Source organism: Centropristis striata, chromosome 8 (assembly GCF_030273125.1).
Source record: "Centropristis striata isolate RG_2023a ecotype Rhode Island chromosome 8, C.striata_1.0, whole genome shotgun sequence".
Taxonomy (NCBI): Eukaryota; Metazoa; Chordata; class Actinopteri; order Perciformes; family Serranidae; genus Centropristis; species Centropristis striata.
In genome coordinates, this window is record NC_081524.1 from 36,806,966 (window position 1) to 36,933,161 (window position 126,196).

General features: G+C 36.6%; 5 protein-coding genes across 8 annotated transcripts; 1 reads left to right on the forward strand and 4 right to left on the reverse strand.

Moving 5' to 3' along the window:
* Positions 1-9,226: 9,226 nt before the first annotated feature.
* Positions 9,227-13,027, reverse strand: LOC131976928 (homeodomain-interacting protein kinase 2-like). 2 transcript variants are annotated; one of them, XM_059340148.1, is made up of 8 exons: positions 12,889-13,027; positions 12,545-12,761; positions 12,127-12,309; positions 10,653-10,834; positions 10,382-10,505; positions 10,178-10,288; positions 9,958-10,035; positions 9,227-9,843 (listed from the first exon to the last, which is right to left on the reverse strand). In XM_059340148.1, the coding sequence occupies exons 2-8, from the start codon at positions 12,734-12,736 to the stop codon at positions 9,370-9,372; spliced, it is 1,344 nt and encodes a 447-aa protein (XP_059196131.1). In that variant the 5' UTR covers positions 12,737-12,761; positions 12,889-13,027; the 3' UTR covers positions 9,227-9,369. The 2 variants fall into 2 exon arrangements, with proteins under 2 accessions (XP_059196131.1, XP_059196132.1); XM_059340149.1 differs by having other exon boundaries at positions 12,920-12,973.
* A 4,092-nt stretch (positions 13,028-17,119) lies between these two features.
* mtbp (MDM2 binding protein) lies at positions 17,120-56,786 on the reverse strand. The gene is made up of 23 exons (XM_059340166.1): positions 56,629-56,786; positions 54,448-54,531; positions 54,270-54,343; positions 52,794-52,927; positions 52,208-52,266; positions 51,232-51,376; positions 49,459-49,573; positions 43,712-43,828; positions 36,629-36,723; positions 36,282-36,348; positions 35,704-35,821; positions 34,397-34,576; positions 32,063-32,176; positions 28,934-29,098; positions 26,180-26,273; positions 25,933-26,091; positions 24,673-24,768; positions 24,259-24,522; positions 23,164-23,282; positions 22,667-22,788; positions 20,429-20,542; positions 18,387-18,452; positions 17,120-17,618 (listed from the first exon to the last, which is right to left on the reverse strand). The coding sequence occupies exons 1-23, from the start codon at positions 56,693-56,695 to the stop codon at positions 17,580-17,582; spliced, it is 2,607 nt and encodes an 868-aa protein (XP_059196149.1). The 5' UTR covers positions 56,696-56,786; the 3' UTR covers positions 17,120-17,579.
* A 1,770-nt stretch (positions 56,787-58,556) lies between these two features.
* LOC131976941 (zinc finger protein ZFAT-like) lies at positions 58,557-84,830 on the reverse strand. Its single transcript, XM_059340165.1, has 24 exons — positions 84,653-84,830; positions 82,431-82,589; positions 81,392-81,553; positions 80,413-80,538; positions 80,126-80,233; positions 79,844-79,969; positions 79,695-79,753; positions 79,197-79,267; positions 78,538-78,639; positions 78,040-78,188; positions 75,872-75,963; positions 75,560-75,708; positions 73,321-74,179; positions 70,811-70,937; positions 70,461-70,693; positions 69,406-69,487; positions 68,420-68,539; positions 65,754-65,927; positions 65,157-65,245; positions 64,901-65,039; positions 63,847-63,953; positions 60,570-60,657; positions 59,346-59,443; positions 58,557-58,955 (listed from the first exon to the last, which is right to left on the reverse strand). The coding sequence occupies exons 1-24, from the start codon at positions 84,669-84,671 to the stop codon at positions 58,755-58,757; spliced, it is 3,639 nt and encodes a 1,212-aa protein (XP_059196148.1). The 5' UTR covers positions 84,672-84,830; the 3' UTR covers positions 58,557-58,754.
* A 3,218-nt stretch (positions 84,831-88,048) lies between these two features.
* On the reverse strand, positions 88,049-101,036 carry LOC131976939 (protein tyrosine phosphatase type IVA 3). Of its 3 annotated transcripts, none has more exons than XM_059340160.1 (7): positions 100,884-101,036; positions 96,850-97,293; positions 92,998-93,142; positions 92,706-92,798; positions 90,781-90,911; positions 89,648-89,722; positions 88,049-88,349 (listed from the first exon to the last, which is right to left on the reverse strand). In XM_059340160.1, exons 3-7 carry the CDS (start codon positions 93,091-93,093, stop codon positions 88,232-88,234), a joined length of 513 nt encoding a protein of 170 aa, XP_059196143.1. In that variant the 5' UTR covers positions 93,094-93,142; positions 96,850-97,293; positions 100,884-101,036; the 3' UTR covers positions 88,049-88,231. The 3 variants fall into 3 exon arrangements, with proteins under 3 accessions (XP_059196143.1, XP_059196145.1, XP_059196146.1); XM_059340162.1 differs by lacking the exon at positions 100,884-101,036 and adding an exon at positions 100,180-100,228; XM_059340163.1 differs by lacking the exons at positions 96,850-97,293; positions 100,884-101,036 and adding an exon at positions 93,885-94,039.
* Positions 101,037-117,305: 16,269 nt separating this feature from the next.
* On the forward strand, positions 117,306-124,341 carry LOC131976934 (protein NDRG1-like). Its single transcript, XM_059340155.1, has 12 exons — positions 117,306-117,547; positions 118,140-118,245; positions 118,963-119,083; positions 119,212-119,274; positions 119,393-119,453; positions 119,980-120,066; positions 120,669-120,725; positions 120,854-121,020; positions 121,721-121,820; positions 122,297-122,332; positions 122,438-122,489; positions 124,109-124,341. Exons 1-12 carry the CDS (start codon positions 117,497-117,499, stop codon positions 124,339-124,341), a joined length of 1,134 nt encoding a protein of 377 aa, XP_059196138.1. The 5' UTR covers positions 117,306-117,496.
* Positions 124,342-126,196: the final 1,855 nt, after the last annotated feature.

Genomic DNA, 126,196 nt, shown 5'->3' on the forward strand with positions numbered 1-126,196 from the left:
CAAGATATTCAAAGAATACTTGGAATATTCAATCATAAAATAAGTTGATATCAAAAGATAGAGCACAGAAACACACAGCAGCATTAAATAACATGGGAAATTAATGAGGGTCATTTTTGACCCATGTTGTGCATTAGAAGGGGGGTCAGTATGTTGTGCATCAAAGGGTTAACGCAGCAAATGTGGAGAATGCTCCGGCGTCGTCAGCAACGTTACCTACCGCTCCACTGTTGTTTCGGCCGTCATTACAAAAAAAAAATTCGAGCTGAGCGGCTCTGCCTCTTCCGCTACGTAGACAAGATGGCGGCCGTTGAGTGCGTATAGTGTACATCGTTCCACACTCAACGTTTTGACCGTTATGAGGGCAACATCCGGGTCCTTTAGGTACACTTCTTTTCTAATTATATATGTTCTTCAACAAACTTTACTATTACCATTATCAACATGCTATTCTGAATTGTTTTTCATCATACTGAGTTGTTGCCTTTTTTCTTTTAATTTTTGGACATACTATACTATTACCATGATCAACATACTTTTCTTTGTCATTTTATTGTGTCATTTTTGGGCAATCTACACTATAACCATTTTTTAAAATATTTTTTTGACAAACTAGTTGACAATTGTTTGACAAAGGCACAGTTCAGTCTGCCCTTGTTATTATGTGTTAATGTAAAAGACAAGAATGAGTCACCCTCTCAGCTGCACACAAACTGTACGCAAACACACGGTTGTACACCGTCTTACATTTAAAGATAGATTGTGGTATGTTCGTGAGGTAATGTCGCTGCTGTGACCCTCCCACTTAACAAGCACAGTACCTCAAGCTCTGTTACCACCCACACATAACCTATACACATATGCAGCCTCAAATCATGAAACTATGTACTCCCACTGACTATACACAACCTAACCTTCGCTGTCTTTGTCAGTGAGGGAGAGACAGTGTGTCGCCCCTCTCTCTTTTCCTCCTGCTTTCTGACACACACGGAAATACAAAGTACCAGTCTCTGGGAACCTGATGATAAAAGAGATGTGGGGTGAGGAAGGGGTGTGTGTGTGGGAGAGAGAAAGGAATGTTTTGGGATGCCACTGCCAAGTCCCTACATTACCCCTGAATGCACCCCCATCTCTCTCTCTCTCACACACACACACACACACACACACACACTGGGTGTTCTTTGTGTTCTCATCTGTCCCCTGAACCTGTGCGCACAAACACAGGGATGTGTATTTATGTGTATGTGAACGGATCCCAAGGAGAGCGGCTGCCATGAAAATAGTATCAATGGGAGTTTCAAGTGGTTTTGTTAAAGCCCTATTGGAACATTGTGATTATTTAATTAGCAGAGCAGGATTTAGACTGGACCTGTGTGCATGTCAGAGGATACCTTCTTTCTGACAAGCAGGGACCAGGATCATTCGCAGGGCTCATGTAAAATCCAGGGCAATCTGACATGTGAACTACTCCAAGGATACATATTCTGCTCTAGTTCACTCTTTCAAAGTTTGTATGCAAACAGTAATAAGTGGGAGGAAGACAGACAACACAAAAAAACAAAAACCTCAGAGAGACGATATCAAACAGAGAAAGAGGACAAGTGCAGGAGAAACAGGATGAACATTATATCATTACTGACAATGAATAGGAAGCAAATGTGATATTAAATAGAATTCAAATGACATACTTTAAAAAGGTGGAGGTGGATTTTAAATGAAACATTTACAGTACAGGCCAAAAGTTTGGACACACCTTCTCATTCAATGCGTTTTTCTTGATTTTCATGACTATTTACATTGTAGAATCTCACTGAAGGCATCAAAACTATGAATGAACACATATGGAATTATGTACTTAACAAAAAAAGTGTGAAATAACTGAAAACATGTCTTGTATTTTAGATTCCTCAAAGTAGCCACCCTTTGCTTACTAGAATATAAGACATGTTTTCAGTTATTTCACACTTTTTTGTTAAGTACATAATTCCACATGTGTTCATTAATAGTTTTGATGAATTTACAATGTCAATAGTCATGAAAATAAAGGAAACGCATTGAATGAGAAGGTGTGTCCAAACTTTTGGCCTGTACTGTACATATTTACAGTACTGTGAAAAAGTTTTAGGCAGGTGTGGACAAAATGCTGTAAAATAAGATTGCTTTCAAAATAGGAATGTTAATAGTTTATTATTTGTTTTATTTTTTAATCAATTAACAAAATACAAAGTGAGTGAATAGAAGAAAAATATAAATCAAGTCAATATTTGCTGTGAACACCCCTTGCCTTTAAACCAGCGTCAATTCTTGTAGGCATTATTCCACACCTGCCTGAGACTTTTGCACAGCGTGGTATATGATGTATAGGCTACTTTAAAGCTGCACTAATCAATTCCTTCACATTAAAAGTGGATCATATTACTTTTAATGTGAAAAGTGGTGTTTGCAGTGACAAATCCACAGAGAATGATTCCCACCTCTACCGTCCACCTTCAGTTCCACAGAGGATTCGAAACCTGTTCAACTCACTGTTTTGGTTTTGAAGCTTTAAACTTGGATGTTTTGGCTCCCCGTCAAAGCTCTCATCAGTGATGATTCTAGCTACAGCAAGCCGCTGTTTTCAGTGAAAAGCCCTGATGAACACGCTGCACACTTCCTGGCTGCCCATCATTAAATGGCAGACGGACAAAGTTAGCGACAAGATGGTGAACATAGAGGAGCATGTTCCAGATATTTCTCTAAGGAGTTGGTGAAGTTTAAAACGGAGCTCATGGGGAATATTGGACCAACATTCATCAAGGGCCCAGAAACATGACTTCAAATAAATGATAATGTTGTTCTGTGTCTGCATGATGTGGAAGTAGGCTACTGTTTGCTTATACATTTAAAATATTAACTTTCTGTTCGTGGTTTTCACAGACAGGCTCTCAAGGTGCAGCTGGGGGGAGGAAGGGATCCGGTTTGGTGACCCTAGAATTGCATCTCTGCTTTTTGCAGATGATGTTGTTCTTTTGGCTTCATCAGATCGGGACCTCCGGCACTCATTGTGCTGTTTGCAGCCAAGTGCAAAGCGAATACAAATACGAAAACAAAAACTTTATTATCCACAGAGTGGAAATTCCTCTTTGGTTTCACCATAGACATGTCTCATAACAAACAGAATAAATAGTAAAACAATAAAGAAAAACATTTCAAGAATAGAAAAATATAAAACAGCCTACAGCAATAACTGTACTTCACACATCACCCATTCAAGTACAAAATTTCATAAAAGCACACCACAGTACAAATCAAGTTTACAAATGTAGGTCTAAGACCTGCCTTATTAAGAGAACCTGCTGTGCAAGAAAACCCTCAGCAAAGGAAACAACAGGAATAAACAGGGTAAATAGCTGTCGCATTCTGGTCGTTCACTATTCTCTGCAGTTTGTTTCTTCCTTTAATATTTAGGTTTCCGTACCACATGATCATATTAAATGATAAAATACTTTCCACCAGGCTCTTATACACTGTTTCTAGAATACTTTGACTCACTGCAAAACTGTTAAGCTTGCGTAGCAAGTGGAGGCGTTGTGAACATTTTTTTAAAAACATGATCCGTGGGGCATCCCAGTGGCTCACACCGGTAGAGCGCTTACCATGTAGGCTGAGTCCTTGCCGGGTTCAAATCCGGCCTGTGCTCCCTTTGCCGCATGTCTTCCCCTCTATCGCCCCCTTTCTTTCTATCACTATCAATAAAGCAAAAAATGTTGATGTGAAGTAGTTTTAGGCTGCATGAACTGCGTATTGTGTTTTATTTTGAAAGGGGGCAGAAGTGTATCACGTTGATTCTGAGTCGGACTTTCTGTCTGGTGCGATCTGCCCTGTTGAGATTTACGCGGTTTAGCAGCGGCTCGCGGAGAAAATAGAAATGCTACCTAATGCTCGCGGAGAGCCGCGGCTGAAACGTTCCACAGCGTGTCCGGTGGAAATGCTGTCATTGATTAGCTTGAGGCAGAACCTTTCTCCCCACCCACAGGGGGCAATCCACTGTTTTCCGGCAGAGAACCATGGCCTCAGACTTGGGGGTACTGACTTTCAAAAAAGTAAAAAAAAAAAAAAAAATCTTAAAAAAAAAAAAAAAAAAAAAAAACATGATCCGTATTGATTTGAAAGGTAAGACGATTGTCGATGTATGTGCCCAAATATTTAAAATCATCGACCATTTCAACCATTTGTCCATCTATATTTACTGGCCTCATGATATTTTTGTTATTCTGTAGGATTAGCTCCTTGGTCTTAAGAACATTCATTTCCAAGGAGCTGGCTGAACACCATTTTTGAAAGCTCAGTGCATGATTGAATGGAGCTCATGGGGAAGCGGTTGGGATGAAAGTCAGTACCCCCAAGTCTGAGGCCATGGTTCTCTGCCGGAAAACAGTGGATTGCCCCCTGTGGGTGGGGAGAAAGGTTCTGCCTCAAGCAGCTAATCAATGACAGCATTTCCACCGGATGCGATGCGGAACGTTTCAGCAACGTCTCAGCCGCGGCTCTCCGCGAGCATTAGCTAGCATTTCTATATTCTCCGCGAGCCGCTGCTAAACCGCGTAAATCTCAACAGGGCAGATCGCACCAGACAGAAAGTCCGACTCAGAATCAACATGATACACTTCCGCCCCCTTTCAAAATAAAACACAATACGCAGTTCATGCAGCCTAAAACTACTTCACATCAACATTATGTTATGACCAAGGCACCAGATCAGCAATCAATCAATCAATCAATCAAAGGGTCTCAGAGGATCGGCGACACGGACGACAAGAGACTGATTGTTGAAGTGGAACATCATACAATCATTTATGACATAACACATTGTTTTTATAAGGACAGATTGTCAGATAAACAGATCTTCCACGTCAGAGAAGCAAAGTAAGCTGTTGGTTGTTGTTGTTTACTTTATGCACACAGTTTATCACAGGATCTCGCGGTCTCCCGTATGTTCAGGATTATCGCGTGTTCTCATTATCTCGCGTGTATACGGCTGGCTCGCTATGCTGTCATTCCGCGGCCATAACGCGCCTGGTGTGAATTGACTCCAGGCAGAAGTCGGAGCAAAACCATCAAAGCAGTCATGTGATCTCTGACTTCATAATATCTGATGGAAAATAGGCTCTCTGTGTTCCCACTAGTCTCCTCTTTACATATGTGTCTATGCCAATAACATGCAGTTTAAGGCAAAAACAACATAGTTTTTCTCAAGTAGTACAAATTTGCCATTTCCACCTACTGTATTTGAATATTTGCGCACACTAAGGTCTCTAAACAGGCATTAAATTACATAAACTTGGTATCAGTGGAAAGCTGAGACTCTTGTGGATTCAATGAGCCCAGTTATCTTCATGTGGGATGATGTTAGTCATCAGTAGTAGCCAGTTCATTGCAGTGAGGGCATTTCTTGAGTCTCGACCTGTATAAAATGAGCTGCTGTGCCCTCTAGGATAATCACAGCCTCATGAAAGTTTACAACCATAAACTTTATACCTAGAGCATTCAGATGGTATGCAGGTTCCTAGGTTATTGACAATAAGGGGGTTTCTCAGCAGTTTGTAGCAAGGTTATAATAGTTTTGGATTTTTCATTAGTTTTAGTTTTAATTTCGTTGTAAATTTTTGTTTTCAAATTCAGTTTTTAGAGTGAGTTTGCTTAGTTTAGTTTAGTTTTTATTTTTTGAAAATGCTTAGTTTTAGTTTAGTTTTTATTAGTTTTAGTTTTAGTGTTAGTTTTTGTTTTTTTGTAATGGGTATGTGCCTTCATTTCCTTTGGTTTATCCATCTCAGCCCCAATAAGGTTATTCATTCTTACAGTTCGGGGTGTTTTGTATTTGGGTTGGAGTGTAGACATCCCAGTCTCAGTAAACATATTTACCATGTGTTCCTGCATGTTGAAATAGAAACACTGAGTTATGTATGAAAAAAGTTGACAAAAACAAAAATTAAGGACATTTTCACGATAATTTCAGTTCGTTTTAGTTAGTTTTGTAACCACACAATACAGTTTCAGTTAGTTATCGTTTTTTTAAAAACTCTTGTTTTTATTTTTATTTCAGTTAACGAAAATGTTTTTTCAATTTTAGTTTTCGTTATTTTGTTAGTTTTCGTTAACTATAATAACCTTGGTTTGTAGAACAGAAGTGCTCGTCATCCAATCGCTGAAAATACAGAAATTTCCAAAATGACCAAAGTTTTTGAACCCAAACCACAGCATAGATTCTTCTATGTTGTTCCAAAGGTCTTGGCATATTGATGTTATATTCTGGAGGGTTTTTCTGACTATAATTTATTCATGTATTTGTTATTTGACTTTTATTCATTTATTTATTTTAATTCAATTTTAATGTATTTATTTACTCACTCAATCACTTACTTACTTAGTATTTGTTATTTTATTTTATTTTAAATGTATTTATTTACTCACTTAATATTTGTTATTTTATTTAAACTTTGTTTATTTATTTGCTATTCTATTATTTATTTATTTAATTTGTTATATAATTTTAAATGTATTTATTCATTTGTTATTTTATTTGTATTTATTTGTTTTTTTATGTAGTTTAAATTAATTAATTTACTTACTCACTTACTATTTGTTATGTTATTTTTTTAAATTCTTATTTCATTTATTTATTTACTCTCTTACAATTCGTTATTTAATTTTAATTTTATTTATTTGCTTTTAATTTATTAAAATTGTATTATTTAATTTTTTTATTTAATTTTAAATGTATTTATTTTTGTTATTTTTATTTATTGGTTTTTAACTTAATTTTAACTTAATTTATTTACTTACTTACTAACTTATTTACTATTTGTTATTTTATTATATTCAATTTTAACTTAATATATTTATTTACTTACTTGTTTGTTATTTAATTTAGACTTTATTTATTTTTTGTTATTTATTAATTTGTTATTTTATTTATGTTATTTTAACTTTATTTATTTACTTACTTACTCACTTTCTTGTTATTTAATTTTTAATTTATTTATTTACGTATTAGTTATTTAATTTAATTTATTTGTAATTTTATTTTTATTCATTAATTTATCTATTAAGGTTTATTAGATTTATTTAAGCAGAAGGACATGTCTTTTTACTGTGGGAACCGGAGCACTGGGACAAAAACCCACGCTAAGTTGACACAGAAAAAACGTTGAAAAACTTGTCATTTTAATTTAATTAATACATTTTTTATTTCATTTTAATTTCAACTCTTTTTGCTGTGGGAAACCGGAACACTCGGACAAAAACCCACTCACTTACTCATTCACTCACTCACTCTTCTTTCTACTGTGGGAAACCGGAGCACCCGGACAAAAACCCACGCTAAGTTGACACAGAAAAAAACTTGAAAAAGAAAAACTTGTTATTTTAATTTAATTTATTTATTATTTAATTACTTACTTACTCACTCGCCTTTCTACTGTTGGAAACCGGATCACCCGGAGAAAAACCTACTTACTTACTTACTCATTCACTCACTCACTCTTCTTTCTACCGTGGGAAACCGGAGCACTTGGACAAAAACCCACTTACTTACTCACTCACTCACTCACTCACTCACTCGTCTTTCAACTGTGGGAAACCGGAGCACCCGGACAAAAACTTACTTACTTACCTACTTACTATCTTTTTACTGTTGGAAACCGGAGAACCCAGACAAAAACCCACTTTCTTATTTACTTACTTACTCATTCACTCACTCACTCACTCACTCGTCTTTCAACTGTGGGAAACCGGAGCACCAGGAGAAAAACCCACTTACTCACTCACTCACTCACTCGTCTTTCAACTGTGGGAAACCGGAGCACCAGGAGAAAAACCCACTTACTTACTCACTCACTCACTCGTCTTTCAACTGTGGGAAACCGGAGCACCCGGAGAAAAACCCACTTTCTTACCTACTTACTTACTTGCTTACTTACCCACTCACCTTTTTACTGTGGGAAACCAGATCACCCGGACAAAAACAGAAATAACCTGTAGTGCACTAGCTATACATAAATTCAAATGGAACTAGTCTGAACATACAGTTGAAACCAGAAGTTTACATACACTATATAAAAAGACGCATATGCTTTTTTTCTCACTGTCTGACATGAAATCAGACAATCACTTTTCCTGTTTTAGGTCTGTTAGGATTACCAAAATTATTTCTATTTGCTAAATGCCAGAATAATTTTTTAGACAATTTTTTATTACTTTCTTCAAAGTCAGAAGTTTACATACACTAACATTATTATGCCTTGAAACAATTTGGGAAAGCCCAGATGATGCTGTCATGTCTTTGGAAGCTTCTGATAGGTTTATTGACAACATTAGAGTTAATTAGAGACACACCTGTGGATGTATTTAAGGCACACCTGAAACACACTGCTTCTTTGTGTAACATCATGGGAAAGTCAAAAGAAATCAAGATATTAGGGAGATAATCCTGATATCTTGGTTGATTTCTTTTGACTTTCCCATGATGTTACACAAAGAAGTAGTGTGTTTCAGGTGTGCCTTAAAATACATCCACAGGTGTGTCTCTAATTAACTCTAATGTTGTCAATAAACCTATCAGAAGCTTCCAAAGACATGACACCAGCATCTGGGCTTTCCCAAATTGTTTCAAGGCATAATAATGTTAGTGTATGTAAACTTCTGACTTTGAAGAAAGTAATAAAAAAAAAGTGATTGTCTGATTTCATGTCAGACAGTGAGAAAAAAAATATAGTGTATGTAAAGTTCTGGTTTCAACTGTAAGTTCAACTAATACTGAACACACAGGACTTATTTTAACTTACTCATCGGTTCTACAATTGGTTAACAGTCTAGTCTCAGTCTCTTCTGAGTATATAAGTTTATCTAACTTTTTCATTCTAGCTCAAACCTTCACTGTATTGCATTTACATTTACATTTAGTCATTTAGCAGACGCTTTTATCCAAAGCGACTTACAGGAAGAGTAAAAAGCAAACAATCAAGGTATAGTGCAATAATTGGCCATCATATCTCTGCCAGAGCAGGGGCGTCCCTCTCTCCCTTTAAAAAACTCTTCAGAGTGTCTTCTCTCCTAGCATCACACGACAACTCTACTCCTTAAAGAATTGTCACGAGCACTTATTGCTGTACTAATGGCTCTTTTGCACTATACCTCGACTATACCTTTTTCTGTACGTCACTTTGGATAAAAGCGTCTGTTAAATAACTAAATGTAAATGTTATTCTAATTTTTCAAGTGCAATGCTGTCATTGACTTTGAGAAACTGTCCGAAAGTGTGTTCAATTATTCCCATTTGAAATATGATTGTCCCTAGACGCCATCGCCAACTATGAGTCTTCATAGAAAGCCTCACATCGGAGCAACCTTTACTCCGCGGCAACAGCGAACTCTCTTTCTCACCCAAGAGAAGAAGCGTTTGACACAGTTCTTCTTTCTCTTACTCTTGTGCTCACTGTCATCCGTGTTGTCCAAAACATCGTTGCCATTGCAGTCCTCAGGCGTGGAAGCAGATGTCACACTTTCACTGATGGACTCCACTTCAGCTACCTCCACCAGTGGGGCTCTGCGATGTGGAGGAGCAGGCTGTACCATGATGACACCCGATGGCAGTCTCACTATCGGCACTCCAGCAGAATTTTCTGTCCTGGTCTGGTCAGCAGGTTTTTTGATGGGCGACGAGCTACACTTGGTGATAAAAGGGTGATTAAGAATACCTTCAGGGGTAATCCTGTCCTTCTCATCCCAGCTGAGTGTTGCCTTCAAGAGCTCGATGCACTGCGTCCTCTCTGCAGCCTCTGTGGCGTTATCTTCTTCCAGACGCATCTAGTTTAGAAAACGGTCACAAAACACAACATTGGTTAAGTCAACTTCCCAAATCATAAAAAGACAATGAATCAAAGTCACATTTCAGTATCATGTGCCTGCTTGATGACCTACCGTCTTCATTTCGTCCAGGGAACGGAAAATGTAGGACCTTCTGTCGGTGGCCTTATTTTCACGGTACTCCTCAGATACCTGGAATAAGATAATTTAATAAAAATAATTTTTTAATGTTAGTGATTAGATGTACAAAAATATTCTAAGCTATTATATTTGTTTAAGGAAAGAATAATAAAGATGAAGCTGTACAAAAAAAGTAAAATAATGATTATTGTACCTTGGGAATCCATTGATTGGAAGCGTCCTTTGTAAAATATTCTTCCGATCTGCTTGAGGCTGTAATCATGTGTTCTGGTGGTGGACCAAGGAGGTTGCTCATGTAATATATCTGGGGAGAAAACACAGCATCACGTTAACTTGTGTACAACAACAAAAATTCATAGGATAGAAAGCAAGTCTAGAGTGGAGTTATAGTACATACTAGTTCAGAGTCAGTCCTTCCCGGGAAGAGTGAAAAGCCGAACACCATCCAGGCCATCACACAGCCCAGCGACCAGACGTCAATGGCCTCCGAATATGGGAATCCAAATATATTTTCAGGAGCCCTGAATGTGGAAGAGAAGAATTAAACAAAATGAAGAATTTTGTCATATTTTAGGAATTCAAGATTAAGTATAAGCACCCAATAGTTCTTACAGACAAAAGGAGCTATGTCCATATATTAGTAGAATTAATAAACCGCAAATACTTACCTAAAGGAAGGAACCTGCTGAATCTTGATGTGCTTGGCATTAAATCTAAAGACGCCCATGCCAAAGTCTATCAGCTTGACTTTGAAAGGTTTCTTCGCCCTATCCACCAGCATGATGTTGTCCGTTTTCAAATCTGTGTGGATCACGCCGACTCTTTTCAGGCCATCTAATGCTGTGGCCATCTGCAAGTGAAGAAAATTATATATTTAATTAAAATTACAATTCATAATAACAGTTGACACAGTGTTATATATTGTAGCCTAGGGGTGTGCCATATCGTATCGTTCACGATTATACCGGTATATTTTATTTATGGGTAAAAAAATGCATATCATGATATTGGCAACATTCCTACTTCTTGACGTAGTGGTGTAAGGATTTCCCATTAATTATCTAGACTGTGGCAGCCCGCAATAGTATCATGTCACATTTCAAGCTACTGATAGTATATCTACACTATTCATAATATCAAGTTATTTTGCATTTTGTCTCTGCTCAGCAGAGTGTCTGTCACCCGACCCGCACCTTTCATCCTCCTCCGAGACATGCGCGGGAATTCACACATTTAAACACACGCGCAGAATACAGCAAGCTGCCGTGCCCATAGAGATCTATGGCCGTGTCTACCTACTCTCCGTGTGCATTTGTGTGTGCGCGCGCCAATCTAAATCCTATCAACCTGTCCGGTCTTGTCAGAGGTCCAAACGGCCCAAACACACTGTTGCATTGTGCCATTCGTTAACCGCGAGCTAACATTAGCTAACAATTAAAGTTCTTTTGGTTGTAATTACAAAAAAATACTATTACTTCTTGTCGCTAAACAATGCCGCTTTCAAAATAAAAGCACAGAATCCCCCTCAGAATTTACAAGAAGACTGTCAAAATAAGATGCCTTAAATAAAACATACAAGAACCCTTATTCTCCTTTATAATAATTAATTGAAATAGGCAGTGATTAAGATCAGTATATATATATATGATGGAATAGTGGCATTAGAATGTGTGAGACGCACCAAATTTGGGCTTTTATGAAAAAAATGTCTCTAGTCCACACAGTCTGGCTGCTCCATGTCCTAATGGAAAGCCCTGTTGACTGTGAAAAATGTTATGTGATGTGTTTGCTTACATTTAGCTCTCAAAATGGACGAGATTGATCACATTGTACTATAAAATGTACGGAATTTTTCCCGGGGCCCCCCCTAGATGTTTTTTTTATTTTTATTATTTGCTAATACTCAAGAGTCGAGTGAATATTTTGTATTGTTAATTCTCAAATGTTGAGATTAGCAATTTACACTACATTTAGATTTATGATTGATTTTTATATTGTTGTACAATTTTATTTATTTATACAGACTAAAAAATCTTTTTCTTGTATTATCGTCAAGTATATCGTTATCGCAAAAATACTCTGAAATATCGTGATAATCTTTTAGAGCCATATCGCCCACTCCTATTGTAGCTGATGCCATACCTGCTGCATCACAGTCCTGATGTCCTCTAAACACATTGGGGCATTTCTCTGGCTGAGGTAGGCGTCCAAATTGATGTCCAGGTTCTCAAACACCATATACTTGTTCCTCCAGAATCCACCGTGGAACTTGACGATGTTTTTCTGGTCCAGTTTGTTGTCCATTAACACGCGCAGTATACATGCCTGGAGAAACATGGCAAAAAGTGACATTTTAGTTGTGGAATGAAAGAAATTAGGCAAACAAGATGACTTTAAAAACATTATTAGGATAAAAACAACATTTTAGGTAATCCTTGAAGTAATCAGACAACTACAGCTCATTAAGAATGCTGTTCACAGATTTGTACTAATCTGTAAAACAGAACCATGTGAAATAAATACTTTTTGATTTTATGTAAAACTCAACAAAGTGACTCACCTCCTCCTCGATCTGTTCGCCACTGGCCTTGGCGATTTTTATGGCCACTGTCTCTTTGGTGTCCCGGTCCAAACATTTTAGTACGACTCCATAGGTACCCTCTCCCAGAACTTTCAGGTGTTCATATCTTTCGGGGAGGGGGTAAAGCTCTTGAAGTTCGTTGGCCGCGGTAGATGAAGCTTTATTTCCCATGTTGGAAGTATTTTCGCTTGGTAAACTGAGATTGAAATGGGAACAAACAAGAAAAAGAACAGGTTAATTAAATCCTCTTCAAAGTCTTATATATTGCAAATCTTAATATTCCAAAATGTTTCTACATGAAAAAGGTTAAAACGCAGACTTACCAGTTGTCCAAGGTTCAGTTTTAATACTCACTTTGTTGTGTTTTGTGAAGTTGAATCAGAAATTGTAGTCTGTCTCGTTGATTGTCTCTCAGTAGAATGACCAGACTTCACTCACTCTCCCATTCTGTTCTTTTAGACATACATTCTAGAATTTCTGTGATGTCAGCAGCAATTCTAAACTTTGATCTTTATTTTTGCAAAAATCACAACAACAACATTCATTCAAATAATAACAAAAAATGAAGGGATTCATTCATCAAAAATATTGAGCAATGAAAACTTTTGGTAACGCTTTATAATAAGGTCCTTAATAACCATTAATTAACAAGTAATAAGGCATTGTTCTCGCTTTAGATCCATTTGCAAAAAGCATAGTTAACTTATAGTTAACTTATAATAGATGAGCAATAAAGTATATTTTAACATCAATAAAGAAACAAAATAAGATTAATAAAGGCAGGGCAAAGACATAATGGGTGGGTCATGGGTGTTTGTAATGCCATTATGAACAATTATAAGATACTCATGAGGCTTGAATTTATGTTCTCAAGCATTTGCAAACTGTTAACAAGTTTCTTATTAGTGCTTATAAATCTCTTATAGCCTGCTATTAGCTGTATTATAATGCCATTAAATCACTGTTTTAGGCCAAAAAACACAAGTTGGCTTTTTTGCGGTGCAGTTTTACCTTTATATTTCAGTAAAAATTTAGTTAGTACTGTATATATCAATCCCATAATCCAACCCTTGACCAAAAAGTTTAATGTATTCCTTAAAGTTAAAAGTTAATAGAAAAAAATAAGAAAAGTAAAGTATGACAAAAGTAGAGCCAACTGACAGCTGTGTGTCAGGAGTTGTTGACATGTTGTTTGCTCATGCTCAGGCTGGTCCAGAATCCTCTCTCAGAGGAAGGTTTTGGCACAGATGGTGTTTGGCTGCGCAGTCTAGATTACAATCATGATTGTAATTTAATCTTAATGGCTCCTCATTTTCATCACGTCTTATAAAAAGGTTGTTGTTAATGTGCATTTTTGTATTTGTCACCAAAATGAGGCATGTCACACACTGATGCACACATACAAAATCTGCCACCGACCCATACTGACACAGAAAATTAAACACACGCACACACACAGTGGCTGTCAGAGTGGCTTTCTATACTCTCTTCTGCACTAATTACTGTTCTATAAAATGTACAAACGCAGCAGTCTGTGCCAGCCTTTCTCTTGGGACTTTAGTTTATTTTAACTTCCAGCTCATTACTGTTCTGGTACAGGTTTGGGGTATCAATCATTGCTTCAGAAGAGCAGACATGAGGTCAAACATTAACACGGACGCCTAAAGGAAGCATCAGTGCCTGTCCAAGCATCTTAGTGTAAAAGAGTCTGAGCAGGATTTCTAACTTGATGTAACAGAAATTATATTCCATCAACTTGCAGAACAACATACAATAAGCTGGAGGGAGGGAGTTAACACTGATGACACCAGAGTCATGTCATGTAGTATTTCTGCGAATTCAGAGGGATTAATGACTTGAGAACTAATAACTAAATTATTTTAAATTGGTCTTGATTTTTATTTAGCAAAACATAAAATAGAATAAATGCGTTGTAAAGTTTAAACAAGACAATTAAAAAGTTACTGCATATAGAGTAGGGTAATTGCGACAATGTAAATGACGTGGACGATTTATGATAAAGATGCATAATTGCAGGTTTGCATGTTTTCAAAGTGACAGGAGAAATTACGGACCACAAAACAACATGGATAATATCTACCATACTGTATGATTTAGGTCTTCGCTAGACAATACTGACATGGAAGTAGCCTTTCATGATGTCTTGGAGAAAGATTAAATGGAGATGTCTTGGAGAAAGATTAAAAAAAAAAAGAAGAAAAAAAAAATCCTCCATAAACAAGCAAGCCCGCGTGGAAACTGGGCTCAGAATACTGGGCTCAGAATACTTTACAAAACTCTAATAATAAAGTCAGGAAATAAAAATGGTGGTTTCCAACCTTTTTTCTAAGGTATGCAGATAAAGTTACGATGAAGTCTCGTTCGCAGGTTAACAATTTATTATACATTTTGTCATACATGGCTCGGAATAACTTTATTGAAGTTGTGTAACAACAATTACTTTTAGCTAATTATTTGGACTGTTTAGTCATTAAGCTAATTTTAGCAAGTCAGTACTTTTAGCTAACTACAGTATTTAACTGACAGTATTTTGCTTACTATGGAACTGTTCAGTCGGTACTTTTAGCTAACTAGCGGTTTAGTCAGTAAGCTACTTTTAGCATTCTGTCTAAATTCTTATGTCAGTACTTTTAGCTAACAATTTAAAATGTTTTGTCAGTACAATTAGCTTACTATCTCAATTGCTATGTCGCTACTTTTATCTTACTATTTAAACTGTTAGTAATTTTAGCTATTTCAATATAATAATTATTTGAACTGTAAAGTTAGTACCAATACCTAACCGTTTATCCATTACTTTAAGCTAATCATTTGAACTGTTGTCATTATTTTAACAAATTACTTCCACTATTCATTGCATAGCTACCTCTGTCTACCTTAAAGTCTGTGCTTGTGATCTTCACATAACTGAAACATGGGTTCGGTTTTTAAAGTCAATAATTGTTTTAATTTTTCCAGGTACACCCTGGGGTACCAGTAGCCTGCCCCTGGCTGGGAATCACTGATATAGAAGACTTTGTCTTTTCCTCTGAAACCTTCCTTCTTTAGTTGTATAAGCTTCTGCATTTTCCAATCAGTCAAGAAACAAAAGCCCCTGGAACAAGAACCTCCCACGGCCGTTAATAACATTTATTTTACATGTTGCAACAAGAAGCAGCGATAACAGATGGCAACTCATCTTTTTGTGGCTGTATTGAATTAATTGGCCCACATAACATCTCTGTAAATCATTTAGGGTACTGAAATTAAAAACATGTCTACTGTAAGAACATGATGAACATTAGATGGAAAATTGGAAGCTAAATTTAAAAACTGTTTTAGTCTTTATACTAGTAGACTAATGCTCAGTTACCCTTATCACTTGACATCAAGGACTAATATTAAATGGCACGACTACACCACCACAGAGCAGTTTCCTTTTCTGGTCATTTTCTACCAAGGATTTTGCTTGTGACGCAGATGCATGAGGTACAATGTAAACTGTATTATCTGTTCTGTTGGTCCACTGCGATACAACCAGAACATGCAGTTAATATAACTTTTATTATCTGCACTCACTCTGATATACAGTGGTGCTCCCACACACTGATGGATACCACACTCAGTCCTTTCCCACAAAAACATGCACACTGAAAATGTCAGTTTATATAGTTTACATGCCCTTTAAGACCCTCAAAGTGAACGTCTGTGCTATGAAAAACACAGACACACTATATTTGGATAGTCTAATGTCTCAACTATCAGCTGAGCAGTAGATAGTCAACAAAGTGTAACTTATCTACATTTTTGTGTAACACTTACAGACCCTGACACTGAATTTAGACTCACTTCAAACTCCACACTTATATCTTATTTTCATTATTATTAGTGCCAAACTGTAACAAAAAAACAAAAAACAAAAACATGAGCAAGTTATTCCTGTTTATTGAGCAGTCAACCAGCTAGCCTCACTGTATTTGTTAAGATGTAAATGTATTTCTCATGCGTAGTCATAAAATAGTCTTTGTATAGTCATCCTATTTATGCAGGTAATACAATGCCAAGTCAGAATGAAACTCTCCACTGCTGTGAAGTTGAAGCTTTTTTTGTGAAGTTCAACTTCAAGCAGATCATTTAATGTTGCCTTGGCAATGAAGATTTTTTTTTGTTGTTGCCAGAAACCTGTAGCCAGCTCCTCTAGGAGGAGACAACAACATGGTGCCAGTAGTGGAACGACTGGCTGCGAGTGTTGTATCTCATCATGGGGAGCAGTGTTCCTCATCAGTCTGTACTGAGGACAAACTAGTACAAAGTCTGACTGTCAGTGATAATCGGCCCTGCATAATGTGCTGCACTGCTCAAGGCTTTGTTTTCAGTGTGTGAATAACAGCTACTATCCAGACTGGGCTGTTAGCTGTCAGCACTGATAATGTAATACATATTTCTCAGAGACAGCACATTCTGCACATTCATTCCCAATCTTTTTTTTTTTCTAGATACAAATGTCTCCCCACCGGCTCAGGTGGTAATCAGAAAGTAACACTGTGCACAAAATTACATGAAAGAAAAACACTTTTATTGTGTTACAAACAGAGAAAAGATCAAATATATACATGTATTAAGGCATAAAATTGTGAGTTTAGAAAAAAATAAAATATTGGAAAGGATTTATAATCTCAGAGAGCTGAGAGCACCCTCTCGAATTTGTCTCAGTATGTTTCTATTTATGTTTAAAGGCTCTGGAGCAATGGCAGCATATCAGAATAAATGTGTTCAAACACAAACAAAAAAACATAACACATTTAAAAAAAAATCATATGTCACTATATGATCCCCTTAGTAAAAGACATGATAAAATTAAATAAAAGGATTAAGTTAATTAAAACAGGCTTAATTTAACAATTTAAAGCTGATCAGGAAGACTTAAAAACAAACACTCTAAATCTGACACAAGATGCAGTTTTTACAGATTAAACACAATCAAGTTTTTTTCTCACTTGTTCTGTAAGACTCTTTACTTCTTTGAGGTCTTCTCCAACACCCAGTCAATGACCTACAACACGAGAAAATAAGGTTCAGTCCTTGTTTACACAAGGACGGTCTGAACAGAAGACGCAAAAGTGGCGTCGGGTCTTCACTTTTTATTCCACGTTTAGACGAGCATTTTCGGGAGGAAATCTGCTGCATACGATGACGCAAAAGTGTGTGAAATTCGATTGTATGCAGCCAGGCGGCATCACTTAAAGCCATAAGAGCATCTTTGGTCATGCAGAAGTTTTCACGCCACAAATTTACATCAGCTACTCCTTCCACAAAGTTCTCCACCATCACTAGATCTCCCAGGTCCAAAGCCGTCTGGCTCGCCTCCGACGAATTTGCTGCATCCAAAATGTTATAAAGGTAATACAGATCCTTCTCTGTTCACTAATACTATCTCTACATATCCTGTACATTTGGTGGAAAGACTCCTGTAAGTTTATTAGAGCTGCCAGAGCAGCTTGAAGGTCCGACGCATGGAAATAATCTGACATGTTTGTTTATTTTCCTGTACTGGAGCATGTATGTGACGTAAACACATACGTGACGTGAGCAGATCAGATCAGAGTTTTGTGTCTTGTCAGTGTAGACGGACAAGCTAGGAGCGTATTTAACTTTTCCACTTTGGAGGGTGGTTTCAGATTTTTGCGTTTTTAAGCCCCAAAAACGCCGTCACCGTCTAAACGAAAGGCACTTCCGATAAAATATTTTGTCGTTTTTACCCACAAGCGTCATCGTGTAAGCGGGGCCTACGTGGGGAACCACTGGTGTTTAGGGCTGTTACCTGTTTAACGTTGCTGCTGGCTGCTTTCTTCATCTCATCATGCAGACCACGCGATGTCTTCAGATCCTGTAATTAGAGGAGATTACTCTTACTGAGACAGTGAGGTAGCAGATCAAAACAAGTCAACTGGGGGGAGGGCGTTGTTAAAACAGAATACAGAAAAAAGTGACATTTAATGTATGTTTTGATGTATTTTCTGCTACTTTATCCTTCTTTTCCAATACATTTCAAAGGGAAACATTGTATTTTGTCCTCTACTACATTTATGTGACGGATTGATAGATTTTGCTTACAGAAGGTGAGGTTTATTTGCTGTTTGCAAGCAAGCAAACACACCTCCTGTTGCCTTGGTAAAAAACAACACAAATACAAACCCAGGTGCATGCTGGTCCTACATAAGCCTGAGGTGCCTGCACCAAATTCTTACAAACAAATAATTAGCATAGAAAATGCATTCATCTAAATAAAGAAAATAAACATTACATTACATCAAACAGTCAAAAGAAATGATATATAGTTTTAATTACCCAATTCTAAGTGGTTTTAAAACCTCTCAAGGTAAAAGAGACCTGCATTTGATCCTTTTTGTACCCAGATAAAAAATACCAATTGTATGATTTTGCTTGCAGCCACTCTACGTAGGCATTCTGTGATTCAGCTACAACTTGTTTAGACTGTGGTGTGGTGATGAAGTGGTGCATGGGGTATTTGATGGATTTGGCAGTTCAGTGTGCCGTGATGCCAACATACGTTTGAATGTATGGCCATACTACACTCTGTGGCATTTGATAAATATGAAATAAATGCAATGGTGGTCATCACTGGATGGTTACTGTTATTGTTATTTTCTAACAATCCCTATACCTCCTACACTACCCAAAACACATACAGAAGATCCTTGTCTTGCTATAAAACACATGGTTATAATTCAAATGTATGGAGAGAATTTAAATGGAAGGTGGTCATGAGGTTCTTCCGGACACCTGAAATTACAGCTAAATTTAGCACTACGCACTCAAATAAGTGTTGGAGAAACTGTGGCCCACACATTGGCAATCAGACCCACATACTATGGCTATGCCCAAAACTGAAAGCATTCTGGAAGGAAGTGTTTGAAACAATTAATAAAATATTTGGTGGAAATATTACTATGGATCCAATGGTGGCCCTACTAGGTCTATTACCAAAAGGCATTGAAGGAAGAGCCAAAAAATATCTCTTACAGATATTACTAGCAACAGCAATTAAATGCATTACAGTAAGGTGGTTGAAGCCTGACCCTCCAACATATAGTATGTGGTCTGAAAAAATAAAGGAAATATATCAAATGGAACAAATAATAATACTCCTTAAGACTTCAAAAACATATATTCACTAAAAGGTGGAGCCCTGCTATGGGTATACTGATATAATTTTATTTATTTTATTCCATTTTAATTTATATTTTTCTTTGTCATTATAGTCTCTGTATTTTTTTTGATGTACCATAAGTGTTACCATGTGTATGAAACAGCAGATATGTTGAATATGATTCTGTACACGATTGTGAATGAAACTTAAATAAAAACTAAGTTTAAAAAAAACAAAAAAACACATGGTTATTAAATTATATTTTAAAAAAATATACAGAATACTGTGCAACAGAACAACTTGTGATGTTTTGAAGGCAGACTTTTTCTTGTAACAGAGGACTTTTCCCATTTACTTCTTTGTAAGTACAGAATATGAATACTTCTTCCTATTCTGCTGGCAAGGTAGGACATTTTTCCGCAGTGCTTATATTCTATCAAACAAAAACACCTGAGTACAATTTACAAGAAGGTACAAAAAAAGAGATAAAAATGTAGGTTTTGGCAAAAAATAGGAGACTGCTGTCTTCAAACCATTCCTATTATCGCTCTAATTTGTTTTGAGGATCTATAACAAAATGGAACATATGGTCAAATTTGCAGTACAAGTCCTGGATGCATAGAAGCATACAAATAAAGAAACAGTCAAAGGGAGGACACTGCTGACTGTGTGTGGGCAGTAGAAAAACTAACCTTGAGATAGAATTTGGAGATATCAAACAGTCTTTTTCTGCAGGCCTCAAAGCACTGATGCTCAGCAGTGATCCCGTGGTGTTTGAGTGTTTTAGCCACTACCTCCTGCAGCATCTGAGGACACAGAAGAAAAACACACAGTTTTATATTAGCGCACCTGTGAAACCCTTAACTCAAGTTGTGTTGATTCCCTAACCACCTGACGCTAATCCGCTTCAGAGAAACTAAATTTAGCACAGCTCCCTTTTTTAATAAGTCGGGATGTCAAAGTGTCTTGACTTTGGGGGACGTCCTTGCACAGAACTGCCTTTACATTCACAGTGTATACTCGCAGGTACAGACATACAAACATTACTGGTAGCATCGACAGGGAAAACAGATTCCTGAAATAAATAGATCTGCCTTTAATCTTGTCACAGCGACTGTTCTGAGGAAGCACTATAAATTATTGTGAGGAATCATCTATGCCATTCAGTCTCATGAGGAGAAAGCCAGCTTTTAATCTCTGTCCTGAATAAACTGCTATCATTATTTCTGAATAGGGCCAACTGTTCTTTCCTATACTTGGGTTTGGATGATAAGCCAGTTTGCATAGTAATCAGGAATCAGAACAAGTCAAGGTCGGGATGCAGATTGGGAGCTGTACGTGGGACAGAGGAAACGGTGTGAAGGTGTGTGTAGTTGTGTATATGTCCATGTATGTGTTTCTCTCACTGTATAGTACAAATACGTAAAAGATGAGAGGGAAATGTCTGTTTGTCTGTGGAGGCAGGCAGCAGGTGATAAGATAATCGTATCGTTGTTAAAGTGCTTCTGCCTTTGTATTATAATGCAGCCCACACATTGATCATATGCAAAACATAAAACATTTCTCTTTACTGGAGCTGTTGTAAAACTCTCGTCTCCAGTATAAAGACGTGAAGAAGTGTGTTTTGTGTGTCTGTGGAAAATCAGTTGTGCTCAGATATTAGTAGAAACAGAAAAAAAAACATTGTTAAACAGGGCCATATTTCAGCAGTGAAAGGTTATTGCTTGGGTTTTTATTTTTGTGGCTCCAGTTATGATAACATTTTATTCAAAGTAACGCCGGGGATCTTGTTGTTGTGGCAGCATAGCTAACATCTGGAGGACCAATGGGGCAAGGAGGATTAAGTAGGTCGTCGTGAGTAAAACTGTTTACCAGTTTTATTATACATCATGGTGAAACACACTGATGGTAAAAACTTAGCCAGCAATTTCTATCACCGTAACTATCACACATGGCTCTGTGAACACAACACAGTGATTCTGCCCTCATTAGCAGCTTTATTTTGTTGTCATAAGGGTTTGTTTTTTTATCCGTTAAACACAGACAAAGTGACCACAGTACACTATAAAAAAGGTTTGTAGAAATAACAGTAAAACACTGTCAAATACATCAGAAATAGGGCATAAAATGAAAAATTGTATATCACTGTATTAGACGCTTTTAATTACCGTAAATCAAAGAATAGCACAAAACTTTTACTTTTTTCTGTCATAAACTGGAAGAAACACACAGGTTTTAGGTAAAATATAACATTTTCATGCAAAATTTGTGGAGAAATACCCTGATGTGTGAATGAATGACACAATTATCCTAAAAAATAACAGGATTATTCAGACTAATTCACAGTTTTTGCTGATATTTACATTTAAATTTAGAATAGAAAATCCACTCACTGTAATTTTTACGGTGAAGTTCTGGCAACCACAGCTGCCGGTATTTTACCGTCAATTAAACAGATTATTTTTTACAGTGTAGGCCGGCCAACCAGGCTTCTTATCTGGTTGTGTTCCAGATTCTGAGGCAATGCTAACATTAGCTTGTTGACCTACTGAAGCACTGATAGTTGACAGGATACATTTTTACATTAATGACAAAGAGGAATCTTGCAAGATCCAGGTCTGAAAGCCAGGTCTGTAGCTAATGGTAAGTGTCTCAAACCTGCATTCTTTCAAATGGCCAGCAGGGGGCAACAGAAGAGAAAAGAAATTGTCCAAGACAAAAAACATCAACTGCAAGAAACAAAACAAAGTCTGTACACTGAAATAGCATCTGCAGAGTTTATTCTTAAAGGAAGAGGCAACCTTTCGGTCTTGGGTGGCTGTTGTCCATGTTTCCGTCTCAGAACTTGTCCAGTGATGAGCTCATCACCTAATTTATTTTCAAGAGCATGTTTTCCCTTTCAAAATACACAAACAGAAACAAAAACTCACCCTGTTGTGTTTCTGGGAGCGTGACTCTTTCGACTCTTTCGAAGATTTGTCCTCCTCTTGTTTCTGTTGTGTCTTTAGCTGCTGAGGTTTCGGTTTGTCAGAAGGAGGATGAGTCACCAAACCTGTGGAGTAATGTCAGGAAAATAAACATTAAGATACCAGCATATTGACAGTACAAATCATAGACATATGTCTGAGTAGAACAAGCTTAAAAGAAAAAAAAATCAATCACTAAATAAACAATGAAAACAATTATATCGATATAAAAAAGTATTTTGATATAATTTACAAACATGGTCTTAAGATCTCCTGTAAAGAGTAACAAGTCAGAATCCATTTATTTGTAAGCTTCTGAGATCTTCAGAAGGTTTTAACTAAGAGATTTGAGGGACTTTTTAACATTGGAACACGTTAAAACATATTTATAAAATTCATTGGTTTTGAGAAATTTCTCAAAAGTATGTTTTTCCACAATGACATGAAAGTTTCGGATTTACCTGAGGATGTGGACTGGGATCTGCTGGGCTGTTGCCGTAGAGACCTGATGGCAGGGTGTGTCCCACTGCTGCCGCTGCTCTGAGAACAGAGAGAGTCACTGCTCTCTGACTTCACCAGTCTGGATTATTAATCAAACACACACAAAGCCACAAAATATAAAGTAAGAGCCAGTCAACATCTACAAACCTAACATCCTCTCATCCATGTTTCCATCCCAGGGCTGCACAATCAACTGAAATTTTTTTGCAAAATTGTAATATGGACTAATGCAATATCCAAAAGCAAATAGCACGTCGGAAAGGCAAAATGTGTGTTTTTGAAAATGAGGATAATGATGCAAGAATGATAATTCCCTACAAAATTGTGAATTGCATCACAATTGCAATATCAGTCAAAATAATTGCAATTGGATATTTTTCCCAAATCCTGCAGCTTTAATCCATACAAACATACATACATACATACACTACCGGTCAAAAGTTTTAGAACATCCCAATTTTTCCATTTTTTATTGAAATTCAAGCAGTTCAAGTCAAATGAACAGCTTGAAAGGGTACGAAGGTAAGTGGTGAACTGCCAGAGGTAAATAAAAAAAGGTAATAATGTACATTTCAGAATTATACAAGTAGGCCTTTTCTCAGGGAACAAGAAATGGGTTAACAACTTAACTCTATGGAGTCTTGGGCTATTTTATCCATTTTTTAAATTCTTTTCATGTCTTTGTAAGTCATTTTGTGTCTTTTTGTGTCTTTTTTTTGTCATTTTGTGTCTTTTTTTAGTCATTTTGTGTCTTAAGGTGTCTTTTTTGTCATTTTGTGTCTTATTTTGGTCATTTTGTGTCTTTTTTTAGTCCTTTAGTCCAACATAAAATGTGATTTTGAATCCTTTTTTTTACTTTCAAAACACTATCATGCTCAATAAAGAATTTTAAATGTTGCAAATGTACATTAATTTCAGAGTACACTGAGACATTAAACTGCATCATTTTCAATTAAATTCTGGAAAAGTTGGTGTGTTCTAAAACTTTTGACCAGTAGTGTACATACATATGCTTCCTTGCTGCTAACCCGGAGCAACATTCACCATCATCGTACCTCTTGCGAGGATAACCTCCAATAATGTCCGTGTCCCATGACTTGCGCTTGAGACGTGCCACATCCGCGTTTTGCAGAGTCTCTCCGTCAGGCACACTTCCTGGTTCTGACATCACAGCAGGGGAGGGGGCGGGGCTGAGGGCGAAGGGGAGAGCACATGGCTCCTTGGAGCAGGTGGTTTGGGTCTCGTAACGGATCAGACGCGACTGGAGTTTTACGAAGGCCTGGTCCCTGTCCAAAGACCGCTGGTTGTCCAGGCAGAACCTAGAGGAGCGAACATGTAAATTGTAATTAAAAAAAGAAGCAAGGAGATAAATGTGGCTTGTTACTGTCTGAGCTTTTTCATAACTGCCTGTTTTGTTAAATATCAGTTACTGTAGCTGAATAGTTGCTGTACAATTTATAGAAACTTACTCTATGCCGTGATAATGGGATACCGAAGCTTTGTTGAAGGGCATCTGGCTGACTCTTCTGGGAGAAAGGTCTGGTGACAACTGAAATATATTAATACTGAAGAGAAAGTGGAAGAAAGAAAGAATGAGTAGAGTAGATGTGGAGGAGGGAGAAAGAGACAGAGATGGAAGAGAAGTAAGTATCCAGTTTTTTCCCTTCATTAAACCACAAAATACAAATTTCACTAATTAAAACACACAGTTTGGCCTGACAGAATTATTAGCACTAAATGATGACTGCTCTGCTCCAGAATAATGACTCTTTCAAACCAATGAAATCATTTCTCTACAAAGGTTGTGAGCTCACTGTAGCAGGCTAATGATTGCAATCAAATCCTCATTATGGCCTCATTAACTGTCATTCAGAACCATGCTAAAACAACACAGATACTGTTTACCTGACTACAGTGCGTGTGTGTTCATTTGTAAATCTGTCATTTTTCTGTGCTGCCTCATTTGTCTTGCTTCATGACCATTTGTGTGCCACAATCAGCCTGTAGCATCGCTGCCTGCTTGTAATAATCCTGTCAGCCAACCCATTTGGCTGCCTCTCTCTACATGTTGTAGGGCTGGGCGATATGGCCCTAAAAGAATATCACGATATTTCAGGCTATTTTTTGCGATAACGATATTCTTGACGATATTGCGAAATACTTAAAAAGATAAAGATTTAGTCTGTATAAATAAATAAAAATGTAAAATGTAGTGTGAAGTGCAAATCTCAACAGTTGCCAAATACAAAAAAAATTACTCTTGACTCTTGAGTATGAGCAAATGATAAAAAATAACCATTTAGGGGTTTCGGGGGCATATTTTAATGACATTTTGTAAAGGAGAATAAAGGTTCTTGTGTGGGTTTTTTTAAGGAATCTTATTTTGAAAGTCTTCTAAGTTCTGTGGTGGATTCTGTTAACACACTGTGCTCTTATTTTGAAAGGTGCATGTGTTTAGCAACAGAGAGTAAGTAGCTTTTTGTGATTAAAACAACTTTAATTGTTAGCCTTACGCCACTACATCAAGGACGAGGAATGTTGCCAATATCATGATATGCATTTTTTTTAACCATAAAAAAAAATACCGATATTATCATGAACGATACGATATGGCACACCCCTAACATGTTGTCTCTTTAAGTGTGCCTGTGTGAATGCCTAGTTACAGCATATGTAAATTAACGGCAGTCAGTTCAATTCACAGAGCCAGAAATCATGACTGAACATACCCCCGATTGATAAGCAGCGGTTGCAGCTCGGCGATGGGCTGGCCATCAGATGTGAAATGTTTCAGAAGTTCTCTGGCGTCCAGTAATGCAGAGGAACTCTTCTGACTGTCTTTAGGACCCAGCAGACTGTCACTGGACCCTGGACCTAACAGGCCAAGTCTGACGCACACAAAATAAACTGTAGGTCAAATACAGTATATTGGGTGAACAGAGATTGTTGTCATCTGTCCATTTAAATCCCAGTTACCTCCTCTTCTGTCGTCTCCTCTGCAGGTTCTCTATGTTGTGGAGGACGCTCCTCTCAGGCCAGTCGGACTGCAGATGGGAAATAGTCTGAAAACCTATATGGAGAAACATTAAGGCTTAGCTGGTCAGAGTCATCATTCCCACTGGTTAATTTGGTAAATTCCCTATAAACAAGACAGCATCTCTCAATATGGGTCCCACACAAACATCTTTATTTGTGTTTAAGGCAATGATTGAAAATATGAGTAGTTTAAAAACTAAAGCAGTATGCCCGTAAATCAGCTTACTGAAAAATTAGAAAAGATTCTGAAAGGAAAAGATCCCTAATTGTGTATTTAAGGCTAAAGGTGTCTAACATGGAGCTTTAATAATGTCAGGCACTGTTTAAACAGTATTTAAAGACATGGAAAAGCTAGTAAATAACAAATATTTCAAAATCCTGATGGAGTAGCATTTACAGCTCATTAAAGGAAACAGAGTTTAGTGCTGCAAGGAAGAATTTGTAAGATATGATTAAAGCAGCATTATATTTTAAAACAGTGGCGAAAACTACCAAAACTTACTAATATAATACAATTATAATGGATTGCAAAAGTTATCCCATCTTTCACTTGAGCCTGGTCAACAAACTGAACTCTCAGCACAGAGAAGAAATCCCAGCATCCAGAATATCATCACTCTGCATTTAGGATATAAGCATGATGTAAGTGTGTTATATGAAGAGACTGAAAGCTTCGCAGCTTTAGGCGACACAGGTACACAAACGCAGATTGCCTGATTTGCATCTTAGAATGTATGTCTCTATATGTTTAAATCCATCATCCCTGCTGTTGCAGAAGCTTACTGACTCACCTCTTAGGAAACTCAAGTACATCCTTTATGTGAGCTCCTGGAGAGCTAAATACAAGTAAATGCATCTGAACATGACATCTGGAGGACAAACACAAAGGCAAGAGCCATTATATGGGCTCTCATGAAGAAGTGTTACCTTTAAAGGAACACTCCACCGTTTTTTCATATTAAAACATGTTATTCGGTCAAGTAAGACGAGTTGATACACACCTCTTGCGTCTCAATGCGTGCACTCAATCGCCCTGGCGCGCGGCGCCACTTGGCTAGCACTTAGCTTAGCCCTATATGGCGGAGTAGCACTTGGGAGCACTTCGACTCGGCGCAGTAATATCATCACTCCTGAAAAATCTTCTCCCCTCAGGAGTGATGATATTACTGCGCCGAGTCGAAGTGCTCCCAAGTGCTATTCCGCCATACATTATAGTTATCCTTTTTATCCGCTTAGAAAAGCGCCACGTTTTATTTTGTGTCGCCATACTTGGTCGTTTAACTACTCGTGTAGCTGTATTTAAATAGGGAAAACGTGGAGGAGTTTGGTCGCTTCTAACTGTCCATCTGTTTGGATCCTAATGAATGAACTGGGCTAAGCTAAGTGCTAGCCAAGTGGCGCCGCGCGCCAGGGCGATTGAGTGCACGCATTGAGACGCAAGAGGTCTGTATCAACTCGTCTTACCTGACCGAATAACATGTTTTAATATGAAAAAACGGTGGAGTGTTCCTTTAATGGTAAAGGTGTCACTCTATTCCTATACCTTTACACTTGCTGAGGCAGTGTCTTCATCTAGTAACATAGACTGAGGCAAGAATTACACAATAAACATCTTGACAGACAATGCCGTGCAGAAACTCCCAAAATGATTGGCAGATAATGTCACCACATTTATGAGAAGAAAGCTGGTTGACATGCAGGTCTATTAGCCCCACAGCTACGTTTTTAAAACCAGTGCCACACTCACTGAGCACATTTAGCTTGAGATGTGTGCTGGGACTTGTTTTATTGCTTAGAATTTATTTGCTTACTATTAGCCGGCATTGTTTCCGCAAAATGTCATTTCATGAATATGTGACATGAATACTGATGCACGTTTGTGTATCAATCCATTGGAAAGTCAGAAAATGTATTTTGGGAAATGGGTGAACAGACGTATTGCACAAGTGTTGTGAGATTTCTGTAGAACTGTTCATTTTGTGTGTCTATCTATAAAAGAAAGAAGCGTCTTTGTGTGTTTGTGTGTGTGTGTAGTATCTTTAAATTGATTGAACAATCTAAGGCCAATTAATATATGTAGCATTATATAATCAGAGCTCTCTTTAATAGTATTGAGCCTCAGTTTATAATATAACCACTGGCTTTTGCTGCATTCAAGTCCTATTGATTGCATCACACGAATAAGGGTCAAAGACAATTTTGATGTCAGCCTCCTACTTTAGTTGTGCTGTAATTACGAGTCGGAAGTGTCAAAAATCTGTCTGTATATTAGATAACGGAGCCACTATTGATGGCAGTTACATGTAAATAAAGTCATACTTTAATAAATTAACAATTTATTCAGCTGTTTTCAAAGGAAATATATTCTGTATCAAAAATTGAAAAACAAAAAAGTAGCCAATTTGGGCCATTTAAATACTCTGAAAACAAGGCTGGCAATGTTTTAACCATCTTGCAAAAATAAGTTTTTCCAGTTCTTGAAACTGCAAATTTGAAACATTTATGTACAACAAAGACAGTGTTAGACAGATAAACAGAGCATTTAATGTGACAGTATAGTGTAGAAAAAGGTCTGTGAGTGGTAGGTGTTTGGCCAGTCCACTGACAAATGTCCTCTCTATATGTATTTACTGTGACTTTGACTGGATGTGAAAACACTGTTGGCTTGTACTTTGTCTCGTTCTCAGTCCGTACCTGAGTTCTTGGTGTCTGAGCTCTCCTGCTCGTCTGTCAGACAGGTGGCAGCAGACGGCAAAGTGGAGTCAATCATCTTGAGATACTGCTCCCTGGCAAGACTCAGAATGGCTTTCAAGTCATTGATGGGTACTGATGTTGAGGCTGATGCTTCTTCTCTCTGTCCTGGACACACAGACAGACTGGGTTTCATTTTGCTTACATTGCAGATTTAGTTTTTTTGGCATTTCTGTCTTTGATAAAGTTGGCAAAATGGTGAAACATAACTTTTGGACAGAATTTTTGTATTTATTTATGAAAAGGCTTAACTAACGTGTTTCTTGCTGCACTAACTTTTTGAGTTTCTCTACTACTCTACAGTACACTGGTAAGTTTCAAGAGAACATTTCCAGCAAGTGACAACAACAACGATGAGAAGATTTGTGCGAAGAAACAGGGAGAGAATTCTGCATTAATCAGGGGAGATTCCTCTCTGGTGTAGCTCCAGTGTGCGATTCAGGCTTTAAAGCTATTGTATTTTTAAAATTCCATGCACACTTATTAGAAATGGTTGAGAGCTAGATAACCAGTGGAACTAAGAAAAAAACATGCATCAGTGTGCCTCACACACATGCAGAAACAGACTGATTACAGCCTATGAGACAACAGACATAGACCCAATACAATTCTCAGACTCTGTTCTCAAAAAATCCACCTAAATAAATAACACTTAGGTTCTTGGCGCAGGGGGGATAATTAGTCGTTTATTCCTTAACAGGCAATATACTATAATATATAAAAAAATATATTAGACCACCATTGTTTTCTTGTTCATTTAATGCCTGGTACAACTAAAGGTACATTTGTTTGGATACATATAATGATAACAAGAAAAATAGCTCAAAAGAGGTTAATTTAAGAGCTGATATCTAGCCATTTTCCATGGTTTTCTTGATAATGATTTTGGTTATTATCAAGAAAACCATGGGAAATGGCTATGAGCTATTTTTGTTATCATATTTGTCCAAACAAATTTTCATTTTAATGCCTGGTACAACTAAAGGTACAAGAAATTGAAGAAAACAATGGTCTAATAATTCTTTCCATGTATATAAACATGGCAGCGATAATCTGTGCTGAGATCGAGAAGTAAATATTGTACTTATTTTGACAGGGCTGCACACACACACACACTCCGAAAAACTTCAGTGCAGTACTTCTAACTTTTGCCACTCATAAGGACTTGCCTTTTCCCAATTTAATGCCAAGTCAGAATAAATTGCAGTGAATTTCTTTCAGGCCTGTGGTCTGTCAGGACTTACGGCCTTTTTAAAGAAAAACCCTATTGCTCTTGCTAAAATCTGAAAAATTTCACTTCACTTCCTTTAATCTGGCTTCACTCCACTGGTGTTTCACTATCTTCGCCTGCCATGGGGACATTATGTGTGTCTGTAAAATAATGATATTTCAAAGGAGTCTTTCTATGCACTAGCCTGTGCTGAGGGCTGGAGAGAGCTGAGAGTTCAAACTGAAGGCTGACTGACACGTCCTTCTCAAATAATCCCATTCATCCTGTAAATACGACTGCTGAACAGTGTGCAGGATCAACCAGGTGTTGTATGTCGTTAAGTCAACATAAAATGAAAAACTCTTTTTTAAATGTATCAAATAAAGTTTCTAATGAGAAGACGTACACGTTAGTAGCCAGATAAAAAAAATAAAAATGTTCTGCTCCCATAAAACTTCCATATCCTTTTCACCTCTTCCATTCAGCGAGAGGTCACTTCCACACCTGCTTAAGGGCATAAAAGTTTGATTGGCATACCTTAGTGAGCTCAAGGTTCTGGCCTGAGGACATGAATTGGTTATTAACATACAGGCAATTAATAAAAGCATAAATGCAGTAATAAAATACAACATGAAGGTGATGAAAGATGCGTGCAGTAATTTTCTATCTACTTAATGTTCCACTTGTACAGCACCTTTTTTTGTTCCCCAGAATTACAATACATTCTATGATTTGTTTTACATTTTAGGAGCTCTTTAGCCTTTTGTTTCAGGGCATGTTTTTGCTCCTGTCAAATTGTTCTTGCAGTGGCCTTGTTTTTCACTGCAATGTACAAGTTCTACACCTCTGTGTAAACAGCACAATCATACAGTTGTGGGGGGGAAAAAAGAAGATAAGAGCAGCCCTTTTCTTAAATTTCTTGTTCATTTTAATGCCCGGTACAACTAAAGGTACATTTGTTTGGATAAATATAATGATAACACATAATGATAACAACCAAACCAACAACCATAATAACCAAAATCATTATCAAGAAAACCATGGGAAATGGCTAGATATCAGCTCTTAAATTAAACTCTTATGAGCTATTTTTGTTGTTGTCATTATATTTGTCCAAACACATCTTTAGTTGTATTAAAATGCATTAAAATGAACAAGAAAGTGAAGAAAACAAGGGTGGTCTAATCATTTTTCCATGATTGCAGCTAAAGTAGGGAATACTCAGAAATGTCTTTAACAAATCATAGAAGAATACATGCAGGTTCAATTTGCAAATTTGATAATTTATTTACAAACAATTGGAAAAATAAATGGAATCTCCAACATTTTCCAAGTGCCCACAAGTGTTACCATTATTGGAAAGAAATGGAGGCTTGACGTACAATACATAATAAAAACAATTTACATATTTACACAACTAACAAGCTCTCTTGTCCTGTCCTCTCTGCTCTGTATAAACAGCCTGCAGTTTAGCACACAATTTAGTCGTTTTTATTAATCCAATCTATTAAGTGCAAACTAAATATTTATAAATAATTATTTATTTATTTTCGGCCAACAATTTTAACTGAGACATGTAGAAGAAAGTGATCTTGATGAAACATCACTAGTTTAACTTTAGATTTGTTTATTTGTCACACATTAATCGTTCTTTGACCTTCAGAAATTTGAAAATCCAACTAAATTCTGTTTTCGGGCTATGATAAATGGTATAATAAATGGAAGAAGGCGACCTTGAGTGCCTTGAAAGGCGCCCTATCAAATAAAATGAATTATTATTATTATAATTTTGGCTTTTTTTCCCTTCAAAGCATGTCTTTGAAAGGTACTGGCTGGTTGTGGAGTTGGGATGCAGTACTTACTGAGATATTCTTTGAGTACCAGTGTCTGGACTTTGGTCACCTTCCTCTCTCTCCTCAGCAGGCCGTCTCCATCGACACAGGGGAAAGAAGACAGGATGCTGCCTGGAGCTCCTCCTGATCAAAGAGAAGCAGTGAATGAAAAAGGAGAATCATTCAATCAATTGTGTATTGTTTGGAGAGGAACATGTAGAAAAGTTTAGATATTTCTCAGAGGAATCAGAGAACGGATTTTACACAAAAAGCTTGATTAATTTGAGATATTTATGTGATATGTATTTTTATTGAAGCATTTTTAAAACAAAAATATCAGTATTGTGTGTAGCTACAACTCATTTTTATTTAATGTTGATGTTTTTCATTGAATTTTTTATGCTGTTTGCTTTAACTTTTTTGGGTTTTTTTTGCTGTTTTATTTCAAGTCTGTTGTCTGTCCTTTTTATGCGAAACTCCCTTGTTCTGGTTTCTCCTCAAGAGAGTCTTGGAAGGCCAGGAACCTCTTGTAAAAGAATTCCTGAATCTCAATGGTATGGAAACATTCCTGGTAAAATAAAGCTCAAATATAATGATAACAAATAGAAATATTCCACCCTATTTAATCCATCATAAAAGGGGAAAAAGACTGGTTGCCACACACTTAGTAAATGACTAGAAGGGTCAAAGAATTAAGACCACTGCCACGGCCCTGCCCTGTCTCTCAATGTTAATGACAATGAAATGTAATTGTGTATCTGCCTCTTAATTTGGATCAATTCCAAAATGCAATGAGTTTTTCTTGTAATGGGTTAGTAAGTTTCATGGAAATCGGTCCAGTAGTTGTTTCATAATAGCAGAAGTTAGCAAAAAGATAAACCTAAGATTGCTCCTCCAATACTTTCCAGTAAACGTATGGTTTATTAATTACAACGTATAACCCTTTTGTTAGCAAAAACAGACTTGCAACATCATGGTAGTAGAGAATGCAAAGGTATATCGGTTATTTATGTGTCTCGGTCAGGTGCAACCCTCAGGTGTGCATTTTAAGACTTTCATTTTTATTCAAAACTCTCCTGACATTGCACCAGTTAGGACACCTTTTATAGCCTTTCTCTGCATTTAAAGTATTTCAAAAATGTCTCCTGAAGGTTGCATAAAATGTTAACAACAGCGGGAACTCTCGGGAGGAAACACCACAGTAGGTCTCTTGAATATCACAGAAAGCCCAAGAACAATGAACGACTTTCCATCAGCTTTTAGAGCAGTTTAGAGAACAAAACAAACAACAGCCTGAGATTCAAGTGTCTGTCCTTCTAGTCAGCCATAACCAGCCAATGGTTTTTGTTCAATCATCCATCCAGTCTATCCCTCATCCATCTATAGATTCACTCCGTTTCTCCTACTCATCTTTCTTTCTCTCTCTCTGTCAATCCATCCGTCTCTTCAATAAACGTCCTTATGCCTTTCCTGTTTGATTGATTGCTCTTATTTTAGAGAAAAAGATTAGGAAATCCCTAACAGAGCAGTCACACATTTCCATTTCTGTGAGAGAAGGTAGGAAGGAGAAAGAGTGAAGATAATACAGGCAAGCCTGATGAACAATGACAACCCCTCATTTTGTCAATAAAGACAGAAGAAGAAGGGCTTCTACTCCAATCAAGCTGAGGAGCTGCTTTAAGAGAAACGGGACACTTGAAAGGCTTTTCTTTACAATACAGTAGGAAACAAATTGCTGCTAAATGTTCCCAAATCTCCAAATGTTGGTGAAATATCAGAGTGCTCTTTAAATTTGGAGCTGCAGCAGTGGCTGTGACACACACAGCTCAGGGAGCCAATTAAGGTAGTTTAAAGCCCTTAAAATCACATTTGTACTCCTTCATCTTTGAGGTATAACTTGGTCCATTGGTCACATTTTTTAGATTCAGCGTGACTTGCACTTTCTGAGGACATCATTATCTTTGATTTTGTCCATTGCAAATAAATGTAAAAAAACTCTCTTTCTAACTTCAAAACTTGCTTGAGAAACAGTGTGATAGTTGTCTGTACATTCATGGAACTGCAAAAAGCTGGGTCAGCATTCTTTTAGTGGTGCAAAATAACAATTTTTTTCATGTTCTTGTTGTTTCACAATCAGTTTTTATTTGAGATAACAGACATGGATGGGGGATTGATTATATATCTGAAGGGGAAGGGGTACAGTGTCACACTTTGAAAACCCCTGCTGTACAACTACGAGCAAGATAAAATCTGATCAAAATAGATAAAGATTTTTTTTGTTTTTCTCTCAAACTTTTAGATCCAAGATGCTGCGAAGTTTTCAGCAAATATAAGTGACAACGACACATGACGAACATCACATACCTGATGAAGACAGAGACTTCTCTCTCAGCAGCCCGGAGACGGTTGCCATGGCAGCCGCTCCGTTGATTTGACCGTCTGAGTGCAGCATCCTGACCCTGCAGCCTCCAGACTGGTTCTCAGCCGAGCCCTGGACCAGCAGGAGGTAGTGAGCACTCTCACCTTTCACCTCCACGTCAGGCACTGCAGGGACACACGGAGAAGAATAGAGAGGACGTCCACGACGGAAGAGGAATGATTTCATTGAATTTTAATGATTCATCTGCTGCACTCTCAGCAGGAATGTGCCATCAATCAATTCTGCTTATTGGTCTGAAATTTTATCACTTCCCTTACTGATCAATTTTTTGAGAGGAAAAAAAAAAGACTACCAGTGCAGTTTATTCCTGCTTCACTGAATAAGGACAAATACACTGTTTTATACATGAAGACATTCATTTCTGTTCTGTGTTATTTGTTTAACTGTTAACCCATAAGCAGTTTTCCCGCCATAGGACCGCATGTTGCCCATGTCTGCGCTAATGCTACGTTAAAAAAGGATATTTACCCAGAGTAATGCTTGGAGAGTAGTGGTCCTTGTGTGTGAACTATATGGCATTCCTAGAATTTTCGTACATAGAATGATCATTTTACATTTATTACAAGCAGCATCTTTCTTTGTGAACTGATCCATGCTCCTTTTATTGCAAGTTTAAAGCAGCAAAGACATACATTTGACATCATTGGTTTGCAATGTGCAACATGCCAGCCTTTATAAAAATTTAAAAAAGGAATTGACTGAGGGCATACCATTCTGAAGATTCAGACAACGTGGAACTGGTTGTAGATTTCCATCCCTAACTCTCACTATTATTATTTTTTCATTTCATTTTGTCCTTCGGTTTGCTGCTACAATTACATTTTCCATTTTATATGATTTATTAAAAATAATTCATACAATTCTACTTAACATACCTTACCCTAAAGATTGTTGGCCAAGCATATTGTATATTTAATCCTTGGTGTTCAACTGTTACTGTGTTATTTTTATGTGCTGCAATAATCCAATTTCCCCAAGGGGATGGTTATCGGTTATGTCTTGTCACATGCATTTTCTTTCAGACTTTCTCCAGCAGTGTTCTCCAAATTGATTCAGCAGCACTTCGGAGTCTGCTTGCCGAACAGAGGGCTTTATTATCTATATCAGTGCAGTCCAATTTACCAATTTATTTCCCCACAGAGGGAGATAGAACTCCTCTCTGTTGTTGCCAAATGGTCATCCATTTAACGAGACAATGGAAAAAGACTTGAAAATGTAAAAACTGTCTTACCAGGTAAGGACTTTGGTCTCCTGGCTATGGACTCTCTCCAGCGCTGGGAGCTGAGTTGGCTGGCTGCGGGCTGGGCGAGGGGGGTGATTATACAGGACAGGCTGAACAATGCTCCAACCTGCAGATAGAAACATAGCTAATAAACAAGCACTCCCAAAGTCTTTCAGTCCCATCTATCATGAGGAAAATGTATCTTATATGCATCTTCTACTGTACATTCTATATATATGTACACACATTAGACTGGAGACTAGAGTAAATGAGAAAAAACAATTGTTAAAATGCAATTAATTAGAGATAACAATGTGCTCTTGCTATTTTTATACTTATTTATTACATCACATGTCCTTGTTCCTGTTTTTGTCCTTGTTTAGCTCGGAATTTTTTAAAAAATGTTTTTACTCATGTTGTTTTGTGTTATGATTGTCATAACTATGCACCTTATACAGTGGCACTTTCAATTTCGTTGTATAGTGAACTATATAATGACAATAAAGACTATTTGATTTGATTTGATTTTGATTTTGATTTGATTTTTCTAATATTTGCACACAAAAGAGCAGTTTAGGAGGCATTACCTTTCCATGCAGTGAACTCAGCTGGTCCAACAGAAGTTTAGTTTTCATTGACTTCCCAGACAGGCTTCTAATTGTTGTTGGTGAAGGAAAAATATATAATATTGTGGAGGAGGTTTTACCTACCAGCTTTGAGACAGAAACATCCAGAGAGGGCTACAGTAACAACACTAGAACTTATACATTTATTCAGGTAATCTAAAGCATATTATAATATATATGTATGGAGAAACTATTAGTGTGTCACTCAAACAGTTTGCAGCAAGCTACATGGGGTCCATTTAAATGTGGATGGAAGTAGACATTATGATTCTTTGTTTCCAACCACACACACTAAGAAAACAGGATACAGTTCAAATTGGGTTGTGGACATCAGAAAGCTGGGCAGGTCCGACAGATCGACCATCTGAATCAAATCTAAAACTGGTGCGTAGAAATGGAAGACCTGCAATCACAGAGCAGACAGACAGTGAGTGATAGAGGAGTGAACGAATGAAATAGGGAATACAGTAAGAAAAGAAACAAACTAGCTACCAAAACTAAAATCTCAAAAGGAAAAAAAGTTTGTGAAGAAACAGCTTCAGGAGTTGGAGACCATCCAGCAGCACCAACACCAGTGTCCTTGAGCAGGGATCTGAACATTAAGTTCAGCTCAGTTCAGAGGTGTTGTTATGTAACACTGAAATCTGATCTCTCCTGGTTCCAAATTTGGATTTGGACTTCCAATGAAAATGTCAGCAAAATATTATTTTGGTGCATCCAGACGTGTCAATGTGTGTGTGTGCAGAAAGGGAGTTGGAGAGAAGGGTTGAGGTTAAGAAAAAAGATTTAGACACAAAGACAGAGCTCAGACACTGGCTATATAGTCACTATACGTAAACACCAACGCTGCAACTAACTCTTATTTTCATTATTAATCCATTGATTTTTCTGACTGATTGTTTTCAAATGTCTTGTTTTGTCCAAACAACATAAAACACATTGATTAACAATTTAGAATGTAAGTAAACTTAGAAGAAAATTAGCAAAGAACAGGTAAATGACTATAATAAAAGATTCATCAATTGTCCAAATTGCTCTTGATTAACTTTCTGGCTGTTGTTGTTTGGGTTTCTTTGTAATCCAAGTTAATTGAGTATAGCATCAAATTATTAACCTCTAGATACATATGTAACACTGAACATTATACAACATGGTGTTTTCGAAAAGAAAAGTTAAATAAAGACAAGACACACACACACACAGACACACAAACACAGGTATATAAAGAAAAAAATGTTTTTACTTTCTGATGACCAGCCAACTGATTAATTTATCAAATCACCTCATTATTACTAACTACATAAACTAAACACACATAATATGTGTTTTCTGTCAGGAGGCCATCAGGTACTCAACACACTGTAGCTCACATAAAAGAACGGCCTACATTTCAACAGGCTGCAGTTGTCCTACTTATCTAATGAGCTCATTATGTTATGAGGAAATCAATAATATATAAATCGTTTGTCACATGGAAAAACAGGCCATTTGCATATACAGAAAATTACAAGAATACAGAGGAAACGCTGAAATCTCAATCTCATCATTTATTGATCTGGAACGAAGAATGAAGTGCCGACCTATTTCTGATAGACTCTTATGGATTAAGAGTAGATGAAGATTTTAATGAACCTGGGTCCAATTCCCACTCTTGCTAGCAAGTTGTTGAAGTTTATTAAACCCTTGATCAGCGGACTGAACATGACTAATGCAGTGACCTCCAATACTTAAGTGTCCTTATTACTGGAAATAATCCTGTGCAAAGCTTTGAAATTTAATGATTTTGGTTATTATCAAGAAAACCATGGAAAATGTCTAGATATCAGCTCTTAAATTAAACTCTTATGAGCTATGTTTGTTGTTTCATTTTATTTGTCCAAACAAATATACTTTTAGTTGTACCAGGGATTAAAATGAACAAGAAATTGAAGAAAATAATGGTTTAATAATTGAGTTTGTTATTTTACTTTACTATTATATTCTATTTAATAACTGATTTATTATTATTATTTAAGACTTTATTTAATTCACTTAATTTATAATATATTATTATTTAATTTTTTATTGTCATTACTTATTTTATTTTCTATCTCTGAGTATGAGTATTTTCATTTATATTTCTCTGTTGATGTACAGTACCAGTCAGAAGTTTGGATACACATTCAATGGTTTTATTTCTTTAATATTTTCAACATTTGTAGATTAATACGGAAGACATACTATGAAAGAACACAGATGGAATTATGTAGTAAAAAAGAAGTTTGTTAAACAAACCAGAAAGTTTTGTTGGTTTGTTTGACACGTTTTTGTTTACTACATAATCCAGATGTGTTTCATCATTATTCTGATTTTTTAAAATATGAATCTACAATGTTGAAAATAATAATAAATAAATAAAACAAATTGAATGAGAAGGTGTATCCAAACTTCTGACTGGTAGTGTGTATGTTCTGATAAAAAAAACTTGACATTTCAATAAAAATATTGTTTGAAAAATATCTATATTAGTAAAGTTATCCAACATTGTAAGTAAATAATTAAAATCACAATGTGTGTTTATTTGTTAGAGGCAGCCCATCAACAAATTGTTGTTCTGATGCTGCTGACAAAGTAACTGATGAGTTTTAGAGTTTGGAAGTGGAGGAAGTGCATGGTGTGAATGCAGACTATTTTTATTCTAAAAGAAAGTGTGAAACCCTTTTTCTTCTTTGACAAATTGGCTTGAGACACTTTAAAAAAGAACACTGGAGAGAAAGACTAAATGTCACCATTTGAATATGCTGTAGGGCAGTTGGATCTGTGTGGGAGAACATCCACTATTAATAAAAAGCTTTTCTGATAAACAGCTCGCTGGGGAATTAAGTTAGAGGAGTAAAATAAAGGACTGTGACATGATGCAGAGGAATTTCCTCCATATATTTTACAAATGTGTATTATTGATGTACTACCACTGTTTTTTTCTCTTTTCTTTTTTTAGGCTGCATCTTTTTTCTCTCTCATTTCGCACCAAACTGTGACTCCTAAATTGCGATATGAACCCGTGACCTCCATTTACCATTTTCACACTCTGCTGAACAGATTGTAAAGCCTTCTGAGGCAAATTTGAGCTGTGAAAATTTTAAGAGATTAAATATGCCATGATTGAAAATTTTATCAATACATCAGACAACAATATTACAAGCATGTGATGATATAAACATTCCTATGCTTGCCTGCAGGTTATATTTCATAAGTCACACACTGAGCACACACTCAGAGCACAGTTTGGCGTCCCTGCCTGCTGAGGCCGAGCGTCTGTGTGTGTTAGTAATTATCACGACAGTTACTCCTGACAGTGAGGAGGCCTAATAGTTTTTGTCTGAGCAGAGTTTAGATTTCACAGTCCGTTATCCCAGCAGAGAGGAGATGTGATAGTTTTTGTTGTCCTTAGAGGGGTTTTTTTATTGTGTGCCAAGACAATCACCGCCATCTGCTTCTCTGTACACAGATCTGATGAGATCACACACACACACACACACACACAGTCTCACTTTCCATAGCTGTTTAAATTAGCAGCATGCACATTCACGCACACACCTTATCCATGGCACTTTGCTGTGCTAACTGGATAATGAGAGTACACACAGACACACACAGACACAGACACAGACACAGACACAGACACAGACACAGACACAGACACAGACACACACACACACACACACACACACACTGACACACACACACACTGACACACACACACACACACACACACACACACGACAATGGTTAAGATAAACACAGCGCCCATAGGTTAACCCCTCAGTTTTCCGCCCTATTTTATTCAGATAAGTTGACGTCAGGGGTAGAGGGACCCCTATGGAAATAGCCATGTCAGTTCATATCCTAAATTTAAAGGGGCCTATGCTCTCAAACTCAATGAGGATTTTGAATGGGTTTTTGATTAGATGCATGAAATAAGGTCTGTCGTCAACAAAAGCTTAAGAGCTGTTCGCCCCGAGCACTGGTCCCTACAGCTATTGCTGTATGGGACCAGTGCTCGGTGCGATTGCCCCATGGCCCTAATAATAAATAATCATTCGAAATACAATAGGGACCTCGCAGGTCGTTGCCTGCTCGGGCCCTAATAAGTGTCATATCACTTATCTACCTATAACCCATTTCGTTGGCCAGTTAAAAAAACATAAAAAAAACTTTAAAGCAGTTTTCTCAGTGTTACTCTTTGTGTAGTTACTGCAGTTAGGCTTTGTAGGGCAGTATACAGCTTTTGAAAAAAAACCCCTAGGGGTTAAACTACATGACTATTACAATAGCTACACTGTATCACTACTGTTGAAGAACCATTAGCTGAAAAGGTAATGGTTCTTTCCTGTAAGTCTTTCATGTTTACAACACACATCTTGAGATCAACTATTTTTAATGATATTAATGCTCATAAAGACCACCAGTGTGTGTGTGTGTGTGTGTGTGTGTGTGTGTGTGTGTGTGTGTGTGTGTGTGTGTGTGTGTGTGTGTGTGTGTGTGTGTGTGTGTGTGTGTGTGCATCTGCTATAGACCCCATATCAGGCCATTAATTCTTGGCCATAGCTTCTGTGTGGTTTTATTGTTATGGGTGTTAATCTACATAAAGAAAACTCATTACAGAACTATACGACACCAACAGTTATAAAAGCCCTTGTCTCTCTACACAAACACTCAGTTTTTCAACTGCACAAACCACCACTAATACACAAGCACACAATATTTTCTCCATAGAATTGTTTGCACATTCAGATCACAACATATTCCATGCCACAACAGTTAGCTGTGGGGTTTACTACTTCTGCTCTCATGGGGTAAAAAGCTATGCATTTGTTATGAATCCGTCTGTTGGTGGCTGCTGCATTGACAGTGTGAAAAAGGATGGGTTAACGTTAAGCAATTTTTGAAAAAGGAGATAATATGAATGAATAACATATCATTTTGGGGTTTCGGACTGTTGGAATGTCAAAAAACATGTGAAGATATAGACATGGACTTTTTCTGACCAAGTGAATCATCAATTAATCATGGAGACAATCTGTAAAACAATCGATGATGAAAATAGCTCAGCTATCTCCACTTTAACAGCTTAGCTGTTAAAGTGGAGATTTACATCTGTATGTCTTTATCAAAGACATTAAGACTAACCTATCTTAACAGTGTCCTGCAAAACATTATTTGAGATTCAGAAAAAGGATAATCAAAAAATATAAACAACGTAAAAAAATATGTATGGTAAACGATGTCCGACAATGTCATTGTTTTTTAATGAATGTGAGCAGAGTTATTTTGACATGAGGTCATCTAATTCAATAACTACTGATAATGTTGATACATGGACTTTAACTGAGTGGTTTGAGATATCACAGAGAGCTGACAGCTCACTCTAGCTTCTCAGTACCAGCCGAGGATTCAGATCACTTCAAGACAAATAACCATTTATATTAACCCATTGAAGCCTGGAAAGCGGATACGTCGTTTTGTAGTATTTGTATAAGCTCTCAAATACTTTTTGAATTTCATTTCTATCTGCTACAGAAGCTGAAAAATCTATTATTCAGTAGAAGCGTTGACACTTCTGTTGAATTTCCAGAAAAACTTCAGTTTTTAGGGGCTTATTTTAAAATCGCCCAGAGGTTTTTATAGGTGTTTTAGGCGTCAATGGGTTAAGAAATTTGCAATAAAAATCTGGCAAAAAATAAATAAATGTAAAGCTGATAGTTGAATAGTAAAATGTGCTACTTGGCAAAAAATGTAATGCCCTAAAAACTACATAAACTCTGGTGATAAATGGGTGGACAAAAGATGAGTGCTAGTTCTATGAAGCAACATACTGTATGACTACAGCAGACAGATTTCCCTCAGTTAAGCCTTGGGCATTGGCTCTCCATGTTGAGATGATAAATCTATATTTCAATGCTATTTCCTGGCTGCGAGGTCACCAGAGGTACAAGAGGTCGGCACTCATTTGGCAGATAAAACACATTTGATTTATCTGACTGATGGTCCTTCAGTCACAGGTTCCTCAATGAGATCAAAGGGCAACCAGGAAGTGAGGAAGTGACCCTTTGAACCCATCTTCTTCTAGCCACCAGAAATCATTAGGGGATGGGACTGTGTGCGGCTCATTCAACTGTTTGGCTTGGAGGTAAAATGAGGCTTGAACTGGGGTTAACGGAACTATTCTTCCCTAAATGAAAATCCAGTCATTATCTTCTCAACAGCCTGTCACTCAAAACCTTCCCTACAGTTGGTAGGAACAATGGATGTAATTGCATCGGAGTGTTCTTTCAAGCTGCAGAGTGGAAGGCCTTAAATACACTACATTTCTCTAAACAAGATGTCCTCGTTGACCAATCTGAACTGAACATTTGGATGGAGTGTGGGGCCCACAGCGCTCTGGCAGAAGACTCTGCTTGCTACTGTGGGGCAACTGCTGGCATGTCGGAGAATAAATCTTTGCCAGAGGAAGAAACAAGAAATGATGAGACGAGTAAATGGACTTTTTAAACCCCGATGCGATTGTCTGGCATTAAAATCCATAAATTCTGCTGCCTGAGGTGTTTGGGAAAGTTACATGAGATGCTGCCATGACAAAGCCTGGTTCCAGACCTTTGAATCCCTGCCCGCATCTACGATTTGTGCAGTGATTCAAATAGGTTTGTTGTTGTGCCCACAGAGTGGGAGAAACATTAAACCTATCAAAGCTTTGTAGGAAGGATTAAAGATGTGGACTTCTTCTCCCTGCAATACTGATTCCAAAAAAGTTGGAATGTGTAAAAAAACATAAATAAAACAGAACGTAATCATTTGCTGATCCTTTTTGACGGATTTTCAACATAAAATTGTACAAAAATACATCTAATGTTCAAGCTAAAAAACTTTAATGTTTATTGTAAATATAGACCAATTTTGAATATGATGCCTGCAACATCTTCCAAAAAAGTTGATATAGGGGCATGTTAACCATGTGTTACATTACCTTTTCTCTTATCAACTACTAAGTAAGCGTTTAGGAACTTAAGAGACTAATTGCTGAAGTTCTGAAAGTTAAATTCTTTCCCATTTTCAGTGAGAGACAGGACTTGCCTGCAGACAGGCCAGTCTAGTACCTGCATTGTCTTTTTCCTTGTCAGCCATGCTGTTGTAACATGTGCATAATGTGGCTTGGCATCGTCTTACTGAAATAAGCAGGGACAATCCTGGAAAAGATGCTTTCTGGATGGCAGCATATTGCTCTAAATCCTGCATGTACCTTTGCACATGAATTCACAGATGTGCAAGGTACCCCTGATGCCATGGGCACTAAACCCATGGGGAAAGGGTTAGATTACACAACAAGAAAGTTTGTTGAAGAGCTCAGGACTCACCTCACACTGCAGTTTGTGGTCTGTAGTGGTGCAGGGAGCGTGCAAGAGACTGGTCCCTGATATGTGATGCACTGGAGAACGCAGAGAAAAGCCGTCGAAACGGAGCTCCGACACATTCTGATGCAAAAACACACAAATGAGAGAAAAGGTCACACAGCGGCCAGTTATTTTATTCTTTAACAAACAATGTAACAGTCTGTCATGCAGCCACCAAGCCTCAAATTAACTCACAAAAATAGTCATGGTTTGCTTTGTCACATGGCTGTAAAGTTAATGTACACACATTAGTTGTTATGCTATGTATGACACAGCCGTAAAGTGGTGATGGTTGTTCTCAGAGAGCCGTTTTATTCTTTTGGGATTTCTCCTTTGTTCCACCACTCTCCAACTGTGAAGCTTTTACTAACTGACTGACTCCCAGAGCCCACTCACTTCTGAAGGCAGCAACTTAGAAAGGTCACTTTCATGAAGGAGAAGCCGCATGCTTGCCTCAGCACACTGAGAACTCCGTAGACAGAGCAGAGATGACTGGAGAAAACTTCTGTCAGGCAAACAATAACATCGCCAGTTGACTGGGATCAAAAATGTAACTGGCCTGCAACTTTACTTCAAAAGTCGCATTGAGAGCGCATATTACTGTTTCCAAATGGCCAAAGGGGCTGCATATTTCAAGGTAGAACTAAACAATTGACTGGAAATTAATAACGACATGCATGAGACACAGAAAGTCAGAATCTGAATCTGAAAAGTTTTTGTTATAGACTACAGCCGTTTTTTGAGCCTCCACAACAAAATGTAACCTTCAATTATAATTTGATGGGATTGTTGCTTCGACTTCCAATCTCTCAGGCCTAAAAGCCTTTGAAAGCACATGGGTTATTTTAAAATTGAAATAATACTAGACTTTGATCTGAGGGCAACAAGATGTCCTCATTACACATGTTTTGCAAAATGCATTTAAAATAAAGAATTGTTTCTAGATATATATTTTAGATAACATCATAAAATTGCAAGTGAAAAATCTCAGCCTGGTTAAAAAAAACACCAACAGTATGAGAGATGAATGGAAATTCCACAGTGAAACAGATTGCTGATTCTCCCCAGAGAAACATGGTAGAATAGCAGAAAATTGGCCAATTCTGTCCAGAGACAGAAAACTACTGCACCTGCCAGAGTTTCTGCTTAATGAGAAAAGTGGGCGTGAAGTAATCTCCAGAGTAGCAACAAAAAAATGCTGTCAACTAACCTCAGCCTTTTTGCTTTGACACTAAAGGGCAGCGTGTGAAGCCTCTTGCAAGAATACAGGAAATAAAGTACACTGCATGGCCAAAGGAATGTAGACAAGCAGACATTACAACAATATCTTATCGGTCAACATCTCATTTAAAACAATGGGCATTAACATGCTGCCATCACAATATTTTCTGGAAGAAGATAGCTGCAGGTTTACTCTACAGACTGCCCTCATTCACTCATTCACATACACTTTCATACAGGTGGCAGAGGCTAAACGGTGCCACCTGCCACCATTGGGAATCCATTCACACACTGATGAACGCAGCATCCGGAGCCATTTGGGGTTCGGTATCTTACTCAAGGATAATTCAACATGCAGACTTCCCCATGGGGCGCCACTAGCCTGGCTAACACCAGACTAATCTCAAATGAGATCTAGTCTGGGAATCAACCGCTCATTTCTCCGTAGAGGAGGTGTGGTTTACGATCCTCCGGAGCCGTTTATTGGCCGCTTAGAATGTCTATCAAAAGCGTCTGTAGGTAGCTCTTAGCCAATCAGATCAGTTATACCAGATGACGTATGTAGAGCAACAGAAATGGATGTTTGTTGTGTGTGTGTGTCTGTGAGAGAGTGTTGCTGCTGCTTTGCTTCTCCAGTTCTCGCTTAATGCAAGATTTATTTTCACGCTTTATTCCCCCTCATGTCATTCAGCCACACACATCCACTGATTTTATGGGCAATAAACAAGCTGCTGCGGGTCTCTGGGGGCTCCGCTGTCCCCCGGCTCGTAGCCAGATCACCGGCGTTACAATAGCGGGGCTAATAGCTAATAGCCCCGCTAACGCCGTAACGCTACCGCTATTAGCCCCGCTACTGTAACGCCGGTGTTCTCGCTACGAGCTGGGGGACAGCGGAGCCGGCGAGAGACCTTTCGCCTTTCAACTTTTGCTCTAAACTATTTAAAACACCGTCTACAGCTAAAGAGTTTCGCGTCTGCTGCAGCCATGTTGGATCCGTAAGAAAACTACAAGCTTCCGTCTGCCGGGCAGTACGCGTCATCTTCTTGTTGTCCCTCCCCGTTCTGTGATTGGATCCCTAAAACAGGGCTAAGAAACCTCTCTGGTTTCCAGACCCTTTCGCAGTTCGAAATGAAATCGAGCGCGCAAGGCAGTCTGGGTATACCCAGGCGAGGGCACCACAGTAATATGTTTTTGTTTTTTTAAATCAGCCAGGAAGTAAGTTAGCATTTTAGCGACCTGGGGTCTATCCTCTCAAACTCAATGAGGATTTTGAATGGGTTTGTGTTAAGATGCCTGAAATAAGGTGTGTGGTTAACACAAGCTTGAGAGATGTTCGTGTTTTGTTGTACGAAATAATAGACATTAGTAAATACCCCCACTTGTACATTTTTGAAGTTTTTATGTGTCCTTAAAAAGACGGTTGCGAACAAGTGGCTCAAAAAGACGAAAGTGGTCGTCGGGGATATTAAACAATTTATTAGGCTACAGTTTTGCTAGCTGGTCAAAAATGCTGGTTGGCTTGTTGGAGAGCGTCTGAAGCTAACAGTAGTGACATTGAAGTCATGTGACAGTGGAGTAGTTTGCTATAGCATAAATTTAGCTCTTTACTTGTGTCAGCTGCATTAACTTCAGATATAATAACAGTGGGGTTCATTTGTGAAGATTATCCTGCTGAACAAAAGGTGTTCTTGGTGATGCCAACAACCGGGTTGGCCTACAAAAATGTTGTTTCATTTCCTCTCTATTCCATTTCATCTTAAGATGATGGATGGATTGGGTTGAGGTCAGGGCTGGGTACGGGCCTGACAAGTTCTTCCAAAACAAGATAGATAATTTACCCTTATATGATAACCAGATAATGTAATATGATAATGCTTTTAATTTCGCGACCTCTTGTCATTTTTTTCCTGAGCATCAGAAGTACTCTGACTCTGTCTATCAGTAATGAAACTCTGACTGCCACTCCAGACCACACACACTTCTATTTCTCCTCTTCATTTCTCCACCCTTAGCCACAAAAAGACACTGAATGAAACAGAAAAAACCCCGCATCATTCACACTTTGACAGATTAGTTGTGAATTGGCCCACACATCTCATTGAGTGTGGAGTTAACGCGTGCTCCCTCTCCCGCTTTTGATGCTGTCAGTGTAACATTGCAGAAACGCTGACACAGCAAAGGGATCAGCTAACTTTTGAAGCAGAATTAAACGAACAAAACCTATTTTTAACTTACACTACCAATTTATATTTCAGTTTGACAGCTTATCTGGACTGAATGCACTTCTTTGCAAATGTCCCTCTCCAGTCAGAAATGTTTTTTCTTACTATTAACTCATTGTGATGTCTGAACATCACTGTGCAGGATGATGTATGTGCAGAGTTTGCTTTCACATTCATCAGCTTAAATCTCTGCAGAGGTGCTGTGGAAACTTGAAGCTGGCGGCGTATACATACACAGACAATGGACTTGACAATGCAGACTGCAGAAAGAGACCTCATGATATATTCTGGAATATTGAATGAGGGTAAACAATGTGGAAAACTAGATGTAGAAGGCAAAGATTACATCATAGAAACCTCAGTCATCCTTTTTGTGAAGAGAACGAGCTTGTGTTAAAGCCATTATTCTCTCCAAATTGGACTTTTACACTTTAAATTCCTAACAAAGTGAAAGAACAGCAATGTACCTGCATGTCAATAACATCAGCACTGTCTTTTAAATACGGACAGAAGCTGCCCAGAGGCATTTACACTTGTCCTTGCCTAAGTCCTAAATAATCAATTGCAGCCGACTCCTCGGGGAGCGAGGTGAAGTCTGAGTGGAGCCGGGCCTGGGCGATCCGGGTCGGCTCTGCCAGGGCCACGGCTGCAAGACAGAGCTATTTCTCATGACCCTTCAGTGACCTCCAGTAATACCTCTAGACTCATTCAGCAGCAGGGAGAGACCCATCTCCTACCGAGTCAAAGATTCACGCAATTCAAAGGAAAATATGTGAAACTTTACCCTATGGCTTTGTGTGTGCTGCATTAGTAATTTCTTATGAAAAATGATAAGGGAACACACACTGAGGCATGAACCGGGTCTCCGTGATTAGCCCCGGTACAGAAGGTTCTTAAGGAAACACTGTTTCTCTGCCGTGTCTTGCTGAGCCCAGCTGGCTGTGTGCGCCTGCATACAGAGAACACTGCTCATAATAAAAAAGCTCTGGGCGTGCAAGCAGATCAGTTCAAGAGGACACTGCTTTTTCTCATGCCCTCTACAGTACTTGTCCAGCATACACATAGACAGGCTCAGAGTTGATAAGAGCAAGTTATTCCCCTTAACAATGAACACTCACAGAGCATATTGGCAAAAATCTGCTGATTCAATATATTGCAATACATTGCAATATTGTGAGCAAGGCCATATACAATCATGGGAAAAAATTATTAGACCACCCTTGTTTTTCTTCAATTTCTTGTCCATTTTAATGGCTGGTACATTTGTTTGGAGGACAATTATAATGATAACAACAAAAATAACTAATAAGAGTCTAATTTAAGAGCTGATATAGCCATTTTCCGTGGTTTTCTTGATAAAAACCAAAATCATTATCAAGAAAACCATGGGAAATGGCTATATCAGCTCTTAAATTAAACAACTATTTTTGTTGTTATCATTATATTTGTCCAAACAAATATACCTTTAGTTGTACCAGGCATTAAATGAACAGGAAAGCAATGAAAAAACAAGGATGGTCAAACAATTTTTTCCATGACTGTATTACCAATTTCTTTATCTAATGTTGGGAAACTGGAATAGTGTCAAGAACATACCGCAATTTTCCTAAAATCAGATTTTTAAAAAGTTTTTAACTCCCACTTTCAGCAGTGTGATCCTCATTTGTATTTAACATCCAACAGCACAGCCCTGCTTTTTCTCGAATCTATCGGTGTCTCGTACTCGGGTATATCAATATTTTTTTACATGTCAATTTTCTTTTAATGCTGCTTTTCAGTGATCAATCACACATGCACTACTTCAAAAGTCTACATACAGATTGATACAAGAAAGACACATAAATGTTTACTTTCTTCTCTGTGGCACAAAATAGCTGTCACCCACAAACACATTTTTCGAAAGGTCTTCTTGTTCCTGACAAATAGCTTTATCATACTGCTGAGCCATCACATATTGGTCACACACACACACATACACACACAAACACAAACACACAAGCTTATTTTTCCTCTCTGTAATAAACCAGCCTCTGTGCCCCCAGAGCCCTGTGTCATCATTACCCTCTCCTCTGTGTTTGCAACCATTATATTGTGTGTTTCAACAAAAAATAATACCACTGGGCTGCTCTCAAGGTTCAACTGAGCTAATGTTTTCTCCACCTCATCTTCCATCTTTCTACATTAAGTCAAGAAGACAAAGAGAGTTAAATAATGCAAAAATAACTGTAACCTGATTGTTTCTCCCACAGCCTTTGCTGAGCTCCTCACCTTCTTCTCTCTGATAACCAGGCCGCCCCTCCACACTTCTCTATGGTCGATGCAGCTGTGAAGGTCAGCAGGCTCCACCAGACTGCCACTCAGGTACGATGCTGCTTTCTGCCACCTGGGTGAGAAAAAGATCACTCAATGTCCAGAACAGAGGAGCTTTGAGAACTTTTAATTCCTGTAAAAATACTAAATATCATACTCAAGCAAGCATAACATCAGTATAGTGCTAATTATTAAAAAATATTGTTGACTCTTCTAACCCTCTAGTGGTAAAGTGGGAGCGCTTCACAAACAACACTGCTGCATGTGCTGCATTTTGAGCAATTTCCCATCAGATTTTTTATTTTGTGGCATACCGTAATAAACTAATAGCCAGATAGTCAACAACCTGGAATAGACTGCACACTTAAGGAAGAGTCAGTGAGTAAGCCAGCAAGTGATTAGGAAGTCTCAACTCCCCAACCCAGAGAATGTAATGGCATCCTCTTAACCGAAGGGTCGGCAACCTTCACTAACAAGAGCCATTGTTGCCCAAAAAAAAAAAAAAGTAAAAATGTCGGAATGGAGCCACAAACATATTTGAGCCTTAAAATTAAGATAAAACAGCCTTGATTGAAGTCTACATTAACCTACCGACATTACTAACAGGTCATAATGAGCAGTTATTAATATGATTTTGTCAGAATGCAGCGAGGACCCAAGTTCATATGAGAGGCTGGACACTGAAGACATATCTCAGGAAGTTTGGAATCAAAAGCTAGCCTAGCTAGGGAAGGTGCTGGGCCGTAGATTTGGTAAGCTATGATGCACATTTTAGTTGACTAATATGTTAAATAATAAAAAAATGTTTTAATGCCATCTTTAAGCCACACAGTTTTAAAATTGAATAATACAAAATGATATGGGCCTAACACCAATAATGAATTTAAATTAAAATGTGAATAAATAACCGTTTTTATTTTGTGTCATTTTTTGGTCAAAGCCACATGGAGCCACTGTAGATGGCATGAAGAGCCACATGTGACTGTTTTCTATTTCATCAAAATAACTTTATTTTATATGTCTAATCTAAAATATTGCCAAAATTAAACTGTTCACAGTAACCAGACCCTGTTAAAAAAAAATAACATTTCATTCTGCACTCCTCAGGACAAATATAAAACCGTGCTGAGACTTGAAGCTGAAACCAACAGTCACATGACAAAAATTCAGTGAAACAACTGAACTATAGGCTGTTTGCACAGAGGAGAGAGGAGAGGACAAGCTTTCAGAAGAGCTTGTAAAATTGTACAGTTCAATATCAATATCAGTTTAATGTGTATTGCATGTGGAGCCAACGCTCGGAAAATGTTATTTATATTTTCCCTACTTTTTAATGATTGGCATTATAACTGTTATACTGCGGTTGATGAGAGATGTATAGCTAACACAGTGGTAACTCATTATTTTTCATTTTATTTTATTTTCTTATTCGTATTTTTATCTCTTATTTTTATTTATTTTGTTGTATTCCTTGTCTGTGTGCTGTGCTGTTTGTTTGTTTCCTTTTTTTGTGTTTTGTTATGCAAGTGTTTTTTGTGGGGAAAAAAATAAAATATAAAAAAAATAAAAAAAAATAAAAATAACTGTTATACTGCACAGAAGAGGTGCATGTTTGAGGGTTTTTTTTACTTTAGGAAGGTTCTTGTGTTCGTATATTAATTAGTTTCAAAGTGTATTTGTCATTTATCTTGTGCAAGTTATAAAATGTAATGCATGTTTTTTTCTCCTTACCCAGTTGTGTGCTGTGTGACTATGGTGATCTTAGCAGCATGCCAGCAGCATAAATGTTTAAGGGCTCCCAGCAGAGGCAGCAGCTCTTGAATAGGAGGGGACTGCTCTGCATTGCCCAACACCAGCACATCCAATAAAGCTTTACCTGAGGGGAGGAAACGGGACAAACCAAAGAGGAATTCATTAGACATTTTCTTTTTTTGGCCCCACAGAATTTCATGAGGGGTCAATGAGCAGGGCAGTTCCACAGACACCATTTTTTTTAACAAGTTGGGTGTTTGCAATGTGAAATATGAAGATTTTAGAAGAAAAGTTGGAAGTCCGTGGTGACACCGGCTCCTCGGGAGGTTAACAATGGAGGGTGACTGTTCCTGAACTCCTGCGGAGGTGGTGTGCTAACAAATGTTCTTTAAGTAAGTGAGGAATCACTGCAGGAGGCATACTCGAAAAAGAAGTAGTCGGAGCAGAACCATCACTTCTTCCCAGCGGTGAGTGCATATTCATGAAGTACGGTAGGCCACCTCTTCTACAAGGCTGCAGCAGGCAGATTTTTCAAAACATAATTGCCTAAAATTGGACTGGATTCTTGTCACACAGCTGAGGAGTTTGGCTTCAGTAAAGAGGATTTCATTTCTTGTAGTTAGAATTTTTCTGGCAAAAACAAAACTCTCACTCGAGACATTGTTTTGTGCAGCAAACTAACTTCTTGCTCTGTTGCCCTATCAGTAGACTAAACGTTTGTTAATCTCCTTGTGAAAGAAAATTGGAGGAACTGCCAAGCTGTGCTGTACAGACAATCATAACAAACAAAATCATCTTCAATCATCTCAATTTTAATACATTTAATGTTAGTTCTCAGTCATTCTAAAGAGATATACTGTTAACATCTTCACAATAGACAAATACTATTGTATACCATGACTCACAGTTGCTCAGGAAGGTACCATATATCAATAAAGTGAGTGCTCAGCAGTACCTGGAGGTGGAAGCTTGTCTGACAGTAGATGAAGTCCTTCTGCAGCTTCCTCTAACAGCCTGTTCAATAAAAAGATAAGGATCAATTCAAATAGCACAACTTGCAGGCCCAAAACCAAAAAGTAACACAGACTTTGATTCTTTGAATGAGAATGAAAAAGATGATTTTAAATAATGTCTTTGTATCCATTTGTTTCTCTTATTACCTGTAAATTAGCAGTTTATCTTTTGATTTGGCTTTATAATATATATAAAAAAAGATTAAACATAAAATTAGTTTCTTGCATTTGCTCACTAGAGGGTCACATTCAGTATGATATAATTTTTTTAAGTATATCTTTATTAGTAATTATGTTTCACAACTTATTCACATATACAACATTTTCTCTTTTTTTTTGTTTGGGCCAGTGCGTCAAATATTCCATGGGTAAGAGGTCAAATATTACCTTATACCCAGTATGATATAATTTAATATTTTGTGATAATATCAAACTATTATGAGCTCACATAGATGCATCAGACCTGCCACACTGAGCAGAAAAAGAAAATTGCCTCATGAAGAAGAGAAATGATCATCTGTTGCTCACTCTGTCAGTGTCAGCTGATCCACTGCCTCCTGATTACTCAGAGAAGTGAGACATGACTCCACAGCAGTGGGCTTCTCCTCCTCACTGTCACTCCTCTGGCCCGTCCCCAGCTCCTCCCAGTCGGAGCTGCAGAACTACAAAACATGTGATATGGATTCAAGTAGAAATACAGAATCCCAGCCCATCTTTTTCATGATTCTGTCAATAGTTTGGAGGCAAACATCCTAATATGGCTTCTTGAATGTAATATTCCCTTCTTTGTTTACATGGACTTAATAAAAAATAATTAATAAGCACTTCTACTTGCAACTTTTCCATGAGTTCAGCTGGTCATCTTATGAGTGGATTAAACAATACCACCAACTGAAAATCACAGTAATATCAACAGTAACAGTCATTTGATGTTGATAAGTAGCTATAAAGTCATGTGTCTCTGTAGTTTTCCTGGCAGTATGCAGTAGGGTTGTCACGATACTAAAATTTTCAACTCGATACCAATAGTGAGGAAAATATTCGATACTCGATACCATTTTCGATACCACAAGGATAAAAACAAAGACCCCAAAATTTAACAGAAATATTTTTATTAATAAGAAAAATGCAAATGAAGCCCGGTCTGATCTTGTTGCAGTGAAACGTCTGATCAGAAAAGAATAAATGTTTTGTAAAACATTTCCAAATGTATATTGTATTTAGTCTATTTTTAATTGATGTTTACACGAAGTACTGTTACCAAAAAATGGTTGAGCATTTTTGTGTTTATTGTTAATTTTAAATATCTTTTAAATTGTAGTGATATTTACTGTAAAAATTAACATAACCACAGGTTAAATATTTATAATAAAAAACAGTTGTGCAAAAAGAAACTGCAACTATGATAACAAGCTTCAGATACTCGATACTTTTGAAACGTTTTGACAACCCTAGTATGCATATCACGGCTATGAAAATCACTTTGCATCAATACATAATGTGTCAAAGACAAAGATCAATAAACAGAGTTGCATGTATGTGCTGTATAATAGAATTATTGAGGACACTAAGTCGTCACCACTACAACAGCAGCAACAATAGTAATGGTATATTCCATGGTAAGGTGAGCAAACGGTCAGCACTTCTCCACATTCACTCCCTTTCTCACTTATTTTCTAGGATTTTGTGTTCTAACAAAAATGTTGTGTTGCAACAAGATAAACAACCATTTCCTAATATATACTATAGCCTGGAGGGATAAGATTCATAATCTAAATTAGCATACTTAGTGCTCACGTAACTGCCTCAAGTATTGAAAACTGATCTATAATTTATCTATTATTTGAACAGTTTCTAATCCATGGATACATTCCTCATCCATGGACAAAGGCATTTATTGCATTACAAATGGTTCTAGAGACATATATAGGCACTTGTGCCCAGTCTCTTGCAACATAAACCATGTTTATGGCAACACTGTCTTGAATCTTGCAAATGTCTCACCTGCGTAAGTCCTTGGCAAGCCTGAACAGCAAAGTGCCACCTCTGAAATGATGGGCTGCCACTAAGAGAACAAGCTGCGAAAACATGCAGAGGGAGGATAGAAGTGAGGAAACCTGTAGAATAACAACATCTCCTGTGTGGAGGTCAGACAGGGTGAAAGCTGCTTCATTTACTGTACCTGGGAACACAGAGACCCCTCTCACTGACTCATGTGTTGAGATGTCCACAAGCTTGTCATGTATCTGCTTTACTGGCTCTAGGGCTGTGAATTAAAAAAATATATCAGTACTCGGGCTTCATCACAACCAGACTTCTGGTTTATTTCAGATGAAAACAAATAAATAACATCTCCTGTGTTAGCATGGGCTAGCCCATCATTAATTTAACGTTACATACTGAAAACAAAGGGGAAAAGCTCCGTATCGTCACACTGTTAAAATAATCGCTTACGTCATTTTCTGTCAAAATTGTTTTTTTTGCCTAAATCATCTCCTCATAGCCACCTATGGTAAAATCACCTCCATCCTCAGTTGATCAGATCATGATTTTACCCCTTTAAGATCATCACTTCTTTGACAATTTGCCACATTCATAGGCATCAGATAAGAACCCAGCAAAGAAGAGCTAGAGGAAGATTGTTTAGTTATCAGTTTAGTTCATCAGTGTTTTATTGTTGACACTAATATTGGGAAGACTTTATTTTGAAGGTGTCTACATAAGAGTGACATGAGCGTGTCATAAACATGACATGGGATGTGTCATGAACATTAATGACACTTTGAAGTGACATTAATGCTCATGATACTTGTCATGTCATGTTTCTGACAGCCTTGTGTGACTCTTATGTAGACACCTTCAAAATAAAGTGTTACCATATCTTGCTTAAGTCACAAAGGCATGTTCAAAAATCGATTATCTGTGTTGTTGTCCACACAATGCTGTTTCCAAACTTTCACTATTAATAATATCACCACACTGTTAAAATAATCGCCTATGTCATTTTTTTGTCAACATTTTTTATTTTTGCCTAAATCATCTCATGACGCCGGCCACCTATGGTAAAATCACCTACATCCTCAGTTGGTCAGATCATGTGATTTTACCCCTTTAAGATAATGGCCTATGTCAAGTGTGTGACTTAAGCAGATTTATTATGCCTAAGTCAAAATAAAATGTGACTTAGGCAATTTTTTAACATGCCTTTGTGACTTAAGCAAGATATGGTAACACTTTATTTTGAAGGTGTCTACATAAGAGTGACATGAGTGTGTCATAAACATGACATGGGATGTGTCATGAACATTAATGACACTTTGAAGTGACATTAATGCTCATGATACTTGTCATGTCATGTTTCTGACAGGCTTGTGTGACTCTTATGTAGACACCTTCGAAATAAAGTGTTACCATATCTTGCTTAAGTCACAAAGGCATGTTCAAAAAAATTGCCTAAGTCATTTATTTCTCTTAAGTTACATCATTTACACCAGGGGTCTCAAACTCGCGGCCCGCGGGCCAATTGCGGCCCTCGTGACGATATTTTGTGGCCCCCACCTTGATATGAAAGTTTAATGTGAGTTTTATATGAATGGCACTTTACTGTGTTGTGTGTGGAAGGTCCCTTTAATTACTTTTTTTTGGTAATTTTGTGTCTTTAAAAAAAAATTTTTGTCTTTTTTGGTCATTTTGTTTCTTTTTTAAGTAATTTAGTTTTTTTCTGTCATTTTGTGTCTTTTAAATCATTTTGTGTCTTTATTGGTAATTCTGTGTATTTTTTGGTCATTTTGTGTGTTTGTCACTTTGTGTCTTTTTTAAGTAATTCAGAGTTTTCTCAGTCATTAGTTACATTTTGTATCTTTTTTGGTCATTTTATGTCCTTTTTTAATCATTTTTGGGTCATTTTGATTCTGCCTCCCCTGGCCCCCAGGTAATTTGAGCTTGAGACCCCTGATTTACACACAGTGTTATTATACTATGCCAATAGCCATGCTTTGTTACATCCCTTTTAAGTGAAATGATCAATAAATGTCATATGTTACACTTTTGGTGACGTTTTTTGTGTTTCCTGCAAAACTTGAAAAAATGAGTTAGGCGATTATTTTAACAGGGTGACGTCATGTTGCTCTCATTTTATATGCAAATTTCTGTCAGTTAACAACTTTTAAGACTGAAGCTACGAACGTTAACTAACGTTCCGTTAATGTCCGTTAAAACTGGAACGTTTCTGTAACTGTAAACTTTTAACTGTTACGAGCATGTTAAAGCTATGAATGTGTAAGTTACACACATTTAAGCAACTGGTTAACTAAACTTGTTTTAGCAGCACGGGCGGTAGCAAAGTAGTTGAGCGTAAACTTACATGTATACTCCTCCGCCAGGTTATCATCAGTTTGGCAAAATGATATAACCAACACGTAGCGATCCATGTCTTGTAAGCATTAGTTTTCTCAAGATTAGTGTTTGATCGAGGGAAATATCGGTCAGTTGTGAACAACAATCTTTCGCGCACTGTCAAATTTCCCACCGGTTTTTTTTTCTTCTTCTTCTGTAATCTGTATACAGACCACAAAGCGCGCCACCGCCACCTGTTGGTCAGTGGCTGAACTACCACAATCCTGCTATAAATCAGATGGTGAACATATCGCCACCCTGTTAGAATAATCGCCATTTTTTCAAGTTTTGCAGGAAACACAAAAAACTTCACCAAAAGTGTAACATATAACATTTATTGATCATTTCACTCAAAAAGGATGTAACAAAGGATGGCTATTGGCATAGTAATAACACTGTGTGTAAATTATGTAACTTAAGAGAAATAAATGACTTAGGCAATTTTTTGAACATGCCTTTGTGACTTAAGCAAGATATGGTAGCACTTTATTTTGAAGGTGTCTTCATAAGAGTCACACAAGCCTGTCAGAAACATGACATGACAAGTATCATGAGCATTAATGTTACTTCAAAGTGTCATTATTGTTCATTACACATCCCATGTCATGTTTATGACACGCTCATGTGACTCTTATGTAGACACCTTCAAAATAAAGTGTTAACATATCTTGCTTAAGTCACAAAGGCATGTTCAAAAATTGCCTAAGTCACATTTTATTTTGATTTAGGCATAATAAATCCACTTAAGTCACACACTTGACATAGGCCATTATCTTAAAGGGGTAAAATCACATGATCTGATCAACTGAGGATGTAGGTGATTTTACCATAGATGGCTATGAGGAGATGATTTAGACAAAAAACAAAACAATTTTGACAAAAATGTCAAAATTACTTAGGCTGTTATTTTAACAGTGTGACTATAAACAACATAAAAATTGTTGCATTAATCCCAATTCATTCACTCTGTGTCAGCATCCGTCTCTCTTTTCCTCCTATTGATTCCTTTCCCATTAAAACTGTAGCTACTTCACTCACTCACGCTGTAATCTGTTATTTTTCCCTGTTTACACATACAGTGCTGCTCCTCTGTGCAATGCCACTATTTATTCATTCTGTTTCATAGCATCCCAGTTTTTGCACATTTTCTCCTGTAGGCTTGAATATCTTCCCTAAAACATTAATTTAGCAAAGCATAGAACTCTGTGTACTTGCATTAATTATAAATCAACTGTGCACTTTACATATTTTAAATTTTAAAGTATTGCCCTTTCATTGTTACTGCCTTTAGTATATTTTTTTATATTTCTTGGACTAGTCTTTGTCCCTCAAATGTACCAAATGAGGAGCAGCACTCCAAATGTTGTTGTATATTGTTATACAATGACAATAAATTATATTATAATATGTTCTATTCTAATCCATGCTTTCTTGGTTTATAGTTTATATGAAAATCAGCCAATTCTAGATCAATATATGGATTTTAAGTAAGTCATCTTTAAGTATGCTTATCAGGAAAAATGCACTCAAAGCATATAAGATTCAGAAATCACTCATATAAATGAGTACAGCACAGGCACAATTTTACTTTTTTATGGTATGAGCTACATTTTACAGTCTGTTGTATCATTTGCCAGCAACATGTAAATACACTGCATTCATAAGGATATTATGCATACATTTTTGCATTTCATGTTTTATTTAAACTTCAGAAAGCATGTTTCTGCTACACTACTACTGAATTATTTACACATTTTGTAGTACTATACTGTGGATATTTTAAATAGTTGGTGGTGTTTTGTCTCATATTGTCTTGTCACAAATGTCAAATCAAAATCAAATCAGCAACTTGGAGATTTGTTTCTTGAGAAAATGAATCCACACCAGTGCATCAAGCAGAGCAGGACAGGGATTTTATTCAAATATACTTTGTAAGTACAAAATATGTCACATGATCACACAAACAAGTATTGCACTTGTGGTTTTCAAGATTACCAAGTGACTAAAAAATAAATCTGATTAAGGACATTCTTAATGATGAAAGGGAAACATTCACTTCATCCTGATTGTATTGCTTATCGGTACATAGCTTTACTAGTTGATTTCTACAGTGTGTTCCTGGACGTAGACAATATAGTGGTGAGTACTTTCTCCCTGAGTCAGGACTGTCAGGGCCTCCAGGCCGTGTGCGTCCTCCACCACCATCACCTGGTCACCAGTTAGACCCCCCTCCGCGTTCACCACCATCAGCTGGTTGCTGCAGCTCCCGACTTCCTGCTCGTCGCCCACCTGCAACTTCGGCCACAACTCAGCATCAACATTTTGTTGTAAGTCAAAGTCAAGTCAAACTTTATTTATAGAGCACATTTAAAACAACCGGGGTTGACCAAAGTGCTGTACAGATATCACAGTTGCAGGAAATACGGTAAAAACTAAGATACTAAAATACATAAACACAGTGCAACAATAGAATAAAATAAATTAAAATATAATAAAATAAATAAAAAATGTAAATAAAATTTTGTTTTTGCAAGATGTCCACTTAAACTTGATTAAAAGCCAGGGAGAAAAAGTGTGTTTTAAGGAGGATTTAAAAACTTTAAAAACTGCCACAAAGGCACGGTCCCCTTTGGTTTTGTTGTAAGAACTCATGATTTCCCAAGCATGTGATGTGATGTTGTTTACCTGTTGTACGACAGTAACGGTGCCTGGAGCCATGGCGACCATGGAGGTGACGGCGTCCTGAGTCTCTGAACTGAACTCAGTGATCTGCTGGATGTTAACTGAACACAAAAGACACAGTTATTGTGACGAGCCACATAGTTCATATGCAGGTACTTTGCTCAGGTATCTGTGGAGGATAAAAAAGGGTTTTGTAGTCTAATGTGGTGGCCTTTTGCACACTACTGGCCAGACGACTGATTTTGTTCCTCCTTCATACTCCCATTGGATTAGATATACTATGCAATATCTGAAGCTAGAAAAAATAAGATACTCTCTCCAAGGGTCTGTTTTGAAATTCTATGCATCCTGGCAGCCTTTCTTGGATTTTGTGGACCAAATGGAAGCAGAAAATGCCTGTAATACATGTTAACCTCTTACTTGTAGTCTCACATACACTACTGGTCAAAAGTTTTAGAACACACCAACTTTTCCAGAATTTAATTGAAAATGATGCAGTTTAATGTCTCAGTGTACTCTGAAATGAATGCACATTTGCAACATTTAACATTCTTTATTGAGCATAATAGTGTTTTGAAAGTAAAAAAAAGATTCAAAATCACATTTTATGTTGAACTAAAGGACTAAAAAAAGACACAAAATGACCAAAAAAGACACAAAAAGACACAAAATGACTAAAAAAAGACACAAAATAACTTACAAAGACATGAAAAGAAATGGACAAAATAGCCCAAGACTCCATAGAGTTAAGTTGTTAACCCACTTCTTGTTTCCCGAAAAAAGGCCTACTTGTATAATTCTGAAATGTACATTATTTTCTAGTTTTGGTTAACCTTACCTTTTTTTATTTACCTCTGGCAGTTCACCACTTACCTTTGTACCCTTTCAAGCTGTTCATTTGACTTGAACTGCCTGAATTTCAATAAAAAACTGGAAAAATTGGGGTGTTCTAAAACTTTTGACCGGTAGGGTATGTTCTTTCTGTCTCCATTATTTTTGTTTACATGACTCACCCTATCAACAAGTACATTAAATGACTGTCTTTGATTTAGCGGTACAGGTCTGGTGGATGGGAGGGTGGGGGTGGCAACTAGGGATTAGTTACTGTTTGTATTATGTTTGTATTTTGTATAATGTGAAAATCTCAAATAAAAAGACATTGTTAAAAAAAAAGGGTTTTGTCTGTTTCTACTGTTTATCATGTTTATGCATGTTTATCACTGTTACCATTGTCCTGCAGGGCTGCTACAGGGACTTCTGTCAGCTGTTCTCCATCCTCCACAGACACGTACTGCGCCTCAACTGCCTCCTCCACCTGGAGATCATACGAACAACATAGATTGGATTATGCTGAAAATACTTACTTTCATGAATAAAAACGACTGACCTTTACTATATGCTAACATTCAAAAACATTTCAAAATACTGCTCCTGGTTTATAAAGCACTACACGGCCTTGCACCTCAGTACATCACAGATATGCTCATCACTTACACCCCAGCAAGAACACTTGGGTCAACAGGCAGTGGCAACTTATCATCCCTCACACCAGATCCAAAGAAGGAGAGGCAGCTTTTAGTGTTTATGCCCCGCGAAACAAACAGTCAAACATGCCACATCAGTAGCCATTTATAAAAAATAATTAAAAACCAATCTTTTTTCAACCGAGTGGGTGCACATGTGTGAGTAAGTAAATGTGTATGTGGTGAATATGGCATAGCTTGTCTACCTGCACTCTTCAATTAATTTGTAATTGATTTTTTCTAATTTTGTTTGTTTTTGTTTGTTTGTTCTCTGTTGTCTTGTTTTGTTTTTTAACTGTACTTATGTATATCCATTGTGAAGCACATTGAGTCTGCCTTGTGAATGAAATGCGCTCTATAAATAAAGTTGAATTGAATTGAATTGAATTGAATTGAATTGAACATAATTGAACCAGTATGTTTTTCAGTGGGTTTCCTTCTTCCATGTTTCGGCAGCAGTTTTTAAGCTTTTAAATCAGAAACATACACTCACCGGCCACATTATTATGTACACCTGTTCAACTGCTCATTAACGCAGTTATCTAATCAGCCAATCACATAGCAGCAACTCAATGTATTTATTCATGTAGACATGGGAAAGACCACCTGCTGAAGTTTAAAGCGAGCATCAGAATGGGGAAAAAAGGTGTTTTAAGTGACTTTGAACATGGCATAGCTGTTAGTACCAGACAGGCTTGTCTGAGTATTTCACAAACTGCTGATCAACTGGGATTTTCAGCCACAGCTATCCTTAATGGTCCAAAATAGAGAAAATATCTAGTGAGCGGCAGTTCTCTGGGCCAAAATATCTTGTTGGTGCCAGAGGTCAGAGGAGAATGGCCAGACAGGTTTGAGATGATAGAAAGGCAACAGTAAAAAATAGCAGATAACCACTCGTTCCAACCAAGGTCTGCAGAAGAGCATCTCTGAACACACAACACGTCCAACCTTGAAGCAGCTAGTCCACAGCAGCAGAGGACCATATCAGCACTTTATTAGGTACACCTTGCTCGCTAATAAAGTGGCCAGTGAGTGTACTTTTTAATGATGAGAGATTGTGACAGAAACAAGACTAGGTGTGATGCAAATCGCATTATTTTTCTTTTTACTTTCAGTACTCACTGCAGCTGCCCACATACAGTAGGTATGTGCTGTTTCATGCAGTATGCATATAACTGGGATATACTACATAACATGGTGCCGTGGCTCATAAACAGCATTGTGGGTTAGAACAGTCAGAGAAGCATGCCGGCTTACATTCTGCAAAATGCAACCAGATCTAGCAGCACATCCTGGTAATCCTGGAATACTGCATTTAACATACTATGTATAATTTGGGAAGTACTAGATATTTTTTTTGCATATTAAATAGTATGGTAGTAGAGATGTTCCGATACCTTTTTTCCCCTCCCGATACAGATTCTGATACCAAGTATCAATACCAAGTACCGATCCGATACCGGCATGTTATGAAAAATTTGTCGTCTTTTGGGTGACTTGTCTTCAGGTGTTTAATTAAATTGCTAGTGTTAACCCTTTATCAGGCGAATAACTATATTTGGTAACTTCAGTGGATATCAAAATGGGGTCGAGAAAAAAGTTGCAAATTTACTAGATTAAAGTGGCAAATCTACAAGAAAAAAAGTCGCAGATTTAAGAGATTTAAAGTGGTGAATCTGCAAGAAAAGTTTCTTTTTTTCCCAATTCTTTCTCATAAATCTGTGACTTTTTTCCACGCAGATTTGCTACTTTCAATCTCTTAAATCTGCGACTTTTTTTCTTGTAGATCTGCCACTTTAATCTAGTAAATTTGCAACTTTTTTCTCAAAATATTTTTATTTTTGAGATTTTATTTTTGTGGCAGTCTTACTGCTGGTGGGAGATTCCAGTGTGAAATATTACCACACCGTGACATGATAGGGCTACTTAGCTTAGCTCCAAGCCTCGCGTCAACCTGCTCTGACACACCTGTGTGTCTGTTGTGTCTGTGTTACGTCATCAATTCCTCCTCGTCCCTATAAAACAGCAGCACAGCGCCACTGTTTTAAGGGCGGCGAAGAAGAATTGTGCCAGAGCTTAACAGAGCGAACCAGTAAATAGATTACTAATTTAATAAATTACGTGGTATCGGATCGGTGCCTGGACTCCAGTAGTCATCAATACCGATGCCAGCATTTTCGGCAGTATCGGAGCAATTTCCGATACTGGTATTGGAATCAGAACAACTCCATATGGTAGTATAGGTACTGGAATCCACAGAAGAAGTTCTGTGAGGCGGTATTTAGGCACATAAGTGCTTTTAGCTTAATGCTAATGTAAACATGCAACCATGTTCACGGTGATGATGCTATCATGTTTATCTTTTGCAGGTTTAAGGTTTAACATGTTTAGCATCTTACTTTAGCGTTAGCATCGTAAGGGCCGTCTCCGAAATGCAAATGACCAAAAAGGGGCATGGATGTTTCTACTGCAGTCTGAAGGCTGAAAATCTAAGGAGTACAGGCTTGAGGAGTAGCCTTGGTAATTTCAACATATTTACCCAGGGAATGATATGTTGAACATTTGAACAAGAGAAAAAATATTGCTGCAAACATTAACCTGTTTTAGACAGATCTTCTTAATGTGGCATATTAAGAAGATATTGAGCTGGAGCACTAGTGACTCTCACAACATGGAACTCCGTTTTTGCAAATTTTGACCTGATGATGGCACTAGAGGCAAAGTCAAGGTGTTATTCAAGTGGTAATTCATCCAGAGGGGCCAGTTAATGTGTGTATGAAATTCTGTTTCAATCCATCAACTACATGTTAAAATATTTCATAGATTAAGGGAAAATCCATCCATCCAATAGCTGATATATTTCATTCTCAACCAGAATGATCAACAGACCGTCCCCCAGAGCCTCGTTGTTAGCATGGCTAAAAATAACCCAATGCCTTTTTTTCCACTGTATCTAATCCGTGTGTGTGTGAAATGTTTACCTCCCAGGTGCCTTCCACCACTTTCAGACTGTGTTTGCTCTTCAGGTGGCGGTTCAGCTCCCACTTGGTGCCATAAACAAATTCACATTCGGGACACTTCATACCACCTGAGCACAGACAGGAACAAAAGCTAGGTTAGATTATGCTGAACACACTCCTTTTTTTTTTTCTTTTTTTACAGGCATTGAGCATTAAATAGATTCTCAATCTTGAGAGTTTTCACCATATTGCCAAGCTAAACCTTCAAAACCAAAATCAATTATCCTACTTCAGTACAATGTGTCTAAGGCTACGTTTACACAAGGACAGTCTGAACGGAAGACGCAAAAGTGGCGTCGCGTCTTCACTTTTTATTCCTTGTTTAGATGAGCATTTTCGGGAGGAAATCTGCTGCATACGGTGACGCAAAAGTGAGTGAAATTGGATTGTATGCAGCCAGGCGGCATCACTTAAAGCGATAAGAGCATCTTTGGGCATGCAGAAGTTTTCACGCCACACATTTCCATCAGCTACTCCTTCCACAAAGTTCTCCACCATCACTAGATCTCCCAGGTCTCGTTCACAGCCGTCTGGCTCGCCTCCGACCAATTGCTGCATCCAAAATGTGATAGAGGTAATTCCAGATCCTTCTCTGTTCACTAATACTATCTGTACATATCCTGTACATTTGGTGGAAAGACTCCTGTAAGTTTATTAGAGCTGCCAGAGCAGCTTGAAGGTCCGACGCATGGAAATAATCCCACGTTTGTTTATTTTCCTGTACTGGAGCATGTATGTGACGTAAACACATACGTGACGTGAGCAGATCAGATCAGAGTTTTGTGTCTTGTCAGTGTAGACGGACAAGCTACGGCGGAGCGTATTTAACTTTTCCACTTTGGAAGGTGGTTTCAGATTTTTGTGTTTTTAAGCCCCAAAAATGCTGTCACCGTCTAAACGAAAGGCACTTCCGATAAAATATTTTGTCATCTTTACCCGCAAGCGTCCTCGTGTAAACGGGGCCTTAGAGAACATAAAAAGTCTAGACATGGCAGTATGGGAGCAGAGACCAGACCTTGTTGTTTGAGAGCATCAGGGTTAGGCAGTCCAGGTCCGGCATTCTGATATTTCTGATCCGGGTGTTTAATGTTGTAGTGTCGCTTCAGGGGACCAGCGATGTTACAGGAGTAGTGGCAGTGAGCACAGCGGAAAGGCTACATAGACCGAAAGAAACATACACAAGTTGATGCAAATAAAATATCTGTTAGACATACATTTTGTCAAAACAATAACATGATTATCATGAGTGGATCCTGTGTGTTTATTCTGACTTTAAACTCAGCATGTTGCTCCATGTGTCTGAGCAAGGAAGGTTTGGAGACCGAGGTGAAGTCGCACTCTGAACACTGAAACCGCTTTCCTGAAAAAACCCAATAATAAATCATAAATAAATAAATACAAATTTCCTCATTGCTTAGAAACATAAATAACATAATTATACCATAAATAACCATAAATAGACAAAGGTAACACTTTACAATAACCATCCAAGTGATGTTTATAGATGGTTTATAAACCAATTATTATTAACCATTTACAAAATTCTATACATATTTAATCTTTAAATGTTTTCAAGCAATTTCTTAAAGGTGTACGAATCATTTTGAAATAATTTACATACTTAACATGGTGTTAAAAATGTTATAATGAGTGTAAAGCTATTAATAAACTAATAATTATGTTTGTTTATGGTAAAGTAATCCATTTGGCATTTATAAATTATAGTTCAACATTATTACATTTTCTATTCACCATTCTAAATGGCCTATATACGGTTTATAAATGATTATTAAACATTAATAAACTATCTGTTTACCATTTATAAATGATGGTTATTGTAAAGTGTTACCTAGACAAATACTACGTACCTTCATCTGTGTGGCTCAGTCTGTGGCTTTTGAGCGTGACTTTAGATTTGAACTTTTTCCCGCACAGGTCACAGAGGTGACGTCTCTCTGTGTTGTGTCGATTCATGTGAGTTTTCAGGTTGCTCCTACTGCGGCCGGCGTAGTCACACACAGTGCAGACGTATGGCTTCAAACCTACACACACAGACACAAACATGTACATAAGAAGAACCACATGAGTCAGCAAGAAAACAATTAAAATAATCACTTTATAGTGGGGCGGATTAGCTCAATATTTTACACCAATCGTTCACTTTTGGTGTAAAATAAAAAAACGTACACGTTTAGCCCCGTTGCTCATTCCATGAATGCACGATCCTTACAAGCTGTACCTTGTTGTAAAGGTGACTAATCAGGCTTTCCAACAATATACAATTCATCACCAGTTGGTATTATTAAAAGGGCAGTATTTTATTCATCATTTTTATTCATCATTGATTTATTCGTATAACAAATGCCTGCCACGGCCACTAGGGGGCGCTTTTGAGGTGGCCCAATATCCAGATTTGTTTGAAACATATTCACCAATACATCTACCAAATTTCATGCTTTTTTTTTTTTTTTAAAGATTATTTTTTTGGGCATTTTACATGCTTTATTGAAAGCGAGAGACAGATAGAAAGGGGGTGACAGAGGGGAGGACATGCGGCAAAGGGAGCTCAGGCCGGATTCGAACCCGGCTCCACCGCAGCGAGGACTGTAGCCTCTATACATGGGGCGCCTGTGTAACCCACTACGCTACCGACCACCCCCCAAATTTCATGCTTTTATCACAAAATGAACGATTGTTCAGCTAATCCGCCCCACTATTAGGAGATATAGAAGTGTGAAGAAAATGAAGGTACTTGAGGTCTCATTGCACAAAATAAGACTTTACATTGCTTATGGGCAAAGTTTCCTATGGGTGAATAATGTATGAGCTAGGAAGTGGAGGAAAGTCTTAAGTGACAAGGACAGTGGGAGAGAATATCAAGAAACTAAGCCAGATTTTTAAAAAAGCCAGAAAAAACAATGAGCATATGCATTTCAGGGTTTTTTGTTAAATTGGCTGCGCTCACTAAGACCTTCATCTACACCTGTGCTGGATTTATGTCTGCCAGCTTCCTCAGCCTCAGGACAGATGTAACTTCAAGGTAAACAGCCCAGCGAGGTAAGGAGGTGTTTAAGCAGAGACTGAGAGGAAGTAGAGTACAATAACAATTCCCTTTCTCATTAAAAACTAAACACTGTACATTGCAGCCAATGTAGAAATGGTTTATTAACACATTTCAGCTAAGCAAGCATGTATATATTCAGAATGATTTGAGTAGCATTACATTGCTCATTAGGTGCCAGATGAACAAACATACAGCACAACAAAAATTACAGTTTGGACCAATAGGTCGACAGGTTCCTGGTAATAAAACACAAAAAAACACTGTCTTTACTGTCTTTCAACACCTGAAGGGGCATGCATCTACATTTGTAATCAATAAGAACGATCTCTCCGTGATTGGCTAAAGTCTCCCATCACAGGCCAATGTAAAGCCTGGAAACAGGGCCAAGAGGAGCTGCAAAGTTTAGTTTTCTCTCAGACCACTTGGTTTGGCATACAGTCATGGAAAAAATGATTACACCACCCTATTTTTTCAATATCGTGTCGATGTTAATGCTGGGTAAAACTAAAGGTACATTTGTTTGGACTGTTTTGATTTGATTAGTTACAAAAAATGTAACGTTTGTTTAAGTAAACCTTATGGTTAAGTATGTAAATCATTACTTTAATTGTTTACTTGGTTAATTTTGAATGACTTTGTTTGTTTTAAAGTAATGGTAACATTTATTTTCTAGAAAAACTGTTTAGTTAAATGTTTAGTGTTTTGCTTTAAAGACTAATGCCTGTTTTTCTGTTTCTTAAAGGTTATCAACCTATTTCACACCACTCTGCATAACTCTGTTTAAACCATAAATCACCAACCATCTTCAAGAAAATAAAAAAACGACAAAGAAAAAGTGGAAAATGAGTTGTTCCTTTGCATCCTTCGCATACTGATCAGGCAGTTTTTCAAGTTTGGGCAAAGTTGTGGTCAAAAAGAAGACAGAACTTGACAAATATAATGATATCCATTTTCCATGGTTTTCTTGATAATAAGCCAAATCAAATCAAGACAACCATGGAAAATGGCTAGATACCAGCTCTTAAATTAAACTCTTATGAGCTAATTTTGTTGTTATTATTATATTTGTCCAAACAAATCTACCTTTAGCTGTACCAGGCATTAAAATAAACAAGAAACTGACAAAAACGAGGGTGGTCTAATCTTTTTTTTTCGTGACTCAAATCTTGCCCAATTTTTATATGAATTTCTTTCTCATTTTTACACGAATAATAATACCAGCATCATACAATTAGACAATTTTGTTCGACTGTTTTCTCAACAGGCCAATTTCCTTCTGCATCATCTGCTGTGTGAGTCCAGCCACCTCCTGGAGGGCAGCCAGGAGGAGGAGAGACAGATGGGAGCTCAGATCACACAATAATCAAGCAGTGAGATACTGTGCGTGGTCACTCATGGGCCCAGATGTGTTTCTCCTGACTTGTGTTGTTTGCATGTGTTTGCTGTGATAAAGGTAGAGGATTATGTTACCCTGGTGGGCCCAGATGTGCCGCTGGAAATCACTGCTGTTCTTTAGGAAGTAGGAGTCACAGTAGGGGCACTTCTCTGCACGCTGCACCATCAGTCCTTTACCCTGCACAGATAGTGTGTCTGTCCAACACACACACACATTAAATACAGTCCAAACCAGGGACATTTTCTTGAACTTGACTATATGACAGTAAGCACAGTACAGAATGAACAAATGCAGATACTCTAACCCATAAAAACCCAGACCCAGTAATCCTTAAAGGTAAATTATGGGGGATATACCACAGACCAAGTGGACCACATAGAACACATTTATGTTTTTAAAAAAAAAATACAACCCCTAAATGTCAAAGATGTGTGATGTGACATACATGCGTTACATTGGGCGTTTATTGTATTTATGTTTATCATATTTCTTATTTTTAAATGAATAAAATAGACACATTTTCTGCTTACAGAGACACACATTTTCCCTTTTCTCTGCATCTCCACAACATATATCAAAAGTGTGACATTAATAGTGCTGTTTAACAACAAATTATTTTTCAGATTTCTTTTTAAGCAACAAAATAATAATAAATCAATAATAAATAAAAACAAATAACCATTTACCTTTTTGTTTTCATCTCCATAACATAGCCTATGTCATAATTGTGACTTTAATAGTACTGTTAGACAACTAATTCCATTTCAGATTTGTTTTTAAGTAACAAAATAATGATAAATCAATAATAAATAACACTGTCTCATTGGGCGGCTTCTCAACAAGCTACTGTAGCTGTAGAACACTGGAAAACACACTTATGTACTTGAGAAAACATACATGAACATTACTAGAACATTTAAAATGTTTGTGACACCCGTGTCACCGTGGGTTCTTATGGGCTAATATCCAAAAGTTTGAAATTTAAAGTTTTAGAGAATTTTAAACAGGTAATGTGTATGTTTAGCCTATGTTTGTAGATATATATGTGTGTATTGTTTACCAGGATGGGATGTTTTGATGTGGTGTTTTAGTCTGTGCTCTGGGTAGCTGTTCTGACACACAGGACAAGTCACACTCTTCCCCTGTAAACAACAGAAAGACATAAAGACATAAAGACATCCAACAAATATCACCAAGACAAATCAAGAGTCAAATTTGAATCCCTGACATGATAATGGACTGTGAAGGTCTTCCCTGATTAACACTTTATCAGGCGAAGAACTATATTTGGTAACTTCAGGGTCTCCATGTCTCTCTGTGAGGTCGTAGAACCACATGGATTTCTTCCAGCTGATCAGCAAAGATCAGGCTACGTCACAGACGGTGACACCATGACATCTGACCAATCAGTATAATAATAATATAATAATATTAACTTTATTGACCTTGACCTCCAATGTAAAAATAAAAATTTTTGAAACAAACAAAAATAAAAAGAGAAAAGAGTTATTCTTCAGTGACTTGTACGAGGAGAACTTGACAATGACGGCGTATTAGGGCCAAGTATGAATAAAAATAAAGATACAAACCCGGGGGGGGGGGGGGGGGGGGATTTTTCGACACAAAGTTGCAAATTTACTAGATTAAAGTGGCAAATCTACAAGAAAAAAAGTGGCATATTTAAGAGATTTAAAGTGGCGAATCTGCATAAAAAAAGTCCGATTAACAAGACAGAAATGGAAAAAAACTACTTTTTTCTCGTAGATTTGCCACTTTAATCTCATAAACTTTTTTCTCAAAATATTACCCCCCTCCCCCGGTCCGTATGTTTTTTTACACATTCCACAGTCCACATTCTGGCTGTATGTAATATCCTCCAATATTCTCTAGGGTTGAAATTTGCCCTATTAAGGGCTGAAGCTAAGGTATAATTTTATTAAGATTGCATAATGACACTTTTCAGGTTCATCTTTCTACTAATTCAAATAATTTAAAAAGCTACCCTCAACGCTTCCATCATGCAAATACATTATGCTTTAATGCAAATAAACAAAACCTATCAAACCCAAGCATGGATTACATTTTGAGTTATTTTTCCGAGTGAAAACCAATTACCTGTTCCTGGTGCGTCCTCAAATGGGCCTGAAGTTTGTATTTGTCAGGTGTAGTGTATTTACAGCCAGGACTCGTACAAGGCAGCAGCAGGCCGCTGTGCTTCTGGATCTGATGGCGCTTCAGAGAGCTTTTGGTGATGGACGAGTAGCTGCACTTTGAACAGTAATGCGAGTGCTCCTTGGTGTGAGTGCGCACATGGACGTTATAGTGGACTTTGTACCAGAACAGTTTACCTGTGCAGCAAAAAGAAGATACCACTCCAGACTCAAGACAGATCAAAGGAAAGATTTACATAATAAATTAAATTAAATAAATAAAAAAACAGGATGAATCAAAGACAGCCTACTCACCACAGTATTGACATTCCAGGTCTCCGTAAATTTTCCTGAGCCGTTGGAAAGACTCCATATTGAGCCGAGTCTTCTGAAGAGAAGCGAACACCTGCTCGAAGGCACTCTGATGGAATACCTCCGACACCTGCCGGCAGAAAACAAAGAGCATGTCAGACTGGCAGGAAGAAAGCTGCTACTTCAGGAGAAGATGAAAAGATGATTGCAAGTAAAACTACTCAAATGAGTTATATACACTACCGGTCAAAAGTTTTAGAACACCCAATTTTTCCATTTTTTTATTGAAATTCAAGCAGTTCACGTCAAATGAACAGCTTGAAAGGGTACAAAGGTAAGTGGTGAACTGCCAGAGGTAAATAAAAAAAGGTAAGCTTAACCAAAACTAAAAAATAATGTACATTTCAGAATTATACAAGTAGGCCTTTTTTCAGGGAACAAGAAGTGGATTAACGACTTAACTCTATGGAGTCTTGGGCTATTTTGAATTCTTTTCATGTCTTTGTAAGTCATTTTGTGTCTTTTTTGGTCATTTTGTGACTTTTAGTGTCTTTTTTTAGTCCTTTAGTCCAACATAAAATGTGATTTTGAATCTTTTTTTTACTTTCAAAACACTATCATGCTCAATAAAGAATTTTAAATGTTGCAAATGTGCATTAATTTCAGAGTACACTGAGACATTAAACTGCATCATTTTCAATTAAATTCTGGAAAAGTTGGTGTGTTCTAAAACTTTTGACCAGTAGTGTATTTCAGACACAAAAATTACTTAAAATAAATGAAAAAAGCAATATTTCCTCTGGTTATATACACAAGTCATTAGACTACATCATAATCTTTATTGAGTGCGATCACTGCCTGTCAGCGCCCTTTTTTATGCATATATACGCTACCGCTCAAAAGTTTGGGGTCACTTAGAAATGTCCTTATTTTTGAAAGAAAAGCACTTTAAAAAAAAAAAAAATTAAATAACAGACATACAGTCTCGACATCGTCAATGTGGTAAATTACTTTTAAAGCTGTAAACGGCTGATTTTCTTATGAAATATCTATTAGATATTGTTAGCACAGCTGAAAACTGTTTTGTTGAAGCAATAAAATGATCCTTCCTCAGAATAGAAGAGTATCTAGAGGTAAAGTTATACAGAGCTTTGTAGAGGTTAAAATTATTATTTCTACCCTTATGAATGTCTTTACTATATTTCCGATTCATTTTTTAACTAATTTTATGAATAAAACTGTTTGTTTTCATGGAAAATAACACAGACATTTTCACGGTGACCCCAAACATTTGAGCTGTAGTGTACATATACAGAATAATGTAACTTTGGATGGATAATAAGATATGTATGGCAAAATTCAGATATATATGTCTGCTGATGCCAAGAGAAAAGTCTTGGGTAACGCTTTATAATAAGGTCCTTAATAACCATTAATTAACAAGTAATAAGGCATTGTTCTCGCTTTAGATCCGGTAGTTGCAAAAAGCATAGTTAACTTATAATAGATGAGCAATAAAGTATATTTTAATATCAATAAGCAAACAAAATAAGATTAATAAAGGCATGGCAAAGACATAATGGGTGGGTCATGGGTGTTTGTAATGCCATTATTAACACTTATATAAGCTTATAAACACACAATAATGTTAATAAGCATATTGTAAGGACTTACAAGGGCCTTATTACTTGTTAATTAATGGTTATTACAAGGACCTTAATATAAAGAGTTACCAAGTCTTGTTATGTAAGAGACCCGAGAGTCACTAACTACTGGCTTATTATTATTGGCCTGGTGCTGACAGTTACTTGATTAATAGAGATTAAAAAAGTAATCTGCAACTTTTTTGATAATCAATCAATCAATTATTTTGTTCGCAGCATCACCCCACATTCTCTTGTTTGAGCTTCTGAAATGTGAAATTCTTTCTCTGAACATTATATTAAGTATTTTGTGATTTTGGATTGACAAATATAAGACAAACGATTACTCGAGAATAAAACTGATTATTCAGTTTCAAAACCCATCGTTAAAAGGCCGATTTACAAGATTTTCTCGTAGATTTCTCGTAGATTTGCCACTTTAATCTCATAAACTTTTTCTCAAAATATTACCCCCCTCCCCCGGCCCGTATGTTTTTTTACACATTCCACAGTCCACATTCTGGCTGTATGTAATATCCTCCGATATTCTCGGGTTGAAATTTGGAATTTGCAACTATTTCAATGAGTGCCTTATTAAGGGTTAAAGCTAAGGTATAATTTTATTTATTTTATTTAATCAATCAATCAATTATTTTGTTCCCAGCATCACCCCACATTCTCTTGTTTGAGCTTCTCAAATGTGAAATTCTTTCTCTGAACATTATATTAAGTATTTTGTGATTTTGGATTGACAAATATAAGACAAACGATTACTCGAGAATAAAACTGATTATTCAGTTACAAAACCCCTCGTTAAAAGTAGTCCCTGCAGATATCACCGTCCTTCTAGAGCACCTGGCCCTCATTTACCCTTTCTGAATGTGGAGTGTGTCCGTCTTCCCCTGGAGAAGCTGATGAAAAAAGTGTTTGTGTGTTCTCATCAGCTGGCTGTGTGCTTTCTTGAGTTTGACCGCTCCCTGGTGATAAAAAAGTTTGTGTTTTGCCTCCAGCTGCAGGAGAGCAGGCGTCTCCTGTGTTCTCCTGCGACTTCTCCCCAGCTGCTCCACCCTGTCCGTCGGAGGGAGTTGTAGTTTCTGTTGAAACAGCTTGATTGAGTAATGCTTGGGAACCTTGCTGTGTACCTTTATTTTCTAATTCCCCTTCTTTCCCCTGAACTTCTTCTGCACTTTCACCCTGAGATTTCACCTCCTCCATCTTCCTCGCTGCTGCTTCCAGCTGCTCCTCATCCCCGTCTCGCACCTCCTCCCCTCCTACACCGTTTCTTCTACCTTCCTCTCTCGTCCTCTCATCTTCCCCCTGCTGCTCTTTCCTCAGCTCTTCCTTCATCCCTTTCTCTGTGTCCTCCCTTTCTTCATCCCCCCATATGCCTCCCCCAGGCTGGATCAGATAGTAGCTGTTGTTGATGCAGTTGGCGAAGGCCTGCTCCTGATCCAGCTCAAGGTGAGACTCTTCTAAATGACTCTTCAGTCTCTGGGAGCTGACAAACTTTCCATCACACACGCAGCACACGTATAGGAAGAGGTGCTTCCTGACATGGCCGGTAAGGGTGGCCATCTTGGTTGTAGCGTGGTCACAGAGGAGGCAGACGAAGGGCCGCTGGGGCCCGTGGACCAACAAGTGGCGCTCTCGCTCCAGCTGGTTCTTAAAGCGCCGGTTACAGGTGGGACAGCGGTAGAGGAGCTGTCTGAGGCCCTGACGAGTCTTTAACCTGGACAACATGAACAGATTAGAAGGGCAGCCGTGTCAGACAGTAATAATAATAATAATAAACTTTATTTGTATAGCACTTTTCTTAAAGGAACACTCCACCGTTTTTTCATATTAAAACATGTTATTCGGTCAAGTAAGACGAGTTGATACAGACCTCTTGCGTCTCAATGCGTGCACTCAATCGCCCTGGCGCGCGGAGCTACTTGGCTAGCACTTAGCTTAGCCCAGTTCATTCATTAGGATCCACACAGATGGACAGTTAGAAGCGACCAAACTCCTCCACGTTTTCCCGGAGCACTTCGACTCGATATTACTGCGCCGAGTCGAAGTGCTCCCAAGTGCTATTCCGCCATACATTATAGTTCTCCTTTTTATCCACTTCGAAAAGCGCCACGTTTTATTTTGTGTCGCCATACTTGGTCGTTTAACTACTCGTGTAGCTGTATTTAAATAGGGAAAACTTGGAGGAGTTTGGTCGCTTCTAACTGTCCATCTGTTTGGATCCTAATGAATGAACTGGGCTAAGCTAAGTGCTAGCCAAGTAGCTCCGCGCGCCAGGGCGATTGAGTGCACGCATTGAGACGCAAGAGGTCTGTATCAACTCGTCTTACTTACCCGAATAACATGTTTTAATATGAAAAAACGGTGGAGTGTTCCTTTAACAAAGTTACAAGAGACTGGTTTTTTGTGTGCTTGGATGTTTAAAATTCGATTTGTTAGTGCTATGTTGTGGTGAGGTTGGGACTAGGTAAGTTGGGGGTACCCTGTACATTTTGCATCACGTAGGTTATTCTCTGTTACTCCATTAGGTTATTGGTTGTGCCACCCCTGTATTGTTTTGAAAGCCTTTTTTGTAGATAAGTTAGTTAGGCCTTTTGTTTGTTTTTTCTTCACAGCTAGTTTAGATCGGCCTTCTTTTGTTATATTTGTTTCAACTTTCTTTTGGCACAATCACTTGTCCCATCCTGCCCCACCTTAGTGTGTCTTTGTTTGGTTATTGTAAAATAAATCATCATTTGTTCACATCACTTTTGACTTTGTTTAATTTTCTGGTTGTTATGTTATTGTCTGCTAACTGGGTTAAGTCAGTGGACGTAACAGTGCTTTACAGGCAAGAAATAAAAACATAGTGGAAGACAGAAAAAATTACAATAAAACAACAAAGCAAAGTAAAGTGCAATTCAGACAAGTTGGAATCACAAATGACAAAACATAGAAAGTGGCACGAGCTGGGTGAGAAAACAACAACCAAGAGATTAAATAGTTAAAAAGGCTTTGCGATAAAAGAAAGTTTTCAGTAGGGATTTAAAAGAGGCTAGTGATGTAGCCTGTCTGACCTAGAGGTAGAGAGGAAGGTAAAATATGTTGATAGTCAAACCTCAGTTCTTGGTAACTCTGGTAAACGGCGGGGTCTTTCAGGTTATGTCGTTTCTCCATGTGTTTCAGCAAGTTCTTAACATCGGAGTATTTTTTCTCACAGAAGCTGCAGTGCTGCTTCACCTTGAAATGGACTCGCTCTATGTGGACCTTCATCACCAGAAACACAAAATTACTGCTGCAATCAAAAAACAAAAACCTGAAATCTGATCCAATTTATCAGGATGTTCACACTGTGTCTCAAAGCTTGCATGTTAAAACTAAGGATATAACTGTGCTAATAATGAAATCAATAACAGTAATAACGTAATACCTTGAGGTGTCCTGGGCTGAGGCAGTTGAAAGGACAGTGCTGACAGGTGAACTTCTCTCCCGTGTGCTTCCTCAGGTGAACATTCAGGTTGGCTTCGAAGGGAAAATGACAGTGAGATACTGAGCAGCTGGTACAGGAATTTAAAAGTTGTAGGATTTTTGACATGCTGGAAAAGACGTTTTCTCCTAACGGGCATCACTGCTGCCAAAAAGATGCTGGCTTTACGCTGGAAACCTCCACATACAGTTACCAAACCCCATTGGATAAACACATGCATTGACATAATAAATATGGAGCTTTCAGTGGCAAGAATGCACAGTGCTGGACCTGATACTATTCTAGCATGGCAAACAATGGCAGATAAGATCAAGGAATTGCTGTAATCAATATTTTTATTTGCATTACTTGAACATGGTCTCTCATGTCCTGTAAGAGTTTTATAGAGATCCAAGTTGGGGGGGTGGGGGGGTCGTCGCCTGGTCCTTTTTTTTTTAATTTTCCCAATTTTTTTTATTTCTATTTATTTCATTATTATTATTATTATTATTATTATTATTATTATTTTCAATTTGATTGTGATGTACCTTTTGATTTTGTCGGACTGCTGTACTTGTTCTGTCTTTAAAAGCAATAAAAAAGTTGTTCACAAAAAAAAAAGTTGTAGGATTTCGCAATTTAAAGATTGCAGAAGTTACCTCTGGTCTGCCTTGTTTTATAGATACTTGTCCTTCCGGTTATTTTTTTTGTTGCTGGTTTGTAACTATCTATATTTCCAAAAGTCTCCATGCAGACTAGTCCAGTTTATTGATTATAATATTCATTAGCAGTAATGGAAAAGCCACCTGATTACATATCTAAAGGAACAGTTAAGACAAAATATCTCTAGAGCAACCTTCCACCAATGATCAATCAAGGGACACTGGGTACAAATAAACACATGGATTTGTTTTATTGGCATTGCTTCAACTTGTCCCATCATAGTAATTTCAAAAAGTTGTTAACACATGAAATCATTCGTAAAGGGGCGCGTGGTGGGACTCCCCACACTGTAATAAATTATTCTGTAGTCATTTCATTTTACTTAATATATTTGATAAAATGTATTTAATATAAATGTGTCCTTGATTTTGAGGCAGTTGTTTAAGTAACTTTAACAAAAAAAAATGTTTGAGATAGAATCTACTTATTTTGATCACATTAAATATAATCTTTATGTGTATGTAATTCTAAATCAGGAGAATTTTGAATGAATCCAACACAATAGATTTAGTCCGTTTTTAATCAACAGGCACTTCCTGTTAAGTTATTAACTCAACTTGTAATGTAGTTAGATTTAATTCATAATATTGCGTGCAATCTGTTGCCTCAATTTTATTGAGTAGTTACTGTATATCATTTTTTTTACAGTGCACATGCCTCCCAAAATACCTCTCACTTTTACAAAAAAAAGGTATTTTTTGTGTATGTGAGAGGTAGAATTGTGTATGTGAGAAGTAAAATTGTGAATGTTTTTTGATTGATTGATTGATTGATTGATTGATTGATTGATTGATTGATTGATTGATTGATTGATTGATTGATTGATTGATTGATTGATTGTCTTTATTTCGAACATGCAAGCTATAAAAAAAAAAGTTTAAAAATTAATAGATGAATAAATAAAAAACAAAACAAAAAAGCAAAAAAAATGAAAAAACAGACACTTTCTGCAAGCTCGAAAGGGGGTAGGAAGAAGTAAAAAAACGTATCTAGTCCTACCCCTTAACGGGTCAGTATATACATACATATATGAATAATCAATATAGTCACATACAAATATTATAAATACTTATATATATACATATACTATAAACAATTTATATTACATTGTGAATACCTATACATGTATATTGTAAATTACTATATATATATATATACAAATATTATAAACATAAATACAATTACCATGTATATTACAAAATTACAGTCTACATATGTCCAGGTTACAGAGGCTTTTCTAAATTTCTGTACTTTGTAAAGATGATGTCTTTATATTTGTTTTTAAACTGTCTTATGTTTTGGCTTTTCTGTAATGTGAGAAGAATGTTTGGTAATCTTCAAAATTATGCTTCATAATAAAAACATTTGAAACTAAACTTGAACAGTTTCTCCTGTGAGTCTCGACTTACCTTTGATGGCTGATGCGTAGTCACAGTGTGGACACTGGAAGGGTTTCTCCTGGGTGTGAGTCCTGAGGTGGGCGACCAGTGAGTGTCTGAATTTAAAGATCTTATTACAGAACTCGCAGGCAAAGATCTTCAACTGACTCTGTAGTAAACTGGGAGACAGAAAGAAACAAAAACATATTTATAGTTGATCCATATTATTGTAGTTGATATTATGGTGGTGAAAATGATTGATGGTGCTGATAAAATAGACTTTGTCTGGATTTAGGCTTTTCAGACAACACAATTATTACCAGTAAGAAAGCTAATTAAACAAGTTTTAACTCCTCAAAATTTTTTTTCATTTTTCTGTTTGATTGATAAATTAGAACCAGATTCATTTACAGCGGTGTGTAGTTTGTGGTTTACAAAAGAGCATTCGGCAACACTTAACCTCCAAAGCTACACAACTAGAACATAAAAGCAAGGTAATACATTTAATTAAAAATATGCATACAGTACTTGGGAGCATCTTGCTTGATAGAATATTCCTGGAAGCCTCTGCTGGCTGCTGCTGCTGTTGTTGTTGTTGTTGTTGTTGTTGTTGTGGAGGTCGGGTTACTACTACAACAGAAAACAAAGTGATCAAACTGCTACAAGCTCAAACTAACAGAAACATTGGTAACGCTTTATAATAAGGTCATTAATAACCATTAATTAACAAGTAATAAGGCATTGTTCTCGCTTTAGATCCGGTAGTTGCAAAAAGCATAGTTAACTTATAGTTAACTTATAATAGATGAGCAATAAAGTATATTTTAATATCAATAAGCAAACAAAATAAGATTAATAAAGGCATGGCAAAGACATAATGGGTGGTTCATGGGTGTTTGTAATGCCATTATTAACACTTATATAAGCTTATAAACACACAATAATGTTAATAAGCATCTTGTAAGGACTTACAAGGGCCTTATTACTTGTTAATTAATGGTTATTACAAGGACCTTAATATTAAGCATTACCGAAACATTTTATCATTACCTATACATGCATTTGAAAAATCAACTCTTATGGTCAGATTTTCTATATCTATAGCTTACTGACAATCCGTTATGAATATGAATCATGTATTGCATTTAAATAATTAAAGGGGAGATGGACATTTTCTATTATATTACCTCGGCTCCAGATCTGTTTTTGGGTTACCCTCACAGGCAGTGGCTTCACTTTCAAGGTTTTGTGACTGACTCTGGAATCACAGACATATTCAAGAAATACACTCAGAAAATACTAGGAATCACAAATAAATTAAATAAACATTAGATAATAATAAAAAGAAACACACACAGCAATACTGTATCACAAATCATTATTTGTTGCTTTGGAGCCAACAGACTTGTGCAGAGGTCTTACTGACCACTGAATTTTACAGACTATCAGCCTTTTTTTTATTTTATATTATTTATTTAGTATTCATGTGGAACAAATAAGTTTCCATAGAAACTGCTCACAGAAAGGCCTGTGCACTATCCTAAGCAACTGGGACACAGTTTCTGGCCAAAATGTATTGTTTTACTGGACCACAAATGAAAGTCTCAACAGCATTATGATATGATATTGCATACGGATTGCATTTTACAATTTGGGGGAATGCTTCTTTGTATTCCTGTTCTTACCTGAGGTTGAGCTTCAGTTTCTGCCGACGAATCCTCAACTGGAACCATTTTAGAAACACCTGTTGAATTATAGGTACCACATCTTACTTGACAGATTAATATTTCTTCTGCAGTTAAAAGTTAGCAGGAAAACACTCTTAAGGACAAACCTGGAAGTGTTTCATCTTCTGTCAAAACAACACTGACGACAGACTTTTTATTTCCCAGTGTGAGGCCTCCTTCCTTAGAGATCCCGCGGCCCCGGCTGGTTTTTGGGGGTCTGAAGCTGCCAACATCTACAAGCAAAGAAGAAGAAAGAGTCAGAACGCTGGGATCATTCATCATTCATCATTTTTTACAGAACACATCTAGTTGTGTTTTTTAAGCAGCGGTTGTGTGTTCCTCCTGGTATTCATTCATTTGAAGAAACCATTTTCTGAAATTACACTCACCTTTTTCTCTTGCTGGTCTTGATGGATTTAGTTGCGCCTGGTTTGGATCTGCTTCCCCAGGATCCAAACTCCCAGAACCCTCGGCTGCTGCTCCACCACAGTTGATCCCTGGAAATTACCATTATATCAGCTGAATGCCAAGTACAATAAATATAGGTTTATAATATTCTTCAGTACTTTTTCCACAACATCTGTAGTTAACAGAGAGGTATTTAATAATCTATAACTATACTAAGGATAATTGCAAACAATCCACTTTTCTATTATTGATTTATTTCAGCCCTCACCACTCTCTTCCTCATCCTCCTCTTCCTCCACTCTGAGGCAGATGTGTTTAAGGATCTGACGTCTGTTGCTGAAGGAGCGATGGCAGTTTCTACATTCCAGACCCAATATCGCATCATGGCTTTCACCTTTCAGCAGAAGAAAAAGATCATCTGAATGATGAGTGCAGGAAACAGTTTGTGTAGTAAATTCACAAAAATCACTAACAAAACAGATTTTCTTGATAAAGTTAAACCTCATGGCTGACAACAACAAGTTAGTGACTGTTGAGAAAAGCTGGGTTAGCAAACAAGCAAAAGCCAGTTGCCCAAAACATTATTTGTGAGCAGATAAATCTGAATATAGATAGATAGATAGATAGATAGATAGATAGATAGATAGATAGATAGATAGATAGATAGATAGATAGATAGATAGATAGATAGATAGATAGATAGATAGATAGATAGATAGATAGATAGATAGATAGATAGATAGATAGATAGATAGATAGATAGATAGATAGATAGATAGATAGATAGATTATTTATCCCCGAAGGGAAATTCGGTTGTCACAGCAGTCCAGTATTCAAGTACAATAAAATACAATAGAATAAAATACTGAGGTAGCATAAATAAAAACAACAATAGAAAAAAACACAGAATAGAACAAGGACACTTAAGAAGTTAAAAAAGAGAACATCAGTTGGTAGGATGGTTGGCAAGATGATGGTAATAATAAAACTGGTGATATGATGGCAACAATGCTATATTGACTAGATGGTATATAATAATAATAATAATAGTACAGTATAGAATATAATATATATAATGTCACTGTCACTCAACTAGCAAGGTGATATTGATGATTGCACACATCCTCGTAACAGCTTTATTGACATCATAAAATTGGCTATAAACTCAAAGTAAGCCTTTCTCTCATTCTGTATTTTGCATGTAAGGAAAGAACTATGGAATCCATATCAATGTCAAAGATACTACCTTGTATCAAGCTACATTGTCTGTCTCCCTCCTCCTTATTCCCTTCTTCTTCTCTCTGAACATTATCCTCCAGAGAATCGGTAGACTTGCCCTCTGTCAAATCTTTGCGAGTCTTCTTGGTAGAGCCTTTTGGTCGTCCTCGTTTTCGCTTCACTGGGTTCTCTGCAGGCCAACAAGACAGCAGATAAGTTATGATAAGATAAGATAAGATAGGCCTTTATTTATCCTGCAGTGGGGAAACTTTGTTGTCACAGCAGCTCAAGGTACAGACACATAGATATAGAATAAAGAATAAAGAATATAAAAAATAAGACATATACATACATTCTATAAACATCATATATATACATTTCTGATATTTGGCATTTATTATTAATATATTTTTTGTGTTTGTTTATTTTCCTGAGAGGACAGATATTACACATTGGAGAAAATATATTTTAGCATGTTAAATAGGTTAAATAGGTTGTTGCATGTAGTAGTATGAACATCAATGATTAAATATAGTTAAATATATAAGTGGTATATGACATATACAATATAGAAAAAATACAGAAGGCCTAATATAAGCCTAATGTGGTCGGATGTAAAGAGCAGATAAGAATATAATACTGTTTTTTTTCTATTATTTAATCCCAAATAAGAGACCAAAGCAACCAATGAGCCCATCTTACAAACATTTAATTTGTTTTTTGTCTAAAGCCTTGTATACTGATATAGCTTGTTCTTTGTCATAGAACTCCAGATCTCCCAGATACAATGAAAAACAGATATGAGTTGAACTGAGTGACACATTCTTGTGTAGAATAGTGTTTATTTTTTCTTCATTCTTTATTAATAATTCACATTTGGATTCTAATTACCTTAATTATCAGTTTGAGAATATTAGCACAGTACTATACTGGACTCAAGACTCCATTAATCATTGTACAATTAATCTCCAAATTAGTTAATTAGAAGATAATTGTGCAATATATGTGTGGTTTACTTTTTCCACCATGATTTTGTCATTGTACTCCTGATGACACACTACTCTGACCTGCTGGCGTTTCCTCAACCTCTTCTACGAGGGGCAGCAGGGCAATGATGATGTCATCTGGGTGCTGGTGCTGGGGGTGCACCTCGGAGCAATGGGCCAACAGCTGAGGACGACTGGGAGAGAAGAGGTTGCACAGCTGACACATGAACACAGAACCAGCTGCAGAGACACAGAGAAGAAAGATGGCAGAGGTAAATAAACAGAAAATCAATGGAGCAGCTTTTTTTTGTGATTAACATTTTTTATTTTCCATTTTCATTGTACAACAATAAAATAACCCCCACCCCCCAACAACAACAACAACCAAACACCATCACCATCAGTGCTAATCCTTTTCTGGTTACAATCATCTCTCACAATCATCTCAATTACTTAATTAGAAAAAAATTGGAAAAAACAAAAAAACAACTAACGTCTCTCCACTATATAACCCCCTTCAGGGCCCTTTTAGAAAGCGTACATATTTACCCCATTTTGCTTCATATAGATCCAGTCTACCCAGTTGTTTATATGACATTTTTTCGAATGCTGCAACTCTTGACATCTCAACAGCCCATTCTCTCAGAGAGGGCACACCCTCCGTCTTCCATCCTGGAGCAGCTTTTTTAAATATTTTGAGTCAGTATAGCCAGATGGCCCAGAATTAAGGAATAAAATGTTTTTCTTAGGAATGCCTGCATAATTTAATGAAAGGCACCAAACAAAACAAATGAATGAAAACTGTGTCAAAAAAGTGTCACTGCAGTACATTTTAAGCTTAATTTTATTTTTTTCTACAAAATATTGCAGTATGTTATTTTTAGTTTGTGTTTCTGTAGATGTCAATGTAGAAAATGTTTCCCTTTCTCTCATCTTTTGTTTAAATTTAATTTCTATATTGTACATACAACATGGAGTGTGTCTCATGTTGTTGCTTGTATAGGAAATGGAGATGGTATCTATGGTACTGTTAATTCATTACTGGTCATCCATAGCATATAACTAGCTACTGAAACTTATATTTTTCATTAACAATATATTTTTGACACACAGTCATATCCACAAGACTGACAGTAGGCAGCCCTTCCCTCCATCCACAGGTATGTTGAGTTGTGTTTTTTTTCTGTTGTTGTAAAATTAACCATAATTAATATGATTAAAAACCAACCAATTAAAATATGAGCTAGTGTTGATTTGATGGGCTGAGGGGTTTATGTAGCTATTACCCGTTTGAATAAAATCGATTATCTGTGTTGTTGTCCACACAATGCTTCCAATGTTTCCAAACTTTCATTATTAACAATATCATCACACTGTTAAAATAATCGCCTAAGTCATTTTTTGTCAAAATTGTTGTTGTTTTTTTGCCTAAATCATCTCCTCATGATGCCGGCCACCTATGGTAAAATCACTTACATCCTCATCCTCATGTGATTTTACCCCTTTAAGATAAGGGCCTATGTCAAGTGACTTAAGCAGATTTATTATGCTTTTCAATTTATGTCAAAATAAAATGTGACTTAGGCAATTTTTGAACATGCCTTTGTGACTTAAGCAAGATATGGCAACACTTTATTTTGAAGGTGTCTACATAAGAGTGACATGAGCGTGTCATAAACATGACATGGGATGTGTCATGAACATTAATGACACTTTGAAGTAACATTAATGCTCATGATACTTGTCATGTCATGTTTCTGACAGGCTTGTGTGACTCTTATGTAGACACCTTCAAAATAAAGTGTTACCATATCTTGCTTAAGTCACAAAGGCATGTTCAATGACATTTATTTCTCTTAAGTTACATAATTTATACACAGTGTTATTACTATGCCAATAGCCATCATTTGTAACATCCTTTTGAGTGAAATGATCAATAAATGTCATATGTTACACTTTTGGTGAAGTTTTTTGTTTTTCCTGCAAAACTTGAAAAAATGAGTTAGGTGATTATTTTAACAGAGTGACGGTATAAGTTAACGGTCACAGCCACATCATGGAGCTTCAGGGCTAACAGTAGTCCCTTTCCACTGAGACAGGCCACTTTCTGCAGACTAATTCTACCATAATTGTTGAACAGAAAGTCTGTAAATAACGTCAACAGCTAGAACACAACATAATATGTTCTTAAAATCAGCACAGGCTCACGTTTAAACTAAACACGTTTGTTTATTTTGATATGGCCCAAATTAACATGAAGCCCCGACAAACATATTCGAGTTGAAGCTCGTTAAAATTCTTACCTGCTTTTTGTCCATCCATTTCTCCAACGCCCAAACAACAAAAGAATACAAATTAATAGATGGATTTAAGGCATCGTATGGGTAAATATAACCGCTGAATTTGGATTTAGAGCCTTATTTTACATTGCGCACATAGAAATTTCTGTCGAATCTGCCACACAAGTCCTTCCAACCAGCGGAAGTGAGATGTTGTAACTGGCAGAGCAGCGCCCCCTGTGGCGGGAGGACTGTAGTGCGGCTAAGAAGGGAACTACAGCAGCTCTTGAGATCACTTATCCTCAAAGAAACACATCTTGACCAAGGATTTGTCCAGTGGTGGAAGAAGTATTCAGATCCCGTACTTAAGTAAAAGTACTAATGCAACACTATGAAATTACTCCACTACAAGTAAAAGTCCTGCATTCAAAACTTACTTAAGTAAAAGTACAAAAGTATCAGCATCAAAGTGTACTTAAAGTATCAAAAGTAAAAGTACTTGTTGTGCCGAATGGACCCACTCAGATTGTTTTATATATTGTAAATATATTATTACATTATTTGTATTGATGATTTTATGTAAGCAGGGTTTTAATTTTGTAATAATATGGCTCATTTAAGTACTTAATATACTGTTTCTAATCACCTTAAATTGATCATATGTTTTATGTTGAATCTTGACCTGAAAAGTAACTAAAGCTGTCAGCTAAATGTAGTGGAGTAAAAAGTACAATATTTGCCTCAAAATGTAGTGAAGTAGAAGTATCCATTTACAGAAAATATAAACACTCAAGTAAAGTACAAGTACCTCAAAATTGTACTTAAGTACAGTACTTGAGTAAATGCACTTAGTTACTTTCCACCACTGGATTTGTCATATTATATTTGACAATTATAAGAAGACAGATTGCCAATGTGTTTTTCTTCACTGTAGCTGTGTATTTTGTTAACAGACAGGCAGGAGACAGGCCAGTTTATTCTCAGTTCTCACAGATTTAAACAGTCTTGTTTAAGCTAGATACGTGCCTGTTACAATGACAACAACAACAACAACACACACACACACACACACACACACTTCTGTAGATGAATGAAAATGTGAATATCGGGGCTCATTCTGACTGGGATCCTGCAAGGGCTGTGTCAGTCCAGCGCTGCATAACTTTACCTGTGACCTAATAAAAGGCCGGCATTGAGACCAGACTTTTTCTCCCGTGTGTGTTTTCTCTGGGCTTCCAATTTACAAACCTGAGAGACCTTTACAGATTTCTTTGAATAACATCTTTAATACGTTTCCTATTGTGACCACAAGCCTCAGCACTCTTTTCATGGGCTTTTGGTTATTTAGTTTAAGTTGTAGGAGCAATGCATTGTTTCTCACAGAGTCACACATGTTCTAATGTCACATTTATGGTTGTTATGAGGCACAACAAATACAAGCTTTACAGGCTTTTTCTGTTAATAAATAAAAGTTTATTTGATGAGAAAACCATTAAAAACAAAGAACTGTATGGTAACCATGGAATCTCAAGAATAGATTATAATATTACACGTCAGAAGATCAATGATTTGGGAAAGTAGAAATTAGGAGTTTAGGCAGTTTTGCTATCAATGCATAAGAATGTTTGTTCATTTATGTTTTTTCTCATATTTCGAGGCTCAATTGACCTATAATCTCCCTAGTAGTGACCTTTTTGTTTTTTTTAGAGCTTGAAATAGTAATAAACTCATTGATTATTATTTTTAAATGGCGTATTTATTCTAAGTAACTGGTTTTTGAGGGTTGGTTTTTTTTTTGCAATTTCCAGCAGAAGTGAACTTAATAAGGCTGCCAGACAGTGATTCATACAAATGCAGTGGGGGAAAAAGACAGAGGAACAGCCATTAAAACATAGGGACGATGACAAAAGCTTTATTAAACATAATTTACAGACATACAGACATTTACAGAATTTGGGTTTACATTTGAAAAGTGTCAGATCAGGTCAGTTCCAATGATTAACAATGGCTAAAGACTACAAAATATACACAGGCACACACACATGTACACACACACACACGTACACACACACACACACACATACACACACACACACACACACACAGTCAAACAAACACATCATTGGAACAAGTAAACTTCAGCCAATTTGTTAAGCTTCCATGTAAAGATAGTAGATCCTTACACCCTCTGCTCTCATTTCTTTCTTACAAATAATCCAGGGCATCAGATAATGAGGAAGCAACCTACTAACACATAAAAAGTGCATGCTCTATCATCAGCAAAAAAAATGAAGCAGCTTGTTACATGCATCATTCAGGAACAATACAAATTAATAAGTAAAGTCCACCCCACAAGAAAATCTGTGAAACATACTGGAACCTAGTCTAAATGATGCACAGGAATATGTGTGTTACTGGTTTAGACCGATATCTCATTGTATCCATATCCATGGATTCAAACTGTTGATGACCTGACACAGAAACATTAAAAAAAAAATATTTGCAGTGATTTAATTTTCTTTGCAACTTTTTGTAGTCAGTGAATGGGAGTAGTGTTTCACCCTGACCTCTAGGAGAGAAAAAAAGGTTATATAAAATATTATTTACAACTAGTTTACATCTTTATGTCATTTTTTCCACCAAAATTAGTGTAATGTATCATTACTGTAAAATTATTAATATTTCTATAATACATATGTACTTTAAACCTGGCTCACAAATGTTTCCTTCTGTGGGTGTCAGTAAACAGAGCATAATATAATGCACACACTGATATGTAAACACATAACTTGAGCACAATAGTCATATTAAAACGGCGAGTGTGACCAAACCAAATGAAGGCTTTATGTTTGACAAAATGTATCATGAAGCATTTGAGAAGATAAAATAAAAATACTTGAACAAGAGAGTGTATGTCCTGATTTTCAGTATGATATGCTTTAGTCTCCCAACATTGTTTAAAAAATACCTTAAGGGTTTTTCATGCCATAAAACACTCTCAAAGAAACACTCGCATTCTATAATGTGATCATGATAAACATTTGTTTTTTTATATAACATTTTTACAAAAATAATGAAAATTCAATCCATTATGATTTGATGTTTTGAAGGCCAATATATCAGTTCAATCTGATCAGGTATCTATCATAGTAAACCAGCAAAAGTGTCCAGGTGTCCCCATAGTGCACACTATGGATTCATAAATGTGATTTATACGCTTCAACACATTATCACTGACTCAGCTATGTGTCTTTTCCAGAAAGAGAATCTAAAAGAGCAGAAATGCCTCAACAATAAGCTACAAAACTTAACTTTTATGTGATTTTCTCTCCCTGGCCCATTTTTGCTTTTTTTTATTTGCTGTAAACTATGCTATGAAGCAAAAATCAGCCATAACAAATAAGAGAGAAGAAAGATAAGTTCTAACAAAACTGCTGTAAAAACATTCAGAAATTCCCAGGATACACACAGGTTAATGAAGCCCGTATATTAGTGTTGACACAAGGCTTGTACGGTTAGATTCCTGAGAGCATTTTTGAGGGTCCAAGTGTGGGTGCGTGTGTTTGTCTGTGTGTGTGTGTGTGTGTGTGTGTGTGTGTGTGTTCACATTGTGCAACACTTGTTCTTTTGTGCATGAGAGTCTTTGAAGCGGAGCCTCTGCTTGGATCTGTATTTCTCCAGGTAGGTGAGCTGTTTACTGTTGATGGCTCCACGACGCTTCCTGACACACACATAAAGACAAAAAGTGTATGATGAAAGTGATTTAACCCGACTTTGATAACCCTAATTGCACATTCCAGATCTAGATTAACCCTTTATCAGGCAAATAACTATATTTGGTAACTTCAGGTAATATTTCGAGAAAAAAAGTTGCAAATTTACTAGATTAAAGTGGCAAATCTACAAGAAAAAAAGTCAAAGATTTAAGAGATTTAAAGTGGCAAATCTGCATGAAAAAAGGTGCCGATTTACGAAAAAAAAGTGGAAAAAAAGCAACTTTTTTTCTCCCAGATTCACCACATTAACCCTTAATAGGACACTCATTGAAATACTTGCAAATTCCAAATTCCAACCCTAGAAAATATTGGAGGATATTACATACAGCCAGAATGTGTAAAAAAAAACATACGAAAATAATATTTTGAGAAAAAAGTTTACGAGATTAAAGTGGCAAATCTATAAGAAAAAAATGTGAAGATTTATGATATTTAAAGTGGTGAATCTGCAGGAAAAAAGCTGCTTTTCCCCCACTTTTTTCTTGTAAATCCGCGACTTTTTTCATGCAGATTTGCCACTTTAAATCTCTTAAATCTGCAACTTTTTTTCTTGTAGATTTGCCACTTTAATCTAGTAAATTTGCAACTTTTTTCTTGAAATATTACCTGAAGTTACCAAATATAGTTCTTTGCCTGATAAAGGGTTAAGTCCTCTTTAATTAGCTCTTCAGTGTTGCTTTCTACTGTCTGTATTTTATACAGTCTATGTCTAACACACTGTCTTCTTTGATACCACCACCAGATGGCATTAAAGAGAGAAAAGTGTGTAGAAATGATGCGTAAATTGTGCTTGTGTTGTAAAGATGTTTTATATAAACCATGTTAAGGATTCTACATATTAAACTTGCTTGTGTACAGAGTATTTAATGAAAATGTTTGGACATTATGCAGGAGGCAAAAAAATGGCGACCAGCCCTATTAAATATCAATAGACATACAAAAAAAAAAAAAAAACACAAAGAATTGAAAAAGAAATATTCAATTTGCATAGAAGTTCATGTCAACAAGTTCAGATACTTTGCAATGAAGTAAAGTGAAGTCTTTGCTAATTTAAATCCTTTTGAATAAACATCATGTAAATGTTGATTGTCGTGATGAAACAAGGTTGTTCAGATGATCAGAATACAATCAGAATAAGAAGTTGTTTTTCTTTAACATTCATAAAGCATAAATCCTCTCATGCCATTATTAGTGACTTCTGCATGATGATGCTGATGATGAAGATGTAAATAAATTAACTCACTGTCTGATGAGTTGAATAGCATCTTCATACTTCATCCCGCTCTCTATCAGAGCCAGAGCAACTAGCACAGGAGCCCTGTATCGTTCATAGGCACACAAACACACACACACACACACACAGAGTCATCTTCATGTCTCAGTCTGAAGAGTAAAAACAACAACTGTTTATCCACACCTTTAAAAAAGTTTTGCAAATGCTGTTTGGAAATACACCAATCAGGTTGCAGTTGTTGTTTTTGTCCCATGTTGCATCACTTATGCTAACTGCAATCTGAAAGTGTAGTGTGTGTGAGGAGAGTTTTTGTGTTTTGCTACATAGAAATGAGATCAATGCCTCTAAGACCACAGCAAATAGCATTTGATTATCCCATCCAATGATCTAATTATATTGTGATGAACAGTATGATCACATGCAGAGCCGGCCCAAGCCTCCATGGGGCCCTAAGCAAAATTCAATTTCGGGGCCCTCTATTTCTGCCAATAATATTGATTGTTGATCATTCACACACCTACTACAAACTCATTGTGGCTCTGGCAGTGTTGTTTACATTATGCTATTGTCAGCCTGATATGTCTTCACACATTTAAGGGGGTGTCCCAGTTCATTACATAAATAATACCAATACAATAATGATACAAATGATACCAATGAATGAATGATGTCCAGGGTGTCACATGTGTTTTTTAATCTAAAAATGTATCACATTCAACTATAGAGTGACTTGGGGTTGATTTACTCAACAATCCAAATGGTAAAGCATTATTTTTACTGTAAAAGTGTCATCTGGTTTATTATTTTTGAAAAACGTGAAAACATTCCTTTATCTTGGCGTTGTTGACATAAAATTGTATTTTTGTACAATAATATATCTTTGATCATACAGAAAGTGTCACTCATGCATGCAAAATATTAAACAAAATATGTACATATTTTTTGTTAATTGCTCTTGGGGGCCCCCTAGTGGCCACGGGGCCCTAAGCAGTCGCTTAGTTCGCTTATGCCTTGGGCCGGCTCTGATCACATGTGTGGGACAATAACTACAGTATAGTGTAATACAAACTGATCTGAACTAGTCTTATATTAGAAACTGTATTAAGTTTTGTGTTATTTTGTTTGTGTGGTGTGTTTCTGACCTCCCCAGTCCAGCCACACAGTGAACAGCCACACAGCATCCTGGTTCTTCCAGAAATTTCTTCTTAAGCAGACTCAACCAGTCGTCAACCAGTTTACTAGGGGGTGGGGCTCCATCATCAAACGGCCAATCCTGAAAGAAAACAGAACTGTTACAGTACTTCAGCACTCTGTATTTTAGGATGACCTGAAGGTGGTGGAATAATCTGTTTTGCATATTTGCTTAGAAAGGTTGCATTCTATGCAACGAAAGGAAAGGAGATGATGCCATCCCACAATTCCTTGCAAGAGAAACATTTAACCCTTTATCAGGCAAAGAACTATATTTGGTAACTTCAGGTAATATTTTGAGAAAAAAGTTGCAATTTACTAGATTAAAGTGGCAAATCTAAAAGAAATAAAGTTGCAGATTTAAGAGATTTAAAGTGGCAAATCTGCGCGAAAAAAGTCGCAGATTTATGAGAAAAGAATGGGAAAAAGGCAACTTTTTTCTCACAGATGCACCACTTTAAATCTCATAAATCTGCACATTTTTTTCTTGTGGATTTGCCCCTTTAATCTCGTAAACTTTTTTCTCAAAATATTATTTTTGTATGTTTTTTTTACACATTTTGACTGTATGTAATACCCTCCAATATTCTCTAGGGTTAACATTTGGAATTTGCAAGTATTTCAATGAGTTCTCTATTAAGGGTTAAAGTGGTGAATCTGGGAGAAAAAAAGTTGCTTTTTTCCCACTTTTTTCTCGTAAATCTGCAACTTTTTTTCTTGTAGATTTGCCACTTTAATCTAGTTAATTTGCAACTTTTTTCTTGAAATATTACCTTAAGTTACCAAATATAGTTCTTTGCCTGATAAAGGGTTAAAGTGTCGAACCATTTGACTGTTTAGAAAATGATCATCTCCTTAAAATGCTCATCTTGCATTTAACAAGAGTGGACAGGAGGGTGAGCAGCCATTCTCAAAGTGACAACCATTTGGTTTCACTTTTGAGACTGGCAGCCTATATTCCTGTTTTAAAGTTTCAGTTGTAATCTGGTAATGAAGTGCTATTTTTCACTGGGTTGCAAATATTTATACAACCTGTATGAAAGAACTCGGTAAGAACACAGGGTGGGGGTATAAGGCCTTTTAACAGGAGGGGCAGAAATGAAAAAGATGCACTTTCAGCAGTCCATCTTAGTTATATAGTTTGACCACAGACCTGTGTCCATAACATCTGCCATCACATAATTACGCAGCCTAGTGTAAGTCAATTGGATTCCCATGGTTGTCTTTTCCTACAACATGGTCTCACAGGAATCCGTGAAATAGCCACGGATTCGCTTAACTCAAAATCCGTGGAATAGCCACGGAATCACTAAAATTTCTGTGAAACTGACACGGATTTTGCTGCAATGCAAGTTAATGACAGTCATATCCCGTGGCTATTCCAACATACAAAGTGATTATGTACATTCACTGAGTGAATATTTAGAAAATAAAACATATATTTCTCACTAGAAATGTGATCAAAATCCATTTTTATGCAGAAACTAAGTCAAAATATTGATTTTTTCACTAAAAATGAGAGAACTGTCCGCCATGTTTTTTGTTCTGACTGCCGGGACCTTGAAAGTCACGTGACTTGGAACAAACCAATAGGAACAAATATCCATGGAATAGCCACGGGATATGACTGTCATTAACTTGCATTGTAGCGAAATCCGTGTCAGTTTCACGGAAAGTTGAGTGATTCCGTGGCTATTCCACGGATTTTGAGTTAAGCAAATCTGTGGCTATTTCACGGATTCCTGTGAGGAATTCCCCTTGACATCTTTCCTCAAGTTCAACGGAAGTGGTTACAAAAAATATGTAATTTTTTTTACTATATTTGCCTTAATTGGACTGTAAATGTGTGTGTGTGTGTGTGTATGTGTGTGCTCACCACCACAGTAATGCCGTCTTTCTCCAGCGGTGTTTTATCGTAGGTGATATCACAGACTCGAACAACTGTGGTGGCGCCGAATCGCTTCAGGTCCTGGAAGTGATATAAGATGATGATTTTCACAACTAAGTCAAAAGACAAGAACAATTCAGTTAATTGTGTCTTGCTGTTTTTAATGTGTATGTAAAGCACTTTGAATTACCTTGTGTTGAATTGTGCTATACAAATAAACTTGCCTTGCCTTGCCTAAAATGTACAACACACACATACATGAACACATGTCGTCTCTTACCTCTATGAAGGAGGTGAGTGTGTTGTCTGTGGGGTTGTGTGTGATGAGGAATCTCATGTTCTTGTGGCACAGTTCGACTGGAGCTGGACGGTTCATGGTGACCAGCGTGACCTTTGATAGGCTATCCCAGAATATGACCTCTGACCTTTTAATATCAGCAAGAAAGTACTGTTACTACAAACTGAACACAATTTCAAATGTATTAACCAAACTGGGTGCACATCTTTAAGCTCCTTATACACTACTGGTCAAAAGTTTTAGAACACACCAACTTTTCCAGAATTTAATTGAAAATTATGCAGTTTAATGTCTCAGTGTACTCTGAAATTAATGCACATTTGCAACATTTAAAATTCTTTATTGAGCATGATAGTGTTTTGAAAGTAAAAAAAAGATTCAAAATCACATTTTATGTTGGACTAAAGGACTAAAAAAAGACACAAAATGACCAAAAAAAGAGACAAAATGACCAAAAAGACACCTAAAGACACAAAATGACTAAAAAAAGACACAAAAAGACACAAAATGACTTACAAAGACATGAAAAGAATTAAAAAATGGACAAAATAGCCCAAGACTCCATAGAGTTAAGTTGTTAACCCACTTCGTGTTCCCTGAAAAAAGGCCTACTTGTATAATTCTGAAATGTACATTATTTTTTAGTTTCGGTTAACCTTACCTTTTTTTATTTACCTCTGGCAGTTCACCACTTACCTTTGTACCCTTTCTAGCTGTTCATTTGACTTGAACTGCTTGAATTTCAATAAAAAAAATTTAAAAATTGGGGTGTTCTAAAACTTTTGACCCGTAGTGTATATTTGCATATAAAACATGTATAATTACAGCAATAAGTTGCAGAAGGACTTGAAGAGATTTTTTTTTTTTACCTCAAGTTACCTCAGACTTAAAATGTGTCGACAACATGTGCAGTTTTCTAAATTTGTCTCAGTCATTTCTCATTAAGTATCACAACCTTATCTTTGATACCGACACATCGTTTTAATGAAAGACATTTTGACGTCTCACTGTAGGAAAAGCACAGGTGTAAATGATAAAATTAATGATGGCTGACGACCAGCTGCTTAAGTTTCAGGGTCCTGTCACACTGTAGCGGCTTACTGGGACACTCGAATGTAACAGAGCCATGCTTTGATTAGTAACACCTGTGCTTTTACTATGACATGTCAAAATGTCTGCTATGAAAAAAAAGTCACAACCTGCTCACATACCGCAGGCTTGACTCTTGCTCCGCATTACTGCAACTATTTTCAAACGCAACCAAACCTGTCAGAATTTCAAGACTCTTCGCAAGGTCACATATTTAACCCAAAAGAACCCACGGTGACACATGTGTAACAAACACTTTAAATGTTCTATAACCTCCCATATTCAGCTTTATGCTTCATCTTAACTCATTAAGCTCCTTAGCAAGACTGTGCAACTGTGTGGCAGTTACAGGAAGTGACTTCTCCAAAATGTGGCTGTGACTGGAAACAGAAATGTGAAAAATTAGCTCATTTCAAAAAGCTTATTTTTTGTTACCAGGCTAAGTTTAAACCCATTTAACAATTCTAATCCGTTAATGTCCTGTTTTCACCCAATCATGTTCCTATTGGGAATAAATAAATATAAAATAAGAAAACATCCTAGGAGGCAGACCGTATGTCTTGCTCTTCATTCTTCATGATGCACAGTATTTCTATTGTATCGATATGTTTATATTTTCAATTGTGATGCGGATGTGATGTGATACTCCATGTAATTATAACATTGGTTCCTGTTCTAATGTGCCTTACCTCCTAATAAAAATATTGAGAAAAAACATATAACCACCAAGCTTTGCAAGGTGCTCGTGTAACTTTTTATTTAGTTTTCATCTTTTTTTTTTATTACAACCATCCTTCCCGTTTGTGATTGTAGACACAAACAAACAACAAAGTGTTTTAAAATTGTTGTATAACTGTCTCAATTGTGGTAGAATTTTTCGGATTAATTATATTATATTGCTTAATATAAATCGACCTTTGCTCTAGTTAAACTGAAGAATTAAATGTTTGTTTAAAAAAAAAAAAAAAAAAGTTAATGTCCTGTTTTGACCATATTTCCTGAAGACATTAAAATAAAACAAGTAACAAAAATATGGCTGTGACGTATACGTCACATTGGACTTTTAACCTAAAAATCAAAAACCTGATGTGACGTATTTGTCACAATCACAAAAATGGTAATAGGCCACTCAATTATTTTCACTGTTTAAATTATTTTTAAATTAATAAATATGCTTTGCTGTTCAATTTAAAGTACCTTTGACTCAATATAAACCAAAAATAATCTTATCCTACAACATAAATTCCATAAATGCCCAATGTATCGTATATGTCACATCACAGATCTTTGACATTTAGGGGTAGTATTTTATTTTATTTTTTAAACATCATAAATGTGTTCTATGTGGTCCACTTGGTCTGTGGTATATCCTCCGTAATTTTCCTTTAAGGATAAATAGGTCTGGGTTGTTATGGGTTAAAGTCCCTTTATGTAAGTCTAACACAAGATGAAAACAAGCAAATCTAGTAAGTGACAACGGTGTTTAAAGAGGAATGTAATATTTGAGTGATAACTCCCTCAGGCTTTGGTCACACCTACTGAAGGGATAGTGTGGGTTTTTGTATGAGGTATTTATCTCTAATCACAGTGGTCACAGTTTAAAGTAGCAGGCAGGAGTTTCAAATAAGATAACTGGGATGTGAGTGTATTTTAGGATATAATTTTAATTTCAATCATCTTCATTCAGTGATGCCTCACGTCCCCTCTGAGGTAACGTGGACACTATTTTAGTAAGAACTGTTTTGTCCTCACATACTAGTACACTAATGCAAATAGGCCCACTAAGCCGTCAGTGATGACTTCAAGCATAACTGCCTGACTGAAAGGACTTTTCATAGCTAATACTGCATATTCATATCACAGAATAAGCATGAAGTATTACTTTGCAGCAACAGCAACGCAGATGTATTTCTATGCATTCTATTTTTTTGTTATTTTATTCTATTTTTTTTCTATTTTACACAAATATTATATATTTTCTATGTTATACAATCATATCATATTATATATTGTTATATTAATATACTTATCATCATACTTAATAGCACACTTTCTACTTTTCTACTTTCTACAAATTTGCTATACCACACACCTTATATATATATATATATATATATATATATATTATATTATATAATCCCACAGTGCCTTTAAAAATATCCCATCTTCTTTTAATTTATTTTAAATTTAATTTTGTTTTGTTTTTGTTTGTTTTTGTGTTGTTACCTTTGTCAATTCTGTATTTTATTGCACTTTTTGCACTTTTATGTGAAACACTTTGGTGCGGCTCAGCCGTCTGTAAATGCGCTATATAGATAAATTTGACTTGACCTGACTTGACTTATATAAATATCTTGTGTATACTTTCTATATTACATATGTTATCATATGTATAATGCATTTTATACCCTTTTATTCTATACACTGCAATATATGTGCAATATTAATAATCTTATCTTACCTTACCTTACCTAACCTTATCTTATCTTATCTTATCTTATCTTATCTTATCTTATCTTATCTTATCTTATCTTATCTTATCTTATCTTATCTTACCTTACCTTATCTTAAAACATTCTTGCATATACATTTTGGAAAAGCTATAGAAAAGCTCATTTCAACTCACACTGATTAAACTGAAAACAGTACTACAGACTCCTATAACCAAGCCAGAGCCAGTTAATAATGTGCAGGAGTTAAAAAGTGTTGGTGTAGTGAAGATCTGGTGACCTGGTGACCTCTCACCTTTAGCTCCAGCTGTAGCAGTTCGCTGCTGTGTCTTCAATTGATATCAGGATCAAGACTCCAGGTGAGTCTGGACTTCCTGTCTGTTGTTGAACTTCCTGTTGTGAGACTGTTTGTAGCCTTTAAGGTACTTTCCCAACTCTGAGGTCCTGTTTTCTTGAGTTTTACTCCATCTGTTGACGTATCCTATAGTCCAGGAAGTGACAGTCGTTCTCTCGTTGTCTCTCGTGGCTCTCTCAGTCCTTCTGTCTCCAGTTAGCTTCCAGTGTCGAGGATCCACACGTTACCCCATGAGCTGGCTGGTTCAGAGGTCAAGAGCCAATGGTCTTTCAGGTTTCAGGGCCACAGGACTGCATGATGCAGCTTCATCCCAAATAGGCTCTAAATGTGTTGGGCGTGGCAGTAGTCACCACTCCGCCGCACAAACTCCATCAACCAGCGCTTCTAAAGTACAAAACATAGACAAAATGAAACTATTTGAATCATCAACTTTCAGAAAAACAGTCAAAATAAAATGTCAGTAATTAAGCAGTTGTGTTCCAAACACAGCATCTGCAAACCAGCAGACCATTCTATATGGCAAAATGTAGTAATGGCAGCCTTTATCAGAAATATAAAGGCAGCTAATGTACAAAGATGAACACAAAAACACACACGTGAACATATGCATACAGATTTTAAATGCTATGTCTTTGAACCCACTAAACAAAATGACAGCATTAGTTTCAAATATGAAATAAAACTGACAGACATTTCGCATGCAAAACGGTCAGACTCGTAATCTGTCTATAACAACTGCACCTGGGTGGATTTGGGAAATTGGTTGGTCCTTTAATTTAAACTGATATTTCTAAATTCTAAATAATTTCAAAACCAAAAGCTGACATAATACCCAGACCTCCAGCTTATGCATATATTCAAGACTGATGATATTTGCAAATAAGTCCCGATTCTCCGTTGTATGCACACAGAATGAGCAAACTATGTCAATTTCAGTTACTTAACGATGCAGAAAAGTGTTCAGACTTTCATGGCGTGGACAACAAAGCTGGGAAACAGATGACAGATGCAGCATGAGCTAGAAAATCTAATATATGATGTGACTCACAAAAATGTTATTACATCAGCCTGCACAATATCAACCAAATTACATTTGGTCTAAAGAAACCAAGAGATAAAGTCTGAAACCTGGTGGCCTACTATAACATGTAGCGGGTGTTCCTCAGCCTTTGGGACTAACAGAATATAAAGGGAGGTTAGCTCACTTGCTACTTTAATTAGAGCTGCTCCTCCTGGGACTGAGATGATTGATCCATTAGCTAATTTAGTTAACACATATTGACCTTCAATGAAAAAGTGGCCATTAAGTGGCCATCTTTAATATATGTCAGATCATTATTCTATAATAAAATCAGCTATTGGCTTTGACATATTTTGCCATGCAAACAGTTGTTGATCAGACTTGTAACTGTATGTCTATGATATTTAATTTGAGCTTAGCTATGTTCAAACAGCTGTCTATTTAGCCCAGATAATGGCTACGCTAATAACCACACATAATGCTTTCTGCTTTCTATGCATTATTTTTTTCCTTTTGAATCAAAGGGATTATTATGTAAAACACAAAATGTTAATAAACCATGCAGATAAGGTTGCTCATCATTATTCAGGGAACAAAAGCCATCACTGACATGTCTGTGCATCACTCATTATGTTTCTTGAAATTATGAAAAGTACAGTATGAGGACGTGGAAATATACTTCATCATTCTTTGACAGCACAAAAAATGCATTGCCAATGAATACTAGGTTAGAAAATAATTTAATTTGTCAGATTAATTGCAACTTCTGGTATAAAACATGCCCATTTTCTGCCTGAATACAGAAACAGATGGACCACTTTGTTGGTTAAACAAATACAGATACAGATAATGACTTCTCTCTGTAATGTTAAGAGCCTTAGTGAAAAGCCAAGGGACTGACTTTGCTTTAAAATCCTCAAAAATTGGGATGTTTTCTTAAATGTAATGAAATTGTGATATTTTATGTTAATATTCAATTGAAGACTGTACAAAGACAATATATCTTGAAACGAACTGAAACGTGTTTATTTGTTAATTCTTTTGTTTTTGAATTCTACAAGCGTTGAGTTTTAAATAAAGTTTTACATATTGTACCAACTTCTTTGAAATCCAATCAAATCCAAATCCAAGTCCAATAAATCTTACACAGTCATTTTAACAGCTGAAACTAAACATGATGAATGTGAAAAGTGTTTTACCCAAGTCACGAAAAAGAAAATAACAGATGATCTGTTATGTTCTGGGCAGAGGAAGTAAGGAAGAAATAAATGAAGGTGCTCAAAGATGTGAGCAAACAAACAACAAGAGAAAGTCTAGAAGTAGTCTGGGTAATCTGTCCTCACCTCTCAGCTCTGACAACACACACACACACACACACACACACACACACACTTCATAATCACCTGCCGACTTACTCACTGCCTCTTCCATAAGAGTGCAGTCTATTCCAGGTTGTTGACTATCTATAATTAGGAAATTTATCCTGTGTTACCACTAATCAGGATAGAGGTCAATCATTTTTCATCCAATGAATGCGACGTTTATTCTGAGTTTTACAGAGATGACGTTTGTATTTTTACACAAGCACAACAGAAATTACTCCACTGGCACACGGGATAAAAACTAATTTGTGTCACACAAAGCAACATGACAGAAGCTACAGTCACACACGAGACACACAATGTATAAAAACGCTCTAAAGCAGCTAAACATTTTTTTAAAAATACATCACAAGTACTGCAGTCATTTTAGACATTTAGCTGACATCTAAAGCCGAGTGACTTATATATACAGTAAAAACTTCATAAAGGAGCATGAGGGAAATGGCTAGACGATAGCAGTAAGTCCAATTAAAACTGTAAAGCCGATCTTCCCTGTTACCTTAGAGTGCAGTTTGGTTTGTAGAAACAGGTGTGTTCCCACTTGGTCTTTTGGCTGTTTCCCCGACACAGGCTGGGTCAGGACCCAAAGAAGTTAAAAATGGATCTCAATATTATTTTTGTCGCGTCAGGTTGCCAAACTCTTCTACAGTACATGCAGGGTGAGGCTGAATGAACAGTTAGCTTGCAGGTTAGTAGTAAAGACAACAAGGTTAGTAGCAGAATAAATCCTGTTAGAGCAAATTCACCTCTGCTGCCTTCTAACTACAGAGGAGTTGTTTTCCAATCACAAGTCACTCTGCAAAACAAGATGTGCTAAATGTCTAAATTTGAGTTGTCTTTGAAACAAATTACAGCCACCCCTCTTACCTCAGTGGACAGCTTGGCTGCAGAACAGGAAAATCCACAAATCAGTCAAATCAGTCCTGCAAAAAGCAGCAGCAGCAGCAGCACTACAACAGTGTGAGTGCTGACATACAACCAGCTGACTGCCTGTTATAGAAACCCCTGTAGACACTGAATACCTGCAGCTGTATTTATAGCTGTATCTATACCAGCAGCTGATTCTACAGTATGACTCGCCACATTTTAGTGGAAGCAACAGTATGTGCTAGTACACCTCTGTCTTCCCATTCACAGCCTGTTCATAGTGGCTAACTTGATTACTATCACTTGTAATACTTCTGTGGAAGTTCATTTATTATGTAACCCGTCATTGCATTCATTATCCATCACATCAAGTTCTCAAAAGTTACACAACTTCTGGATGTTTTCCATTCACAAGTACTATTTAACCCATTGAGGCCTGAAATGGCTGTAAAACCTCTGGGCGATTTTAAAATAAGCCCCTAAAACCTGAAGTTTTTCTGGAAATTCAACAGAAGAGTCAACGCTTCTACTAAATAATAGATTTTTCAGCCTCTGTAGCAGATAGAAATGAAATTCAAAAAGTATTTGAGAGCTTATACAAATACTACAAAACGACGTATCCGCTTTCTAAGGCTTCAATGGGTTAATTATGATTAAAAAAATTAACAAAACAAGTACAATATACATAAAGTGATTGTCCTTACCTGCTTTTCAATGTCATCCCCAACCACAGACTAAACTTCAGTTCTTCTGCTTCTTTGCTACAGTAAAGTCCACCTGCTTTTCTCCGCTGAAATGTCTTGTAATGAAACCAGCAAAAAAAAAAAAAAAGTCTTTGTGCAGCAACCTGTTGCTCTGCCCCACTATAACACTGAACTATCCACCTCTGCCTGCATTACCTCCCGGCCTCTGAGTAACCACTACGATGTCTGGACTGTACGTGCCGCTTGGAGCTCTCTCTAGCTGGAGCAGTGCAGTGTGCTGGGCTGAGGATCTGCTGTGAGCTGGTCTAATCAGGCTGAGCAGCCATCTGACCCTGACAGCCCTGTCACTACCAGAACACTCTACAGTTAATGCTCTTAGAGGGAGAGGAGAAGAGCCTCACTCCCTCCTCCTCCTCCTCCTCCTCCTCTTCCTCCTCTTCATCCACTCGACTCCTTTTTCCCTCCCCTCTTCTAGGGTAAAGAAGAGGTGCTTTCCCCCTCTTCTGCCTCTCCTCACCCTTCCTCTAGGCTGATGATTACAAGGTTTGGTCGAAGAAGTTTTTGGTCTAACATACAATGCATTGCACAGTAACAAAAACAAATAAAAATCAGTGTTTTTTCATGTTTCTCTCGAATAAAACTAAAATATTAGGTAAAATCTAATGTTTCTGCTATGACACGTCTGTCTGGTCCTTCTCTTGTTTTCCTTTCCTCCCTCTCTCACCCCCTTCCCCTCCCTGAAGTGACTAAAAATAGACGGTCCTTTAGCGAGCAGACAGATTGGACAAGTCAAACCTTTGAGTCCCAGTTCATGGAATTAACTTTCTCCTTAACTGACAATAGTCTCAAGTTTGTTTGTGTTCCTGCAGGCGAACTAATGTGTGAAGCCACTTTGTTGTTGCCACAACATATAAGTCATATCAGACTTGTTTGTCCAGATAAATTGAATTAAATTAGATAAAATTGAATGATATATTTCTAAACTGACCTCTTTACAGACATGCTTTCAAAAGAAATCGATGCAGCTTTCTGTTTTTGAGTTTTTAGGATTCATTAATCCGATTTGTTTACAAGGTTATGGTATGGATATGTGAGTCCAGAGAGTCACAAGACAGTCATACGCACAGACTTCTTAAAGAAGAACAAGCTGGGGCCTCACCTCACTATCAATCACTTTGAGTAGAGGCTGACACTAATGTCCACCCACATACTGAGCTTTATGGAACACCTCTCACTAGCTAATATTAGCTCAAGCACTACTTGAATGCTTTCCAGTTCAATGCATTCAAATATGAATGTGCAGGATCACATCTGCTGCTTGCAGCTGAAGTCATTTTCTGTATATGTGTCCAGGAGCTGTGCTTGTTGCATTCATTATGGTGACAAGTATCTGACCACTGCATCGTGACTTCGTGTTATATTACTTCTATTTTTCCTTCTGGTGGCCTGTCACCTTCTTTTTGTTCTGGATAACCAGTGTAAATATAGCCACAAGTGGTGATTAGCGGGTTCCGAACACAAAGTGACAATTAGATAGATAAAGACTAGAAGAAGAAGAACACTGCAAAAAAAGAAAAGTTGGGTCATCTCAAAATTTCAAGGCAACAAACTTCGATAAAATTTTAAGTTGGACAATTAAACTGAATATTTTAAGTTTTGTTTTTGAGTTTGCTCAACTCTGAATTCAGATTTTTGTCAACTCAACTGTAAGTTGTGCTAACTTATAATTTTACATTGTAATAACTTTTAATCCTTACTTATGCTAACTTCTACAATGTGCTGAATTGGCACGATTGTAACGCAGCTATGAAATGTCAGCTAATGTTGCGACCACAATTTTGAGTTAGCATTGACGCTAATGGCTACTCTTGTAGCTGTAACAAGCAGCGCCGCTAGCATCCGTTAGCCGCTAGCTTTCGCTAATGACCGAATTTCACCGCTTTCCCGCATTTCACAACAAAGAAATAAGAGTTATCAGAACTATTGTCCCTTGTTGTGAACCCAAACTTAAAGATATAAGTAACAACAACTCACAAACTTGTTTTTGAGCAGACAACTGGCTTCCTTTGTTGTGCTAACTTACATTATTGCCCTAAATGTCGATAATTTATATTTCCAAGTTTTACCAACTTAAATCACTGTTTTAGGCCAAAAAACACAAGTTGGCTTTTTTGCAGTGAAGGGACAATACCATAACTTTTCCTTCAATATGAACTTTGACTGCAGATATCTAAACATAGAATAGAGGTGAATGTGGCTCGTTCACCCACAGAACAGTACGTGTGTTTTACACCTTTTAAAGTGCACATGTCATCAGTATGCACATAAACACAGCCAAGAAAGATCATGAGGGGGGAGATGGGGAAGTGGCATGTGACAAAAGATTCAAGTAGGACATTGCGGCATGTGTCTGAGACCACAGAGTCAGTGTAGACAGTTCAGACTGGAGTTCTTTAATAACCACATGCATTACAAATGATTCATCTGAGTATTTAACAGGTGATCAGTGAGTCATTGTCAGAATGGAAAAAGTTGAACAGGGTTTCTATTATTGTAATTTTACATACGATAGAAGGAGTTATATGAGAATTATTTGTTTAATGGAGTGGAAAACTTGCAAATTCAACAAGATTTCACATAGCAAAATAACAAACAAAAAAATATTGTCAATTTTTTTTTATCAAACATTTGTCATTGACAAAATTCAGTCATTAATTATCCTTAACCCTTTATCAGGCAAATAACTATATTTGGTAACTTCAGGTAATATTTCGAGAAAAAAAGTTGCAAGTTTACTAGATTAAAGTGGCAAATCTACAAGAAAAAAGTCACAGATTTAAGAGATTTAAAGTGGCAAATCTGTGAGAAAAAAGTTGCAGATTTACGAGAAAAAAGTCACAGATTTAACAGATTTAAAGTGGCAAATCTGCGCGAAAAAAGTCGCAGATTTACGAGAAAAAAGTGGGAAAAAAGCAACTTTTTTCTCCCAGATTCACCACTTTAACCCTTAATAGGGCACTCATTGAAATACTTGCAAATTCCAAATTTCAACCCTAGAGAATATTGGAGGATATTACATACAGCCAGAATGTCTAAAAAACAACATACGAAAATAATATTTTGAGAAAAAAGTTGACGAGATTAAAGTGGCAAATCTACGAGAAAAAAATGCATAGATTTATGAGATTTAACGTGGTGAATCTGGGAGGAAAAAGTTGCTTTTTACAAGTTGCTTTTTAGTACAATAAAGTCTGAAAGCAAGTAAAGGCATCTGAACACTTTCTTTAATGCAATTGTTTGTCAGAAATGTAGAGAACCTGACATACACGCATTAGTGCTGCTCCACCCATTGGTGCACCAAACTCCTAAAAGAATCTTTGGCCAAAATGTTTTACACTCTTGAATCCTCCCGTCACCTACTTTCACACACTGTTCCTCTCAGTGCGTCTTCTATTTGATCCTCCTGAGGAACAGTCAGCTCCAGTATGACCATCTGTTTTGATACTACAAACAGCAGTGGACTGGCCTAAACAGGGTTGCTGCAATGGTTTCTGGAAATGTGAGCTGACACTCTATAGGTCAACCTTCAGCTGGCAGTCTTGTGCTTTTGAGGGAGCCTAAAGGACACTGAGAGAGCCGGCTGTGGCTTCATATAAGCAACGGGCTGACCTGCAAAGACTTTGCAATCCCTTTAATACAGCTTCAACGAAATGTCAAAACATTGCTCATGGTGACTATCATGATAATTATGAATCATTATGCTCTGGCTCGCCTGTCAGAGTTGGACTAAAGCCGCAACTATGAATAGAAGTAATTTATTACCTTGTTTTCTTATATCAAGCCTTTCAGAGTAATAACTCTTTAATCATGACGTCTGTGATAGCACAGCTAAAGAATATGACCATGATACTTTACATCTCCGGATCTTGAGTCAAGCCAGACCTATTCCTCATTTCATATCGTGTCGTAGTGTGTGCCGGTATTCCTGAGAGTGTCTTTTAATTTAAAGGATGACATATTGTGAGAATGCTCAAGAGGTTTATTAGAGAAACAAAAAATCCACAATACACTCCAAAAAAGCCGACTTGTATTTTTTGGCCTAAACAGTGATTTAAGTTTGTAAAACTTGGAAATATAAATTATTGACATTTAGGGCAATAATGTAAGTTAGCACAACAAAGCAAGCCAGTTGTCAGCTCAAAAACAAGTTTGTGAGTTGTTGTTACTTATATCTTTAAGTTGGGGTTCACAACAAGGGACAATAGTTCTGCTAACTCTTATTTCTTTGTTGTGAAATTCGGTCATTAGCGAAAGCTAGCGGCTAACTGATGCTAGCGACTAACTGATGCTAGCGGCTAACTGATGCTAGCGGCTAACTGATGCTAGCGGCGCTGCTTGTTACAGCTACAAGAGTAGCCATTAGCGTATCAATGCTAACTCAAAATTGTGGTCACAACATTAGCTGACATTCATAGCGGTGTTACAATCGTGCCAGAGAAATTCAGAGTTGAGCAAACTCAAAAACAAAACTTAAAATATTTAGTTTAATTGTCCAACATAAAATTTTATCGAAGTTTGTTGCCTTGAAATTTTGAGTTCACCCAACTTTTCATTTTTTGCAGTGTAGTGCACACGAATAGATTCAACACCATGAACATACATAGCCCATTGCTTTCACAATGTGTGTTAGTTAATTAGTTAATTATTCCTCATGGTTGTTTAGCTGTTGTTCAACTAGATTCTTCTAGGAAAGCTATGCCTGGTGTTATGCAATGATTGGTGCTATTTAAACCTCCTATCACCTTTATAGAAGTGCTCTAATCTGGCTCAGTAGCTCCCAGTCTCACACTGTTGTTAATGTGTCTGATGAATATAAACAGAGGCTCAAGCTAAAAAAAGAAAAAAGCCTGACCTACGGTGATATATAACTGTCTAGTTTGTCAGACAGCTTATTTAACAATGTTATTACAGTGCTGGAAGAGGTATTCAGAATCTTTATTTTCGTAAAAGTACTGACTGTGAAAGTATAAAAGATAATACACTCAAAACCTTACTTAACCCTTAATAGGGCACTCATTGAAATTCTTGCAAATTCCAAATTTCATCCCTAGAGAATATCGGAGGATATTACATACTGCCAGAATGTGTAAAAAAAACAACATACGAAAATAATATTTAAAAAAAAAAAGTTTACGAGATTAAAGTGGCAAATCTACAAGAAAAAAATGCGTAGATTTATGAGATTTAAAGTGGTGAATCTGGGAGAAGAAAGTTGCTTTTTTCCCCCTTTTTTGTCGTAAATCTGCAACCTTTTTTTTCCGCAGATTTGCCACTTTAAATCTCTTAAATCTGTGACTTTTTTTCTTGTAGATTTGCCACTTTTGCAACTTTTTTCTCGAAATATTACCTGAAGTTACCAAATATAGTTCTTTGCCTGATAAAGGGTTAAGTAAAAATATGTACGTATTATCAGTCAAATTTTGTATCAAATGTAAAAGTAAGCATTATCTCAAATGTAAAAAGTAACTTGACAAATGTAGTGGAGTAAAAATGTCAAATTTTGCCTCTGAAATGGAGAGGAGTAGAAGTATACAATTGAATAAAAGGGAAATACCTGAGTGGAATGTAACTAAGTAAATTTACTCAAGTACTGCACTTAAGTACAGTGTTGAGGTACCTGTACTTTACTTGAGTATTTACATTTTATGTAACTTTATACTTATACTCCATTACATCGTCAGGCAAATATTGCACTTTTTACTCCACTACATTAAGCCGACAGCTTAAATTACTCATAAAAAAACAATTTAAGGTGATTCGATTTTTTTTTTTAAATTAAACCTCATAACAGTATATTAGGTAGTTAAAATGAGCCATTTCTTTCCTTAATTAAATGACATAAATGCATAAAAATAATCCTAATAATAATAATTTAATAATGAATTTAGAATAACATTAGAACTAACAATCTGAGTGAGTACTTTTACTTTTGATACTTTAAGTACATTTTGATGCTGATACTTTTTTTTTTTACTTTGTAAGGTTTTGAATACAGGACTTTTTTCTGTAGTGGAGTAATTTCACAGTGTGATATTAGTACTTTTACTTATCTGAATACCTTTTCCACCACTGTCAGTAATTGAGTAAATGTGCTTATTTTCCACCACTGGGTGACTATAACTGCTACTGCAGTAATGGCTATTATATTACACAGTAATTACAGCTAGTAATTATTTGCTAATTGCCCATCTTTATCTATGAACTACTCAGAAATGAGGTTAATCTCTCATAAATCCACCTGCTGACCACTGACGTCTATATACGTCTGTTTCTGTGTCAGCCACTGCTGATGAATGACTGAAATGGGAGCAGAGACAAGCTCAACATTTACGCTGATTTACCATGTTGATATATACAATTACACAGTGCATCCCCCTCCTCTGGACTAGTTTGTAATTCTGTCTCTCAGGCGCACTACTCATTCAGCAGTGTGAAATACTATGTAATCCCCAGAGCAACTAAGAAGACACTGGATATGAAAAGGAAGGATGGTTTCCTCCAACTGTTTTATATGTTACACTATAGGCTTGAATTTCCTCTTTTACACACAGCAAGTCCATTTTAATGATGTCTAAATAGTACGCATCCACACAATGTCTGATATCAAACCTATAGTTTGTTTAGGGGATGTGATGTTGCAGCAGATGCATCACTGTGCTGGAAAGCTGAGTCCCTCAGGCAGTTGGATTTAATTATATATCAGGGGCTTCATGTTTTGAGCCATGCAAACATTATATATTATGAAACAGGACAATATGATAACATTCAATACAATATATAATGCAAAGAGACATGAAATACCTTTGTATTACTTATAGCAGTGATTTTAACCCTTTATCAGGCAAAGAACTATATTTGGTAACTTCAGGTAATATTTCGAGAAAAAAGCTGCAAATTTACTAGATTAAAGTGGCAAATCTACAAGAAAAAACTCGCAGATTTACGAGAAAAAAGTGGGAAAAAAAGCAACTTTTTTCTCCCAGATTCACCTCTTTAAATCTCATAAATCTGCGCATTTTTTTCTCGTAGATTAGCCACTTTAATCTCGTAAACTGTTTTCTTTACTAGATTAAAGTGGCAAATCTACAAGAAAAAAGTTGCAGATTTAAGAGATTTAAAGTGGCAAATCTGTGCGAAAAAAGTCGCAAGTTTACGAGAAAAAAGTGGGAAAGATTCACCACTTTAAATCTCATAAATCTGCACATTTTTTTCTCGTAGATTTGCCACTATAATCTCGTAAAGTTTTTTTCTCAAAATATTATTTTCGTATGTTTTTTTTACACATTCTGGCAGTATGTAATATCCTCCAATATTCTCTAGGGTTGAAATTTGGAATTTGAAGTATTTAATTGAGTGTCCTATTAAGGGTTAAGGGCCAGGACCTGCAAAGGGTTGCAAAATAAATCTGAAGGGACACAAGAAGATTGCATTATACATGCCTGTATAATATATAGATAAAATGGTGATATCATATCATGATTAGTATGGTTAAAATAAGTGCTTTTGTTCATGGAAAAGGACATACACAGTCACCCATACAGTTGGAATAAAATATCTTTTACCTCAATCCATGAAATGATTGCAACAATGTGATTTATTTTTGACAGAGAAAGTGTATATCTCCTCAAAACGTTATATAAATCAATCTCTTACAAACATATCACAGTGAAAATGAAACCACAATTAACAGAGGATTGTGTCTGAAAACAAAATTATTCCAACTTTATGGGCAACTGTGTAGTTACCTGCAGAAGTTAACCTACAAATTAACTTATCTATGTAACATAAGATTACAATATTGATGTTTGGTTCTACATGGTGCTTGAAGAGCAGTCTCCTGGCTGAATCTATTGATCTATTGATCTATTGATCTATAGATCCTGACCTTCACAACAAGTGGACTTTCTCGTTCTTTATATATGACCTGACATCTTACTTTGTTTCTGTCGTAATTACTACGGTCACTAGAGGTCCCTGCAACTCACGATTACTATGTATGTTATCTACAAATGATAGTGCATTCCTTTTGTCATATATAAGAACAAACAGTGAATGATAACAGCCTGTTCCAAGATAACAAAGCAACAAAAAAAACATTTATCCTACATGTACATGTAAACATATCGGTAAGCATTTCGGTAATCTTTGACTCTTATTTTTTTAGCTTAAAATAATGGTTTATTTTACCCTTAAATGCCACCAAAACCAAATAAAATAAAACCATTGATTTTAAGATTAAACTTCGCAGCAAAATCTGCCGTACCGACCCTCTTTTTCGATAACACAATATTGAACCCTTAGCTAATCTTATTATACAAGGAAGCTTGGATCGTCCTGTGTGTTTTTGCACATAAACACCCTTTGAAACATGCTTACAGGAGAATGCTCACACATGCACGTACACACAGTTTCAAAGACAAATCCTACACAGACTAACACACACACACACACACATACAAACAACAACAAACACACACATGTACACACGGTCAAGCATGTGGCAAGCGGCAGCAGCTGCTGTGTGTATAATTAGAGTGTTTTGAAAGCTGAGAGTTGGACGGCCAGAGGACTTTCACCTGCAGCCTGAAGAGTTACCATGGCAACCAGTTGTCAGCATGACAATACAACTTTATAATGTCACCCACCTACATTATATATGCACTATAAGCCTGGTGCATGTAGATGATGACAGTAAAGAAGTGTAGGATACGTGCCCTCGTGCAAATCTGTCAAATCAGTCATTACAGATTTTTTTTCTTCTCTCACCCTCAACACAGAATGTTCTAACACATGTGCAGCAGGTTGTGTAGGAGATTACATATCAATACTTGTAAGACAAGGATCACTTCACCATATGCTGAGATTTCTGGCTTTCAAAACGAACTTTCCATCTCACTGTCCAGCCCTTCTGCCTCGGAAAAGACACGCCCACATGAGATTTCAAAACAAAAAAGTGACCTCCTTACATATCTTGTTGAATATACAGTATTTAATTCTAAACTATATGCAAAATCCAAACTATGTGGACGCACAAAGTGATAAGTAGAAAGTATTTTTAATACTAAGCAGCAGCCATTTCAAAAACAAGATCTGTCAGGTAAAGAAAACAAAATAGTGTGTTGAAATTCAGACCTCCTCAGGTTGACATCCAGAAAGCCAACAGTCTATCTCCATCTAGTGGAAATGACACAAAGGTGCAGAATGTGCTGCTAAAAGATTAAGGACACTGGAACCTGGCAGAAATATTTCTAATGTAACTCTTTAGATTAATTGCTGCTTCAAATATTTAATTTATGGCTGTGGGGGTTTATAAAAATATTTTCAGTGCTATTTCTAGATTAGACAATAAGACCAATGTTGCACTTTACTTTGCAAATGTCTTCAGAGTAGAGGTTTCTGATGCTAAATTAAGTTACACCTGTTCAGTAAAACATATAGTTTTATTGTGTCAATATATATGGACAATGTACAAAAATTCCCACACAGACACGTATAAAATAGCCAGAACATTTGTATGTGTGTTAAAATGTCCTCTTCATTTTATTATTTTATTCTTTCTTTAAAAAAATCTAGATCATGAAGTAGTGTTATTTGACCCTTATTTGATCCTCTGACTTAAATGTTTGAGGGATGACTTCAGAGCAGTTAAATAGTTTAAAATATGACTCGTTTAAGGAATGAAATATTGGTTTTGGATTTAGATTCTGGGCCTACCAGGCACAAGCCCAGGGACCCAGTGTCAGGGGTCTTCTTGCCCTTTACCTACAAAATATCACTGAAAGAAACAATCATCAGCCTGGCAGAGATGCCAAATGATCACAAAGCTACATAAAACAACTACAAAGAGACACAAAACCAACACAAACATAAAATAACTGCAAAGACATATAATAACCTAAAGAAGACACAAAATGCCCACAAAGAGATATAAAATAACCTAAAAAAAAGCCACGAAATGACCACAGAGAGCCGGGCGACATCTTTGAAAAGGGGCAAAACAACCTAAAAGAGACACAAAATAACAATAATAAAAAGGAAAAATAACTATAAAGACTGTGTGTTTGCTCCTCATAACCCACCACTGAATTCTTCCCTAACTTCTTTGTGTAAAAGATTCTTTAACTGCAGTTTAATGTCATGAAACAAATGAAACCATAAGAAAAACATTCACTTGCACTTTGATCTTGCTCAGTCATGTGCTGCTGTAATGTACTGTCACTTAATGTGATTAAACAGCAGGGGTGATCTTAATTGAATCAGCAGAAATTCCATCAGCAGACCATCTTTGGTTGCAATATTTAGAGCTGTAAGACTGATGTTGTCTTATTAGACTGGTGTTGTTGCCATTACAGTGTTTTAATGTTCATAATGGCACTTGTGTGATTATACATACAGTCACTCTAATCCTCCAACAATGTCGAACAACATATAAGCAGAAAAAAAGACAGGATTAATGTTGTTAAACGTCTCGGCACAACAGGTGACGCAGCAATCAGCTGAAATGGCCACAAATATGGGACAGTGGTCAATGTGAAATAGGCCACGAGGCCAAAGCTTAGTCAGGTTAGTATGATGTTAAAATGGCTTCAGGCTGACGTGAAGCTGAGTAAGAACCATCTGCTGCCCTCCGCTCTTCAGCCATCACTAACTGGATTAAACCTGCTGCACACACAGTCCTCTTCAAGCTGTGTGTGTGTGTGTGTGTGTGTGTGTGTATGTGTGTGTTCAAGGCAGTTGTGTCCTGAGGAAGGTGCTCACAGCGCAGTCTGCCGTGTTTCCGCTCCGCCAGCTGTTACTGTCTGCAGCGTCTCGACCCTAATCACACGTCTTAATGTCTCAGAGGGAATCTAGGGATCCTGTATGCTCGTCACAAGAACTAATGCATATGTAACGCTTTATAATAAGGTCCTTAATAACCATTAATAAACACAATCAACTTAAAATGATTAGACATTTTTAACTATATGTGAATATTTTTATAGGGTTTTATAATACATACAGCACAAGAACATCCATGAATTCAAACACATCCAGAAACTCAAATGTATTGTGCGCACACCATAAAATCAATAAGAAATAATAATAATAAAAATAAACATGATTAGAATGTCCCAAATATATTAGCGTTAATGACAATAAGAAAAATAAACAGACCTTCTGACACAAATAAAAGCAATAATGGTAAAACTTCACAAATGATGCAAATCAGCTATACAAAACCGACAGAGGTGAACAGAGAAGTAAAAACAAAAAACAGTAAAATAAATAAGTAAATAAATAAATTCACAGGGCCCTTGAAATCATTTAGTCTACGGGGAGCTTCTCAACATATAGTAGGAACGGTTGCCACAGCTTTTTGAATTTACTTTCTGAGCCTTGAGTCGTATATCTTAGTTGTTCCACTTTAAGATGAGCCACTACGTCCATCACCCACCTCCCATGAGAAGGGGGTCCCGACTTTTTCCACTTAAAGAGGATAGTCTGCCGTGCCAGAAGTGTGGCGAAGGCCACTAGATATTTTTAACTAAACCTGATAACAGTATATTTAGTAGTTAAAATGAGCACTACCTTGAGAAAATTAAAATCCTGCTTATATGAATGCATCAATACAAAAAAACCCAATAATATATTTACAAAATATTTTTAAAAAATCTGAGTAGAGTAGTATTGTGCAAGTACTTTTTTACTTTCGATACTTTTAAGTACGTTTTGATGCTGATACTTTTTCGCTTTGTGACTTCTACATGAAGTGGAGTAGATTTGCAGTTAGTATTAGTACTTTTGGTAACGCTTTATAATAAGGTCCTTAATAACCATTAATTAACAAGTAATAAGGCATTGTTCTCGCTTTAGATCCGGTAGTTGCAAAAAGCATAGTTAACTTATAGTTAACCCTTTATCGGGTGAAGAACTTTATTTGGTAACTTCAGTGGATATCAAAATGAGGTCCCCGTGTCTCTTCGTTTGGTCGTAGAACCACGTGGACTTGTATGAGGAGAACTTGACTATGAAGGCATATTGAGGCCAAGTATGAATAAAAATAAAAATACAAACCGAGGGGTTGCAAATTTACTAGATTAGAGTGGCAAATCTACAAGAAAAAAAAAGTGCAGATTTAAGAGATTTAAAGTGGCAAATCTGTGTGAAAAAAGTTGCAGATTTACAAGAAAAAAGTGAAAAAATCTATTTTTTTCTCGCAGATTCACCACTTTAAATCTCATGAATCTGCAAATTTTTTCTCGTAGATTTGACACCTCAATCTCGTATACTTTTTTCTCAAAATATTACCCCCCACTGTATGTTTTTTTTTTTTTACTTTTTTTACCTCCAATATTCTCTAGGGTTGAAATTTGGATATTTGCAAGTATTTCAATGAGTACCCTTAACTTATATTAGATGAGCAATAAAGTATATTTTAATATCAATAAGCAAACAAAATAAGATTAATAAAGGCATGGCAAAGACATAATGGGTGGGTCATGGGTGTTTGTAATGCCATTATTAACACTTATATAAGCTTATAAACACACAATAATGTTAATAAGCATCTTGTAAGGACTTACAAGGGCCTTATTACTTGTTAATTAATGGTTATTACAAGGACCTTAATATAAAGCGTTACCTGCAAGTCTGCCACATGCTAATAGTTGCTGACAGTGTTCAGAATTCAGTGTTTTGCTCAGAGCTAAGAGGGATAGCACTCATTCATTCATTCATTCGTTCATTTTCCCGCTGATTTTCTGCAGCTAATCCCTAAACCTTTGACCTGCTGCCGTCACTAAGGGGAGACACCATTTCATTTAAGAGCCATTTCATAATCTCGGACAATGCAAAGCAATTTGTAGATTACTCGACCCAAATGCACACTATGTTAATACATCTGTAAACCAAGTAGAGAAATAAATAATAAATCATCAAAACCCTCACACAAGAAAAAATAGCTGTAAACCAGACTTCAAATATTACATTTTCACTATTAAATTGCAGCCAAAGTGTATTTTGGTATAATGAAACATCGGGTCTATAGCCTCAGTCAACTGCTCTGTATCTGAAAATCTATTTATTTATTCCTCATTCTACATCTTTTGAAGAATTGCCTCACATTGCCCAGTAAAGTAATAATTACTTTTTTCTCACAGCTTTAATCAGAAACTTACTGTTTGTAAATTCTGCATTACCGCTACACTATGCTGGAAAGATTACACTGAATCTGTGTTTAAGAAGACACATCTTTTTTTCTTTTTTAATTACTTCTGTGATTATCACAGTGTGTTCTACAGTGTTGTAATCATACCTGTTACAAGTATTTGTTGGCCATTTAATAGACAACGCTGCTCCACCAAATGGAAGTCAGATTAAATCTATTTGGGGTTTGTTCTGTTTGTTTGCATTTGTATGTTAAAAAAAAAAAAAAAAAAAAAATGTTTTTAGTGTTTATAATTTCAATTTATGGAATTTTTGTGTACATGTGTGCATATGGAAAAATGTATATATGTTCTTTTTTAATTGATATATTTCTATTTTTATTAATGTTAATTCTGATTTTATTCAGTTGTTGACTGTGAGCATTGATGCTAATAAACTCAAACTCAAATTCTGTGAAAAGATAGTATGTCAACCTCTTGGTAGGCACAGCCTTTGGTCTAAACAGTAAATACAAAATGTTACCATTAAATTGGAGAATCAGGGTTCATATTGCATTCACTTGAGAACAAATATTTCATTTTTTTTCCTGACTTAACAAAATAATTATTTCAGAATTGAGAGTGATAATTAAATGGATTCGAAAGTTATATAAAAAACAAACAGATAGCGTAAAATAGGATTAAATGTTGCAACATAAATACAATGAAGTAAGTCTATTTTGTTAGATTTTGTAAAAATAAATACAAATTTAAATCCTGAAAAATAAATATACAAACATATTGGAGTAGATTTTAGAAGCTATTCTGGAAGTTATACGATTTGACAGTAAAGGAATTACCTTTCTAAATCACTGAAGTTAGAATAATTAAAAGAGTATCACTGATTTTTTTTAAAGTTAGACCAACCTTATGTACCTGAAGGCCATAAGATTAAAGGTTCTGGCTGTACCTTTGATATCTCTCAGTTCAGATCAGAAGTGCTGCGTAAGAGCAACTTAACATGCAGCCACTAATTACTGTACTAGTTAGCAGAAGGGTCAAGGTTAGCTGAAGAGCTAAATGTTTTGCAGTGAGGAACAGATGGCTCTTTGAGATTAGACAGCTGACCTGCTCACAGCTTGGCTCAAGGTGTTTTGATTCCACTGACACCTCACAGCAAAAATAACAAGACTTACACTACCGGTCAAAAGTTTTAGAACACCCCAATTTTTCCAGTTTTTTATTGAAATTCAAGCAGTTCAAGTCAAATGAACAGCTTGAAAGGGTACAAAGGTAAGTGGTGAACTGCCAGAGGTAAATAAAAAAAGGTAAGCTTAACCAAAACCGAAAAATAATGAACATTTCAGAATTATACAAGTAGGCCTTTTTTCAGGGAACAAGAAATGGGTTAACAACTTAACTCTATGGAGTCTTGGGCTATTTTGTCAATTTTTAAAATTCTTTTCATGTCTTTGTAAGTCATTTTGTGTCTTTTTTTGTCATTTTGTGCTTTTTTTTGGTCATTTTGTGTCTTTAGGTGTCTTTTTTGTCATTTTGTGTCTTTTTTTGGTAATTTTGTGACTTTTTTTAGTCCTTTAGTCCAACATAAAATGTGATTTTGAATCTTTTTTTTACTTTCAAAACACTATCATGCTCAATAAAGAATTTTAAATGTTGCAAATGTGCATTAATTTCAGAGTACACGGAGACATTAAACTGCATCATTTTCAATTAAATTCTGGAAAAGTTGGTGTGTTCTAAAACTTTTGACCGGTAGTGTACCTGTGATTTTAATGTGGGTTCCCACCAATCAAGGTGATTACAAGACATATTTGGTCAGACTGTTCATACCATCAGGTCACTTTACTGGTTTATCTATCTGTTTACATCTGACCATAGAAAGTATATTAGGCCTATAATCCAATCCAATCCACTTTATTTATATAGCACAATTTTAGCAAACACAAGGTTTCCAAAGTGCTGCACAAACAATGAATAGATAACACAATACAAAGAGATGTAGTAAACAATAAAACAGTAAAATGCAATAAGATAAAATAAGTTAAAAATGGGATATAAATAAAATAAAATGTAAAATGTACTGCCCGCACAAAAAAACTTGCATGTATACAAATAAAAACAAAAAATCATAAAATCAACATAAAATCAACACTCTACGTGGTGTTAAAAGCCAACGAGAAGAGGTTTTAAGAAGAGATTTAAAATGAGACAGTGAGGAGACCTGTCTGATGTATATTAGGCCTTCTGTATATTTTTCTACATCATTATAATGTCTTATACCATACCTTATAATACATTTTATATTAATTACCTCTGCATATATTTGAGTTCTCTCAGGAGAACAAAAAAACATAAAAAATATATGTTTTGAATATAAGGAGTATATAAAGTATGTATATGTCTTATTATTTATTTTCTTTATTCTGTTTTTTATATCTATGTGTCTGTATCTTGAGCTGCTGTAACAACTAAATGCCCCCACTGCAGGATAAATAAAGTATCTCATCTAATCTGATCTTTTTATATTCCTACAGTGGTTTGGTTGCTTTCAAAACATCTCAGTTGTTCATGAAACACAAAGCACACAACACACAAAGCACAAAAAGCTGATTTTAACAAAAAGATAACTGCAATAAATGTCTAGAAACATATTTCATGATCGCAAGTGGATATTTTGTTTTTGGATATTTTGTTTTGTTTTTGTTCTTTAAACTAAAAGCAGCATTGAGTGGGGTCAACAAATACAATTATTGGTTTATGAAGTTTCATTAGGACATCTTTATGTAAAAAAGCTTGCATTGGATGCAACAATATACCGTTTTCCTAACGGTATATCCTTTTTCTCAATAAATATCAATCTATTTTCTTGTTTTTTTATATATTGTCTTCTCTTATACATTGTTATCTATTTATCACTTTATTTCAACTGAATTTTGCTCATTCTTCTCATAGACAAGTCGTGCAGTGTCCAAAGATGCATGAAAACTTCACATGAGTTTTCGTTTGTTTTGGCAGCATAGATGTTCTAGTTAATTCTCTTCCAGAAACCAGAGCTGTCTCTGTTGGGAGGCAGCATCCTGAGGTCAGATTAAAACAGTAAGGGGTCAGTGCATCACGTGTGACCCAGGCTGGAGTTAGGGCTTAGAGGCAGATCAGTGTTGGAGGATATATAAACCAGCTCAAACAAATAGTCCGTCACACTCAGAAAGCACTGTTCCTCTGAGACCGTCTCTTGCTGCAGGACTGCAACTTTCAAGACATACAAATAAGGAGATAAGCTGCTTCAGAATCTGAAAGGAATTTAAGAATCAAAAACTACTCAGGACGTCTGCTTTGCAACTACTTGCACATCTCCTTTTTTTTTCTCTGAGTGTGTTTGATCTCTGGTGATCCAAAACGGCGTCAGCCATGGTACTCGAGGACAACGAGTGTGACTCGGTGTTTAACCCTGAAATCACTGTAAGTATCTGAGAGGGCTTATATTGAGCTTCCTGCTAGTTGGTGTAATCATTGTGCATGTAAATGCCTTTTACATTGATATCACAGGAGTATTTTCTGCATGGCTGCATGTAGACCATCTGCTGAGACAAAAAAAATGATATACATATTTTTACATTAAAATGTTCATTTATCAATGGTGTAGACTAAAAGCTATTTGTATTCCTCAATTGTAAAATTGTATAGCCTTTTTACAGCATATTAAAAAAGTTTTGACATTTCAGTAAACTAAAATGTGCCTCATAGTTTATGAAAGTCTCCAGCCCGGCGCTTTAACCTTAAGTTTTGCCAACTTTGAGTTTAGTTTTGAGTTCCCTGAGGTAGACTAGTTTTCAAAATCATATTAATAAATGCTCAATATGACTATTAATAACGTTGGTAGGCTAATTTAGACTTATTGGGCTATTTAATTTTCATTTTAGGCTCAATATATATAACAGTTTGCGGCTCCATTCCGCAATTTTCTCTTTTTTTTTGGCCAACAGTGGCTCTTTAGTTAGTAAATGTTGCCCACCCCTGCATTAAACGATGTGACTGAATCTCTTTGTTTTAGGAGGATCTCGTAGAGACTCAGTATGGAAACGTCCACTGCATCATGACAGGGACTCTAAAGGCAAACCGCCCGGTCATCCTGACGTTTCATGATATTGGACTGAACCGTAAGTCGCAACTCTCACATCACAATAGCACTGAGTTAGTAATGTTTGTATCCTGCACACAGATATATATACACTACTGGTCAAAAGTTTTAGAACACACCAACTTTTCCAGAATTTAATTGAAAATTATGCAGTTTAATGTCTCAGTGTACTCTGAAATTAATGCACATTTGCAACATTTAAAATTCTTTATTGAGCATGATAGTGTTTTGAAAGTAAAAGAAAGATTCAAAATCACATTTTATGTTGGACTAAAGGACTAAAAAAAGACACAAAATGACAAAAAAAAGACACAAAATGACAAAAAAGACACCTAAAGACACAAGATGACTTAAAAAAAGACACAAAATGACAAAAAAAGACACAAAAAGACACAAAATGACTTACAAAGACATGAAAAGAATTAAAAAATTGACAAAATAGCCCAAGACTCCATAGAGTAGTTAACCCACTTCTTGTTCCCTGAAAAAGGCCTTCTTGTATAATTCTGAAATGTACATTATTTTACAGTTTTGGTTAACCTTACCTTTTTTTATTTACCTCTGGCAGTTCAACACTTACCTTCGTACCCTTTCAAGCGGTTCATTTGACTTGAACTGCTTGAATTTCAATAAAAAACTGGAAAAATTGGGGTGTTCTAAAACTTTTGACTGGTAGTGTACATTGTTATCTATTTATCACTATATTTCAACTGAATTTTGCTTATTCTTCTCATAGACAAGTCTTGCTTTGAGACACTGTTCAACCATGAGGACATGCGGGAAATCGTCAGACATTTGCCCGTTTGTCACGTTGAAGCACCGGGACAACACGAGGGAGCCAAAACTCTGCCTTCTGCGTCAGTACACTGTCTTATTATTCTCAGTCTGAAGCGTACATTTCATGCTGTAATTATACCAATATTTAATACGATTATAAGTTAACCCCACACCTGCTGATGGCTATGTTAACATTTTCACCTTCCAGGTATACCTACCCCTCCATGGACCAGCTGTCTGAAGCCCTGCCTGCTGTCCTCAAACACTTTGGGTGAGTTTATCTGATGCTAAACACTTTTCAGTTGGCCCTTCATTAAAGGCTAGGATATATTCACCCAGCACACAAGGATTTATCTAAGTTTTGACCTTTTTGACTGTGTGCTTTGCAGGTTGCGCAGTGTGATTGGACTGGGAGTTGGAGCAGGAGCCTACATCCTGGCTAAATTCGCTGTGAGTTCAAATCTCATTTCTTAATCCCATTTGAGCATCAGACAGAGAGAGAACATAGTTTAAAAGCTAGTTTGCAAAATATAAAGTTAAAATCTCTTTAAAACTATTTTTTTTAGCATATTTCTTCACATGGCTATGGTTCCTCCTGGTAGAGTTAACCCTATCAGATGTATGTCTCCTCAGTGTTAATTCCTTCTGCAATAAGACTATACAATTAATCTACCTCTGCCAGAACCAACATTACTGAAATGCACTAAATCTACGCACGACACTTTGCTATGTTATTAATATTATTACTGTTATTATTATTATTATATATACTGTTGCTGCCATTACTATTATTACTATATACTGTAATATACTACTACTACATGAAGAAAACTGATGGAAATATATGACTGTAGAAATCAAGGATGTGAGGTGTTTGTTCAAGAGTAACATAGTTAAAGTAAATGTCAGTGTAAATGGGTTATTGGATATCATATCATATCATTAAACTGTCTTGTGTTTGTGTGTGTGGTTGCAGCTGAATCACCCTGATATGGTGGACGGATTGGTTTTGATCAACGTCAACCCCAATGCTGAAGGAATAATGGATTCTGTCGCAAGCAAAGTGAGCTGTGTGTGTGTGTGTGTGTGTGTGTGTGTGTGTGTGTGTGTGTGTACTCTGTAAACTGTAAATTGAAACATTGTATTTTCAGTCTAGACAGCCATCTATACAGCCTGTATTAATAGATATGAATTAAGAGAATTGATTAATGATTAGTGATGCCTCACTGTTTGCCATTATTCTGTAGTCATTTAATTTTACTTAATATATTTGATAAAATGTATTAAATATAAATGTGTCCTTGATTTTGAGGCAGTTGTTTAAGTAACTTTAATATAAAAATGTTTGAGATAGCATCTACTTATTTTGATCACATTAAATATAATCTTTATGTGTATGTAATTCTAAATCAAGAGAATTTTGAATGAATCCAACACAATAGAATTAGTCCGTTTTTAATTGACAGGCACTTCCTGTTAAGTTGTTATTAACTCAACTTGTAACGTAGTTAGTTTTAATTAATAATATTGCGTGCAATCTGTTGCCTCAATTTCATTGAGTAGCTGTTTATCTTTTTTTTTTACAGTGTGCCCTGGTTCTCCAATTGACCCAATTGACGAATATTTTAAACCAGCTGTAACAGAATTATTTTTTGTGTGTTCCAGATCACTGAATGGACCCACACTCTCCCAGACACAGTCATCGCACACTTGTTTGCAAAGGTAAGTTATTGGGCCTTTAAAACATCTTTAAAAAATGTAATTATCAAATATCAGTGAAAGTGAGTCTTTACATACAGAACACCGACTCTCCTGTCTCGCTGCGTCTCACCATCTAACTGATTTTTCAGGAGGAAATCGAGACCAACCACGACCTCATAGCTACATACCGTCACCACATCACAACCACCATGAACCAGTCCAATGTGAACCAGTTCCTCCGCTCCTACAACAGCCGCACCGCTCTGGACGTGGAGAGGCCTATTCCTGGGGGAAACATCAACGTCAGAACCCTCAAGTTAGTACAACCATTGACCTTTAACCCTTTATCAGGCAAAGAACTATATTTGGTAACTTCAGGTAATATTTCGAGAAAAAAGTTGCAGATTTAAGAGATTTAAAGTGGCAAATCTGTGCGAAAAAAGTCGCAGATTTACGAGAAAAAAGTGGGAAAAAAGCTACTTTTTTCTCCCAGATTCACCACTTTAACCCTTAATAGGACACTCATTGAAATACTTGCAAATTTCAACCCTAGAGAATATTGGAGGATATTACATACAGCCAGAATGTGTAAAAAAAAAAACATACAAAATAATATTTTGAGAAAAAAGTTTACGAGATTAAAGTGGCAAATCTACGAGAAAAAAATGCCTAGATTTATGAGATTTAAAGTGGTGAATCTGGGAGAAAAAAGTTGCTTTTTCCCCACTTTTTTCTCGTAAATCTGCAACTTTTTTCGTGCAGATTTGCCACTTTAAATGTCTTGAATCTGTGACTTTTTTTCTTGTAGATTTGCCACTTTAATCTAGTAAATTTGTAACTTTTTTCTCGAAATATTACCTGAAGTTACCAAAAATAGTTCTTTGCCTGATAAAGGGTTAAAGAGGGCATAGTGGCAGGTCCTTATAAAGGTCCTAAAAGTAGTCTGCTGGCCCTGTCAATCCTTACTGTGTCTTCCTTGTTCTGCCTCTCACGTCTGTGTATCTGTTGTTTTACAGGTGCTCCTCTCTGCTGATTGTAGGAGATAATTCTCCAGTTGTGGAGGCCGTGGTCGACTGCAACTCCAAACTTAACCCCACCAAGACCACACTGCTCAAGGTAACCAAAAATGACACAAAATGTGAACAAGAATTTTTCATTTTTAAAGAAACCTGTGAAAAAACAAGGCAAGACAAGTTTATTTGTATAGCACAATTCAACACAAGGTAATTCAAAGTGCTTTACATACACATTAAAACAGCAAGACACAATTGAAAACAGTAAAAACAGTCAATTAAAACAGGGAAATATAAATAAAAATATAAATAAGATAAAATAAGATACAGCAGGATAAGAAAATAGAGAAAATAATAAAAAGTACAAGTCAAACATTGCGTAGTTAAAAAGTAAGGGCAGTAGAGTACAGCAGATAAGTGTTAAAGTTAAGAGTACGCTGCAGTAAACAATAGTGTTTTTAGTCCTGATTTAAACTAAAAGTAACTGGCAAATAACAACTCACATTAAAATAGTTTTACCTTGTTATGTATTTTACTGAAACTTCATTAACACCTGACTTTTTCACTTTGTTCCTCTAGATGGCGGACTGTGGAGGACTTCCTCAGGTGGTTCAGGTAGGCTGGGAGATTTAATTGGCCAGTCCGCTGGCAATAATGAAGAATCTGTGCTCCAGATTGGTTGGAAATAATATTTAATATTTTTCATCTTTTTCTCCACAGCCAGCCAAAACGATTGAAGCCTTTAAATACTTCATCCAGGGCATGGGATACTGTAAGTCAGCATTACTTAACCCCATACTGTCTTTATATTGCATTAAAACTGTTACATCTCAGTAATCAGTACTGGAAATATTCCCATCTCTCAGTTTTTCCTCTGTTTGTTTCCAACCCAACATTGAGCCGAAAATGACAAAGCCATTTATTACATATCATAGAAAAGTTTATTTATGTCAGTAATTCAATTCAAAAAGTGGAAATAACACATTAAATTGATCCATTGCACACAGAATGTAACATTTAATGTCTTAATTTATTTAATTTCTTCTAATTATAATGATTATGGCTTACATTTAATGAAGACCTAAAATTCAATGTCTGATTTTTTTTTAATATTACAAAAGACCAATTTTAAAAAGTATGTTTAATATGGAAATGTTGGCCTCTGAAATGTATGTCCATCTATATGCACTCAATACTTGGTTGGGGCTATTTGACTTGAACTACTGGAAATGCATTTTTCCATGATATTCAAATTTATTGAGATGCACCTGTATGTATTAATTTACTGTAGGTGTAATCAATATTGTAATGGATCAGATGGCATAAACTCATTAAATGCTGATTAGATTAGATTAGATTAGATTCAACTTTACTGTCATTGCACATGTCACAAGTACAAAGCAACAAAATGCAGATAGCATCTAACCAGAAGTGCAATTAAGCAGTAATTGTGAATCATATTGCAATATATACAGGGATGAATTGTATACACATGCAGTATATATACACTACTGGTAACCAACTTTTCCAGAATTTAATTGAAAATGATGCAGTTTGGGGCGTCCCGGTGGCTCACACCGGTAGAGCGCTTGCCATGTATGCCATGTGCTGCGGCGGAGCCGGGTTCGAATCCGGCCTGAGCTCCATTTGCCGCATGTCTTCCCCTCTATCACCCCCTTTCACTCTGTCACTATAAATAAAGCAACAAAAATGCTAAAAAAAAAAAAAAAGAAAATGATGCAGTTTAATGTCTCAGTGTACTCTGAAATTAATGCACATTTGCAACATTTAAAATTCTTTATTGAGCATTATAGTGTTTTGAAAGTAAAAAAAAGATTCAAAATCACATTTTATGTTAGACTAAAGAAAAAAAAGACACAAAATGACAAAAAAGACACAAAATGACAAAAAAAGACACCTAAAGACACAAAATGACTTACAAAGACATGAAAAGAATTAAAAAATTGACAAAATAGCCCAAGACTCCATAGAGTTAAGTTGTTAACCCACTTCTTGTTCCCTGAAAAATGGTCCTACTTGTATAATTCTGAAATGTACATTATTTTTCAGTTTTGGTTAACCTTACCTTTTTTTATTTACCTCTGGCAGTTCACCACTTACCTTTGTACCCTTTCAAGCTGTTCATTTGACTTGAACTGCTTGAATTTCAATAAAAAACTGGAAAAATTGGGGTGTTCTAAAACTTTTGACCAGTAGTGTACATACATACACACATATATACACACACACATAGTGCAAATGGAGGATACATCATGTTCATCAACATTATGTGCGCTGTATATGAACAAGGTGAAAGTGCAGTTTATTGTGCAGTGACGGTTACTGTATGCAGAATAGTTCAAACCTCCCTCTTCTCTTCTCCTCCTCCAGTGTCCAGTGCCGGTATGACCAGACTGAGGTCCCGGACCAGCTCCAGCTCCAGCATCTCGTCCTTCGACAGCTCTCGGGGTCGCGCGCACACAAACGAGCTGCAGCGTAACCGAACACACTCACGCGGTACCGAGGAGAAGCGCGGGCGCTCGCACACCGATATCTCCATGGAGGGTATTTCCCACAGTAATGTGGACCACATCGTCTCAAAGTCAACTGAAGTGGCATGCTAGAGCACATAATGGCATGCACTTGAATCAAATTATACCTCATTATATCTACACTGAGAGCATCCCTCGGCCATGCCCTTTCATCTGCACTATATCTGTCTGTAAGGTCACATGTTGCACCTCCATCCTTCTGTATACTCTGTGATTCTACTTATTTCTTTATCAATCTAAGCATCCTTTTCTGCATCTCCCTCTTGGCATGTTTCATAGTCTCTCCATTTGACTGCTCTTCATCTCCTTCAGCCTCCTCCTTTCTGAACTGTATGTCTCTACCTCTGTATCCTTCTTTATTATATGATTTTTTTTATCCCAGTCCTTATTTATATCCTTGTTTTCTTTTTTTTCTCCTCAATCGACATGAGGAACTCATGAAAGAGGAAATGTATTATTCGAAAAGCATTTGTTCATGTAAAACTAAGACATGAATCCATGTATAATGGTAATATTTAAAATGAAAAAACAAACAAACTGGATGTTCATGACTGTAGGAATGTATATTGATTCTACGCAACTGTGACAGCTGTGTGTTATTAACTGCAGGATTGTGTTGTGGACACAATTTTAGAGTTTTAAGTTTACATTCTGTGTACAATAAAGTCATATTATCATGATTATATTACAAGACATGTTACATTCAATTCAATCGTTAAAAAGAAGAAGAAGATAACTTCATGTATGTGTCTCTTGTGCTATCAGTGATTAAACATTTTACTCTAAATAATCATCAAGCTTGTCCTCATTTATTCTGATGAATGAAACCTAAAAAGTCTCAACTGTCTGACATGTACTGCTATAACTAGCATAACTAGAGATATTATAGTTGCTCTATAAATATAAAGTGTTGGCTTCAAATGGCCAAAACTAAACTATTAACCCTTTGATGCACAACATGGGTCTAAAGTGACCCGATAGAGTTTTTATGTTCTATATCTTCGCAATAAATTAATTTCATCATTCAGTATTCCAGGTTTTCCTCAATTAGTTTGTTTTGATCATCATACATCCTAATTTTATTATTAATTATTTAAAAAAGTGTCTATAATGACCCAATGCTCGATTGTTTGTACTTTGTTTTTCAAATAAAAAGGTAATCTAATGACAACAACCTTTATATTTGTCATGTCATAGGTTAATGTAGTCCATCAACATTGTTTTTGTCTCTTTTCTGTGATTCAGTGCACCAAATTACTGCTGGAAGGCTTTCCTGTCTTCATCTCAGTTGATGGCATCTTTATGTTCTTAACCACGTAACATTATATTAAATCCTTAAAATGTAATTTTGCAAGACAACACTGCTTTCGATGAACATGCTATGATGTTTATATGTTGTCTCATAGTGTACCTCTCCAATCCGTCCACTAGATGACGCTCTATAACCTCTTCTGTTCTCCTTTGCTGCACACAACCAGCAGTCATATACCATGAGGTTCACTTATATAGCCAAATAACTTTAACTTTTTTTAAATTTAATGCCTGGTACAACTAAAGGTACATTTATTTGGACAAATATAATGATAACAACAATAATAGCAAATATGAGTTTAATTTAAGAACTGAAATCTAGCCACTTTCCATGATTTTCTTGATAATAACCAAAATCATCATCAAAATATATTGAAAATAGCTAAATATCAGCTCTTAAATTAAACTCTTATGAGCTATTTTTGTTGCTGTCACTATATTTGTCCAAACAAATGTACCTTTAGTTCTACCAGGCATTAAAATTAACACGAAATTGAAGAAAACAAAGGTGGTCTGATATTTTTTTCCATGACTGTATGTCCAGCATGTGCTCCGTTTTCAATATCACTCTCCTAGCACTGACCTTTTCAATAAGTCTTATGATTCAAATGTGACT

Coding starts and splice junctions, on each gene's coding strand:
- LOC131976934 (XM_059340155.1), top strand. CDS start 117,497: ATGGTACTCGAGGACAACGAGTGTGACTCGGTGTTTAACCCTGAAATC. Junction 118,246..118,962: donor TCATGATATTGGACTGAACC/GTAAGTCGCAAC, acceptor TTCTTCTCATAG/ACAAGTCTTGCTTTGAGACA. Junction 121,821..122,296: donor CCAAGACCACACTGCTCAAG/GTAACCAAAAAT, acceptor TTGTTCCTCTAG/ATGGCGGACTGTGGAGGACT.
- LOC131976941 (XM_059340165.1), bottom strand. Junction 81,554..82,430: donor GGTTGAGGAAACGCCAGCAG/GTCAGAGTAGTG, acceptor GTTGGCCTGCAG/AGAACCCAGTGAAGCGAAAA. Junction 58,956..59,345: donor CCGTTACTGTCGTACAACAG/GTAAACAACATC, acceptor TTGTGGCCGAAG/TTGCAGGTGGGCGACGAGCA.
- LOC131976939 (XM_059340160.1), bottom strand. CDS start 93,093: ATGAACCGTCCAGCTCCAGTCGAACTGTGCCACAAGAACATGAGATTC. Junction 90,912..92,705: donor AAGACGGCATTACTGTGGTG/GTGAGCACACAC, acceptor GTTTTCTTTCAG/GATTGGCCGTTTGATGATGG. Junction 88,350..89,647: donor GCTATTCAACTCATCAGACA/GTGAGTTAATTT, acceptor TGTGTGTGTCAG/GAAGCGTCGTGGAGCCATCA.
- LOC131976928 (XM_059340148.1), bottom strand. CDS start 12,736: ATGGGAAATAAAGCTTCATCTACCGCGGCCAACGAACTTCAAGAGCTT. Junction 10,289..10,381: donor GAAGGACTGACTCTGAACTA/GTATGTACTATA, acceptor TTTTCTCCCCAG/ATATATTACATGAGCAACCT. Junction 10,036..10,177: donor CCAATCAATGGATTCCCAAG/GTACAATAATCA, acceptor ATCTTATTCCAG/GTATCTGAGGAGTACCGTGA.
- mtbp (XM_059340166.1), bottom strand. CDS start 56,695: ATGGATCGCTACGTGTTGGTTATATCATTTTGCCAAACTGATGATAAC. Junction 52,267..52,793: donor GATCAGCTGACACTGACAGA/GTGAGCAACAGA, acceptor TTTATTGAACAG/GCTGTTAGAGGAAGCTGCAG. Junction 24,523..24,672: donor TCCCATTATCACGGCATAGA/GTAAGTTTCTAT, acceptor TCGCTCCTCTAG/GTTCTGCCTGGACAACCAGC.